This window comes from Salvelinus fontinalis, chromosome 12 (assembly GCF_029448725.1).
Source record: "Salvelinus fontinalis isolate EN_2023a chromosome 12, ASM2944872v1, whole genome shotgun sequence".
NCBI lineage: Eukaryota > Metazoa > Chordata > Actinopteri > Salmoniformes > Salmonidae > Salvelinus > Salvelinus fontinalis.
The window spans coordinates 56,923,783-57,067,961 of NC_074676.1; the positions used below are offsets into that span (position 1 = coordinate 56,923,783).

Genomic DNA, 144,179 nt, shown 5'->3' on the forward strand with positions numbered 1-144,179 from the left:
GTAGTTGGTGCCTAATACTGTTACCATGTTATCCCAGGTGTCTCCAGGTAGTTGGTGCCTAACACTGTTACCATGTTATCCCAGGTGTCTCCAGGAAGTTGGTGCCTAACACTGTTACCATGTTATCCCAGGTGTCTCCAGGTAGTTGGTGCCTAGCACTGTCACCATGTTATCCCAGGTGTCGCCAGGTAGTTGGTACCTAACACTGCTACCATGTTATCCCAGGTGTTGCCAGGTAGTTGGTGCCTAGCACTGTTACCATGTTATCCCAGGTGTCTCCAGGTAGTTGGTACCTAACACTGCTACCATGTTATCCCAGGTGTCTCCAGGTAGTTGGTACCTAACACTGCTACCATGTTATCCCAGGTGTCTCCAGGTAGTTGGTGCCTAACACTGTTACCATGTTATCCCAGGTGTCTCCAGGTAGTTGGTGCCTAAAACTGTTACCATGTTATCCCAGGTGCCTAAAACTGTTACCATGTTATCCCAGGTGTCTCCAGGTAGTTGGTACCTAACACTGCTACCATGTTATCCCAGGTGCCTAATACTGTTACCATGTTATCCCAGGTGCCTAGCACTGTTACCATGTTATCCCAGGTGCCTAGCACTGTTACCATGTTATCCCAGGTGTATCCAGGTAGTTGGTGCCTAACACTGTTACCATGTTATCCCAGGTGCCTAATACTGTTACCATGTTATCCCAGGTGTCTCCAGGTAGATGGTGCCTAACACTGTTACCATGTTATCCCAGGTGTCTCCAGGTAGTTGGTGCCTAACACTGCTACCATGTTATCCCAGGTGTCTCCAGGTAGTTGGTACCTAACACTGCTACCATGTTATCCCAGGTGTCTCCAGGTAGTTGGTGCCTAACACTGTTACCATGTTATCCCAGGTGTCTCCAGGTAGTTGGTGCCTAACACTGCTACCATGTTATCCCAGGTGTCTCCAGGTAGTTGGTGCCTAACACTGTTACCATGTTATCCCAGGTGTCTCCAGGTAGTTGGTGCCTAACACTGTTACCATGTTATCCCAGGTGCCTAAAACTGTTACCATGTTATCCCAGGTGTCTCCAGGTAGTTGGTGCCTAGCACTGTTACCATGTTATCCCAGGTGTCGCCAGGTAGTTGGTGCCTAGCACTGTTACCATGTTATCCCAGGTGTCTCCAGGTAGTTGGTACCTAACACTGCTACCATGTTATTCCAGGTGTCGCCAGGTAGTTGGTGCCTAGCACTGTTACCATGTTATCCCAGGTGTCTCCAGGTAGTTGGTACCTAACACTGCTACCATGTTATCCCAGGTGTCTCCAGGTAGTTGGTACCTAACACTGCTACCATGTTATCCCAGGTGTCTCCAGGTAGTTGGTGCCTAACACTGTTACCATGTTATCCCAGGTGTCTCCAGGTAGTTGGTGCCTAAAACTGTTACCATGTTATCCCAGGTGCCTAACACTGCTACCATGTTATCCCAGGTGTCTCCAGGTAGTTGGTGCCTAACACTGCTACCATGTTATCCCAGGTGTCTCCAGGTAGTTGGTGCCTAACACTGTTACCATGTTATCCCAGGTGCCTAAAACTGTTACCATGTTATCCCAGGTGTCTCCAGGTAGTTGGTACCTAACACTGCTACTATGTTATCCCAGGTGCCTAGCACTGTTACCATGTTATCCCAGGTGTATCCAGGTAGTTGGTGCCTAACACTGTTACCATGTTATCCCAGGTGCCTAACACTGTTACCATGTTATCCCAGGTGCCTAACACTGTTACCATGTTATCCCAGGTGTCTCCAGGTAGTTGGTGCCTAACACTGTTACCATGTTATCCCAGGTGCCTAACACTGTTACCATGTTATCCCAGGTGCCTAACACTGTTACCATGTTATCCCAGGTGTCTCCAGGTAGTTGGTGCCTAACACTGTTACCATGTTATCCCAGGTGTCTCCAGGTAGTTGGTGCCTAAAACTGTTACCATGTTATCCCAGGTGTCTCCAGGAAGTTGGTGCCTAACACTGTTACCATGTTATCCCAGGTGTCTCCAGGTAGTTGGTGCCTAGCACTGTTACCATGTTATCCCAGGTGTCTCCAGGTAGTTGGTACCTAACACTGCTACCATGTTATCCCAGGTGTCGCCAGGTAGTTGGTGCCTAGCACTGTTACCATGTTATCCCAGGTGTCTCCAGGTAGTTGGTACCTAACACTGCTACCATGTTATCCCAGGTGTCTCCAGGTAGTTGGTACCTAACACTGCTACCATGTTATCCCAGGTGTCTCCAGGTAGTTGGTGCCTAACACTGTTACCATGTTATCCCAGGTGTCTCCAGGTAGTTGGTGCCTAAAACTGTTACCATGTTATCCCAGGTGCCTAACACTGTTACCATGTTATCCCAGGTGTCTCCAGGTAGTTGGTGCCTAACACTGTTACCATGTTATCCCAGGTGTCTCCAGGTAGTTGGTGCCTAAAACTGTTACCATGTTATCCCAGGTGTCTCCAGGAAGTTGGTGCCTAACACTGTTACCATGTTATCCCAGGTGTCGCCAGGTAGTTGGTGCCTAGCACTGTTACCATGTTATCCCAGGTGTCTCCAGGTAGTTGGTACCTAACACTGCTACCATGTTATCCCAGGTGTCGCCAGGTAGTTGGTGCCTAGCACTGTTACCATGTTATCCCAGGTGTCTCCAGGTAGTTGGTACCTAACACTGCTACCATGTTATCCCAGGTGTCTCCAGGTAGTTGGTACCTAACACTGCTACCATGTTATCCCAGGTGTCTCCAGGTAGTTGGTGCCTAACACTGTTACCATGTTATCCCAGGTGTCTCCAGGTAGTTGGTGCCTAAAACTGTTAACATGTTATCCCAGGTGCCTAACACTGCTACCATGTTATCCCAGGTGTCTCCAGGTAGTTGGTGCCTAACACTGCTACCATGTTATCCCAGGTGTCTCCAGGTAGTTGGTGCCTAACACTGTTACCATGTTATCCCAGGTGTCTCCAGGTAGTTGGTGCCTAACACTGCTACCATGTTATCCCAGGTGTCTCCAGGTAGTTGGTGCCTAACACTGCTACCATGTTATCCCAGGTGTCTCCAGGTAGTTGGTGCCTAACACTGTTACCATGTTATCCCAGGTGCCTAATACTGTTACCATGTTATCCCAGGTGCCTAGCACTGTTACCATGTTATCCCAGGTGCCTAGCACTGTTACCATGTTATCCCAGGTGTATCCAGGTAGTTGGTGCCTAAAACTGTTACCATGTTATCCCAGGTGTCTCCAGGTAGTTGGTGCCTAACACTGTTACCATTTTATCCCAGGTGTCTCCAGGTAGTTGGTACCTAACACTGCTACCATGTTATCCCAGGTGTCTCCAGGTAGTTTGTACCTAACACTGCTACCATGTTATCCCAGGTGTCTCCAGGTAGTTGGTACCTAACACTGCTACCATGTTATCCCAGGTGTCTCCAGGTAGTTGGTGCCTAACACTGTTACCATGTTATCCCAGGTGTCTCCAGGTAGTTGGTGCCTAAAACTGTTACCATGTTATCCCAGGTGCCTAACACTGCTACCATGTTATCCCAGGTGTCTCCAGGTAGTTGGTGCCTAACACTGCTACCATGTTATCCCAGGTGTCTCCAGGTAGTTGGTCCTAACACTGTTACCATGTTATCCCAGGTGTCTCCAGGTAGTTGGTGCCTAACACTGTTACCATGTTATCCCAGGTGCCTAAAACTGTTACCATGTTATCCCAGGTGTCTCCAGGTAGTTGGTACCTAACACTGCTACTATGTTATCCCAGGTGCCTAGCACTGTTACCATGTTATCCCAGGTGTATCCAGGTAGTTGGTGCCTAACACTGTTACCATGTTATCCCAGGTGCCTAACACTGTTACCATGTTATCCCAGGTGCCTAACACTGTTACCATGTTATCCCAGGTGTCTCCAGGTAGTTGGTGCCTAACACTGCTACCATGTTATCCCAGGTGTCTCCAGGTAGTTGGTGCCTAACACTGCTACCATGTTATCCCAGGTGTCTCCAGGTAGTTGGTGCCTAATACTGTTACCATGTTATCCCAGGTGTCTCCAGGTAGTTGGTGCCTAACACTGTTACCATGTTATCCCAGGTGTCTCCAGGAAGTTGGTGCCTAACACTGTTACCATGTTATCCCAGGTGTCTCCAGGTAGTTGGTGCCTAGCACTGTTACCATGTTATCCCAGGTGTCGCCAGGTAGTTGGTGCCTAGCACTGTTACCATGTTATCCCAGGTGTCTCCAGGTAGTTGGTACCTAACACTGCTACCATGTTATCCCAGGTGTCGCCAGGTAGTTGGTGCCTAGCACTGCTACCATGTTATCCCAGTTGTCTCCAGGTAGTTGGTACCTAACACTGCTACCATGTTATCCCAGGTGCCTAATACTGTTACCATGTTATCCCAGGTGCCTAGCACTGTTACCATGTTATCCCAGGTGTATCCAGGTAGTTGGTACCTAACACTGTTACCATGTTATCCCAGGTGCCTAGCACTGTTACCATGTTATCCCAGGTGTCTCCAGGTAGTTGGTACCTAACACTGTTACCATGTTATCCCAGGTGTCTCCAGGTAGTTGGTGCCTAACACTGTTACCATGTTATCCCAGGTGTCTCCAGGTAGTTGGTACCTAACACTGTTACCATGTTATCCCAGGTGCCTAACACTGTTACCATGTTATCCCAGGTGCCTAGCACTGTTACCATGTTATCCCAGGTGTCTCCAGGTAGTTGGTGCCTAACACTGTTACCATGTTATCCCAGGTGTCTCCAGGTAGTTGGTACCTAACACTGTTACCATGTTATCCCAGGTGTCTCCAGGTAGTTGGTGCCTAACACTGTTACCATGTTATCCCAGGTGTCTCCAGGTAGTTGGTGCCTAAAACTGTTACCATGTTATCCCAGGTGTCTCCAGGTAGTTGGTGCCTAACACTGCTACCATGTTATCCCAGGTGTCTCCAGGTAGTTGATGCCTAACACTGTTACCATGTTATCCCAGGTGTCTCCAGGTAGTTGGTGCCTAACACTGTTACCATGTTATCCCAGGTGTCTCCAGGTAGTTGGTGCCTAACACTGTTACCATGTTATCCCAGGTGCCTAACACTGCTACCATGTTATCCCAGGTGTCTCCAGGTAGTTGGTACCTAACACTGCTACCATGTTATCCCAGGTGTCTCCAGGTAGTTGGTGCCTAACACTGCTACCATGTTATCCCAGGTGTCTCCAGGTAGTTGGTACCTAACACTGCTACCATGTTATCCCAGGTGTCTCCAGGTAGTTGGTGCCTAAAACTGTTACCATGTTATCCCAGGTGTCTCCAGGTAGTTGGTACCTAACACTGTTACCATGTTATCCCAGGTGTCTCCAGGTAGTTGGTGCCTAATACTGTTACCATGTTATCCCAGGTGTCTCAAGGTAGTTGGTGCCTAACACTGTTACCATGTTATCCCAGGTGTCTCCAGGTAGTTGGTGCCTAACACTGTTACCATGTTATCCCAGGTGTCTCCAGGTAGATGGTACCTAACACTGTTACCATGTTATCCCAGGTGTCTCCAGGTAGTTGGTACCTAACACTGCTACCATGTTATCCCAGGTGTCTCCAGGTAGTTGGTGCCTAACACTGTTACCATGTTATCCCAGGTGTCTCCAGGTAGTTGGTGCCTAACACTGTTACCATGTTATCCCAGGTGTCTCCAGGTAGTTGGTACCTAACACTGTTACCATGTTATCCCAGGTGTCTCCAGGTAGTTGGTGCCTAACACTGTTACCATGTTATCCCAGGTGTCTCCAGGTAGTTGGTACCTAACACTGCTACCATGTTATTCCAGGTGTCGCCAGGTAGTTGGTGCCTAGCACTGTTACCATGTTATCCCAGGTGTCTCCAGGTAGTTGGTACCTAACACTGCTACCATGTTATCCCAGGTGTCTCCAGGTAGTTGGTACCTAACACTGCTACCATGTTATCCCAGGTGTCTCCAGGTAGTTGGTGCCTAACACTGTTACCATGTTATCCCAGGTGTCTCCAGGTAGTTGGTGCCTAAAACTGTTACCATGTTATCCCACTGTTACCATGTTATCCCAGGTGCCTAACACTGCTACCATGTTATCCCAGGTGTCTCCAGGTAGTTGGTGCCTAACACTGCTACCATGTTATCCCAGGTGTCTCCAGGTAGTTGGTGCCTAACACTGTTACCATGTTATCCCAGGTGTCTCCAGGTAGTTGGTGCCTAACACTGCTACCATGTTATCCCAGGTGTCTCCAGGTAGTTGGTACCTAACACTGCTACCATGTTATTCCAGGTGTCGCCAGGTAGTTGGTGCCTAGCACTGTTACCATGTTATCCCAGGTGTCTCCAGGTAGTTGGTACCTAACACTGCTACCATGTTATCCCAGGTGTCTCCAGGTAGTTGGTACCTAACACTGCTACCATGTTATCCCAGGTGTCTCCAGGTAGTTGGTGCCTAACACTGTTACCATGTTATCCCAGGTGTCTCCAGGTAGTTGGTGCCTAAAACTGTTACCATGTTATCCCAGGTGCCTAACACTGCTACCATGTTATCCCAGGTGTCTCCAGGTAGTTGGTGCCTAACACTGCTACCATGTTATCCCAGGTGTCTCCAGGTAGTTGGTGCCTAACACTGTTACCATGTTATCCCAGGTGTCTCCAGGTAGTTGGTGCCTAACACTGTTACCATGTTATCCCAGGTGCCTAAAACTGTTACCATGTTATCCCAGGTGTCTCCAGGTAGTTGGTACCTAACACTGCTACTATGTTTTCCCAGGTGTCTCCAGGTAGTTGGTACCAAGCACTGTTACCATGTTATCCCAGGTGCCTAGCACTGTTACCATGTTATCCCAGGTGTATCCAGGTAGTTGGTGCCTAACACTGTTACCATGTTATCCCAGGTGCCTAACACTGTTACCATGTTATCCCAGGTGCCTAACACTGTTACCATGTTATCCCAGGTGTCTCCAGGTAGTTGGTGCCTAACACTGTTACCATGTTATCCCAGGTGTCTCCAGGTAGTTGGTGCCTAAAACTGTTACCATGTTATCCCAGGTGTCTCCAGGTAGTTGGTGCCTAACACTGCTACCATGTTATCCCAGGTGTCTCCAGGTAGTTGGTGCCTAATACTGTTACCATGTTATCCCAGGTGTCTCCAGGTAGTTGGTGCCTAACACTGTTACCATGTTATCCCAGGTGTCTCCAGGAAGTTGGTGCCTAACACTGTTACCATGTTATCCCAGGTGTCTCCAGGTAGTTGGTGCCTAGCACTGTCACCATGTTATCCCAGGTGTCGCCAGGTAGTTGGTGCCTAGCACTGTTACCATGTTATCCCAGGTGTCTCCAGGTAGTTGGTACCTAACACTGCTACCATGTTATCCCAGGTGTTGCCAGGTAGTTGGTGCCTAGCACTGTTACCATGTTATCCCAGGTGTCTCCAGGTAGTTGGTACTTAACACTGCTACCATGTTATCCCAGGTGTCTCCAGGTAGTTGGTACCTAACACTGCTACCATGTTATCCCAGGTGTCTCCAGGTAGTTGGTGCCTAACACTGTTACCATGTTATCCCAGGTGTCTCCAGGTAGTTGGTGCCTAAAACTGTTACCATGTTATCCCAGGTGCCTAAAACTGTTACCATGTTATCCCAGGTGTCTCCAGGTAGTTGGTACCTAACACTGCTACCATGTTATCCCAGGTGCCTAATACTGTTACCATGTTATCCCAGGTGCCTAGCACTGTTACCATGTTATCCCAGGTGTATCCAGGTAGTTGGTGCCTAACACTGTTACCATGTTATCCCAGGTGCCTAATACTGTTACCATGTTATCCCAGGTGTCTCCAGGTAGATGGTGCCTAACACTGTTACCATGTTATCCCAGGTGTCTCCAGGTAGTTGGTGCCTAAAACTGTTACCATGTTATCCCAGGTGCCTAACACTGCTACCATGTTATCCCAGGTGTCTCCAGGTAGTTGGTGCCTAACACTGCTACCATGTTATCCCAGGTGTCTCCAGGTAGTTGGTGCCTAACACTGTTACCATGTTATCCCAGGTGTCTCCAGGTAGTTGGTGCCTAGCACTGTTATCATGTTATCCCAGGTGTCGCCAGGTAGTTGGTGCCTAGCACTGTTACCATGTTATCCCAGGTGTCTCCAGGTAGTTGGTACCTAACACTGCTACCATGTTATTCCAGGTGTCGCCAGGTAGTTGGTGCCTAGCACTGTTACCATGTTATCCCAGGTGTCTCCAGGTAGTTGGTACCTAACACTGCTACCATGTTATCCCAGGTGTCTCCAGGTAGTTGGTACCTAACACTGCTACCATGTTATCCCAGGTGTCTCCAGGTAGTTGGTGCCTAACACTGTTACCATGTTATCCCAGGTGTCTCCAGGTAGTTGGTGCCTAAAACTGTTACCATGTTATCCCAGGTGCCTAACACTGCTACCATGTTATCCCAGGTGTCTCCAGGTAGTTGGTGCCTAACACTGCTACCATGTTATCCCAGGTGTCTCCAGGTAGTTGGTGCCTAACACTGTTACCATGTTATCCCAGGTGTCTCCAGGTAGTTGGTGCCTAACACTGTTACCATGTTATCCCAGGTGCCTAAAACTGTTACCATGTTATCCCAGGTGTCTCCAGGTAGTTGGTGCCTAGCACTGTTACCATGTTATCCCAGGTGTCGCCAGGTAGTTGGTGCCTAGCACTGTTACCATGTTATCCCAGGTGTCTCCAGGTAGTTGGTACCTAACACTACTACCATGTTATTCCAGGTGTCGCCAGGTAGTTGGTGCCTAGCACTGTTACCATGTTATCCCAGGTGTCTCCAGGTAGTTGGTACCTAACACTGCTACCATGTTATCCCAGGTGTCTCCAGGTAGTTGGTACCTAACACTGCTACCATGTTATCCCAGGTGTCTCCAGGTAGTTGGTGCCTAACACTGTTACCATGTTATCCCAGGTGTCTCCAGGTAGTTGGTGCCTAAAACTGTTACCATGTTATCCCAGGTGCCTAACACTGCTACCATGTTATCCCAGGTGTCTCCAGGTAGTTGGTGCCTAACACTGCTACCATGTTATCCCAGGTGTCTCCAGGTAGTTGGTGCCTAACACTGTTACCATGTTATCCCAGGTGCCTAAAACTGTTACCATGTTATCCCAGGTGTCTCCAGGTAGTTGGTACCTAACACTGCTACTTTGTTATCCCAGGTGCCTAGCACTGTTACCATGTTATCCCAGGTGTATCCAGGTAGTTGGTGCCTAACACTGTTACCATGTTATCCCAGGTGCCTAACACTGTTACCATGTTATCCCAGGTGCCTAACACTGTTACCATGTTATCCCAGGTGTCTCCAGGTAGTTGGTGCCTAACACTGTTACCATGTTATCCCAGGTGCCTAACACTGTTACCATGTTATCCCAGGTGCCTAACACTGTTACCATGTTATCCCAGGTGTCTCCAGGTAGTTGGTGCCTAACACTGTTACCATGTTATCCCAGGTGTCTCCAGGTGGTTGGTGCCTAAAACTGTTACCATGTTATCCCAGGTGTCTCCAGGAAGTTGGTGCCTAACACTGTTACCATGTTATCCCAGGTGTCTCCAGGTAGTTGGTGCCTAGCACTGTTACCATGTTATCCCAGGTGTCGCCAGGTAGTTGGTGCCTAGCACTGTTACCATGTTATCCCAGGTGTCTCCAGGTAGTTGGTACCTAACACTGCTACCATGTTATCCCAGGTGTCGCCAGGTAGTTGGTGCCTAGCACTGTTACCATGTTATCCCAGGTGTCTCCAGGTAGTTGGTACCTAACACTGCTACCATGTTATCCCAGGTGTCTCCAGGTAGTTGGTACCTAACACTGCTACCATGTTATCCCAGGTGTCTCCAGGTAGTTGGTGCCTAACACTGTTACCATGTTATCCCAGGTGTCTCCAGGTAGTTGGTGCCTAAAACTGTTACCATGTTATCCCAGGTGCCTAACACTGCTACCATGTTATCCCAGGTGTCTCCAGGTAGTTGGTGCCTAACACTGCTACCATGTTATCCCAGGTGTCTCCAGGTAGTTGGTGCCTAACACTGTTACCATGTTATCCCAGGTGTCTCCAGGTAGTTGGTGCCTAAAACTGTTACCATGTTATCCCAGGTGTATCCAGGTAGTTGGTGCCTAACACTGTTACCATGTTATCCCAGGTGCCTAATACTGTTACCATGTTATCCCAGGTGCCTAGCACTGTTACCATGTTATCCCAGGTGCCTAGCACTGTTACCATGTTATCCCAGGTGTATCCAGGTAGTTGGTGCCTAAAACTGTTACCATGTTATCCCAGGTGTCTCCAGGTAGTTGGTGCCTAACACTGTTACCATGTTATCCCAGGTGTCTCCAGGTAGTTGGTACCTAACACTGCTACCATGTTATCCCAGGTGTCTCCAGGTAGTTGGTACCTAACACTGCTACCATGTTATCCCAGGTGGCTCCAGGTAGTTGGTACCTAACACTGCTACCATGTTATCCCAGGTGTCTCCAGGTAGTTGGTGCCTAACACTGTTACCATGTTATCCCAGGTGTCTCCAGGTAGTTGGTGCCTAAAACTGTTACCATGTTATCCCAGGTGCCTAACACTGCTACCATGTTATCCCAGGTGTCTCCAGGTAGTTGGTGCCTAACACTGCTACCATGTTATCCCAGGTGTCTCCAGGTAGTTGGTCCTAACACTGTTACCATGTTATCCCAGGTGTCTCCAGGTAGTTGGTGCCTAACACTGTTACCATGTTATCCCAGGTGCCTAAAACTGTTACCATGTTATCCCAGGTGTCTCCAGGTAGTTGGTACCTAACACTGCTACTATGTTATCCCAGGTGCCTAGCACTGTTACCATGTTATCCCAGGTGTATCCAGGTAGTTGGTGCCTAACACTGTTACCATGTTATCCCAGGTGCCTAACACTGTTACCATGTTATCCCAGGTGCCTAACACTGTTACCATGTTATCCCAGGTGTCTCCAGGTAGTTGGTGCCTAACACTGCTACCATGTTATCCCAGGTGTCTCCAGGTAGTTGGTGCCTAACACTGCTACCATGTTATCCCAGGTGTCTCCAGGTAGTTGGTGCCTAATACTGTTACCATGTTATCCCAGGTGTCTCCAGGTAGTTGGTGCCTAACACTGTTACCATGTTATCCCAGGTGTCTCCAGGAAGTTGGTGCCTAACACTGTTACCATGTTATCCCAGGTGTCTCCAGGTAGTTGGTGCCTAGCACTGTTACCATGTTATCCCAGGTGTCGCCAGGTAGTTGGTGCCTAGCACTGTTACCATGTTATCCCAGGTGTCTCCAGGTAGTTGGTACCTAACACTGCTACCATGTTATCCCAGGTGTCGCCAGGTAGTTGGTGCCTAGCACTGCTACCATGTTATCCCAGGTGTCTCCAGGTAGTTGGTACCTAACACTGCTACCATGTTATCCCAGGTGTCTCCAGGTAGTTGGTGCCTAACACTGCTACCATGTTATCCCAGGTGTCTCCAGGTAGTTGGTGCCTAACACTGTTACCATGTTATCCCAGGTGTCTCCAGGTAGTTGGTGCCTAATACTGTTACCATGTTATCCCAGGTGTCTCCAGGTAGTTGGTACCTAACACTGTTACCATGTTATCCCAGGTGCCTAAAACTGTTACCATGTTATCCCAGGTGTCTCCAGGTAGTTGGTACCTAACACTGCTACCATGTTATCCCAGGTGCCTAGCACTGTTACCATGATATCCCAGGTGTATCCAGGTAGTTGGTGCCTAACACTGTTACCATGTTATCCCAGGTGCCTAATACTGTTACCATGTTATCCCAGGTGCCTAGCACTGTTACCATGTTATCCCAGGTGTCTCAGGTTGTTGGTGCCTAACACTGTTACCATGTTATCCCAGGTGTCTCCAGGTAGTTGGTGCCTAACACTGCTACCATGTTATCCCAGGTGTCTCCAGGTAGTTGGTGCCTAACACTGCTACCATATTATCCCAGGTGTCTCCAGGTAGTTGGTGCCTAACACTGCTACCATGTTATCCCAGGTGTCTCCAGGTAGTTGGTGCCTAACACTGCTACCATGTTATCCCAGGTGTCTCCAGGTAGTTGGTGCCTAACACTGCTACCATGTTATCCCAGGCAGTTGGTACCTAGCACTGCTACCATGTTATCCCAGGTGTCTCCAGGTAGTTGGTGCCTAACACTGCTACCATGTTATCCCAGGTAGTTGGTGCCTAACACTGCTACCATGTTATCCCAGGTGTCTCCAGGTAGTTGGTGCCTAATACTGTTACCATGTTATCCCAGGTGCCTAAAACTGTTACCATGTTATCCCAGGTGTCTCCAGGTAGTTGGTGCCTAGCACTGTTACCATGTTATCCCAGGTGTATCCAGGTAGTTGGTGCCTAACACTGTTACCATGTTATCCCAGGTGCCTAACACTGTTACCATGTTATCCCAGGTGTCTCCAGGTAGTTGGTGCCTAACACTGTTACCATATTATCCCAGGTGTCTCCAGGTAGTTGGTGCCTAAAACTGTTACCATGTTATCCCAGGTGTCTCCAGGTAGTTGGTGCCTAACACTGCTACCATGTTATCCCAGGTGTCTCCAGGTAGTTGGTGCCTAACACTGTTACCATGTTATCCCAGGTGTCTCCAGGTAGTTGGTGCCTAACACTGTTACCATGTTATCCCAGGTGTCTCCAGGTAGTTGGTGCCTAACACTGTTACCATGTTATCCCAGGTGCCTAACACTGTTACCATGTTATCCCAGGTGTCTAACACTGTTACCATGTTATCCCAGGTGCCTAACACTGCTACCATGTTATCCCAGGTGTCTCCAGGTAGTTGGTGCCTAACACTGCTACCATGTTATCCCAGGTGTCTCCAGGTAGTTGGTGCCTAACACTGTTACCATGTTATCCCAGGTGTCTCCAGGTAGTTGGTGCCTAACACTGCTACCATGTTATCCCAGGTGTCTCCAGGTAGTTGGTACCTAACACTGCTACCATGTTATCCCAGGTGTCTCCAGGTAGTTGGTGCCTAACACTGTTACCATGTTATCCCAGGTGTCTCCAGGTAGTTGGTACCTAACACTGTTACCATGTTATCCCAGGTGTCTCCAGGTAGTTGGTGCCTAACACTGCTACCATGTTATCCCAGGTGTCTCCAGGTAGTTGGTACCTAACACTGCTACCATGTTATCCCAGGTGTCTCCAGGTAGTTGGTGCCTAACACTGTTACCATGTTATCCCAGGTGTCTCCAGGTAGTTGGTGCCTAACACTGTTACCATGTTATCCCAGGTGTCTCCAGGTAGTTGGTGCCTAACACTGTTACCATGTTATCCCAGGTGTCTCCAGGTAGTTGGTGCCTAACACTGTTACCATGTTATCCCAGGTGCCTAACACTGCTACCATGTTATCCCAGGTGTCTCCAGGTAGTTGGTGCCTAACACTGTTACCATGTTATCCCAGGTGTCTCCAGGTAGTTGGTGCCTAACACTGCTACCATGTTATCCCAGGTGTCTCCAGGTAGTTGGTACCTAACACTGCTACCATGTTATCCCAGGTGCCTAGCACTGTTACCATGTTATCCCAGGTGTCTCCAGGTAGTTGGTGCCTAACACTGTTACCATGTTATCCCAGGTGTCTCCAGGTAGTTGGTGCCTAACACTGTTACCATGTTATCCCAGGTGCCTAATACTGTTACCATGTTATCCCAGGTGTCTCCAGGTAGTTGGTGCCTAACACTGTTACCATGTTATCCCAGGTGTCTCCAGGTAGTTGGTGCCTAGCACTGTTACCATGTTATTCCAGGTGTATCCAGGTAGTTGGTGCCTAACACTGTTACCATGTTATCCCAGGTGCCTAATACTGTTACCATGTTATCCCAGGTGCCTAGCACTGTTACCATGTTATCCCAGGTGTATCCAGGTAGTTGGTGCCTAACACTGCTACCATGTTATCCCAGGTGCCTAACACTGTTACCATGTTATCCCAGGTGCCTAACACTGTTACCATGTTATCCCAGGTGTATCCAGGTAGTTGGTGCCTAACACTGTTACCATGTTATCCCAGGTGTCTCCAGGTAGTTGGTGCCTAACACTGTTACCATGTTATCCCAGGTGTCTCCAGGTAGTTGGTGCCTAACACTGCTACCATGTTATCCCAGGTGTCTCCAGGTAGTTGGTGCCTAACACTGTTACCATGTTATCCCAGGTGTCTCCAGGTAGTTGGTGCCTAAAACTGTTACCATGTTATCCCAGGTGTCTCCAGGTAGTTGGTGCCTAACACTGCTACCATGTTATCCCAGGTGTCTCCAGGTAGTTGGTGCCTAATACTGTTACCATGTTATCCCAGGTGTCTCCAGGTAGTTGGTACCTAACACTGTTACCATGTTATCCCAGGTGTCTCCAGGTAGTTGGTACCTAACACTGCTACCATGTTATCCCAGGTGCCTAACACTGTTACCATGTTATCCCAGGTGTCTCCAGGTAGTTGGTGCCTAACACTGTTACCATGTTATCCCAGGTGTCTCCAGGTAGTTGGTGCCTAACACTGTTACCATGTTATCCCAGGTGTCTACAGGTAGTTGGTGCCTAACACTGTTACCATGTTATCCAAGGTGCCTAACACTGCTACCATGTTATCCCAGGTGTCTCCAGGTAGTTGGTGCCTAACACTGCTACCATGTTATCCCAGGTGTCTCCAGGTAGTTGGTGCCTAACACTGTTACCATGTTATCCCAGGTGTCTCCAGGTAGTTGGTGCCTAATACTGTTACCATGTTATCCCAGGTGCCTAAAACTGTTACCATGTTATCCCAGGTGTCTCCAGGTAGTTGGTGCCTAACACTGCTACCATGTTATCCCAGGTGTCTCCAGGTAGTTGGTGCCTAACACTGTTACCATGTTATCCCAGGTGTCTCCAGGTAGTTGGTGCCTAATACTGTTACCATGTTATCCCAGGTGTCTCCAGGTAGTTGGTGCCTAACACTGCTACCATGTTATCCCAGGTGTCTCCAGGTAGTTGGTGCCTAACACTGCTACCATGTTATCCCAGGTGCCTAAAACTGCTACCATGTTATCCCAGGTGCCTAGCACTGTTACCATGTTATCCCAGGTGTATCCAGGTAGTTGGTGCCTAACACTGTTACCATGTTATCCCAGGTGCCTAATACTGTTACCATGTTATCCCAGGTGCCTAGCACTGTTACCATGTTATCCCAGGTGTATCCAGGTAGTTGGTGCCTAACACTGTTACCATGTTATCTCAGGTGCCTAACACTGTTACCATGTTATCCCAGGTGCCTAACACTGCTACCATGTTATCCCAGGTGTCTCCAGGTAGTTGGTGCCTAACACTGCTACCATGTTATCCCAGGTGTCTCCAGGTAGTTGGTGCCTAACACTGCTACCATGTTATCCCAGGTGCCTAATACTGTTACCATGTTATCCCAGGTGTCTCCAGGTAGTTGGTGCCTAGCACTGCTACCATGTTATCCCAGGTGTCTCCAGGTAGTTGGTGCCTAACACTGTTACCATGTTATCCCAGGTGTCTCCAGGTAGTTGGTGCCTAACACTGTTACCATGTTATCCCAGGTGTCTCCAGGTAGTTGGTGCCTAACACTGCTACCATGTTATCCCAGGTGTCTCCGGGTAGTTGGTGCCTAACACTGTTACCATGGTATCCCAGGTGTCTCCAGGTAGTTGGTGCCTAACACTGCTACCATGTTATCCCAGGTGTCTCCAGGTAGTTGGTGCCTAACACTGTTACCATGTTATCCCAGGTGTCTCCAGGTAGTTGGTGCCTAACACTGCTACCATGTTATCCCAGGTGTCTCCAGTTAGTTGGTACCTAACACTGCTACCATGTTATCCCAGGTGTCTCCAGGTAGTTGGTGCCTAACACTGTTACCATGTTATCCCAGGTGTCTCCAGGTAGTTGGTGCCTAACACTGCTACCATGTTATCCCAGGTAGTTGGTGCCTAACACTGCTACCATGTTATCCCAGGTGTCTCCAGGTAGTTGGTACCTAACACTGCTACCATGTTATCCCAGGTGCCTAACACTGTTACCATGTTATCCCAGGTGTCTCCAGGTAGTTGGTACCTAACACTGTTACCATGTTATCCCAGGTGTCTCCAGGTAGTTGGTGCCTAAGACTGTTACCATGTTATCCCAGGTGTCTCCAGGTAGTTGGTGCCTAACACTGTTACCATGTTATCCCAGGTGTCTCCAGGTAGTTGGTGCCTAACACTGCTACCATGTTATCCCAGGTGTCTCCAGGTAGTTGGTACCTAACACTGCTACCATGTTATCCCAGGTGCCTAACACTGTTACCATGTTATCCCAGGTGTCTCCAGGTAGTTGGTACCTAACACTGTTACCATGTTATCCCAGGTGTCTCCAGGTAGTTGGTGCCTAAGACTGTTACCATGTTATCCCAGGTGTCTCCAGGTAGTTGGTGCCTAACACTGTTACCATGTTATCCCAGGTGTCTCCAGGTAGTTGGTGCCTAACACTGCTACCATGTTATCCCAGGTGTCTCCAGGTAGTTGGTGCCTAAAACTGTTACCATGTTATCCCAGGTGTCTCCAGGTAGTTGGTGCCTAACACTGTTACCATGTTATCCCAGGTGTCTCCAGGTAGTTGGTGCCTAAAACTGTTACCATGTTATCCCAGGTGCCTAATACTGTTACCATGTTATCCCAGGTGTCTCCAGGTAGTTGGTACCTAAAACTGTTACCATGTTATCCCAGGTGTCTCCAGGTAGTTGGTACCTAACACTGTTACCATGTTATCCCAGGTGTCTCCAGGTAGTTGGTGCCTAACACTGTTACCATGTTATCCCAGGTGCCTAACACTGTTACCATGTTATCCCAGGTGTCTCCAGGTAGATGGTACCTAACACTGTTACCATGTTATCCCAGGTGTCTCCAGGTAGTTGGTGCCTAACACTGTTACCATGTTATCCCAGGTGTCTCCAGGTAGTTGGTGCCTAACACTGTTGCCATGTTATCCCAGGTGTCTCCAGGTAGTTGGTGCCTAAAACTGTTACCATGTTATCCCAGGTGTCTCCAGGTAGTTGGTGCCTAGCACTGCTACCATGTTATCCCAGGTGTCTCCAGGTAGTTGGTGCCCAACACTGTTACCATGTTATCCCAGGTGCCTAACACTGCTACCATGTTATCCCAGGTGCCTAGCACTGTTACCATGTTATCCCAGGTGTCTCCAGGTAGTTGGTGCCTAACACTGCTACCATGTTATCCCAGGTGTCTCCAGGTAGTTGGTGCCTAATACTGTTACCATGTTATCCCAGGTGTCTCCAGGTAGTTGGTGCCTAACACTGTTACCATGTTATCCCAGGTGTCTCCAGGTAGTTGGTGCCTAACACTGCTACCATGTTATCCCAGGTGCCTAACACTGCTACCATGTTATCCCAGGTGTCTCCAGGTAGTTGGTGCCTAACACTGTTACCATGTTATCCCAGGTGTCTCCAGGTAGTTGGTGCCTAACACTGCTACCATGTTATCCCAGGTGTCTCCAGGTAGTTGGTGTCTAGCACTGCTACCATGTTATCCCAGGTGTCTCCAGGTAGTTGGTACCTAACACTGCTACCATGTTATCCCAGGTGTCTCCAGGTAGTTGGTACCTAACACTGTTACCATGTTATCCCAGGTGTCTCCAGGTAGTTGGTGCCTAGCACTGCTACCATGTTATCCCAGGTGTCTCCAGGTAGTTGGTGCCCAACACTGTTACCATGTTATCCCAGGTGCCTAACGCTGCTACCATGTTATCCCAGGTGCCTAGCACTGTTACCATGTTATCCCAGGTGTCTCCAGGTAGTTGGTGCCTAACACTGCTACCATGTTATCCCAGGTGTCTCCAGGTAGTTGGTGCCTAATACTGTTACCATGTTATCCCAGGTGTCTCCAGGTAGTTGGTGCCTAACACTGTTACCATGTTATCCCAGGTGTCTCCAGGTAGTTGGTGCCTAACACTGCTACCATGTTATCCCAGGTGCCTAACACTGCTACCATGTTATCCCAGGTGTCTCCAGGTAGTTGGTGCCTAACACTGTTACCATGTTATCCCAGGTGTCTCCAGGTAGTTGGTGCCTAACACTGCTACCATGTTATCCCAGGTGTCTCCAGGTAGTTGGTGTCTAGCACTGCTACCATGTTATCCCAGGTGTCTCCAGGTAGTTGGTACCTAACACTGCTACCATGTTATCCCAGGTGTCTCCAGGTAGTTGGTACCTAACACTGTTACCATGTTATCCCAGGTGTCTCCAGGTAGTTGTTGATTTAGCTCATGCTTCCTTTCATTTCTCTTCTCTTCTTCTGTTGCTCCTGGGGGGAGTATCTCTTCTCTTCTTCCGTTGCTCCTGGGGGGAATATCTCGTCTCTTCTTCTGTTGCTCCTTGGGGGAGTATTCTCTTCTCTTCTTCTGTTGCTCCTGGGGGGAGTATTCTCTTCTCTTCTTCTGTTGCTCCTGGGGGGAGTATTCTCTTCTCTTCTTCTGTTGCTCCTGGGGGAATATCTCCTCTCTTCTTCTGTTGCTCCTGGGGGGAGTATCTCTTCTCTTCTTCTGTTGCTCCTTGGGGGAGTATCTCTTCTCTTCTTCTGTTGCTCCTGGGAGGACTATTCTCTTCTCTTCTTCTTTTGCTTCTGGGGGGAGTATTCTCTTCTCTTCTTCTGTTGCTCCTGGAGGGGGTATTTTGGTTCAGTATGTTTACCATTTGTTGTTTGGCTCACAATCAGAGGAGATATGTCACCAGGACACTTGGGCATTGTAGATATTTTGGGGGAGAAAATAGTCAAAAAGTTTCCCCCAGTAAGATGCAATTATACCCGGAGCTCCTTTAAGTATTTGGGTCATGACTTTACTTCTGGGGGTCGCGCCCTCTCCAAAGATAGACTAGAGGCAATTCATTAGTTCAACCGCTGCAGGATTGTTTTTATGGGAGAAAAATGGAGGCGAGTGAAGTTGTGGTGAGACTGATGAGATGTTCTGATATTCTACAAGGATTTATTTTTAAACTTTTTAACTACTTTTAAAAAATGTAGATGTTCCAAAGGTCTGCGGCTTGTAGGCTATGTGTGGCAGCCAGGAGATGCTAAATATGTTTATGTTAATTACAGGGTCAATTACCGTGAGACGGACAGTTATTTGTTATTTGATTGACAATCGCCTGCTGACGAAATTCCGTTACCGCCACAGCCCTAGTAATGACATCGTTGCTTTGCAGATGCATCAGAGGATGGTTGGATGAGTGGAGCAGACCAGCCACAACCTTGTGTACTTTCAAATTCCTTACGAAATTGTCAAGACCATGTGTCAAAAATAGGGACAGTGGATCTTGTACATAATATTGGTGTACAGTAGGTTGTACTGTGTTCACAGAAAAATGATCTTGGTGGTGTGGTTGTACAATGTTTGATTTGCATGAAAAACAATGTTGAACCAAACTCTGACAACAAAATGGATTAAACTAATTGGTGAAACAAGTCTGACATGGGTAAAGGTGCTTCCCGTTAGGCAGATACCACACAGTCACCGGTCTCTCTCCACACGAGGCGCTGACTGGCCTCCCCATGAGAATGACTAATTCACCTTTTCCCCAGAACAGGTTGTCCTTGCAAGGAATGGAGGAAGACATCAATCAATCAATCAAGTTTATTTTATATAGCCCTTCGTACATCAGCTAATATCTCAAAGTGCTGTACAGAAACCCAGCCTAAAACCCCAAACAGCAAGCAATGCAGGTGTAGAAGCACGGTGGCTAGGAAAAACTCCCTAGAAAGGCCAAAACCTAGGAAGAAACCTAGAGAGGAACCAGGCTATGAACCAGGCTCTGGTGACATTTCAACATGGCTGACGTTTTACCTGTCCCCAACCGATTGTGTTCTTTGTTTTTTGTTTATTTGCGTTGTTTGTAACTTATTTTTTTATTTATTTTGTACATAATGTTGCCACTACCGTCTCTTATGACAAAAAATAACTTCTGGACATCAGGACTGCAATTACTCACCAGGACTGGCAGAATCATTTTTTTCCTTTAACGAGTCTGACGAGCCCGATGCGAACGATATACTGCTCTCTCGGGAACAGGCCCAGATCCCCCGTGATTTGCGTGAAAGGAGGCGGAGAAAAAGGGTCCAGAGGGCGGGCTGCCTTCTGAGAATTCGTAGGCGATCGAATAAACCCCCCACTTCCTTCCATTCTGCTAGCAAACGTGCAATCTTTGGAGAATAAAATCGATGACCTACGTGGAAGATTAAACTACCAACGGGACATTCAAAACTGTAACATCTTATGCTTCACGGAGTCGTGGCTGAACGACGACACCATCAACATACAGCTGGCTGGTTATACGCTGCACCGGCAGGCTGTGACACTATCAACATACAGCTGGCTGGTTATACGCTGCACCGGCCGGATAGAACAGCGGCATCTGGTAAGACAAGGGGCGGCGGACTATGTATTTATGTAAATAACAGCTAGTGCACGATATCTAAGGAAGTCTCGAGCTATCTCATTGATAAGCTGTGGACCACACTATCTACCTAGAGAGTTTTCATCTGTATTTGTCTTAGCTGTTTACATACCACCACAGTCAGAGGCTGGCACTAAGACAGCATTGAATGAGCTGTATTCCGCCATAAGCAAACAAGAAAACGCTCACCCGGAGGCGGCAATCCTAGTAGCCAGGGACTTTAATGCAGGGAAACTTAAATCCGTTTTACCAGATTTCTATCAGCATGTTAAATGTGCAACCAGAGGGAAAAAACTCTGGGCCACCTATACTCCACACACAGAGACGTGTACAAAGCTCTCTCTCACCATCCATTTGGAAAATCTGACCATAATTCTATCCTCCTGATTCCTGCTTACAAGCAAAAATTAAAGCAGGAAGCACCAGTGACTAGATCAATAAAAAAAGTGGTCAGATGAAGAAGATGCTAAGATACAGGACTGTTTTTCTAGCAGAGACTGGGATATTTTCTGGGATTCCTCCGATGGCATTGAGGAGTACACCACATCAGTCATTGGCTTCATCAATAAGTGCATCGATGATGTCATCTCCAAAGTGACCGTACGTACATACCCCAACCAAAAGCCATTTTTTACAGGCAACATCCACACTGAGCTAAAGGCTAGAGCTGCCGCTGTCAAGGTGCGGGACTCTAACCCGGAAGCTTATAAGGAATCCCACTATGCCCTCCGACGAACCATCAAACAGGCAAAGCATCAATAGAGTACTAAGATCGAATCGTACTACACCGGCTCTAACGCTCGTCGGATGTGGCAGGGCCTGCAAACCATTACAGACTACAAAGGGAAGCACAGCCGAGAGCTGCTCAGTGACACGAGCCTACCAGGCGAGCTAAACTACTTCTATGCTCGCTTCGAGGGAAATAACACTGAAACATTCATGAGCGCACCAGCTGTTCCAGAAGACTGTGATCACGCTCTCCACAGCCGATGTGAGTAAAACCTAACCTCTTAGTGATCCCTTCACGCGCCAATCGCTTTAGAGGGATCGATTTGACAACATCCAGTGAAATTGCAGAGCGCCAAATTCAAACTACAAGAATTTACATACCACCCCAACTGATCCACAGATCTCAATCGCACTCCACACTGCCCTTTCCCAACTGCACAAAATTAACACCCATGTGAGAATGTTGTTCATTGACTACAGCTCAGCGTTCAACACCATAGTGCCCACAAAGCTCATCAATAAGCTAAGGACCCTGGGACTAAACACCTCCCTCTGAAACTGGATCCCGGACTTCCTGACGGGCCGGCCCAGGTGGTTAAGGGTAGGCAACAACACATCTGCCACGCTGATCCTCAACACAGGGGCCCCTCAGGGGTGCGTACTTAGTCCCCTCCTGTACTCCCTGTTCACCCACGACTGTGTGGCCAAGCATGACTCCAACACCATCATTAAGTTTGCTGATGACACAACAATGGTAGGCCTGATCACCGACAACGATGAGACAGCCTATAGGGAGGAGGTCAGAGACCTGGCAGTGTGGTGCCAGGACAACAACCTTTCCCTCAACATGAGCAAGACAAAGGAGATGATCATGGACTACAGGAAAAAGAGGACCGAGCACGTCCCCATTCTCATCGACGAGGCTGCAGTGGAGCAAGTTAAGAGCTTCATGTTCCTTGGTGTTCACAGCACCAACAAACGAACATGGTCCAAGCACACCTTGACAGTCGTGAAGAGGGCACGACAAAACCTATTCCACCTCAGCAGACAGAAAATATTTGGCATGGGTCCTCAGATCCTCAAAAGGTTCTACAGCTGCACCATCGAGAGCATCCTGACTGGTTGCATCACTGCCTGGAGAGGGTAGTGCGAACCATGGGGCCAAGCTTCCTGCCATCCAGGACCTCTTTATCAGAGGAAGGCCCTAAAAATTGTCAAAGACTCCAGCCACACTAGTCATAGAGATGCGTCGCGCTGCATGAGGCAAATGGTGGTCACACCAGATACTGACTGGTTCTCTGATCCACGCCCCCAATTTTTTTTTAAGGTATCTTTGACCAACAGATGCATATCTGTATGTGAAATCCATAGATTATTATTTATTTAAATTGACTGATTTCCTTATATGAACTGTAACTCAGTCAAATGTTAGAAATTCTTGCATTTTGCGTTTATATTTTTGTTGCTGTGGATGCTGACCATACTGTATTGTCCCTCCAGTTTCATTGACGGTGACCATACTGTAGTGTCCTTCCAGTTTCATTGACGGTGACCATACTGCAGTGTCCCTCTAGTTTAATTGACGGTGACCATACTGCAGTGTCCCTCCAGTTTCATTGACGGTGACCATACTGTAGTGTCCCTCCAGTTTCATTGAAGGTTCTCCCTCATGTTAGATGACATTAAATACCTCATTATCAGAGTACACGTCGTCTGATGTTGAAATTAACAGGGTATCACGAGTGTTGCAGTCTACCACCAACTAGAATAAGGTGAATGCACCAATTTGTAAGTCGCTCTGGATAAGAGCGTCTGCTAAATGACTTAAATGTAAATGTAAATGTAGAAAACAGACAACAAAAGCTTCAGGACTTCAGTCTAATATATGTTACATATTACCACGGGCTGAGTTTAGACAGGCAGCCCAATATTTTTTCCACTAATTGGTCTTTTGACCAATCACATCAGATCTTTTCACATTAGATATTTTTTCAAAAGCCGATTGGTCAAAAGACCAATTAGTGGAAAAAATATTGGGCTGCCTGTCTAAACGCAGCCCATGTGACATCGAACACATCTATTTCAAGTAACCAGTAATTGAAAGCACTTCACATGACAAGTAATTGTTACTCAAATTGGTGTGAATGAAAGCAGATGTCCAAATGGAATCGTTGGACGGTTTACCTCATCAGAGATGACATCATCCACAGGCTGAACATTTCACATGATTTGTAGGAGGTAAAAAAAAATGTACGAACAGCCCCCCCCCCAAAAAACCTTGCTGAATACCCCAAAAAATGTCACAAAATGTCATCATAGTATATGCACAAACTATTTCGTATGGGAAGCATACTTCATCAAGAACAATTGAGGGATTGAAGAACAGTAAAATAAGATTTGATTGAGCAGAGTTTTCTACCCACATCCATTGAGCTACCAAACCGCGAGAGTTTGGACTTCTGTTTTGAAGCCAGAGGATGAGTCCGAGTCATATTTCGCTGTTAATTTAAATATTTTATTTAGATTCAGTTATAAAACGGACTGTTTAATTTTTTATTTAAAGTACTGATTGGAGTATTGTTGCTTCTTGCGTTGTATACTTGTGCTTACTGTGACCGTCACCCTCATATTGGCCAGTGGTGTTAGTATTAGTATTTGGTAGCATTGCCTTTAAATGGTTTAACTTGGGTCAAACATTTCAGGTAGCCTTCCACAAGCTTCCCACAATAAGTTGGGTGGATTTTGGCCCATTCCTTCTGACAGAGCTGGTGTAACTGAGTCCGGTTTGTAAGCCTCCTTACTCGCACATGCTTTTTCAGTTCTGCCCACAAATTTTCTATAGGAATTAAGGTCAGGGCTTTGTGATGGCCACTCCAATACCTTGACTTTGTTGTCCTTAAGCCATTTTGCCACAACTTTGGAAGTATGCTTAGGGTCATTGTCCATTTGGAAGACCCATTTGCGATCAAGCTTTAACTTCCTGACTGATGTCTTGGGATGTTGCTTCAATATATCAACATAACTTTCCTGCCTCATGATGCCATCTATTTTGTGAAGCCACCAGTCCCTCCTGCAGCAAAGCACCCCAACAACATGATGCTGCCACCCCCGTGCTTCACGGTTGGGATGGTGTTCTTCGGCTTGCAAGCATCCCCCTTTTTCCTCCAAACATAACGATAGTCATTATGGTCAAACAGTTCTATTTTTGTTTCAACATACCAGAGGACATTTCTCCAAAAAGTACAATCTTTGTCCCCATGTGCAGTTGTAAACCGTAGTCTGGCTTTTTATGGCGGTTTTGGAGCAGTGGCTTCTTCCTTGCTGAGCGGCCTTTCAGGTTATGTCGATATAGGACTCGTTTTACTGTGGATATAGATACTTTTGTACCTGTTTTCTCCAGCATCTTCACAAGGTCCTTTGCAGTTGTTCTGGGATTGATTTCCACTTTTCGCAACAAAGTACGTTCATCTCTAGGAGACAGAATGTGTCTCCTTCCTGAGGGCTATGATGGCTGCGTGGTCCCATGGTGTTTATACTTGCGTACTATTGTTTGTACAGATGAACGTGGTACCTTCAGGTGTCTGGAAATTGCTCCCAAGGATGAACCAGACTTTTTTGTCTGAGGTCTTATCTAATTTCTTTTGAATTTCCCATGATGTCAAGCAAAGAGGTACCGAGTTTGAAGGTAGGCCTTGAAATACATCCACAGGTACACCTCCAATTGACTCAAATGATGTCAATTAGCCTACAATTTTCCCACCTGTTTAAAGGCACAGGCAACTTAAGTGTATGTAAACTTCTGACCCACTGGAATTGTGATCCAGTGAATTATAAGTGAAATAATCTGTCTGTAAACAATTGTTGGAAAAATGACTTGTGTCATGCAAAGTAGATGTCCTAACCGACTTGCCAAAACTATAGTTTTTTTTACAAGACATTTGTAGAGTGGTTGAAAAACGAGTTAATGACTCCAACCTAAGTGTTTGTAAACTTCTGACTTCAACTGTATATAACTTCCTTAATGTTGCTGGACCCCAGGTAGAGTAGCTGCTGCCGTGGCAGGAACTACTGTGGATGCATTATAAACACAAATGTTAGTGACCATCCCTCTGGCATGATATCTGGTATTGTATTCAAAACGACAATAAGAACAGGATTTAAACAAGGTTTTTATCTACAAATCAAAAAGGTGATGCAAATAACATGAGTCATACAAACTCAAAACTGGTTTTATAAAAAGAAAAAGCAGAGAATATTCTCCATCTGAGCAGAAGAACAGTCTTCAGAAGGAGAATATATTAAATTATGGATACTGCTTCACAAGGACAACAATAAAATAAAAAACAAACTGAATCTGGTCATTTCTGACATCAACCAATAGTGGCGCGGTATAGTATAGGAAACAGGAAGTGTTGTCCGAATGTTTACAAAACAGTAGGGTATCAAGTGCTGGGAGACCTTAGTTGGCATTTGAGGTAGGTGACACTAAAGCACTGCAAAACCAATGTGGCAAACCAGGCTAGACAACAAGGAAAACATATCAGGGGCTTCTAATGCAAACAGATTAAATTAATTTTGGATTGTTTACACCGAACTAAAACATAATCTGTCCATCTTCCAAATCCCTCCCTCCCCCCCCAGCCATGATGTCACGTGTTAAAGCATCACTGCTTCTGTTGCAGTGCCTCCTTGCGTGCAGCGTCCTGTAACAGCTGAGTGTCGACCTCGTCTGCAGGTAGTTGGACGTATCGCACCACAGAGCCTCGGATGAAACAGTTCTTCACCGATAACTGGTGACAGAAGATAACAGAACAGTTCTTCACTGATAACTGGTGACAGAAGATAACAGAACAGTTCTTCACTGATAACTGGTGACAGAAGATAACAGAACAGTTCTTCACTGATAACAGAACAGTTCTTCACTGACAACTGGTGACAGAAGATAAGAGAACAGTTCTTCACTGATAACAGAACAGGTAGCATTAGAAAAACAGGCTGAATTGATTAGAGGAAGAAAAAAAACAGCCAATAATCCCTTATTGATTTATTTCCCAGCATCATCTGTTCTGAAGATCTTGAGATGGTGTTGTGTTACAGTCAACGTCAGAAGCAGAGCTTTTAGTTTAGAAAGGGCTAGTTTCCTAGACACAGATTTCAGCCTAGTCCTGGACTACACAGCACATTCTGAAAGTATTCTGACCCCTTCACATTGATACGTTACAGACTTAATCAAAAATGGAATCAAAAATGTTCCTCAATCTACACACAACACCCCATAAATGACAACGTGGAAAAAAGGTTTAGATATGTTTGCAAATGTTTTATTTTATTATGCAGTGCATGTCAGAGCAAAAAAACAAGCCATGAGGTAGAAGGAATCGAGACAGGATCGTGTCGAGGCACAGATCTGGGGGAAGGGCACTAAAATTTCCACAGCATTGAATGTTCCCAAGAACACAGTGGTCGCCATCATTCATAAATGGAAGAAGTTTGGAAGCCTTAAGACTGAGGAATCAGGGGAAAAGGGCCTTGGTCAGGGAGGTGACCAGCAACCCGATGGTCACTGACAGAGCTCCTCTCTGGAGATGGGAGAACCTTCCAGAAGGGCAACAATCTCTGCAGCACTCCACCAATCAGGTCTTTATGGCAGTGGCCAGAGAAAAAGGCACCTAAAGGACTCTCAGACCATGAGGAACAAGATTCCCTGGTCTGATGAAACCAAGATTGAACTCTTTGGCCTGAATGCCAAGGGTCACATCTGGAGGAAACCTGGCACCATCCCTACGGTGAAGCATGGTGGTGGCAGCAACATGCTGTGGTGATATTTTTTCAGCGGCATGGACTTGTCGACTAGTCAGGATCGAGGCAAAGATGAACAGAGCAAAGTACAGAGAAATCCTTGATGAAAACCTGCTCCAGAGCGCAGGACTTCAGACTGGGGCGAAGGTTCACCTTCCAACAGGACAACGACCCAAAGCACACAGCCAAGACAACGCAGGAGTGGCTTTGGGACAAGTCTCTGAATGTCCTCGAGTGGCCCGGCCATCTCTGGAAAGACCTGAAAATATCTGTGCAGCGATGCTCCCCATCCAACCTGACAGAGCTTGAGAGGATCTGCAGAGAAGAATGGGAGAAACTCCCCAAATACAGGTGTGCCAAACTTGTAGCGTCATACCCAAGAAGACTCAAGGCTGTAATCACTGCCAAAGGTGCTTCAACAAAGTACTGAGTAAAGGGTCTGAATACTTGCTTAAAATGTGATGTTTGAATTTTGAAAAAAATTGACAAAAATCCTAAAAAGAAACCTATTTTTGCTTTGACATTATGGGGTATTGTGTATAGATTGATGAGGGAAAAAACAAAACCAATTTAATCCATTTTAGAATAAGGCTGTAATAATATCAAAATGTGGAAAAAGTCAAGGGGTCTGAATACTTACCCAATGCACTGTAAATAGGGTAAATACAGTATGTCTGGGAAACCAGCCCTATATTGTCCAATGTATGGACAGGACAACTCACCATGTGGGGTCTGAATACTTACCCAATGCACTGTAAATAGGGTAAATACAGTATGTCTGGGAAACCAGCCCTATATTGTCCAATGGATGGACAGGACAACTCACCATGTGGGGTCTGAATACTTACCCAATGCACTGTAAATAGGGTAAATACAGTATGTCTGGGAAACCAGCCCTATATTGTCCAATGGAAGGACAGGACAACTCACCATGTGGGGTCTGAATACTTACCCAATGCACTGTAAATAGGGTAAATACAGTATGTCTGGGAAACAGTGGGTTAACTGCCTGTTCAGGGGCAGAACGACAGATTTGTACCTTGTCAGCTCGGGGATTTGAACTTGCAACCTTCCGGTTACTAGTCCAACGCTCTAACCACTAGGCTACGCTGCCGCCACATATTGTCCAATGGATGGACAGGACAACTCACCATGTGGGGATACTTCTCTGGATCCGTGACACTGATGTCTGTCAGTTTAATGTTCAGGTACTGCAAGAGCAAGAACTACAGTGAGCACAACAACGTATGAGGCCATTTAAAAAGTTGACGAACATGTGGTTTGAGATGGTCTTCTATTCTTACCTGATCAACCGAGTGAAGTGTTCCACAGATGCTGAAAATAGACAAAGATGTGTAACTTGTAAAAATCAACATCTGTCATCTCAAGCTTTCAATTGTGAGGTTTTCAGGGGGGGGCTTCAGGGACTCCATGACAGACAGGTAAGACAAGGACATCCCACCCACATAGTGGACACCACCCACAACCTAGCTAAAAAAAACCAGCGAGCTGCCGCCCTCCAGAAGGAGATACAAGGTCCCACTGTTCAATAATAAAACTGAAGCAGGGCAGACTTCATTCCAACGTTAACCAGGCTGTTGAACAGCGGGACCGAGGACATAACACAGGCTTCTACAGTGGGACTCGCATATGCGCCTAAATATTGTTGCTGTGCGACCTGGAAGTTTAATTTAGGAGCTCCTAGAAAAATGAAACGATTCTAGCTTTAATACCTTAAATAGCTTTCACTGTGCTCCTAAATGTCTTTGCCTGAGTCTATATGTTCTACGTAGGAGAACACGTCCATCCAGAGCCCTGTGACGTGGGCTGACAGTACGTCACCGGGACTACGGGAATATGTGTACGCTCACTTCTTCGTTTTTTAACATTTTAATTGCATGTATTATAACACATTTACATTACATTTAAGTCATTTAGCAGACGCTCTTATCCAGAGCGACTTACAAATTGGTGCATTCACCTAATGACATCCAGTGGAACAGCCACTTTACAATAGTGCATCTACATCTTTTAAGGGGGGGGGGGGGGGCAGAAGGATTGCTTTATCCTATCCTAGGTATTCCTTGAAGAGGTGGGGTTTCAGGTGTCTCCGGAAGGTGGTGATTGACTCCGCTGTCCTGGCGTCGTGAGGGAGTTTGTTCCACCATTGGGGTGCCAGAGCAGCGAACAGTTTTGATTGGGCTGAGCGGGAACTGTACTTCCTCAGTGGTAGGGAGGCGAGCAGGCCAGAGGTGGATGAACGCAGTGCCCTTGTTTGGGTGTAGGGCCTGATCAGAGCCTGAAGGTACTGAGGTGCCGTTCCCCTCACAGCTCCGTAGGCAAGCACCATGGTCTTGTAGCGGATGCGAGCTTCAACTGGAAGCCAGTGGAGAGAGCGGAGGAGCGGGGTGACGTGAGAGAACTTGGGAAGGTTGAACACCAGACGGGCTGCGGCGTTCTGGATGAGTTGTAGGGGTTTGATGGCACAGGCAGGGAGCCCAGCCAACAGCGAGTTGCAGTAATCCAGACGGGAGATGACAAGTGCCTGGATTAGGACCTGCGCCGCTTCCTGTGTGAGGCAGGGTCGTACTCTGCGGATGTTGTAGAGCATGAACCTACAGGAACGGGCCACCGCCTTGATGTTAGTTGAGAACGACAGGGTGTTGTCCAGGATCACGCCAAGGTTCTTAGCGCTCTGGGAGGAGGACACAATGGAGTTGTCAACCGTGATGGCGAGATCATGGAACGGGCAGTCCTTCCCCGGGAGGAAGAGCAGCTCCGTCTTGCCGAGGTTCAGCTTGAGGTGGTGATCCGTCATCCACACTGATATGTCTGCCAGACATGCAGAGATGCGATTCGCCACCTGGTCATCAGAAGGGGGAAAGGAGAAGATTAGTTGTGTGTCGTCTGCATAGCAATGATAGGAGAGACCATGTGAGGTTATGACAGAGCCAAGTGACTTGGTGTATAGCGAGAATAGGAGAGGGCCTAGAACAGAGCCCTGGGGGACACCAGTGGTGAGAGCGCGTGGTGAGGAGACAGATTCTCGCCACGCCACCTGGTAGGAGCGACCTGTCAGGTAGGACGCAATCCAAGCGTGGGCCGCGCCGGAGATGCCCAACTCGGAGAGGGTGGAGAGGAGGATCTGATGGTTCACAGTATCGAAGGCAGCCGATAGGTCTAGAAGGATGAGAGCAGAGGAAAGAGAGTTAGCTTTAGCAGTGCGGAGCGCCTCCGTGATACAGAGAAGAGCAGTCTCAGTTGAGTGACTAGTCTTGAAACCTGACTGATTTGGATCAAGAAGGTCATTCTGAGAGAGATAGCAGGAGAGCTGGCCAAGGACGGCACGTTCAAGAGTTTTGGAGAGAAAAGAAAGAAGGGATACTGGTCTGTAGTTGTTGACATCGGAGGGATCGAGTGTAGGTTTTTTCAGAAGGGGTGCAACTCTCGCTCTCTTGAAGACGGAAGGGACGTAGCCAGCGGTCAGGGATGAGTTGATGAGCGAGGTGAGGTAAGGGAGAAGGTCTCCGGAAATGGTCTGGAGAAGAGAGGAGGGGATAGGGTCAAGCGGGCAGGTTGTTGGGCGGCCGGCCGTCACAAGACGCGAGATTTCATCTGGAGAGAGGGGAGAGAAAGAGGTCAAAGCACAGGGTAGGGCAGTGTGAGCAGAACCAGCGGTGTCGTTTGACTTAGCAAACGAGGATCGGATGTCGTCGACCTTCTTTTCAAAATGGTTGACGAAGTCGTCTGCAGAGAGGGAGGAGGGGGGGGGAGGGGGAGGAGGATTCAGGAGGGAGGAGAAGGTGGCAAAGAGCTTCCTAGGGTTAGAGGCAGATGCTTGGAATTTAGAGTGGTAGAAAGTGGCTTTAGCAGCAGAGACAGAAGAGGAAAATGTAGAGAGGAGGGAGTGAAAGGATGCCAGGTCCGCAGGGAGGCGAGTTTTCCTCCATTTCCGCTCGGCTGCCCGGAGCCCTGTTCTGTGAGCTCGCAATGAGTCGTCGAGCCACGGAGCGGGAGGGGAGGACCGAGCCGGCCTGGAGGATAGGGGACATAGAGAGTCAAAGGATGCAGAAAGGGAGGAGAGGAGGGTTGAGGAGGCAGAATCAGGAGATAGGTTGGAGAAGGTTTGGGCAGAGGGAAGAGATGATAGGATGGAAGAGGAGAGAGTAGCGGGGGAGAGAGAGCGAAGGTTGGGACGGCGCGATACCATCCGAGTAGGGGCAGTGTGGGAAGTGTTGGACGAGAGCGAGAGGGAAAAGGATACAAGGTAGTGGTCGGAGACTTGGAGGGGAGTTGCAATGAGGTTAGTGGAAGAACAGCATCTAGTAAAGATGAGGTCAAGCGTATTGCCTGCCTTGTGAGTAGGGGGGGAAGGTGAGAGGGTGAGGTCAAAAGAGGAGAGGAGTGGAAAGAAGGAGGCAGAGAGGAATGAGTCAAAGGTAGACATGGGGAGGTTAAAGTCACCCAGAACTGTGAGAGGTGAGCCGTCCTCAGGAAAGGAGCTTATCAAGGCATCAAGCTCATTGATGAACTCTCCAAGGGAACCTGGAGGGCGATAAATGATAAGGATGTTAAGCTTGAAAGGGCTGGTAACTGTGACAGCATGGAATTCAAAGGAGGCGATAGACAGATGGGTAAGGGGAGAAAGAGAGAATGACCACTTGGGAGAGATGAGGATCCCGGTGCCACCACCCCGCTGACCAGAAGCTCTCGGGGTGTGCGAGAACACGTGGGCAGACGAAGAGAGAGCAGTAGGAGTAGCAGTGTTATCTGTGGTGAGCCATGTTTCCGTCAGTGCCAAGAAGTCGAGGGACTGGAGGGAGGCATAGGCTGAGATGAGCTCTGCCTTGTTGGCCGCGGATCGGCAGTTCCAGAGGCTACCGGAGACCTGGAACTCCACGTGGGTCGTGCGGGCTGGGACCACCAGGTTAGGGTGGGCGCGGCCACGCGGTGTGAGGCGTTTGTATGGTCTGTGCAGAGAGGAGAGAACAGGGATAGACAGACACATATTTGACAGGCTACAGAAGAGGCTACGCTAAAGCAAAGGAGATTAGAATGACAAGTGGGCTACACGTCTCGAATGTTCAGAAAGTTAAGCTTACGTAGCAAAAAATCAATAAAATTACAAATCTTATTGACTAAAATGATATAGTACTGCTGGCTGGTGAAGTAGCCTGGCTAGCAGTAGCTGCGTTGTTGAAAGTGAAGCTGGCTAGGTGACCTCGACAGTTTCTCTAAATTTCTCTAAACTACACAATTATCATGGATACAAGGACAGCAAAGACAACTAGCTAACACTACGCTAATCAAGTCGTTCCGTTGTAATGTAAGTTTCTACAGTGCTGCTATTCGGTAGAAGTTGGCTAGCTAGCAGTGTTAGCTAGCAGTGTTGGCTAGGTAGGAGGACAGCAGCGCGGCAGGCGAAACTAGCTGGCTAGCTAACCGATAATTACTCAAAGTTACACAATTATCTTAGATACAAAGCTAGCAAAGAAAACTATGTAGCTAGCTAACACTACACAAAACAAGTCGTTCCGTTGTATTGTAATCGTTTCTACAATGCTCTTCGGTGGCAAGCTGGCTAGCTAGCAGTGATGGCTACGTTGCGTTAATTTCGAACGAAAATAGCTCGCTAGCGAACCTCAATAACGACGCAATTATGTTTGATAAAAGACGGCTATGTAGCTAGCTAAGATCAAACAAATCAAACCGTTGTACTGTAATGAAAATGAAAATCAGACCGTTGTACTATAATGAAATGTAATGAAAAGTTATACTACTATTCGGTAGACGGTGGACGTTTGCTAGCTGCTGGGCAGATAGCAGTGGACAACGAGACGACGAAATACGATAATTACGCAGTTATCTTTGATACACAGACGGCTATGTAGCTAGTTAAGAAGAAATTGCTAAGGTTGGACAAATTAAATCGTTGTACTATAATGAAATGTAATGAAAAGTTATAAAAGTTATACTACCTGCAGAGCGAATGCAGAGCGAATGCAAATGCGACCGCTCGCCCCATTGATTGTGTATTTTGTATGCTTCTCACGAAATTAATTTCCATGAAAATTGTATAGGGTGCTGTCTGCCCTCGCAGACAAAAACTAATTTACACCCAAAGACTGTTATACTCCTTTACAAAAACAACCCCCCTTTTCCAATTGGAAAAGTTAGCCAGTAGATCCCACACCTTACGCTTGCACTACAGGGTCTGACACCGCAGAGCAGGCGTGACGATCATTTAAGCAAGCGGCCTGTCCGACCCTGTGGTGCAGCTGTAAGCAAGCGTTCGAGTGGGTCTCAGTGTTGTTGTTGTTTTAGACCAGCCATTTCCAGAGGAACAGAAAGAATAGCGGAAGCCCCAGCATGCACTTCAAGGAGTCGTCACTCGTTGCCACAGCAACAGTCATAAACCCCACCTATTTCTACAATTTCTCTTCTTAAAATGTGACATTAACCCCCCCAAAAAAGACACAGGTAAACTTAATTTAAACCCCAAAATAACATTTTCATTATTATATATATTTTTTTGCATTGCCAATATTTACTGTGGCAACTAGAGGAAACCACTTCAAGGGGCCAGGGTTCAGGTCTGGAAGAAACCACTTGCTCCTACATTCTTGCTTTCTGTACTGCAGTTTAACTGACGTCAAGCCCAGAAAGACCATTTCCATTGATCGCTTCATTGAGAAGACTGATTAGAAAATTGATAAGACACTTTTGTGCACAGAACATCCATTGAATTATTCAAATAACTGTAACAGAGGCTGATTTTATGGGTATTACAACACCACTGTGGGGCTCTATACATGGTCCATGAATCTCTGTATTTGAAAATTACTCCTATTATGCTGCAAAACATTTCTTAAACAGAAGCAAACTGAACAAAATGGGGAGGGACCTAAAAATAGGAACTGTTATTTTATTCCGTTTGATTCTTTAACGGTTTCCTTTTATACCTCAATGAATGCACTAACCACAATTTCCTCGTTTGCTAAGTTCGCCGTATTATACATTGCTGTAGTCAGTTATTATCCATTTATCTTCATTACCACAGTATACATGATCCCAATTCTTGCTCCAAGATGCCGACAATTAGAAGAAAAAAAACAACAAAGTAGATCGTACTGATTTATTGGTACATTGAACCATGTCGGGCGCCATAGTTTTAAAACGGTGTTAAAACATCTCGCTCTGAGCTTCCAGATTCTCTCACGGACACCACTCAGACTTGACCTAGCTACTGTTGTAGCCTATATTTTAATTCCTATAAAGTACTACGTGTTTATTTTTGATAAAGCGATTTTAGATTTTGTCTAACGAAAAAGCGCTATAAAAAGTTAAATGCGTTAATATAAAACAATGACGTAATTTGTGAATTCTGCCACTGTAACAAGCTAGCACTGTAACTAGCTAGCCACGAACTACATAATACAAACCTCAAGTCATTTTTCAGCTCCACCACCACGTCCTTCCCCACCAGGGACTTGAAAAATGAGTAGAAAAGCTGCAAAACAGAATACACATTTAACCTTAACTAGCTAACGTTACAGCGTTATGAATCATTGCTAGATCGCTAACGTTAGTAGCCTAGCATTCATTGCGCTAGCTAGGAGACCAGGGCCGTAACGTAATGATTTTTATGCAACAATTATTTATAGTAACTACCTAGCTAGCTAAGCTCAAAAGTTTGCTAGCAGATAAACGCAAAATCAACGACATGCTCATTCTTCAGACATGCTAGCACTCACTGGCCTGAAACCGTTCGAATGTGTTTGATTTATATATAGATGCAGTTTTAACTATGCGAGTTGCTGATAACTATCAACACACTTTGTATCATTGTAAACGAGATAAAACGATTAAAATATAGCAAACTAAAGCACGCAATATTCTCACCATTTTCAGTTTTCAGCGCTGCTTCCTCGTCTCAGGTTGATGATGTCACGACGATAGCATTTGGTCGATTTTAAAATACGTCATGATTGTGGAAGAAACATTTGTGATCCGCGTTCACATTTTCATTAATAAAATCTTATTTTACGCTATTTTTTTTTGTCATTATGTCATAAATTCATGAACTGAGTCGGATAAGTAGGCTAATTAATATACTTTGTATATCTTCTATGCAGTTACTAAAAGAAGGATAAATTATTTTTCTCTAATCCAATGACGTTATCAGTTGATTCTAAATATATTCACACTCATGCAATACTGTCAACCTACCAGTAGGTGGTAGCATTTCAAACCAAATAAATGCTTACTTTCAAGCTCTTAACCAACAGTGCAGTTCAAGAAATAGAGTTAAGAAAAGATCTACAAAATAAACTAAAGTATATATTTTTTAAATAAATAAAAAGTAACAAGAAAATTACATAACAACAACGAGGCTATATACAGGGGTACGGGTACCTGTACCGAGTCAATGTGCAGGGGTCGAGGTAATTTGTAAAGTGACTATGCATAGGTAATAAACAGTGAGTAGCAGCAGTGTAAAATTCCATTTGATTAATTGTTCAGCAGTCTTATGTCTTGGGGTAGAAGGGTAGAAGGGTAGAAGCTGTTAAGGAGCCTTTTGGTCCAAGACTTGGCACTCCGCTTGCTGTGCGGTAGCAGAGAGAACAGCCTATGACTTGGGTGACTGGAGTCTTGTTTGATTTTTTTAATATATATAGATTTTTTTTAGTGGGTAGATCAGCTTTAATATTTCAGATAGATTGTAGCTTCCATCAATGTAATTGTCTGCATCATTTCCAATCCCCCCTATTCTTTTTTTTGCAAATATATATACATATATATACATAAACACACTACCGGTCAAAAGTTTTAGAACACCTACTCGTTAAAGGGTTTTTCTTTATTTTTATTTTTATATATATTTAAAAAAACAATTTTTTTTTTTTTTTTTTTGGGGGGGGGGGGTGGATCAGCTTAATATTGCGGAAAGAATGTTGCTTCCAATGTAATTGTCTGCATCATTTCCAATCCCCCATATTTTTTGGGGTAAATATATATATCCATTCACGTATGCATACATATACACATATATACATACACATACCTACATAGACATACATACTTTTTTTAAAGAGTATACCTTTATTTTTCTTTATTTTTGACTATTTTCTATATTGTAGAATAATAGTGAAGACCTCAAAACTATGAAATAACACATATGGAATCATGTAGTAACCAAGAAAGTGTTAAACAAATCAAAATGCATTTTATACTTGAGATTCTTCAAATAATTTTGCCTAACACACGTTATTTCATAGATTTGATCTTTTGACCAGTAGTGGATTCACCTAAGCTGTGTTCGAACACCCATACTGACATACTGTATACTACATACTTAATGAGTATATACAGTTGAAGTCGGAAGTTTACATACACTTAGGTTGGAGTCATTAAAACTTGCCTGACACAACTCGTAGTCTTCTACTTCCTGCTTATTCATACTATACATACATCTGATGTCCTTCCTCTCCCCTCAACCTCTCCCATCTATTACTGATGTCCTTCCTCTACCCTCAACCTCTCCCATCTATTACTGATGTCCTTCCTCTACCCTCAACTATAGTAACTGTAACTGTCTACCATACAGATAGGAAGGTCGAAAGCAGATGTGAAAAATGAATAGACCCAATCAAAATGAAATGGAGAGGCAGCTGAGTCTCATTCGTTTAAGTTTAATAGTACTGATTTGACCAAACACCACATACAAGGAAGACACATTCAGATTGTTGCAAGTCTTCAAAATGATTCCTATAATCTAAAGAGTTCTTGTGGTGGTCAACGTCTGTGCAAAAACAAAACAATGATACAATGATACAAAAATCACGAGACAAAAGAGGAGACATGAAGACAATTCATAAAAATGTCTTATGGACTTGCAGTAATATAGCCTAACACGTATGGAAAAGGGAACGAGGAGTTTGTACAGAAACATGTTTTAGGGAGAGTCAGTAGGACGAGCAGTGGAGTGACTGGGTGAGAAGTTGTATTGAGTTATCATCTGTCACTAGCCCTCCGTTTAACATCTAATCTCCAACGTCTAGGACAGGAGCAAGACAGTCATTTCACTGAACGGCCCATCTTCGAGGGTTGAGTCGTCTCATGAAGCGCTGTGGGGGGGGGGGGGGGGGGGGGGCGAAAAAAGGACAAGAGAAATGTTTTCAACAACAGAAAGAAAGACCATGTTGCTTTTCATCATGTTGTGTTGACTATGTCCAGTTTAATGTACAGAACCTTTCCCTCTGCGGTATGCTTACTTTAAAAACATGACATCAGAAGCTATTAGCACCATGATAGCCTGATATGTGAACAGAGGCTGGTTGCCTGATATGTGAACAGAGGCTGGTTGCCTGATATGTGAACAGAGGCTGGTTGCCTGTCATGTGAACAGAGGCTGGTTGCCTGATATGTGAACAGAGGCTGGTTGCCTGATATGTGAACAGAGGCTGGTTGCCTGATATGTGAACAGAGGCTGGTTGCCTGTCATGTGAACAGAGGCTGGTTGCCTGATATGTGAACAGAGGCTGGTTGCCTGATATGTGAACAGAGGCTGGTTGCCTGATATGTGAACAGAGGCTGGTTGCCTGATATGTGAACAGAGGCTGGTTGACTGATATGTGAACAGAGGCTGGTTGCCTGATATGTGAACAGAGGCTGGATGCCTGATATGTGAACAGAGGCTGGTTGCCTGATATGTGAACAGAGGCTGATATGTGAACAGGGGCTGGTTGCCTGATATGTGAACAGAGGCTGGATGCCTGATATGTGAACAGAGGCTGGTTGCCTGATATGTGAACAGAGGCTGATATGTGAACAGGGGCTGGTTGCCTGATATGTGAACAGAGGCTGGTTGCCTGATATGTGAACAGAGGCTGGATGCCTGATATGTGAACAGAGGCTGGTTGCCTGATGTGTGAACAGAGGCTGGTTGCCTGATATGTGAACAGAGGCTGGATGCCTGATATGTGAACAGAGGCTGGTTGACTGATATGTGAACAGAGGCTGATATGTGAACAGAGGCTGGTTGCCTGATATGTGAACAGAGGCTGGTTGCCTGATATGTGAACAGAGGCTGGTTGCCTGATATGTGAACAGAGGCTGGTTGCCTGATATGTGAACAGAGGCTGGTTGCCTGATATGTGAACAGAGGCTGGTTGCCTGATATGTGAACAGAGGCTGGTTGCCTGATATGTGAACAGAGGCTGGTTGACTGTCATGTGAACAGAGGCTGGTTGCCTGATATGTGAACAGAGGCTGGTTGCCTGATATGTGAACAGAGGCTGGTTGCCTGATATGTGAACAGAGGCTGGTTGCCTGATATGTGAACAGAGGCTGGTTGCCTGATATGTGAACAGAGGCTGGTATGTGAACAGAGGCTGGTTGCCTGTCATGTGAACAGAGGCTGGTTGCCTGTCATGTGAACAGAGGCTGGTTGCATGTCATGTGAACAGAGGCTGGTTGCCTGATATGTGAACAGAGGCTGGTTGCCTGATATGTGAACAGAGGCTGGTTGCCTGATATGTGAACAGAGGCTGGTTGCCTGATAGGTGAACAGAGGCTGGTTGACTGATATGTGAACAGAGGCTGGTTGACTGATATGTGAACAGAGGCTGGTTGCCTGTCATGTGAACAGAGGCTGGTTGCCTGATATGTGAACAGAGGCTGGTTGCCTGATATGTGAACAGAGGCTGCTTGCCTGATATGTGAACAGAGTCTGGTTGCCTGATATGTGAACAGAGGCTGGTTGACTGATATGTGAACAGAGGCTGGTTGCCTGATATGTGAACAGAGGCTGGATGCCTGATATGTGAACAGAGGCTGGTTGCCTGATATGTGAACAGAGGCTGATATGTGAACAGGGGCTGGTTGCCTGATATGTGAACAGAGGCTGGATGCCTGATATATGAACAGAGGCTGGTTGCCTGATATGTGAACAGAGGCTGATATGTGAACAGAGGCTGGTTGCCTGATATGTGAACAGAGGCTGGTTGCCTGATATGTGAACAGAGGCTGGTTGCCTGATATGTGAACAGAGGCTGGTATGTGAACAGAGGCTGGTTGCCTGTCATGTGAACAGAGGCTGGTTGCCTGTCATGTGAACAGAGGCTGGTTGCCTGTCATGTGAACAGAGGCTGGTTGCCTGATTTGTGAACAGAGGCTGGTTGCCTGATATGTGAACAGAGGCTGGTTGCCTGATATGTGAACAGAGGCTGGTTGCCTGATAGGTGAACAGAGGCTGGTTGCCTGATAGGTGAACAGAGGCTGGTTGACTGATATGTGAACAGAGGCTGGTTGCCTGTCATGTGAACAGAGGCTGGTTGCCTGTCATGTGAACAGAGGCTGGTTGCCTGATATGTGAACAGAGGCTGGATGCCTGATATGTGAACAGAGGCTGGTTGCCAGATATGTGAACAGAGGCTGGTTGCCTGTCATGTGAACAGAGGCTGGTTGCCTGATATGTGAACAGAGGCTGGATGCCTGATATGTGAACAGAGGCTGGTTGCCAGATATGTGAACAGAGGCTGGTTGCCTGATGTGTGAACAGAGGCTGGTTGCCTGATATGTGAACAGAGGCTGGATGCCTGATATGTGAACAGAGGCTGGTTGCCTGATATGTGAACAGAGGCTGGATGCCTGATATGTGAACAGAGGCTGGTTGCCTGATATGTGAACAGAGGCTGGATGCCTGATATGTGAACAGAGGCTGGTTGCCTGATATGTGAACAGAGGCTGGTTGCCTGATATGTGAACAGAGGCTGGTTGCCTGATATGTGAACAGAGGTTGGAGTCTTACCTTCTTTGGGGAGGGGCTGGATGGGCCTTGAAGGTGGGCGGAGTTTGCTGGGCAGCTCCGAGCTGTCTCGGTAGTCTCTGGGCTTAGTGGACGTGGCCTCCGCCTGGCCTGGGCGGGACTTCATGGGCAGAGGCGGCTTATTGGCCGTTAGTACCATGCCCCCATCGGAGCGTGACGGCTTCACAGGGTTCTTGGTGTAGGACAGGGGGTGGAGGGAGGCGAAGGAATTAGGGGCTGAACACTGGGGCTTGGTCTCAGAACAGGTGTAAGAGCGGTTGCGCGGCGTGGGGACCGGGGGCCGGTCAGGGTCCTGGTCAGAGGGTTTGGGAAAGGAGAAGTAGGGGTCTGGAGGGGTCAGGTGTTCCTTGGAGGACTGAGGGTCTGGTGACTCTTTAGCTCCTCCTCCAGACTTTCCCATGGAGCCGTACAGAGGGTTGTCAAACATCTCCGCTGGCTTCCCGTCCTCACCTCTGGAAGACAGGACAGACACACACACACACACACACACACACACACACACACACACACACACACACACACACACACACACACACACACACACACACACACACACACACACACACACACACACACACACACACACACACACACACACACACACACACACACACAGGTCATTCAGAGTTCAGCTTCACAGACTCACAATGAGGTATCAATTAATCTCTTCACTCTCAGTACATTGTCTACTCTGTGAGATAATAGAAGCCATATTGTTCAGTCCCAAGTATGCCTAAATAACGACAATCCAAATATTAGAAGTCGAGCCACCTCAACGAATTCCTTTACACCAATTTACCAAGTGTCGTTCTCCCGGACCCCGATTAAGACTAGCCCTGGACCGAAAATATATTTCAAAGGAGTTCAGTCTGTGTTCGGGAAACCCGGCCTGTAAGAGTTTTGAAAACCTATAAAGCCGTAGATGTGTTTTTCTGTCTTTGAGCTAGATTAACGTACACGTTATCCGCTGCTTTTCCAGTGGGGCTTCGCACAGCGCTGTGGTCGTAGACAGTCTTTTTGGGAAAGACGTTTCCATGGGTCTGGTCCTTGCCCCCGTGCCCACCGACACCACCCCCACCTCCGGAGCCTGATCTGGGGGACATGCTGTAGCTCCAGCCCCTGTCTGTCACACCTCCAGACTTGTAGCCCACCCCCATGTAATTGGGGTTGGTGATATCAATGGGATGGGGAAGAGCGAACCTATTGAACAGGAGAAATAACCAGATGTCCTGATGTCACAATTGAACTGAGATCACAAGCTTGTCGAATAGCCACGAGTGAAGAGAGATACGGCTCACCTGCTGTTGTGGTCCAGACCTTTCCCTTTTGGGGTGCCAGAATCATCCCTTTCCACTTGGATGAAATCTGAAAAAGGAAGAGTGTGTTTAGCAACAAGAGAAAACATTATTTTGTTGAGACATCAGTGGTACACTATGACATTGGTTCTCAGCCTCTCACCGTATAACTTCTCGGTCTGTTTGCCCCCAGAGGTGCGCAGTTGTACACCCCCTGTCAGGGTGCCAGTCCGCTCGCCGTGGTGCGTCAGCGTCACGTGGAACTCTGTGTAGGAGGACTCTGCCGCTCGCAGAGCCACACAGCCCTCTCCTGTAGGGATGACACCCATGTCAGGGAGCAGGAGAAGAAGGAGGAGGAGGAGAGAAGAGGAGGAGAGAAGCGTAGGAGGGAGGAGAGAAGGGGAGGAGGGGAGAAGTGGAGAGGAGGAGGAGAGAAGAGGAGGAGGACAGAAGAGAAAAGGAGGGAGGAGAGCAGAGGATGGGAGAAGGGGAGAGGAGGAGAGAAGAGGAGAGGAAGAGAGAAGAGGAGGAGGAGAGAAGAGGATGGGAGAAGGGGAGGAGGAGAGAAGAGGCGAGCAGAAGAGGAGGGGAGAAGGGGAGAGGAGGAGAGAAGAGGAGGAGGAGAGAAGTGGAGGAGGAGAGAAGAGGCGAGCAGAAGAGGAGGGGAGAAGGGGAGAGGAGGAGAGAAGAGGAGGAGGAGAGAAGTGGAGGAGGAGAGAAGAGGCGAGCAGAAGAGGAGGGGAGAAGGGGAGAGGAGGAGAGAAGAGGAGGAGGAGAGAAGTGGAGGAGGAGAGAAGAGAAGAGGAGGAGGAGAGAAGAGAAGAGGAGGAGAGAAGAGAGGAGGGAGGAGAGAAGAGGGGGAGGAGAGAAGGGGAGAGGAGGAGGAGAGAAGAGAAGAGGAGGAGGAGAGAAGAGAAGACGAGGAGGAGAGAAGAGAAGACGAGGAGGAGAGAAGAGAGGAGGGAGGAGAGAAGAGGGGGAGGAGAGAAGGGGAGGAGGAGAGAAGGGGAGGAGAGAAGAGAAGAATAGGAGGAGAGGAGAGGAGGAGAGAAGGGGAGGAGAGAAGAGAAGAATAGGAGGAGAGGAGAGGAGGAGAGAAGAGGGAGGGAAGAGGAGAGAAGAGGAGGAGAGAAGAGGTGAGCAGAAGGGGAGCAGGAGGAGGAGAGAAGATGAGAGGAGGAGAGAAGAGGTGAGCAGAAGGGGAGCAGGAGGAGGAGAGAAGATGAGAGGAGGAGAGAAGAGGGAGGGAAGATGAGAGAAGAGGAAGAGAGAAGAGGTGAGCGGAAGAGGAGGAGGAGAAAAGATGGGAGAGAGAAGAGAAGAAGAGGAGAGGAGAAGAGGAGAGGAGGAGAGAGGAGGAGAGGGGAGGAGAGGAGGAGGAGAGAAGAGAGGAGGAGGGGAGGAGGAGGAGGAGGAGAGGAGGAGGAGGAGAGGAAGAGAGGAGAGAAGATGAGGAGGGGAGGAGAGGAGCATTGGAAGAAGCTGTCTTTTCCTCTCTGAGAGCTAGATGACAGAACTATTCTGAACAAAAATATAAACACAACATACAACAATTTCAATGATTTTACAGAGTTACAGTTCATATAAGGAAATCAAAAAGAATTAGGCCCTAATCTATAGATTTCACATGTCTGGGCATGGGCGCAGCCAATCAGAATGAGTCCCCCCCAGATGAAGTAAGACAGAGCTAGATGAAGACAGGCAGAACTAAACGAAGACAGAGCTAGACGATGAAAGACAGAGCTAGACGAGGACAGAGCTAGACCATGAAAACAGAGCTAGACGAAAACAGAGCTAGATGATAAAAGACAGAGCTAGACGAAGACAGAGCTAGACGATGAAAGACAGAGCTAGACGAAGACAGAGCTAGACGATGAAAGACAGAGCTAGACGAAGAAAGACAGAGCTAGATGAAGACAGAGCTAGATGAAGACAGTTAGACGAAGAAAGACAGAGCTAGATGAAGACAGTTAGACGAAGAAAGACAGAGCTAGACGAAGACAGAGCTAGACCATGAAAACAGAGCTAGACAAAGACAGAGCTAGACGAAGAAAGACAGTTAGACGAAGAAAGACAGAGCTAGATGAAGACAGAGCTAGATGAAGACAGTTAGACGAAGAAAGACAGAGCTAGATGAAGACAGTTAGACGAAGAAAGACAGAACTAGACGAAGACAGAGCTAGACCATGAAAACAGAGCTAGACGAAGACAGAGCTAGACGAAGAAAGACAGTTAGACGAAGAAAGACAGAGCTAGATGAAGACAGAGCTAGATGAAGACAGAGCTAGATGAAGACAGAGCTAGACGAAGACAGAGCTAGACGAAGACAGAGCTAGACGAAGACAGAGCTAGACGAAGACAGAGCTAGACGAAGACAGAGCTAGATGAAGACAGAGCTAGATGAAGACAGAGCTAGATGAAGACAGAGCTAGATGAAGAAAGAGCTAGATGAAGACAGAGCTAGACGATGGAAGACAGAGCTAGATGAAGACAGAGCTAGAAGAAAGACAGAGCTAGAAGAAAGACAGAGCTAGACGATGAAAGACAGAGCTAGATGAAGACAGAGCTAGATGAAGACAGAGCTAGATGAAGACAGAGCTTGACGAAGACAGACGGAGCTTGACGAAGACAGACAGAGCTTGACGAAGACAGACAGAGCTTGACGAAGAAAGACAGAGCTTGACGAAGACAGACGGAGCTAGATGAAGACAGATAGAGCTCGACGAAGACAAGACAGAGCTAGATGATGACAGAACTAGATGATCAAGAGTCACAGACCTAGACTAGTATTATACACCAGCCCAAAATGTGGTCTGTGTCATTCTAAAAAACGAGTCTTTCCATTTCAGCCCACAGTTGCCCTACTTCCTCACCATAGGATTCATCACAGTCTGTGGACTTGACACACAGGAGAATGTGCTGATCCAACAAATACTCTGGGTCTGAGATGATAGGGATGAGCTTTAAAAAGACACGACAGGTTTTTCAGAACACTCAACAACTCTACTGCATCAAATACACCATATTGTAAGACAATTAGCCTAGTATTTGTACTTGAAAGAAGCTTCAAAATGTCAACTTACCTCAACTTGGTTTCCAAACCGAACCTTGATGTTCCCATCTGAGTGATCTTGGTTCTCTCCTTCTGAGCTCTTGACGAATTCTATGGACAGGATGTGTGCAGTTAGGCTGGTCCCAGATCTGTTTGTGCTGTATAGCCAAATCCAGTTTGGCATGACTATGAATAGTAAGAGATGGCAAGACAAACAGATCTGGGACCTTGAGGGGCTATATACTACGTAGCGGGTTGAGGGGCTATATACTACGTAGCGGGTTGAGGGGCTATATACTACGTAGCGGGTTGAGGGGCTATATACTACGTAGCGGGTTGAGGGGCTATATACTACGTAGCGGGGTTGAGGGGCTATATACTACGTAGCGGGTTGAGGGGCTATATACTACGTAGCGGGTTGAGGGGCTATATACTACGTAGCGGGTTGAGGGGCTATATACTACGTAGCGGGTTGAGGGGCTATATACTACGTAGCGGGTTGAGGGGCTATATACTACGTAGCGGGTTGAGGGGCTATATACTACGTAGCGGGTTGAGGGGCTATATACTACGTAGCGGGTTGAGGGGCTATATACTACGTAGCGGGTTTGAGGAGTTAGCAAGGTAGCTTTGGTCAACTCTGTCATGACTGTCCTGATCAGGTCAGGTTACAGGAGACCACAACCCTACAGATTATCTCTCAACCCCAACAGATGAGGAGAGATCTAAGGGTCTGAAGATGTGGAGGTTTTATGACCCCTCACACCCATGGTAATTCTGAGGCCACAGAAAACATTCCCTCTCACTATGGAGAACCAGCCTCAGAACTTTAAACATGCAATAAAGGGACTTTGGAACAATGGTTTCCGTCAACTACAATGGTGGTCATGACGATAGATGGAATATGAAAATGTATGTCATTTTTGTTTTGTTATTAAAGGTTAATAGATTACGTTATTATGAAAATATTGTAACGTTAAGAGTTTTCCTCGTATATGCTTGATGTTTATACATTGTACGTTGTGTGGAAAATGTCCAAATCAAAGAGAATGTTTCGGTAGAGATGAAATGTGAAGTTAGTTGTCTAAAATTGGATTTGAGTAAAATCTATACCTTGCCCCTCAAACTTGGTACGCCCAGAGAATTGCCCTGAAGGCGGTAACGCCCACTTCTGACCCGAGGGTATAAAACCTGTGAGTGCAGAATTAACAGAGGAGACTAAGTGACCCGAGCTGCAGCCAAAGGTCTAAAAGGTCAACGAACCCAAAACGCAACAAGTTTGAAGACAAAGAAATCTTTTTCTACCCAAGCTAAGGATGAGTAGCGGTCTAAGCGGGTGTATTCAAGCCGAACCACCTAGCCTCCACTCCCCATCGAATCGTGGTATCTACACTCTTTCATCTTTACGCTGTGAGCTCTGAGCTACAGAGCTATCTGTCCTCCGCAGACCCCTTCCAGAGCGAGGACAAAGGAACAGGCCAGTAAAGCCAAAGGACACGGACATCGTGAGGACACCTAGAGAGGTGCGCAGGAGAAGTGCGTCATTGAGCAGCTTGAACGGTCCACGCGGGAAAATCCACGGAGACCTTCCACAAGTAATAACATCATTATATTCTGACTCATAACAGCGGCAGTTTGGGGCAAGACTAGGGTTAGAATGAGCATAGTTGACAATTTCACCCAAATGTATATTCCTCTCGTGTAATCTCTCTCTTTCTCTCTCTTTTAAATCACCATTTTGGGTAACACGCGCCCTAGTGTGTTGGCCCGTTATACTAAGTTCTAATCAATAGCTTAGAATGTGTTTTGTGTATGTGTATCTTTTATCATCATTTTAGCTTTTTAGTAAATAAACATTCAACTAAGATTGGTGTGGTGCGAATTCATTAGTGAGACCCGAGTCCGTGCAGAATCCCGGGCTATATGACGTTCAGAACGAGACTGTTAGAGGCAACTGGTTAATTAGCGGCTGTGGTAAAATCGATATTCTGATATTCTTTGAGTTAATTTGGGAAATAGAAACTCAATAAAAACTAGTTTTCCCATGGTGCCCCAGGTTAATGAGTTAATAATTGCTTGATTCAGTTAATCACGTAATTAGAAACTTGTAATCATTCGATGAGCAACAGTCGCCACGTTAACTAATACAACGTCACGACAACTCTGAGTTCATCTCGGGATAACCGATCATAGGAATGTTGCTCGCCTTTTAGCCAGGTACATTTCTATGGCAACGAATCCTTCAGAACTAACCTGGTCCAGGGCAGGCTAACTCAGGGCTAACTCTGTTTATCCTGCATTCAGAACTAACCTGGTCCAGGATAGGCTAACTCAGGGCTGACTCTGTTTATTGTTGTTCGTTGTTAAGCACACCAAAGACGATCTAGCAACCTTTCGGTTACTGGCCCAACGCTCTAACCACTAGGCTACCTGCCTCCCCATAAGCACACCGAAGACGGCATTAACAATAAGTAAGAAAATAAAGACGGCACTTCTAAAAGTCACACCATAGTCTGGTGAATTTGCAAGATCCCTTTTCTTTCATTTTGATTTCGTCACAAATTAAAATGTGGCGCTGACTTGTCCATGAAGTGATGTTTTTTGTCTCAACGAAGAGTTCGGCCAACAGAGTTTCTAAACCCAGAGGCGCAACATCACGAGGCTTCTGGGAACGCTTGAGAAACAGACTGGGATTTGAGAAGTCAATGAGAGGAGTGACGTCTTTTTCTTAATTGTTCATTTTCTTGAACTCTAAAGGCAAAACCTAGATTCTTAAGTAGTGGAACTTGTTATGACTCCAACCTCGTGAAATTGAGACACGTCAATTTTAGTCAAAAACGTTATATCGAAGGATTTGACGGCCTGCACATGCGCAGTTCGGCGAGAGTCGACCGTTAGACCCGATGACGTGTTTCTGTGCATGACCATAGCTAGCCAACGTCGCCATGACATCGCCTACAAGAGTGATCGGGGATTTCTATTGGAGAAGCAGTTTCTGCCTATCTTCATACTGTACCATCTTTGGTCCGGTGCCCCTGTGCAACCTGCACACACAGTTACAAGCCCGCTAGAGTTATCAGCAGAAGGACAAGCATTATCCACCATCGTAGTATGGATGAAGCCTGATCTGGAATGTGAAGCTAACTGAAGCTGGCTAGCTTTATAAAACCGCGTCCGTAACGGGTCTGCGGTCAAAACGACCACCCCTCATCACTGTCAAACGCTCCCTAAAACACTTCAGCGAGCAGGCCTTTCTAATCGACTTGGCCCGGGTATCCTGGAAGGATATTGACCTCATTCCGTCAGTAGAGGATGCCTGGTTGCTCTTCAAAAGTGCTTTCCTCACCATCTTAAATAAGCATGACCCACTAAAAAAATTTAGAACCAGGAACAGATATAGCCCCTGGTTCACTCCAGACCTGACTGCCCTTGGTCAGCACAAAAACATCCTGTGGCGTACTGCATTAGCATCGAATAGCCCCCGCGATATGCAACTTTTCAGGGAAGTTTGGAAAGCAAAGGCTAGCTTTTTCAAACAGAAATTTGCATCCTGTAGCACAAACTCCAAAAAGTTTTGGGACACTGTAAAGTCCATGGAGAATAAGAGTACCTCCTCCCAGCTGCCCACTGCACTGAGGATAGGAAACACTGTCACCACCGATAAATCCGCGATAACTGACAATTTCAATAAGCATTTTTCTACGGCTGGCCATGCTTTCCACCTGGCTACCCCGGACAACAACCCTGCGCCCCCCACAGCAACTTGCCCAAGCCTCCCCCATTTTTCCTTCACCCAAATTCAGATAGCTGATGTTCTGAAAGAGCTGCAAAATCTGGACCCCTACAAATCAGCCGGGCTAGACAATCTGGACCCTCTCTTTCTAAAATTATCTGCTGAAATTGTTGCAACCCCTATTACCAGTCTGTTCAACCTCTCTTTCGTATCGTCTGAGATCCCCAAAGATTGGAAAGCTGCTGCGGTCATCCCCCTCTTCAAAGGGGGAGACACTCTAGACCCAAACTGCTATAGACCTATATCTATCCTACCCTGCCTTTCTAAGGTCTTCGAAAGCCAAGTTAACAAACAGACATCGACCATTTCGAATCCCACCGTACCTTCTCCGCTATGCAATCTGGTTTCAGAGCTGGTCATGGGTGCACCTCAGCCACGCTCAAGGTCCTAAACGATATCATAACCGCCATCGATAAGAGACAATACTGTGCAGCATTCTTCATCGACCTGGCCAAGGCTTTCGACTCTGTCAATCACCATATTCTCATCAGCAGACTCAATAGCCTTGGTTTCTCTAATGACTGCCTCGCCTGGTTCACCAACTACTTCTCTGATAGAGTTCAGTGTGTCAAATCGGAGGGCCTGTTGTCTGGACCTCTGGCAGTCTCTATGGGGGTGCCACAGGGTTCAATTCTCGGGCCGAATCTTTTCTCTGTATATATCAATGATGTCGCTCTTGCTGCTGGTGACTCTCGGATCCACCTCTACGCAGACAACACCATTCTGTATACATCTGGCCCTTCTTTGGACACTGTGTTAACTAACCTCCAGATGAGCTTCAATGCCATACAACTCTCCTTCCGTGGCCTCCAACTGCCCTTAAAATCAAGTAAAACTAAATGCATGCTCGCTGCCCGCCTGTCTAACATCACTACTCTGGACGGTTCTGACTTAGATTATGTGGACAACTACAAATACCTAGGTGTCTGGTTAGACTGTAAACTCTCCTTCCAGACTCACATTAAACATCTCCAATCCAAAAAATCTAGAATCAGCTTCCTATTCCGCAACAAAGCATCCTTCACTCATGCTGCCAAACATACCCTCGTAAAACTGACTATCCTACCGATCCTTGACTTTGGCGATGTCATTTACAAAATAGCCTCCAACACTCTACTCAGCAAACTGGATGCAGTCTATCACATCCGTTTAGTCACCAAAGCCCCATATACTACCCACCATTGCTACCTGTTGGTTGGCCCTCGCTACATATTCGTTGCCAAACCCACTGGCTCCAGGTCATCTATAAGTCTTAGCTAGGTAAAGCCCTGCCTTATCTCAGCTCACTGATCACCATAGCAGCACCCACCCGTAGCACGCGCTCCAGCAGGTATATTTCACTGGTCACCCCCAAAGCCAATTCCTCCTTTGGCCTCCTTTCCTTCCAGTTCTCTGCTGCCAATGACTGGAATGAACTGCAACAATCACTGAAGCTGGAGACTCATATCTCCCTCACTAGCTTTAAGCATCAGCTGTCAGAGCAGCTCATAGATCACTGCACCTGTACATAGCCCATCTGTAAATAGCCCATCCAACTGTCTCATCCCCATACTGTTATCTATTTTGCTCCTTTGCACCCCAGTATCTCTACTTGCACACTCATCTTCTGCACATCTATCACTCCAGTGTTTAATTGCTAAATTGTAATTATTTCGCCACTATGGCCTATTTATTGCCTTACCTCCGTTATCCTACCTCATTTGCACACACTGTATATAGACTTTCTCTATTGTATTATTGACTGTATGTTTGTTTATTCCATGTGTAACTCTGTGTTGTTGTATGTGTCTAACTGCTTTGCTTTATCTTGGCCAGGTCGCAGTTGTAAATGAGAACTTGTTCTCAACTAGCCTACCTGGTTAAATAAAGGTGAAATAAATAAATACAATTTAAAAAAAAGAAGCCTGATCTGGAATGTGAAGCTAACTGAAGCGGGCTAGCTTTATAAAAGCCTGAGTAGGTCTAGTTTGCTTCGTACTATAGCACTCAGGCTAGTGTGGAGTCACTGTGAGTTAGGCTCCAGTTCAGTTGGAGCGCTTGATATGTTTTTTAGTGTTATCCCATGATCCCCGGAGGTCAGATGGAATAAGGAAGTAGCCTAGTCTTACTCTCTAAGCAGCTGGAGTGGTATTCGATGAAGAACTTGGTCTTGGACTTTGTCATGAGGGTGGCAACACAGTTCATGAACTTGATCCCACCCTGAGACACACTGTTGGGATCTGGAAAGAAAGATAGAAAAACAATTGGAAAGGCAGTTGTCTTTTGTCCATAGATTTGCGCTCGGAAAAACCACTAGAACGTCTTCTTCTGAGGGTAGATCATTTCGTCAAATACAGTGATGTCAGACACACGTGCGTTAGTCACACAGCCAGTACGGTGTAGTTGTCTAGTGAAGTTAGAAACTGTACCGTGCTTGGAGACAAACTGTGATGCCACTCCAACTTCAAACGTGGAGAAAACTGGAGAGTGGTCACTGGTCATAATGTCATTGGTGCACCCTACAAGAGAGGTTGCAAAATTATATCATCGGTAATAACATTTCGCTAAAATGAGACATATTTTGTTCGTTAATTGCAATTAAATCAATTATCATCGCAAGTAGTCTCACCGTATGACTGACAGAACACGTGAACCAAGGGGTAGGACCTCCGTAGAACACGATCACACCATGATGGTAGATTGTATTTAGTCTGCGAGGGAGAAGAATTTATATTTCAGTCGTTAGGGAAAAGTCAGCATTGGTTTGATGGCAGGCCTATCTAAGACCATGCCGTCTTTCTAATAGTGGTTTCAGAGACCCTGTGTGTCCCAAATGGAACCCTTTTCCCTATATAGTGCACTACTTTAGTCCAGAGCCCTATTCCCTATATAGTGCACTACTATAGACCAGAGCCCTATTCCCTATATAGTGCACTACTTTAGACCAGAGCCCTATTCCCTACATAGTGCACTACTTTAGACCAGAGCCCTATTCCCTATATAGTGCACTACTATAGACCAGAGCCCTATTCCCTACATAGTGCACTACTTTAGACCAGAGCCCTATTCCCTATATAGTGCACTACTTTAGACCAGAGCCCTATTCCCTACATAGTGCACTACTTTAGACCAGAGCCCTATTCCCTATATAGTGCACTACTATAGACCAGAGCCCTATTCCCTACATAGTGCACTACTATAGACCAGAGCCCTATTCCCTATATAGTGCACTACTTTAGACCAGAGCCCTATTCCCTACATAGTGCACTACTTTAGACCAGAGCCCTATTCCCTATATAGTGCACTACTTTAGACCAGAGCCCTATTCCCTACATAGTGCACTACTTTAGACCAGAGCCCTATTCCCTATTATTGTGCACTACTTTTGACCAGAGCCCCTGGGCTATGTATGGAATAGGATTCCATTTGGGACTCAGCCATTGTTTAGTGGCTACCTCTACAAGGTAAAATAATAAACAGCGAAGCTGTGGACTTGTGCTCTCAGATATTTGCTTATTTTCTCTACTGTATGAGGGCCACCTGTGCCATACAGCATCTCAGGAAACATACACGATAAACTTACCCCAGTGGCTTTGGCCTTGGTGTAGGCATATCTCTCGCGTGTGTCTCTCTCGAAACGATACGTGGGCGCGAACGTGATCTCCTCCTCATCTGTGATGAGATTACATTTTTAAAAAGAGAGAGAGAGAGAGAGGTGTCAGAATCACCATTATTTGTCAATTACATGTACCAGGAATTTGACCTGGTGAAGTGGTGCTGACATTGTCTTACAATTTTATTTATTTATTTATTTTTATTTCACCTTTATTTAACCAGGTAGGCCAGTTGAGAACAAGTTCTCATTTACAATTGCGACCTGGCCAAGATAAAGCAAAGCAGTTCGACACATACAACAACACAGAGTTACACATACAATAATATAAAAGAAAAATAAGTCTATATACAATGTGAGCAAATGAGGTGAGATAAGGGAGGTAAAGGCAAACAAAAAAAAAGAATAAAATTAACAATATACAGACAGAATATAGACAAAATAATGTAAACATAATCTTCATTCACTCACACTTTCTCTACATCTTGTTACATGTTGGGGTGAACTCAACTTTCTTTACATCTTGTTACATGTTGTGGTGAACTCAACTTCAAGAAGGCTACATTTGGCACAATACCATGTCCATGACAAAAGCATAAGCTATTGTGAGCATAAATACTCTCTGGTAGGACCAGCTAGAGTCACATCTCTTGTGAGCATAAATACTCTCTGGTAGGACCAGCTAGAGTCATGGCTCTTGTGAGCATAAATACTCTCTGGTAGGACTAGCTAGAGTCATGGCTCTTGTGAGCATAAATACTCTCTGGTAGGACTAGCTAGAGTCATGGCTCTTGTGAGCATAACTACTCTCTGGTAGGACTAGCTAGAGTCATGGTTCTTGTGAACATAAATACTCTCTGGTAGGACTAGCTAGAGTCATGGTTCTTGTGAACATAAATACTCTCTGGTAGGACTAGCTAGAGTCATGGTTCTTGTGAACATAAATACTCTCTGGTAGGACTAGCTAGAGTCATGGCTCTGGGGCAAGCCTATAGTCTACTCTCTGGTGGGACTAGCTAGAGTCATGGCTCTTGTGAGCATAACTACTCTCTGGTAGGACTAGCTAGAGTCATGGTTCTTGTGAACATAAATACTCTCTGGTAGGTCTAGCTAGAGTCATGGCTCTGGGGCAAGCCTATAGTCTACTCTCTGGTGGGACTAGCTAGAGTCATGGCTCTTGTGAGCATAAATACTCTCTGGTAGGACTAGCTAGAGTCATGGCTCTTGTGAGCATAAATACTCTCTGGTAGGACTAGCTAGAGTCATGGCTCTGGGGCAAGCCTATAGTTTACTCTCTGGTAGGGCTAGCTAGAGTCATGGCTCTTGTGAGCATAAGTACTTTCTGGTAGGGCTAGCTAGAGTCATGGCTCTTGTGAGCATAAATACTTTCTGGTAGGGCTAGCTAGAGTAATGGCTCTGGGGTTAGCTAGCCTATAGTTTACTCTCTGGTAGTGCTAGCTAGAGTCATGGCTCTGGGGCTAGCTAGCCTATAGTTTACTCTCTGGTAGTGCAAGCAAGAGTCATGGCTCTGGGGCTAGCTAGCCTATAGTTTACTTTCTGGTAGTGCTAGCTAGCTAGAGTCATGGCTCTGGGGCTAGCTAGCCTATAGTTTACTGGTAGGGCTAGCTAGAGCCATGGCTCTGGGGCTAGGTAGTCATGGCTCTGGGGCTAGCTAGCCTATAGTTTACTATCTGGTAGGGCTACCTAGCCTAACTAGCCTATAGTTTACTCTCTGGTAGGGCTAGCTAGAGTCATGGCTCTGGGGCTAGCTAGCCTATAGTTTACTCTCTGGTAGGGCTAGCTAGCCTATAGTTTACTCTCTGATAGGGCTAGGTAGTCATGGCTCTGGGGATAGCTAGCCTATAGTTTACTCTCTGGTAGTGCTAGCTAGAGTCATGGCTCTGGGGCTAGCTAGCCTATAGTTTACTCTCTGGTAGTGCTAGCTAGAGTCATGGCTCTGGGGCTAGCTAGCCTATAGTTTACTCTCTGGTAGGGCTAGCTAGCCTATAGTTTACTCTCTGATAGGGCTAGGTAGTCATGGCTCTGGGGATAGCTAGCCTATAGTTTACTCTCTGGTAGTGCTAGCTAGAGTCATGGCTCTGGGGCTAGCTAGCCTATAGTTTACTCTCTGGTAGTGCTAGCTAGAGTCATGGCTCTGGGGCTAGCTAGCCTATAGTTTACTCTCTGGTAGTGCAAGCTAGAGTCATGGCTCTGGGGCTAGCTAGCCTATAGTTTACTCTTTGGTAGTGCTAGCTAAAGTCATGGCTCTGGTGCTAGCTAGCCAATAGTTTACTCTCTGGTAGTGCTAGCTAAAGTCATGGCTCTGGGGCTAGCTAGCCTATAGTTTACTCTCTGGTAGTGCTAGCTAAAGTCATGGCTCTGGGGCTAGCTAGCCTATAGTTTACTCTCTGCTAGTGCTAGCTAAAGTCATGGCTCTGGGGCTAGCTAGCCTATAGTTTACCAAGGCTAACATGCTGTAGATGTGTTCACTCAATGGCTAGTTGTGCCCATTCAATGACCATGGCTTTGGCATAGAAATGCATTACTTTCATCAAAATCACTTATCAATGACCACCAATTTCATCCTCACATTTTTCCATACACATCATATAGCCTAGTGAAGTTTAATTTACTTTAGGCATAGTTAGCTATGACAGAATGTATGTTGCTAGTGGCCTTGTCTTACCATAGTGTAGGAATATCTTCCCCTCTCCTTTCTCAATGGTGAGCTGGTCTCTACACAGCAGTTCCTGGTACTGCTGCTAATTTACTAGTATGTTGCTAGTGGCCTTGTCTTACCATAGTGTAGGAATATCTTCCCCTCTCCCTTCTCAATGGTGAGCTGGTCTCTACACAGCAGTTCCTGGTACTGCTGCTAATTTACTAGTATGTTGCTAGTGGCCTTGTCTTACCATAGTGTAGGAATATCTTCCCCTCTCCTTTCTCAATGGTGAGCTGGTCTCTACACAGCAGTTCCTGGTACTGCTGCTGTTTGATCTTGGTCACGATGCTCTCGGCTTCCTGTTAAGGGAACACAATGCAAAGTAGTTGCTCTCTCTTCCTGCCCGGTGATGTCATCAGCACAGCACTGTCTCCATTTAGCCGAACTGCTGCTAGAGAAATAGGGAACAGGAACTGCATGCTGGCTTTGTCCCAAATGGCACGCTCATCCCTATATTAGTGAACTGCTGTAGACCAGGGCCTTTGGGTAAATAAATAAGTAGTGCACTCCTCTGGTCCATGTCCTTTACACAAGTGTGTGTGTGTCCAAGTAACAACTTGCTTGCTTACGCTTACTTACTTGGTATGTAACAACACATTCAATAAGCACATGAATACAGATTTAGACCAGCAGTGGTTGAGAGCAGTTGAGAGTTGTTGATAGTCGATAAAGCAGTGGATAGTCGATAGAGCAGTTGAGAGCTGTTGATAGTCGATAGAGCAGTTGAGAGTTGTCGATAGAACAGTTGAGAGTTGTCGATAAAGCAGTTGAGAGTTGTCGATAAAGCAGTTGAGAGTTGTTGATAGTCGATAGAGCAGTTGAGAGTTGTTGATAGTCAATAGAGCAGTTGAGAGTTGTTGATAGTCGATAGAGCAGTTGAGAGTTGTTGATAGTCGATAGAGCAGTTGAGAGTTGTTGATAGTCGATAGAGCAGTTGAGAGTTGTTGATAGTCGATAGAGCAGTTGAGAGTTGTCGATAGAGCAGTTGAGAGTTGTCGATAAAGCAGTTGAGAGTTGTCGATAGAGCAGTTGAGAGTTGTTGATAGTCGATAGAGCAGTTGAGAGTTGTTGATAGTCGATAGAGCAGTTGAGAGTTGTTGATAGTCGATAGAGCAGTTGAGAGTTGTCGATAGAGCAGTTGAGAGTTGTCGATAAAGCAGTTGAGAGTTGTCGATAGAGCAGTTGAGAGTTGTTGATAGTCGATAGAGCTGTTGAGAGCTGTCGATAAAGCAGTTGATAGTCGATAGAGCAGTTGAGAGTTGTCGATAAAGCAGTTGAGAGTTGTCGATAAAGCAGTTGAGAGTTGTTGATAGTCGATAGAGCAGTTGAGAGTTGTTGATAGTCAATAGAGCAGTTGAGAGTTGTTGATAGTCGATAGAGCAGTTGAGAGTTGTTGATAGTCGATAGAGCAGTTGAGAGTTGTTGATAGTTGATAGAGCAGTTGAGAGTTGTTGATAGTCGATAGAGCAGTTGAGAGTTGTTGATAGTTGATAGAGCAGTTGAGAGTTGTTGATAGTCGATAGAGCAGTTGAGAGTTGTCAATAGAGCAGTTGAGAGTTGTCGATAAAGCAGTTGAGAGTTGTCGATAGAGCAGTTGAGAGTTGTTGATAGTCGATAGAGCAGTTGAGAGTTGTTGATAGTTGATAGAGCAGTTGAGAGTTGTTGATAGTCGATAGAGCAGTTGAGAGTTGTTGATAGTCGATAGAGCAGTTGAGAGTTGTTGATAAAGCAGTTGAGAGTTGTCGATAGAGCAGTTGAGAGTTGTCGATAAAGCAGTTGAGAGTTGTCGATAGAGCAGTTGAGAGTTGTCGATAAAGCAGTTGAGAGTTGTCGATAAAGCAGTTGAGAGTTGTCGATAGAGCAGTTGAGAGTTGTTGATAAAGCAGTTGAGAGTTGTCGATAAAGCAGTTGAGAGTTGTCGATAGAGCAGTTGAGAGTTGTTGATAAAGCAGTTGAGAGTTGTTGATAGTCGATAGAGCAGTTGAGAGTTGTTGATAGTCGATAGAGCAGTTGAGAGTTGTTGATAGTCGATAGAGCAGTTGAGAGTTGTCGATAGAGCAGTTGAGAGTTGTCGATAAAGCAGTTGAGAGTTGTCGATAAAGCAGTTGAGAGTTGTTGATAGTCGATAGAGCAGTTGAGAGTTGTTGATAGTTGATAGAGCAGTTGAGAGTTGTTGATAGTCGATAGAGCAGTTGAGAGTTGTTGATAGTCGATAGAGCAGTTGAGAGTTGTCGATAGAGCAGTTGAGAGTTGTCGATAAAGCAGTTGAGAGTTGTCGATAGAGCAGTTGAGAGTTGTCGATAGAGCAGTTGAGAGTTGTCGATAAAGCAGTTGAGAGTTGTCGATAGAGCAGTTGAGAGTTGTTGATAAAGCAGTTGAGAGTTGTCGATAAAGCAGTTGAGAGTTGTCGATAGAGCAGTTGAGAGTTGTTGATAAAGCAGTTGAGAGTTGTTGATAAAGTAGTTGAGAGTTGTCGATAAAGCAGTTGAGAGCTGTTGATAGTCGATAAAGCAGTTGAGAGCTGTTGATAGTCGATAGAGCAGTTGAGAGCTGTTGATAGTCGATAGAGCAGTTGAGAGCTGTTGATAGTCGATAGAGCAGTTGAGAGTTGTTGATAGTCGATAGAGCAGTTGAGTGTTGTTGATAGTCGATAGAGCAGTTGAGAGTTGTTGATAGTCGATAGAGCAGTTGAGAGTTGTTGATAGTCGATAAAGCAGTTGAGAGTTGTTGATACTGTAGCAACCTTAACCCAACCCAACCTCTTCAAAAGGTTCAGATCTCTTAGCATAACGGTTGAGTTGACAGTCGCTGGACCCAGGTTAGAGTCCCGGTCAGGCTACCCCCCAAATTCATCACAATACAATCTCCACATCCAACGTTAACTGCTATGCTAGTTCAACTTACTGTGGATGGCAATTCAATTCGATAATTCAGATCCCCAAGCCAGAACAGATGAGTGAATCGATGTGTGATGTCAAACGGATTCAGTTTCTTATCTCCAAGATTCAAGAAACGTAGGATGCTGACATAATTTTGGTTGCGTCTGGTAAGAGAATAAATGTTGAGAAAATAAATGTCTTGCTTTCAAGTAGTTGAGATATGGTATCTTCTTTTCTCACATTTAGCTATTTTTGCAATATGCAGACTCATATCTTTGTGTTCCTTTTTTCATCAAACAGAAATGAACAGAACCAGTTAAAGGCTACTCAAGAAATAGAGCAGACAGGCCACAAATAACAACAGACATCCTAAATAATACTGGAGCATAAACAACCCGAAAAAACTTGTAAGAGTTTAGAGGCATTTTGAGGAGATGCTAAACATTCTGATATTGTGTCAGTGGAATCAATACACTTTTTGATTTAACTCCGTTTTGCTTTCAACATAAACTGGTTTCTAGGGGTCAGAACTATTTAAAATGCTTGAGGATTGTTACATTCTGAATACGTAATTTGTCAGCCATTTTTAATCCCTGTAGCTCACCTGAGCTTCTTCTCGCTCCCCGAAGTCAGGTGACTGTTGACAAAGCCAAAGGAAGTACCGTTGAACATGAAGGACACACCCACTGCTCCCTTATTTCCTGGAACATAAAGAAAAACAACATGGATGTAAAGTTAGGCCTCTCTACTGTTTGTGCCTTTCATCGTCTAGGTTGTTAATAAAAAGAGGGCCAGTTTCCCAGACGCAGATTAAGTCTAGTCTTGGACTAAAAAGCCATTTCATCGGAGAATCTTCATTGCACATGCATTTTAAACCAGGACTAGGTTTCATCTGTGTCCGGGAAATTGGGCCAAAGAGTCTGCAGCGAGTGGATGGGTCTGCAGTGAGTGGAGGGGTCTTCAGTGAGTGGATGAGTCTGCAGTGAGTGGATGAGTCTGCAGTGGGTGGATGGGTCTGCAGTGAGTGGAGGGGTCTTCAGTGAGTGGATGAGTCTGCAGTGGGTGGATGGGTCTGCAGTGAGTGGATGAGTCTGCAGTGGGTGGATGAGTCTGCAGTGAGTGGATGAGTCTGCAGTGGGTGGATGAGTCTGCAGTGAGTGGATAAGTCTGCAGTGAGTGGATGAGTCTGCAGTGAGTGGATGAGTCTGCAGTGAGCTGATAGGTCTGCAGTGAGTGGATGAGTCTGCAGTGAGTGGATGAGTCTGCAGTGGGTGGATGAGTCTGCAGTGAGTGGATGAGTCTGCAGTGGGTGGATGATTCTGCAGTGAGCTGATAGGTCTGCAGTGAGTGGATGAGTCTGCAGTGAGTGGATGATTCTGCTGTGAGCTGATAGGTCTGCAGTGGGTGGATGGGTCTGCAGTGAGTGGATGAGTCTGCAGTGAGTGGATGAGTCTGCAGTGGGTGGATGGGTCTGCAGTGAGTGGAGGGGTCTTCAGTGAGTGGATGAGTCTGCAGTGGGTGGATGAGTCTGCAGTGGGTGGATGAGTCTGCAGTGAGTGGATGAGTCTGCAGTGAGTGGATGAGTCTGCAGTGGGTGGATGGGTCTGCAGTGAGTGGAGGGGTCTTCAGTGAGTGGATGAGTCTGCAGTGAGTGGATGAGTCTGCAGTGGGTGGATGGTTCTGCAGTGAGTGGATGAGTCTGCAGTGGGTGGATGGGTCTGCAGTGAGTGGATGGGTCTGCAGTGGGTGGATGAGTCGGCAGTGAGTGGATGAGTCTGCAGTGAGTGGATGAGTCTGCAGTGAGTGGATGAGTCTGCAGTGGGTGGATGAGTCTGCAGTGGGTGGATGAGTCTGCAGTGGGTGGATGAGTCTGCAGTGGGCGGATGAGTCTGCAGTGGGTGGATGAGTCTGCAGTGGGTGGATGAGTCTGCAGTGGGTGGATGAGTCTGCAGTGGGTGGATGGGTCTGCAGTGAGTGGATGAGTCTGCAGTGGGTGGATGATTCTGCAGTGAGTGGATGAGTCTGCAGTGAGTGGATGAGTCTGCAGTGGGTGGATGAGTCTGCAGTGGGTGGATGAGTCTGCAGTGGGTGGATGAGTCTGCAGTGGGTGGATGAGTCTGCAGTGAGTGGATGATTCTGCAGTGAGCTGATAGGTCTGCAGTGGGTGGATGAGTCTGCAGTGGGTGGATGGGTCTGCAGTGAGCTGATAGGTCTGCAGTGGGTGGATGAGTCTGCAGTGGGTGGATGGGTCTGCAGTGAGTGGATGAGTCTGCAGTGGGTGGATGATTCTGCAGTAAGCCGATAGGTCTGCAGTGAGCTGATGGGATTTACCCAGTGCGTTGGCGATCCCTGTCTTAACGCTGTCTGAGAAGATGTGTGAGATTCTGTTTTCGTGCTCTGGCTTGGCTAGCACAACGATGCGGATGTTCCATAGGGTTTGGATGGCTATCTGAACAAAATATAACACAGGATAATTACAATTAAAACACATATTTATCTTTTTTTTTTAAAATGGTGAATTCTATTACAATCTGACAGTCACTGTCACTTGTTTAAATGTAATGTCCCAAGGCTTAATTGCAACCACATATACAGCCTGGCTGGTGGACGAGATTAGTTGTAATGTGTAACCTACCTAATACCAGTGTAGAAATCAGGAGTAAGTAACTATACTTTAAGGGGTGGTTTCCCGGACTCAGATTAAGCCTTGTCCTCAGATTAAGCCTGGTCCTCAGATTAAGCCTTGTTCTCAGATTAAGCCTTGTCCTCAGATTAAGCCTTGTTCTCAGATTAAGCCTTGTCCTCAGATTAAGCCTTGTTCTCAGATTAAGCCTTGTTCTCAGATTAAGCCTTGTTCTCAGATTAAGCCTTGTCCTCAGATTAAGCCTGGTCCTCAGATTAAGCCTTGTTCTCAGATTAAGCCTTGTCCTCAGATTAAGCCTTGTTCTCAGATTAAGCCTTGTCCTCAGATTAAGCCTTGTTCTCAGATTAAGCCTTGTTCTCAGATTAAGCCTTGTTCTCAGATTAAGCCTTGTCCTCAGATTAAGCCTTGTTCTCAGATTAAGCCTTGTTCTCAGATTAAGCCTAGCAAAGTCAATGGAAAAATCTAAATTGAAAGTGCTTTGTAGTCCAGGACTAGGCTTAATATGTATCCTGGAAAACTGGCCCTGTGTGTTGAGATAGTGACTGACTTGTTTGAAGCTGATGTTGGTGGTTCCTCTCAAGGCACTCTTCAGCGTGTCTATCCAGTCCTTCTCCCCGAGGGGATCTTCCTGAGTCCCGATCACATAGATGTCATGAGGAATGTGATCGGCCGTGTCGTCCCTGGTCTTGCCCTGACCTTTACACTGGAACCAGGATGCTATGCTGTGGGGAGGACTGGCGTTACCTGGAGGAAGAGGTAATTGTCAATCAATCAATTGTTTAATTGTCCCAATCAATCAATGTGTAATTAACTGTTGAGTTCTTGAGCAAAATAATTATCGACTGAGCTGAAGTAGCAATATCGAACGATATTGATACTAATTGATGTATAAAGTATTTATAATCAACAAATTGATGCACTAGGTAGATTATTCTATGTATTCTAGTTAATGTAGACATTGAAGGCGGCCATTTTACCCATATTCCAGGTGCCAACGAACACAGTGATCATATCTGGCTCAGGCTTGTCTGAGTGTTTGTTCTTCATCTGCTGAAGGAGTTGACAGAACCCTTCTCTTTTCTAGTGACACACACACACACACACACACACACACACACACACACACACACACACACACACACACACACACACACACACACACACACACACACACACACACACACACACACACACACACACACACACACACACACACACACACACACACACACACACACACACACACATCAGAAAGATGACCACACAGTTTACATGAAGCCATAGCTTGGTGATACTTGTACAAAGCCTTCAGAAAGTATTCACACCCCTTGACTTTTTACACATTTTGTTGTGTTACAGCCTGAATTTAATATGGATTAAATAGTGTTTATTTAAAAAAAAACAATATGCCAGTAAATCAAAGTGGAATTGTGTTTTTTGAAATTTTTACAAATAAAAAATTAAAAGCTGAAATGTCTTGAATCAATAAGTATTCAACCCTTTTGTTATGGCCTAAATAAGTTTAGGAGTAAAAATGTTTTAAGTTGCATGGACTCTGTGTGTAATAATAGTGTTAAACATGATTTTTTGAATGACTACCTCATCTCTGTACCCCACGCATACAATTATCTGTAAGGTCCCTCAGTTGAGCAGTGAATTTCAAACACAGATTCAACCACAAAGACCAGGTTTTCCAAAGCCCCTGCAAAGAAGGACACCTATTGGTAGATGGGTATACATTTTTTTTTTTTTAAAGCAGACATTAATTATCCCTTTGAGCATGGGGAAGTTATTAATTACACTTTGGATGGTGCATCAATACACCCAGTCACTACAAAGATACAGGCGTCCTTCCTAACTGAGTTGCCGGAGAGGAAGTTAAGGGATTTCACCATGAGGCCAATGGTGACTTTAAAACGGAGGATGGATCAACAACATTGTAGTTACTCCACAATACTAACCTGAATGACAGAGTGAAAAGAAGGAAGCCTGTACGTAAATTTTTTTTTATTCCAAAACATGCATCCTGTTTGCAAAAAGGCACTAAAGTAATACTGCAACAAATTTGGCAAAGAATTTAACTTTTTGTCCTGAATACAAAGTGTTATGTTTGGGGCAAATCCAACACAACACATTACTAAGTACCACTCTCCATATTTTCAAGCGTAGTGGTGGCTGCATCATGTTATGGGTATGGCTATAGTCGTTAAGCCCTGGGGAGTTTTTCAGTTTTTTTCAGGATAAAAAAGAAACAGAATGGAGAAAAATGGAGCAAAATCCCAGAGGAAAACCTGGTTCAGTCTGCTTCCCAACAGACACTGGAGATGAATTCACCTTTCACCTTTCAGCAGGACAACAACCTAAATCACAAGGCCGAATATACACTGGAGTTACTTACCAAGAGGACAGTGAATGTTCCTGGGTGGCTGAGTTACAGTTTTGACTTAAATCTACTTGAAAATCTATGGCAAGACCTAAAAATGGTTGTCTAGCAATGATCAACAACCAATTTGACAGAGTTCGAAGAATTTTGAAAATAATAAATTGGCAAATCTTGCAAAAATCCAGGTGTGGAAAGCTCTTAGAGATTTACCCAGAAAGACTCTCAGATGTAATGGCTGCCAAAGGTGCTTCTACAAAGTATTGACTCAGATTGACTCAGCCGTGTGAATACTTATGTAAATTAGATATTTCTGTGTTAAATTTTCAATACATTTGCAAAAAAATCTACAAACAATTCTAAAAATATATATTTAATCCATTTTAAATTCAGTCTGTAAAACAGCAAAATGTGGAATAAGTCAAGGGGGTATGAATACTTTCTGAAGGCACTCTAGTTCTTCTGAGGTCTACCTTTGTATCGTCGAAGACAAACTCTTTCCTCAGAGTCTTCTCCTTCTCGGTCTCCACCACGATCACCAGTTTGGCAACTTTCTGGGATTTCACCAGCTGTAAAACTACACATGACATAGATTCAGGCTACATCCACTAGTGTCTTAGATTACCATCCAAACGATACCCTTTTCCCTTTATATGGCACTACTTTTGACCAGCGCTGTCGTTACACGACGGAATTTGCATGCAATTTTAGTTGTTTTGCAAATGAGTTGCTTCTTGACTGCTTCGTGAAACACTCATCTGCAACCATGGTTGCATTCCGTTGAAATATTTCAACTTTGTGCATCAGCCAATCAAAACAAACACTTTGGACACATGATCTATTCGAATGGTTCAGAATTCTGACCCAGTTGTCATGGCAACACAGCTGTCAGTACTGCACAAGCACAACCAGCGATCAACGTTGACAGAACAGAGACTAGCACAACAGGAGATGTAACGTAGTTTATTGTATATTGTTTAGCAGTCAATAAGTGTAATTTTAGAAGTGAACCCAAACCTCTCTCTGGGAGCAATTTCCAAACACCTGAAGGTACCACGTTCAGCTGTACAAACAATAGTACGCAAGTATAAACACCATGGGACCACACAGCCGTCATACCACTCAGGAAGGAGGGGCATTCTGTCTCCTAGAGATGAACGTACTTTGGTGCTGAAAAGTGCAAATCAATCCCAGAACAACAGCAAAGGACCTTGTGAAGATGCTGGAGGAAACAGGTACAAAAGTATCTATATCCACAGTAAAACTAATCGTATATCGACATAACCTGAAAGGCCGCTCAGCAAGGAAGAAGCCACTGCTCCAAAACCGCCATAAAAAAGCCAGACTATGGTTTGCAACTGCACATGGGGACAAAGATCATACTTTTTGGAGAAATGTCCTCTGGTCTGATTAAACAAAAATGGAACTGTTTGGCCATAATGACCATCGTTATGTTTGGAGGAAAAAGGGGGATGCTTGCAAGCTGAAGAACACCATCCCAACCGTGAAGCACGAGGGTGGCAGCATCATGTTGTGGGGGTGCTTTGCTGCAGGAGGGACTGGTGCACTTCACAGAATAGATGGCATCATGAGGCAGGAAAATTATGTGGATATATTGAAGCAACATCTCAAGACATCAGTCAGAAAATTAAAGCTTGGTCGCAAATAGGTCTTCCAAATGGACAATGACCCGAAGCATACTTCCAAAGTTGTGGCATAATGGCTTAAGCACAACAAAGTCAAGGTATTGGAGTGGCCATCACAAAGCCCTGACCTCAAGCCTATAGAAAATTTGTGGGCAGAACTGAAACAGTGTGTGTGAGCAAGGAGGCCTACAAACCTGACTCAGTTACACCAGCTCTGTAAGGAGGAATGGGCCAAAATTCACCCAACTTATTGTGGGAAGCTTGTGGAAGGCTACACGAAACATTTGACCCAAGTTAAACAATTTAAAGGCAATGCTACCAAATACTAATTGAGTGTATGTAAACTTCTGGCCCACTGGGAATGTGATGAAAGAAATAAAAGCTGAAATAAATCATTCTCTCTACTATTATTCTGACATTTCACATTCTTCAAATAAAGTGGTGATCCTAACTGACCTAAGACAGGGAATTTTTACTTTGATTAAATGTCAGGAATTGTGAAAAACAGAGTTTAATTGTATTTGGCTAAGGTGACTGTAAACCTCCGACTTCAACTGTACGTATTTCAGATGTTCTCGGGAAGCATAAATGTTTTAGTGATGCAACAGAAGGGTGATGAAGTTCAAATCATGTGACGTTTTTTGTTGTTGAGAATTTCCGCCCTCTACGTCACTGTCCTTTTAAAATGTGTTGCTTTGTTGTGAGTTTTTCTAACGTGATAGTTACTACGTGAAGCATTCCTTCTTTCCAGTGACTGGGGCTTTGTGAGGTATGTACCCCCCTTTCTTCCTCCACTGTACAGCCTGCATTTCTTCTATATCTTTTCTGTTACAATAACCAAACGGTTGGAAGCACAATGTAATGCAGCAGATGACATGGGGTGAGTTTAGAATTCTCAAATAAGCAGCTTCAATTTGATTGGCTATTGCATGCAATTTTAATCGCGTTTGAGTAACTTCATGTGGCAGCAAAATTGCTTGAGATTATGACCACTTGCAACTACAACTAAAATTGCATGAAAGTTGCTTCGTGTAACTCCAGTCTAAGGCCTAGAGACAGTCCAGAATGTAACCACAGTCTAAGGCCTAGAGACAGTACAGAATGTAACCCCAGTCTAAGGCCTAGATACAGTACAGAATGTAACCCCAGTCTAAGGTCTAGAGACAGTACAGAATGTAACTCCAGTCTAAGGCCTAGATACAGTCCAGAATGTAACTCCAGTCTAAGGCCTAGATACAGTACAGAATGTAACCACAGTCTAAGGCCTAGAGACAGTACAGAATGTAACCCCAGTCTAAGGCCTAGAGACAGTACAGAATGTAACCCCAGTCTAAGGCCTAGATACAGTACAGAATGTAACCCCAGTCTAACGCCTAGATACAGTACAGAATGTAAAAACAAAAAGCGAAAGACTCTTTACGATTATAGGAGGAATAGATTACTTACTTTTATGATGTACAAAGTATTTATCTTCTGGTCCGTCTTTAGATTTCTTGAAGTAGATCTTCCCAGTTTCCACATCCACCTTGAGGAACATCTTGGTTGTGAGACCAAGCAACTCTGATTTGACCTGCAAAAGAAGACCAAAACCTTATAAATTCACAAAAGGAACCTGTCCTCGTGCAATTAAACCGTGCAAAGACAATTTGCAGTTTACCCCAATGATAATAGAGATACCATTATTTTGTTTCAGACAAGTTTTATTATCCGCTATGCCTTTGATATACAATATGTGGTAACATTGTTATCATGAAACACAATGATAGTTGGCTTTTTGACTTCAGTATCTCACTAATTCAACTTACTTCAAATGTAATAGGTGGTATTAGAGACTTCCTGTGTCCTCCTTCATATCCTACCGACTCAAACAGAGCCGTTTTGGCCTGAAAAAAAGAAGGAAACTACAGTATGTGAAAAGGAAGCATTACTCCTTCAACTGTATGTTTCTGGTCTGGTTTTGGTCAAAGTGTAACAGGAAATACATTACAACATATGAGAGATCATATACACCAGGATCAGTTAGCGATTGAAAGAAATTGTAAATGAACAACCTATTGCTAACAATGCTAACGTTGCTAACGTTGAATACAAAAAAATTAAATGTCAGAATAAGATTGTGTCCCAAATCTCAACCCTATTCCCTATATAGTGCACTACTTATGACCAGAGCTCAATGGGCCCTGATCAAAAGAAGTGCACTATTTAGAGAATGGGACAAGCCCTAAGTTTAGAATAGTGTTAAACATTACTTTATCCTCGATGGAGTAGAGCAGCTTGGTAATTTGTTCCAGCCTGAAGGAAACAGTTTGACCTGAATCTGTTGACACCTAGAAATTAAAAGCAGAATTCGTGAATTCAACATAAACCAAGAATAGGGTAAAGGCAGCCTTCAGCGCATCACATAGGTCAAATCATTAAAAACACAAAGGACTTGATTATATAAATACTGTATACTAGACCAGAGATAATATAAATACTGTTTCTAGACCAGAGATTATATAAATACTGTATACTAGACCAGAGAAAATATAAATACTGTATACTAGACCAGAGATATAAATACTGTACACTAAACCAGAGATATAAATACTGTACACTAGACCAGAGATATCAATACTGTACACTAGACCAGAGATATCAATACTGTACACTAGACCAGAGATATCAATACTGTACACTAGACCAGAGATATCAATACTGTACACTAGACCAGAGATATCAATACTGTACACTAGACCAGAGATATCAATACTGTACACTAGACCAGAGATATCAATACTGTACACTAGACCAGAGATATCAATACTGTATACTAGACCAGAGATATCAATACTGTACACTAGACCAGAGATATAAATACTGTACACTAGACAAGAGATATCAATACTGTACACTAGACCAGAGATATCAATACTGTACACTAGACCAGAGATATCAATACTGTACACTAGACCAGAGATATAAATACTGTACACTAGACCAGAGATATAAATACTGTACACTAGACCAGAGATATAAATACTGTACACTAGACCAGAGATATAAATACTGTACACTAGACCAGAGATATAAATACTGTACACTAGACCAGAGATATCAATACTGTACACTAGACCAGAGATATAAATACTGTATACTAGACCAGAGATATGAATACTGTACACTAGACCAGAGATATAAATACTGTATACTAGACCAGAGATGATATAAATACTGTATACTAGACCAGAGATGATATAAATACTGTACACTAGACCAGAGATATAAACACTGTATACTAGACCAGAAAATATATAAATACTGTATACTAGACCAGAGATGATATAAATACTGTACACTAGACCAGAGATATAAATACTGTATACTAGACCAGAGATATAAATACTGTATACTAGACCAGAGATGATATAAATACTGTACACTAGACCAGAGATATAAATACTGTACACTAGACCAGATATGATATAAATACTGTACACTAGACCAGAGATATAAATACTGTATACTAGACCAGAGATATAAATACTGTATACTAGACCAGAGATGATATAAATACTGTACACTAGACCAGAGATATAAATACTGTACACTAGACCAGAGATATAGATACTGTACACTAGACCAGAGATATAAATACTGTATACTAGACCAGAGATGATATAAATACTGTATACTAGATCAGAGATATAAATACTGTATATTAGACCAGAGATAATATAAATACTGTACACTAGACTAGAGATAATATAAATACTGTACACTAGACCAGAGATAATATAAATACTGTACACTAGACCAGAGATAATATAAATACTGTACACTAGACCAGAGATATAAATACTGTACACTAGACCAGAGATAATATAAATACTGTACACTAGACCAGAGATATAAATACTGTACACTAGACTAGAGATATAAATACTGTACACTAGACCAGAGATATAAATACTGTACACTAGACCAGAGATATAAATACTGTACACTAGACCAGAGATATAAATACTGTACACTAGACCAGAGATATAAATACTGTACACTAGACCAGAGATATAAATACTGACACTAGACCAGAGATATAAATACTGTACACTAGACCAGAGATATAAATACTGTATGCTAGACCAGAGATATAAATACTGTACACTAGACCAGAGATATGAATACTGTACACTAGACCAGAAATATAGATACTGTACACTAGACCAGAGATATAAATACTGTATACTAGACCAGAGATGATATAAATACTGTACACTAGACCAGAGATATAAATACTGTATACTAGACCAGAGATATAAATACTGTATACTAGACCAGAGATGATATAAATACTGTATACTAGACCAGAGATATAAATACTGTATATTAGACCAGAGATAATATAAATACTGTACATTAGACCAGAGATAATATAAATACTGTACACTAGACCAGATATAATATAACTACTGTACACTAGACCAGAGATTATATAAATACTGTACACTCGACCAGAGATAATATAAATACTGTACACTAGACCAGAGATAATATAAATACTGTACACTAGACCAGAGATAATATAAATACTGTACACTAGACCAGAGATATAAATACTCTATACTAGACCAGAGATATAAATACTGTATACTAGAGCAGAGATATAAATACTGTATACTAGACCAGAGATATAAATACTGTACACTAGACCAGAGATATAAATACTGTATACTAGACCAGAGATGATATAAATACTGTACACTAGACCAGAGATATAAATACTGTATACTAGACCAGAGATGATATAAATACTGTACACTAGACCAGATATATAGATACTGTACACTAGACCAGCGATATAAATACTGTTTACTAGACCAGAGATGATATAAATACTGTACACTAGACCAGAGATATAAATACTGTATACTAGACCAGAGATATAAATACTGTATACTAGACCAGAGATATAAATACTGTACACTAGACCAGAGATGATATAAATACTGTACACTAGACCAGAGCTATAAATACTGTATACTAGACCAGAGATATAAATACTGTATACTAGACCAGAGATATAAATACTGTATACTAGACCAGAGATATAAATACTGTATACTAGACCAGAGATGATATAAATACTGTACACTAGACCAGAGATATAAATACTGTATACTAGACCAGAGATGATATAAATAATGTACACTAGACCAGAGATACAAATACTGTATACTAGACCAGAGATATAAATACTGTACATTAGACCAGAGATATAAATACTGTACACTAGACCAGAGATAATATAAATACTGTACACTAGACCAGAGATAATATAAATACTGTACACTAGACCAGAGATAATATAAATACTGTACACTAGACCAGAGATAATATAAATACTGTATACTAGACCAGATACATAAATACTGTATACTAGACCAGAGATATAAATACTGTACACTAGACCAGAGATATAAATACTGTACACTAGACCAGAGATATAAATACTGTATACTAGACCAGAGATATGAATACTGTACACTAGACCAGAGATATAAATACTGTATACTAGACCAGAGATATAAATACTGTATACTAGACCAGAGATATGAATACTGTATACTAGACCAGAGATATAAATACTGTATACTAGACCAGAGATATAAATACTGTATACTAGACCAGAGATGATATAAATACTGTATACTAGACCAGAGATATAAATATGTATATTAGACCAGAGATAATATAAATACTGTACACTAGACTAGAGAAAATATAAATACTGTACACTAGACCGGAGATAATATAAATACTGTACACTAGACCAGAGATAATATAAATACTGTACACTAGACCAGAGATAATATATATACTGTACACTAGACCAGAGATAATATAAATACTGTACACTAGACCAGAGATAATATAAATACTGTACACTAGACCAGAGATAATATAAATACTGTACACTAGACCAGAGATATAAATACTGTACACTAGACCAGAGATAATATAAATACTGTATACTAGACCAGAGATGATATAAATACTGTACACTAGACCAGAGATATAAATACTGTACACTAGACCAGAGTTATAAATACTGTATACTAGACCAGAGTTATAAATACTGTATACTAGACCAGAGATATAAATACTGTATACTAGACCAGAGATATGAATACTGTACACTAGACCAGAGATATAAATACTGTACACTAGACCAGAGATATAAATACTGTACACTAGACCAGAGATATAAATACTGTATACTAGACCAGAGATGATATAAATACTGTGCACTAGACCAGAGATATAAATACTGTATACTAGACCAGAGATATAAATACTGTGTACTAGACCAGAGATATAAATACTGTATACTAGACCAGAGATATAAATACTGTATACTAGACCAGAGATATTACATTTACATTTAAGTCATTTAGCAGACGCTCTTATCCAGAGCGACTTACAAATACTGTATACTAGACCAGTGATATAAATACTGTATACTAGACCAGAGATGATATAAATACTGTATACTAGACCAGAGGTATAAATACTGTACACTAGACCAGAGATATAAATACTGTACACTAGACCAGAGATATAAATACTGTACACTAGACCAGAGATATAAATACTGTATACTAGACCAGAGATATGAATACTGTACACTAGCCCAGAGATATAAATACTGTATACTAGACCAGAGATTATATAAATACTGTATACTAGACCAGAGATGATATAAATACTGTACACTAGGTCAGAGATATGAATACTGTACACTAGACCAGATATATAAATACTGTACACTAGACCAGAGATGATATAAATACTGTACACTAGACCAGAGATATAAATACTGTACACTAGACCAGAGATATAAATACTGTACACTAGACCAGAGATGATACAAATACTGTACACTAGACCAGAGATTATATAAATACTGTACACTAGACTAGAGATATAAATACTGTACATTAGACTAGAGATATAAATACTGTACACTAGACTAGAGATATAAATACTGTATACTAGACCAGAGATGATATAAATACTGTACACTAGACGAGAGATATAATACTGTATACTAGACCAGAGATGATATAAATACTGTATACTAGACTAGAGATGATATAAATACTGTATACTAGACCAGAGATGATATAAATACTGTCTACTAGACCAGAGGTATGAATACTGTATACTAGACCAGAGATATAAATACTGTATACTAGACCAGAGATATAAATACTGTATACTAGACCAGAGGTATGAATACTGTATACTAGACCAGAGATATAAATACTGTACATTAGACCAGAGATATAAATACTGTACACTAGACCAGAGATAATATAAATACTGTACACTAGACCAGAGATAATATAAATACTGTACACTAGACCAGAGATAATATAAATACTGTACACTAGACCAGAGATAATATAAATACTGTATACTAGACCAGATACATAAATACTGTATACTAGACCAGAGATATAAATACTGTACACTAGACCAGAGATATAAATACTGTACACTAGACCAGAGATATAAATACTGTATACTAGACCAGAGATATGAATACTGTACACTAGACCAGAGATATAAATACTGTATACTAGACCAGAGATATAAATACTGTATACTAGACCAGAGATATGAATACTGTACACTAGACCAGAGATATAAATACTGTATACTAGACCAGAGATATAAATACTGTATACTAGACCAGAGATTATATAAATACTGTATACTAGACCAGAGATATAAATACTGTATATTAGACCAGAGATAATATAAATACTGTACACTAGACTAGAGATAATATAAATACTGTACACTAGACCGGAGATAATATAAATACTGTACACTAGACCAGAGATAATATAAATACTGTACACTAGACCAGAGATAATATATATACTGTACACTAGACCAGAGATAATATAAATACTGTACACTAGACCAGAGATAATATAAATACTGTACACTAGACCAGAGATAATATAAATACTGTACACTAGACCAGAGATATAAATACTGTATACTAGACCAGAGATATAAATACTGTATACTAGACCAGAGATATGAATACTGTACACTAGACCAGAGATATAAATACTGTACACTAGACCAGAGATATAAATACTGTACACTAGACCAGAGATATAAATACTGTATACTAGACCAGAGATGATATGAATACTGTGCACTAGACCAGAGATATAAATACTGTATACTAGACCAGAGATATAAATACTGTATACTAGACCAGAGATGATATAAATACTGTACACTAGACCAGAGATATAAATACTGTACACTAGACCAGAGTTATAAATACTGTATACTAGACCAGAGTTATAAATACTGTATACTAGACCAGAGATATAAATACTGTATACTAGACCAGAGATATGAATACTGTACACTAGACCAGAGATATAAATACTGTACACTAGACCAGAGATATAAATACTGTACACTAGACCAGAGATATAAATACTGTATACTAGACCAGAGATGATATAAATACTGTGCACTAGACCAGAGATATAAATACTGTATACTAGACCAGAGATATAAATACTGTGTACTAGACCAGAGATATAAATACTGTATACTAGACCAGAGATATAAATACTGTATACTAGACCAGAGATATTACATTTACATTTAAGTCATTTAGCAGACGCTCTTATCCAGAGCGACTTACAAATACTGTATACTAGACCAGTGATATAAATACTGTATACTAGACCAGAGATGATATAAATACTGTATACTAGACCAGAGGTATAAATACTGTACACTAGACCAGAGATATAAATACTGTACACTAGACCAGAGATATAAATACTGTACACTAGACCAGAGATATAAATACTGTATACTAGACCAGAGATATGAATACTGTACACTAGCCCAGAGATATAAATACTGTATACTAGACCAGAGATTATATAAATACTGTATACTAGACCAGAGATGATATAAATACTGTACACTAGGTTAGAGATATGAATACTGTACACTAGACCAGATATATAAATACTGTACACTAGACCAGAGATGATATAAATACTGTACACTAGACCAGAGATATAAATACTGTACACTAGACCAGAGATATAAATACTGTACACTAGACCAGAGATGATACAAATACTGTACACTAGACCAGAGATTATATAAATACTGTACACTAGACTAGAGATATAAATACTGTACATTAGACTAGAGATATAAATACTGTACACTAGACTAGAGATATAAATACTGTATACTAGACCAGAGATGATATAAATACTGTACACTAGACGAGAGATATAATACTGTATACTAGACCAGAGATGATATAAATACTGTATACTAGACTAGAGATGATATAAATACTGTATACTAGACCAGAGATGATATAAATACTGTCTACTAGACCAGAGGTATGAATACTGTATACTAGACCAGAGATATAAATACTGTATACTAGACCAGAGATATAAATACTGTATACTAGACCAGAGGTATGAATACTGTATACTAGACCAGAGATATAAATACTGTACATTAGACCAGAGATATAAATACTGTACACTAGACCAGAGATAATATAAATACTGTACACTAGACCAGAGATAATATAAATACTGTACACTAGACCAGAGATAATATAAATACTGTACACTAGACCAGAGATAATATAAATACTGTATACTAGACCAGATACATAAATACTGTATACTAGACCAGAGATATAAATACTGTACACTAGACCAGAGATATAAATACTGTACACTAGACCAGAGATATAAATACTGTATACTAGACCAGAGATATGAATACTGTACACTAGACCAGAGATATAAATACTGTATACTAGACCAGAGATATAAATACTGTATACTAGACCAGAGATATGAATACTGTACACTAGACCAGAGATATAAATACTGTATACTAGACCAGAGATATAAATACTGTATACTAGACCAGAGATTATATAAATACTGTATACTAGACCAGAGATATAAATACTGTGTATTAGACCAGAGATAATATAAATACTGTACACTAGACTAGAGATAATATAAATACTGTACACTAGACCGGAGATAATATAAATACTGTACACTAGACCAGAGATAATATAAATACTGTACACTAGACCAGAGATAATATATATACTGTACACTAGACCAGAGATAATATAAATACTGTACACTAGACCAGAGATAATATAAATACTGTACACTAGACCAGAGATAATATAAATACTGTACACTAGACCAGAGATATAAATACTGTATACTAGACCAGAGATATAAATACTGTATACTAGACCAGAGATATGAATACTGTACACTAGACCAGAGATATAAATACTGTACACTAGACCAGAGATATAAATACTGTACACTAGACCAGAGATATAAATACTGTATACTAGACCAGAGATGATATAAATACTGTGCACTAGACCAGAGATATAAATACTGTATACTAGACCAGAGATATAAATACTGTATACTAGACCAGAGATATAAATACTGTATACTAGACCAGAGATATAAATACTGTATACTAGACCAGAGATATTACATTTACATTTAAGTCATTTAGCAGACGCTCTTATCCAGAGCGACTTACAAATACTGTATACTAGACCAGTGATATAAATACTGTATACTAGACCAGAGATGATATAAATACTGTATACTAGACCAGAGGTATAAATACTGTACACTAGACCAGAGATATAAATACTGTACACTAGACCAGAAATATAAATACTGTACACTAGACCAGAGATATAAATACTGTATACTAGACCAGAGATATGAATACTGTACACTAGCCCAGAGATATAAATACTGTATACTAGACCAGAGATTATATAAATACTGTATACTAGACCAGAGATGATATAAATACTGTACACTAGGTCAGAGATATGAATACTGTACACTAGACCAGAGATATAAATACTGTACACTAGACCAGAGATGATATAAATACTGTACACTAGACCAGAGATATAAATACTGTACACTAGACCAGAGATATAAATACTGTACACTAGACCAGAGATGATACAAATACTGTACACTAGACCAGAGATTATATAAATACTGTACACTAGACTAGAGATATAAATACTGTACATTAGACTAGAGATATAAATACTGTACACTAGACTAGAGATATAAATACTGTATACTAGACCAGAGATGATATAAATACTGTATACTAGACTAGAGATGATATAAATACTGTATACTAGACCAGAGATGATATAAATACTGTCTACTAGACCAGAGGTATGAATACTGTATACTAGACCAGAGGTATGAATACTGTATACTAGACCAGAGATATGAATACTGTATACTAGACCAGAGATATAAATACTGTATACTAGACCAGAGATATGAATACTGTATACTAGACCAGAGATATAAATACTGTATACTAGACCAGAGATATGAATACTGTATACTAGACCAGAGATATAAATACTGTATACTAGACCAGAGATATGAATACTGTATACTAGACCAGAGATATAAATACTGTATACTAGACCAGAGATATGAATACTGTATACTAGACCAGAGATATAAATACTGTATACTAGACCAGAGATATGAATACTGTATACTAGACCAGAGATATAAATACTGTATACTAGACCAGAGATATGAATACTGTATACTAGACCAGAGATATGAATACTGTATACTAGACCAGAGATATAAATACTGTATACTAGACCAGAGGTATGAATACTGTATACTAGACCAGAGATGATATAAATACTGTATACTAGACCAGAGATATAAATACTGTACACTAGACCATGAGATATAAATACTGTCTACTAGACCAGAGGTATGAATACTGTATACTAGACCAGAGATATACATACTGTATACTAGACCAGAGATATAAATACTGTATACTAGACCAGAGGTATGAATACTGTATACTAGACCAGAGATGATATAAATACTGTATACTAGACCAGAGATATAAATACTGTACACTAGACCAGAGATAATATAAATACTGTACACTAGACCAGAGATATGAATACTGTACACTAGACCAGAGATGCTATAAATACTGTATAGTAGACTAGAGATGACAGTAACACTAAACAGAAGTGTCTGATAAATGGTTAATAATATCCACCTGCAACCATGAAGCATCTATATACCTACAATCAGATAGCATTATCACTCATTGTACAGAACGACAAAGACCCTCCAGTCTAGAATGGATCCTCATACCGACCTGTTTCCTGATTGACTACTGATGTAAAAAAATGAATAACATCTTGATAGCAGCTCATACTGTCCCATCTCCTTACTGAATGTTGACGTTAAAACAATGGCTCATATTAATTATAATAAACAACCCACCTGACTTCTCATTCGGCCGACCACTGGGGACAGCTGTTGGTCTAGAAGCCTCTGAAAAGCCTCCAGAGTGGGCAGGGTACGGGAGATCTCACTGACAACACAGGACCACCAGAAATGTTAATTCAACACTAAAATACTTTGTTCATCCCACAAGAGTTAGGGTGAATCAAATGCTGGTGTTCCCAGGGTTGGAATTTCTATAACAAGCCTGCTGTTAACAGTGAACGCTGAGTGCTTTATTAAATGTTGCAGATATATACAGTGGTGTCTGGGAATTATTGGCACGCTTGATAAAGAGGAGCAATAGTGAATGTATAAAATAAATAATTAAAATACTGGGCAATATTGAATGATGCAAAAAGAAAAAGGGGAAATTATATTATTTTATATGAATAGAATTGTACAGAGAAATATTTTGGTTTACAAGTAATAATTTTTTCTTCTCAAAAAGGTAAGGGTCTAAATTATTGACACCTGAATAATAATGATGAGCGAGAACGATACATATATAATATAATAAATAATTAAAATACTGGGCTTTATTTTATGCTCCCCCAAAAATGGGGAAATTATCTTATTTTCTATTAATGCAATTGCTCAGAATTGTTTTTATTGTTTAATCAAATCAAATCAAACTTTATTTATACAGCACAATTCAGACACAGAATAGAACGCAATGTCCTTTACAGGAAAAAAGAATGACGAACTGAACAACTTAAATGCACCCAAAAGGAAAAGCAAAGCTAAAAATATGTGTTTTAAGATCTCTTTTAAATATGTCCACAGTTTCAGCCCCCCTCAGGTTCTCTGGCAGGCTGGGGGCATAGTAACTAAAGGCTGGGGGCATAGTAACTAAAGGCAGGGGGCATAGTAACTAAAGGCAGGGGGCATAGTAACTAAAGGCAGGGGGCATAGTAACTAAAGGCTGCCTCTCCATGCCTCTTGGTCCCCCTCAGGGTCTCTGGCAGGCTATTCCAGAGGCTGGGGGCATAGTAACTAAAGGCAGGGGGCATAGTAACTAAAGGCAGGGGGCATAGTAACTGAAGGCTGGGGGCATAGTAACTGAAGGCTGGGGGCATAGTAACTAAAGGCTGGGGAAATAGTAACTGAAGGCTGCCTCTCCATGCCTCTTGGTCCCCCTCAGGGTCTCTTAACCTCCCCTGTTATTGGTAATGGTGAGAGGTTAGATCATACCTCCAAGACATGCTAACCTCAACCTGTTATTGGTAGTGGTGAGAGGTTCGATCATACCACCAAGACATGCTAACCTCCCCTGTTATTGGTAATGTAGTCATTGTGTGGTAAAAATATGTGAGCAAATACTAAACTTTTGATGACTTTACATATAAGAATATTTAGGGTGGTCAATAATTTTGACCCCTACCTTCTTGAGAAAAAAATACATTACTTGTTTAACAAAATCTCTTTCTCTGAGCAAAAGTACAAGTATAACATATTATAATTTCCCCCATTTTTTGTTGTTGATGCATTCAATATAGCTCAGTTTTCGATTTGATTTATTTTATACAGTCATCATTGCTAATCTTTACCAAGGGTGTCAATAAAAACAATTTATGCTGCTTCAACCACCTCTCGCCCAGGGTATTCAGCCGATCAGTGGTCACCACACCAAGGGTGTCAACAATTTGTGACACCACTGTAGCTAGTGTAACAGTATAACTTTAGTCCGTCCCCTCGTCCCGAACCCGGGCGCGAACCAGGGACCCTCTGCACACATCAACAACAGTCACCCACGAAGCGTCGTTACCCATCGCTCCACAAAAGCCACGGCCCTTGCAGAGCAAGGGGAACCACTACTTCAAGGTCTCAGAGCGAGTGACGTCACCGATTGAAACGCTATTAGCGCGCACCACCGCTAACTAGCTAGCCATTTCACATCGGTTACACTAGCTATTGTCTGTAAGTCTACTGTACCTGTTAAGATGTTTGCAAATTCCCATAGTGAGCTTTTTCAGATGGGGAAGGTTGGGATTCCCATTCTGGGCTTGCTCAGCATCGAGACGGAGTGACGTGTGGAAGTATTCCTGGATGGATTGTTGGTGCTCTTCTGACAGGCTGGAAGACAATGAATTATCAGTCAGGGAGTTTATCAGGGAGTTTTTCCTAGCCACCTTGCTTCTACACCTGCATTGCTTGCTGTTTTGGGGGTTTCTGTACATCACTTTGATATATCAGCTGATGTAAGAAGGGCTATGTAAATAAATTGAATTTTATTTTATTTGATCAGTCAGTGTGATTAGTTTGTTGATGCCTAACTAAAAGATTGGCAGCTGGGTAACACAATGCAACGTGTCGTCAGTAACACAATACTACTGAAGACACTCAATCAGCATTTTGCAGCTCATGGTAGAATGAGAAGTGTCTCAGTGTATCAAATAAAATAAAATTTAAAAATTCCTTTTTGACATCAGCTGATGTCACAAAGTGCTGTACAGAATCCCAGCCTAAAACCCCAAACAGCAAGCAATGCAGATGTAGAAGCACGGTGGCTAGGAAAAACTCCCTAGAAAGGCCAGAACCTAGCAAATCAAAAGTGCTGATCTAAGATACATTTTTGCCTGATCAATAACGAATAAGATTACATCGGATAGGGTGGGACCTGATCTCAGATCAACACTCTGAGAAGATTTCGTGGGCCCAAATTAACATACTTAGACATGTCCAAGTGTTGCAGCCTCTGTAGGTACGTGTCTCTCAGGGAAGCACAGGCTAGCTCTGAAGTCTGTGACTCTCCCCCGTGGATCTCTTTACTGCCATTGGCTGACAGACCTCCTGAGAAGTTCCTGGGTGGTAGCTGAGGCGGGTATTTAACTGGATCTGGAGACCAACAACCACATCAGTCAAACTGTTAGACATAATGAACGTACCAGTATCATACCCCTGTGTAGTACTTTAATTACAACTACTTGAGTAATAGCACCTCCAGTCACTTTACCTCATGTTTACATGTATACATATCTTATATATATATATATATATATATATATATATATATATATATATATATCTTATTTATATGTATATATCTTTTATTTATTTCACCTTTATTTAACCAGGTAGGTCAAGTTGAGAACAAGTTCTCATTTACAATTGCGACCTGGCCAAGATAAAGCAAAGCAGTTCGACACATACAACAACACAGAGTTACACATGGAGTAGAACAAACATACAGTCAATAATACAGTAGAAAAACAAGTCTATATACAATGTGAGCAAATGAGGTAAGATAAGGGAGGTAAAGGCAAAAAAAGGCCATGGTGGCAAAGTAAATACAATATAGCAAGTAAAACACTGGAATGGTAGATTTGCAGTGGAAGAATGTGCAAAGTAGAGATAGAAATAATGGGGTGCAAAGGAGCAAAATAAATAAATAAATAAATAAATACAGTAGGGAAAGAGGTAGTTGTTTGGGCTAAATTATAGATGGGCTATGTACAAGTGCAGTAATCTGTGAGCTGCTCTGACAGCTGGTGCTTAAAGCAAGTGAGTGAAATAAGTGTTTCCAGTTTCAGAGATTTTTGTAGTTCGCTCCAGTCATTGGCAGCAGAGAACTGGAAGGAGAGACGGCCAAAGGAAGAATTGGTTTTGGGGGTGACCAGAGAGATATACCTGCTGGAGCGCGTGCTACAGGTAGGTGCTGCTATGGTGACCAGTGAGCTGAGATAAGGGGGGACTTTACCTAGCAGGGTCTTGTAGATGACCTGGAGCCAGTGGGTTTGGCGACGAGCATGAAGCGAGGGCCAGCCAACGAGAGCGTATAGATCGCAGTGGTGGGTAGTATATGGGGCTTTGGTGACAAAACGGATGGCACTGTGATAGACTGCATCCAATTTATTGAGTAGGGTATTGGAGGCTATTTTGTAAATGACATCACCGAAGTCGAGGATTGGTAGGATGGTCAGTTTTACAAGGGTATGTTTGGCAGCATGAGTGAAGGATGCTTTGTTGCGGAATAGGAAGCCAATTCTAGATTTAACTTTGGATTGGAGATGTTTAATGTAAATCTGGAAGGAGAGTTTACAGTCTAACCACACACCTAGGTATTTGTAGTTGTCCACATATTCTAAGTCAGAGCCGTCCAGAGTAGTGATGTTGGACAGGCGGGCAGGTGCAGGCAGCGATCGGTTGAAGAGCATGCATTTAGTTTTACTTGTATTTACGAGCATTTGGAGGAGTCGGAAGGAGTTTTATGGCATTGAATCTACCTCAATTGACTCCAGTACTCCTGTTTACAAGTATATATATATACCTCAATGACTCCAGTACTTCTGTTTACATGTATATATCTACCTCAGTGACTCCAGTACTTCTGTTTACAAGTATATATCTACCTCAATGTCTCCAGAACTCCTGTTTACAAGTATATATCTACCTCAATGTCTCCAGTACTCCTGTTTACAAGTATATATATATACCTCAATGACTCCAGTACTTCTGTTTACATGTATATATCTACCTCAGTGACTCCAGTACTCCTGTTAATATGTATATACTGTACAGTACCAGGTTTTGACACAACTACTCATTCAAGGGTTTTTCATAATTTTGACTATTTTCTAGATTGTAGAAAAATAGTGAAGACATCAAAACTATGAAATAACACATATGGAATCACGTAGTAACCAAAAAAGTGTTAAACAAATCAAAATATATTTTATATATTTGAGATTCTTAAAAGTAGCCACCCTTTGCCTTGATGACAGATGTGGACACTCTTGGCATTCTCTCAACCAGCTTCATGAGGTAGTTACCTGGAATGCATTTCACTTAACAGGTGTGCCTTGCTGAAAGTTAATTTGTGGAATTTCTTCCCTTCTTAATGCATTTGAGCCAATCAGTTGTGTTTTGAAAAGGTAGGGGAGTGGTATGCAGAAGATAGCCCTATTTGGTAAAAGACCAAGTTCACATTCTCATTAATGAGGCTGGAGAAGATGTCAGCTGTTTTACGGGCTCCTAAAAAATTATGCTATTGTGTGTGTTTTGTTGCGTTATTTGTAACTTATTTTGTACATAATGTTTCTGCCACCGTCTCTTATGACCAAAAATAGCTTCTGGATATCAGGACAGCAATTACTCATCTCGTACTGGACAAAGATTTTTTATTTAACGAGTCGGATGCGAAGGATTTACTTCAGACACCGGACAAGGCCCAAATCACTGAGATTCACATGAAGAAGAGACGGAGATATAGGGGTCATAGGTCGGGGTGCCTTGTAAGGATCCGATGGCGAGTGGGTAACCCTCCTCTACCATCAGTCCTACAAGCCAACGTGCGATCACTGGATAATAAAATGGATGAGCTCCGATCAAGACTATCCTACCAACGGAACATTAGAAATTGTAATATCTGGGCCTCCCGGGTGGCGCAGTGGTCTAAGTCACTGCATCGGTTCGAGCCCAGGCTCTGTCGCAGCCGGCCGCAACCGGGAGGCCCATGGGGCAGCGCACAATTGGCCTAGCGTCGTCCGGGTTAGGGAGGGTTTGGCCGGCAGGGATATCCTTGTCTCATCGCGCACTAGCGACTCCTGTGGCGGGCCAGGCGCAGTGCACACTGACCAGGTTGCTAGGTGTACGGTATTTCCTCCGACACATTGGTGCGGCTGGCTTCCGGGTTGGATGCGCGCTGTGTTTTAACACAAGCAGTGCGGCTTGGTTGGGTTGTGTTTCGGAGGACGTATGGCTCTCGACCTTCGCCTCTCCCAAGTCCGTGCGGGAGTTGTAGAGGTGAGACAAGACAGTAACTACTAACAATTGAATACCACGAAATTGGGGAGAAAAAGGGGTTAAAAAACACAAACGTAATGTCTTATGTTTCACCGAGTCGTGGCTGAATGACGACATGGATAACATACAGCTGTGGTAGGTTTTCTGTGCATCCGGTAAGACAAGTGGTGGTGGTCTGTGTCTATTTATAAATAACAGCTGGTGCACAACATCTAATATTAAGGAAGTCTCTAGGTTTTGCTCGCCTGAGGTAGAGTATCTCATGATAAGCTGTAGACCACACTATTTACCAAGAGAGTTTTCATCCATATTTTTCTTAGCTGTCTATTTACTACCACAAACCGATGCTGGCACTAAGAACGCACTCAACGAGCTGTATAAAGCCATGAGCAAATAAGAAAATGCTCATCCGGAGGCAGTGCTCTAGCGGACATTAATACAGGAAAACTTACATCTGTTTTACCTCATTTCTACCAGTATGTTACATGTGCAACTAGAGGGAAAAAAACTCTAGACCACCTTTACTCCACACACAGAGATGTGTACAAAGTTCTCCGTCACCCTCTATTTGGCAAATGTGACCATAACTCTATCCTCCTGATTCCTGCTTACAAGCTAAACTAAAGCAGGAAGTACCAGTGACTCGCTCAATACGGAAGTGGTCAGATGACGCAGATGCTAAGCTACAGGACTGTTTTGCTAGCACAGACTGGAATATGTTCCCGGGATTCTTCTGATGGCATTGAGGAGTACATCACATCAGTCACTGGCTTCCTCAATAAGTGCATTGATGATGTTGTCCCCACAGTGACCGTACATACCCCAACCAGAAGCCATGGATTACAGGCAACATCCGCGAACTAAAGGGTAGAGCTGCTGCTTTCAAGGAGCAGGATTCTAACCCGGACACTTATAAGAAATCCCGCTATGCTACCCGGACTATTTGCATTGTATTTGTTATATATCTACCTCAATGACTCTGATGCCCCACTTTACATGTAAATACACTATATATAGTACAGTATGTGGATACCCCTTCAAATGTATGGATTTGCCTATTACAACCACACCCGTTGCTGACAGGTGTATAAAATCGAGCACACAGCCATGCAATCTCCATAGACAAACATTGGGCAGTAGAATGGCCTAACTGAAGAGCTCAGTGACTTTCAACGTGGCACTGTCATAGGATGCCACCTTTTCAACAAGTCAGTTTGTCAAATTTCTGCCCCTCTAGAGCTACCCCGGTCAACTGTAAGTGCTGTAATTGTGAAGTGGAAAAATTTAGGAGCAACAACGGCTCAGCCGCGAAGTGGTAGGCCACACAAGCTCACATAACAGTACCGCCGAGTGCTGAACATCGTCTAGATGATTCTGTGCTTCCAAATTTGTGGCAACAGTTTGGGGTAGGCCCTTTCCTGTTTCAGCATGACTATGCCGCTGTGCACAAAGTGAGGTCCATACAGAATTGGTTTGTTGAGATTGGTGTGGAAGAACTTGACTGGCCTGCACAGAGCCCTGACCTCAACCCCATCGAACACCTTTGGGATGAATTGGAATGCAGACTGCGAGCCAGACCTAATTGCACAACATCAGTGCCCGACCTCACTAATGCTCTTGTGGCTGAATGGAAGCAAGTCCCCCACAGCAATGTTCCAACATCTAGTGGAAAGCCTTCCCAGAAGAATGGAGGCTGTTATGGCAACAAAGGGGGAACCAATTCCATATTAATGCCCATGATTTTGGAATGAGATGTTCGACGAGCAGGTGTCCACATACTTTTGGTCATGTAGCCTGCGGCTATGGAATCCTGACCTATTCACCGGACGTGCTACCTGTCCCAGACCTGCTGTTTTCAACTCTCTAGAGACAGCAGGAGTGGTAGAGATACTCTTAATGATCAGCTATGAAAAGCCAACTGACAATTACTCCTGAGGTGCTGACTTCTTGCACCCTCGACAACTACTGTGATTATCATTATTTGACCATGCTGGTCATTTATGAACATTTGAACATCTTGGCCATGTTCTGTTATAATCTCCACCCGGCACAGCCAGAAGAGGACTGGCCACCCCTCATAGCATGGTTCCTCTCTAGGTTTCTTCCTAGGTTTTGGCCTTTCTAGGGAGTTTTTCCTAGCCACCGTGCTTCTACACCTGCATTGCTTGCTGTTTGGGGTTTTAGGCTGGGTTTCTGTACAACACTTTGAGATATCAGCTGATGTAAGAAGGGCTATATAAATACATTTGATTTGATTTGATTTAGTGTATCTACTTTAACTGTGTTGGAGAGTATTTGATTGTATGTAATCTGATTATTAAAAAACAACCTGTAATCAGTTACATTATCAGCTACAAATATTGTAATCAGATTACATTATCAGCTACAAATATTGTAATCAGATTACATTATCAGCTACAAATATTTTAATCAGATTACATTATCAGCTAAAAATATTGTAATCAGATTACAGATACACAACTAGATGATTACTTCTTGGATTACTTTTACATTTAGAAAGTTTTTTTGAAATCTGACACAGCGGTTGCATTAAGGAGAGGTATATCTATAATTCCATGTGTATAACTTGTATTATCATTTACATTTATGATGAGTATTTCTGTTGAAACGATGTGGCTATGCAAAATCACTTGATGTTTTTGGAACTAGTGAATGTAACGCGCCAATGTAAACTCAGATTTTTTTATATAAATATGAACTTTATCAAACAAAACATGCATGTATTGTGTAACATGAAGTCCTATGAGTGTCATCTGATGAAGATCATCAAAGGTTAGTGATTAATTTTATTTATATTTCTGCTTTTTCTGACTGCTATCTTTCGCTGGAAAAATGGCTGTGCTTATTGTGGTTTTGTGGTGACCTAACATAATCGTTTGTAGTGCTTTCACTGAAAAGCATATTTGAAAACGGACACTTTGGTGGGATTAACAACAAGATTACCTTTAAAATGATATAAGACACATGTATGTTTGAGGAATTTTAATTATGAGATTTCTGTTGTTTGAATTTGGCACCCTGCACTTTATCTGGCTGCTGTCATATCGATCCCGTTAGCAGGATGCAGCCATAAGAAGTTATTAATGACATTCAATTCAGCATCGGAAAAAAAAGGTGCAAGTTTAAGTTAGTTCCACCTGAGCCAGTCTGAACACAAGTCAGAGATCGCTATGACAACACGACAAAATGCGTTCGATAGATCGGTTTGTCTTCTTCTATTGCCTCTTCGGGGAAAAGTAAACCCACATTTTCCTTACTGATTATTTGGACAGTGTCACTTCGTCATATTCGGAGCATGGATCGGACCAACACGCAGCGAGGTATGTAGACATAATGAGTTTAATTGAACAGACGAACACTGACACGAAATACACTTGAATAAACTATAAAACAACAAACGACGTTAAACAGACCTGAACATGAGAACTACATAAAAACGAAGAACGCACGAACGTGTAACGGATGTGAAATGGCTAGCTAGTTAGCGGGTGCGCGCTAGTAGCATTTCAATCAGTTACGTCACTTGCTCTGAGACATTAAGAACAGGAAAAACGAATGAACGAACGAGACAGTACCGTGTGGTGCAACAAAACACAGACACAGCGACAACCACCCACAAACAAACAGTGTGAACACCCTACCTTAATATGGTTCTCAATCAGAGGAAACGCCAAATACCTGCCCCTAATTGAGAACCATATCAGGCAACACATTGAACCCAACATAGAAACACATAACATAGAATGCCCACCCCAACTCACGCCCTGACCAACTAAACACATACAAAAACAACAGAAAACAGGTCAGGAACGTGACAGACAGGTATTAGAGGTTTCAAGGTTTCAAGTTTCAAAGTATATAGAAGGAAATGCAAGCTATATACATGCTCAGGGCGACCACCATAATTACAGTGTGCAGGGTTACTGGAGTTATTGAGGTACAGTAGAAGTTGGCTATACAACATAAACAGATCTGGGACCAACAAGCTACCTTGGGTTAGGTCAGATCCAAGCTACCTTGGGATAGGTCAGATCCAAGCTACCTTGGGTTAGGTCAGATCCAAGCTACCTTGGGTTAGGTCAGATCCAAGCTACCTTGGGTTAGGTCAGATCCAAGCTACCCTGGGTTAGGTCAGATCCAAGCTACCTTGGGTTAGAACAGATCTGGGACCAACAAGCTACCTTGGGTTAGCTCAGATCCAAGCTACCTTGGGTTAGGTCAGATCCAAGCTACATTGGGTTAGGTCAGATCCAAGCTACCTTGGGTTAGGTCAGATCCAAGCTACCTTGGGTTAGGTCAGATCCAAGCGACCTTGGGTTAGGTCAGATCCAAGGTACCTTGGGTTAGGTCAGATTCAAGCTACCTTTGGTTAGGCCAGATCTGGGACCACCAAGCTGCCTTGGGTTAGGTCAGATCTGGGACCACCAAGCTACCTTGGATTAGGTCAGATCTGGGACCACCAAGCTACCTTGGGTTAGGTCAGATCCAAGCTACATTGGGTTAGGTCAGATCCAAGCTACCTTGGGTTAGGTCAGATCCAAGCTACATTGGGTTAGGTCAGATCCAAGCTACCTTGGGTTAGGTCAGATCCAAGCTACCTTGGGTTAGGTCAGATCCAAGCTACCTTGGGCTAGGTCAGATCTGGGACCACCAAGCTACCTTGGGTTAGGTCAGATCTGGGACCACCAAGCTACCTTGGGTTAGGTCAGATCCAAGCTACATTGGGTTAGGTCAGATCCAAGCTACCTTGGGTTAGGTCAGATCTAAGCTACCTTGGGTTAGGTCAGATCACCGACAACGATGAGACAGCCTATAGGGAGAAGGTCAGAGACCTGACCGTGTCACTACAGAGGGTAGGCACTACAGAGGGAAGTGCGTACGGCCCAGTACATCACCGGGACCAAGCTTCCTGCCATCCAGGACCTCTATACTAGGCGGTGTCAGAAGGCAGCCCTAAAAATTGTCAAAGACTCCAGCCACCCTAGTCATAGACTGTTCTCTTTGCTACCGCACGGTAAGCAGTACCAGAGCGCCAAGTCTAGGTCCAAGAGGCTTCTAAACAGTTTCTAACCCCCAAGCCATAAGACTCCTGAACACCTAATCAGATGGCTACCCAGACTATTTGCATTGCCCCCCCCCCCCCTTTACACTGCTGCTACTCTCTGTTATTATCTATGAATAGTCACTTTAATAACTCTACCTATATGTACATATTACCTCAATTACATCGACAACGGTGCCCCCGCACATTGACTCTGTACCGGTATCCCCTGTACATAGCCTCGCTATTGTTATTTACTGCTGCTCTTTAATTATTTGTTATTCTTATCTCTTACTTTTTTTTAAGGTATTTTCTTAAAACTGCATTCTTGGTTAAGGGCTTGTAAGTAAGCATTTCACTGTAAGGTTCACTCACACCTGTTGTATTCGGCGCATGTGACTAATAACGTTTTATTTTATTTTATCCAAGCTACCTCGGGTTAGCTCAGATCCAAGCTACCTCGGGTTAGCTCAGATCCAAGCTACCTTGGGTTAGCTCAGATCCAAGCTACCTTGGGTTAGCTCAGAGCCAAGCTACCTCGGGTTAGCTCAGACCCAAGCTACCTCGGGTTAGCTCAGATCCAAGCTACCTCGGGTTAGCTCAGATCCAAGCTACCTCGGGTTAGCTCAGATCCAAGCTACCTCGGGTTAGCTCAGATCCAAGCTACCTTGGGTTAGCTCAGATCCAAGCTACCTCGGGTTAGCTCAGATCCAAGCTACCTTGGGTTAGCTCAGATCCAAGCTACCTTGGGTTAGCTCAGATCCAAGCTACCTTGGGTTAGCTCAGCTGTAGTAAAGCATAATACGAGAGAACTGTTGACCAGTTCCCACAGGGTACCCTTTGAAACACAGAAAGATAATAAGCAGGTTATTATCTGACCTGGCTCCTCCTCTGGCTCCTCTTCTTTCTGAACAGGGAACTGCAGGTGTGTAGCCAGACCCATGTTGGGACTGTAGTACGTCTCCACCAGGTCAGCAAGCACAGAGAAGAACCGGATAGGGACACCCTCAGAGGCCTGGAGACATAGACAGAGACAGAGAAACAACAAACACTGGTTAGTGGCACATGCTACTGAGTCTAGTAATAACATCAGTCACGTGCTAGGAGTCTATAGAGCACAACGTCAGTCACAGGCAAGAACTCTATAGAGGACAACATCAGTCACAGGCTAGAACTCTAGAAAGCACAGCATCAGTCACAGGCTAGAACTCTAGAGAGGACAACATCAGTCACAGGCTAGAACTATAGAGAGCACAACGTCAGTCACAGGCAAGAACTCTATAGAGGACAACATCAGTCACAGGCTAGAACTCTAGAGAGCACAACATCAGTCACAGGCTAGAAGTCTAAAGAAAAAAAACATCAGTCACAGACTAGGAGTCTATAGAGCACAATATAAGTCACAGTCTAAAACTAGAGAGCACAACATCAGTCACGGGCTAGAACTCTAGAGAGCACAACATTAGTCACAGGCTAGAACTCTATAGAGGACAACATCAGTCACAGGCTAGAACTCTAGAGAGGACAACATCAGTCACAGGCTAGAACTATAGAGAGCACAACATCAGTCACAGGCTAGAACTCTAGAGAGCACAACATCAGTCACAGGCAAGAACTATAGAGAGCACAACATCAGTCACAGGCTAGAACTCTAGAGAGCACAACATCAGTCACAGGCAAGAACTATAGAGAGCACAACATCAGTCACAGGCTAGAACTCTATAGAGGACAACATCAGTCACAGGCTAGAACTCTAGAGAGGACAACATCAGCAACAGGCTAGAACTCTGTAGAGGACAACATCAGTCACAGGCTAGAACTCTGTAGAGGACAACATCAGTCACAGGCTAGAACTATAGAGAGCACAACATCAGTCACAGGCTAGAACTCTACAGAGGACAACATCAGTCACAGGCTAGAACTCTATAGAGGACAACATCAGTCACAGGCTAGAACTCTATAGAGCACAACATCAGTCACAGGCTAGAACTCTATAGAGGACAACATCAGTCACAGGCTAGAACTCTGTAGAGGACAACATCAGTCACAGGCTAGAACTCTAGAGAGGACAACATCAGTCACAGGCTAGAACTCTAGAGAGGACAACATCAGTCACAGGCTAGAACTATAGAGAGCACAACATCAGTCACAGGCTAGAACTATAGAGAGCACAACATCAGTCACAGGCTAGAACTCTAGAGAGCACAACATCAGTCACAGGCAAGAACTCTAGAGAGCACAACATCAGTCACAGGCTAGAACTCTAGAGAGCACAACATCAGTCACAGGCTAGAACTCTAAAGAAAAAAAACATCAGTCACAGACTAGGAGTCTATAGAGCACAATATAAGTCACAGTCTAAAACTAGAGAGCACAACATCAGTCACAGGCTAGAACTCTAGAGAGGACAACATCAGTCACGGGCTAGAACTCTATAGAGGACAACATCAGTCACAGGCTAGAACTCTAGAGAGGACAACATCAGTCACGGGCTAGAACTCTATAGAGGACAACATCCGTCACAGGCTAGAACTCTATAGAGGACAACATCAGTCACAGGCTAGAACTCTATAGAGCACAACATCAGTCACAGGCTAGAACTCTATAGAGGACAACATCAGTCACAGGCTAGAACTCTGTAGAGGACAACATCAGTCACAGGCTAGAACTCTAGAGAGGACAACATCAGTCACAGGCTAGAACTCTAGAGAGGACAACATCAGTCACAGGCTATAACTCTAGAGAGCACAACATCAGTCACAGGCTAGAACTCTAGAGAGCACAACATCAGTCACAGGCTAGAAGTCTAAAGAAAAAAAACATCAGTCACAGACTAGGAGTCTATAGAGCACAATATAAGTCACAGTCTAAAACTAGAGAGCACAACATCAGTCACAGGCTAGAACTCTAGAGAGGACAACATCAGTCACAGGCTAGAACTCTAGAGAGCACAACATCAGTCACAGGCTAGAACTCTAGAGAGGACAACATCAGTCACGGGCTAGAACTCTATAGAGGACAACATCCGTCACAGGCTAGAACTATAGAGAGCACAACATCAGTCACAGGCTAGAACTCTAGAGAGGACAACATAAGTCACAGGCTAGAACTCTAGAGGGGAAAACATCAGTCACAGGCTAGGAGTCTATAGAGCACAACATCAGTCACAGGCTAGGAGTCTATAGAGCATATCATCAGTCACAGGCTAGGAGTCTATAGAGCATAACATCAGTCACAGGCTAGGAGTCTTTAGAGCATAACACGAGTCACAGGCTAGAACTAGAGAGCACAACATATTCTTATTTCTCTACTTGGTGCTTAATTTTTGGTGCTAGTATAGATATTTATGGTGCTGGTATAGATCTTTCTGGTGCTGGTATAAATCTTTCTGGTGCTGGTATAGATCTTTCTGGTGCAGGTATAGATCTTTCTGGTGCAGGTATAGATCTTTCTGGTGCAGGTATAGATATTTATGGTGCTGGTATAGATCTTTCTGGTGCAGGTATAGATCTTTCTGGTGCAGGTATAGATCTTTCTGGTGCAGGTATAGATATTTATGGTGCTGATATAGATCTTTCTGGTGCAGGTATAGATCTTTCGGGTGCAGGTATAGATCCTTCTGGTGCAGGTATAGATCTTTCTGGTGCAGGTATAGATCTTTCTGGTGCAGGTATAGATATTTATGGTGCTGATATAGATCTTTCTGGTGCAGGTATAGATCTTTCGGGTGCAGGTATAGATATTTATGGTGCAGGTATAGATATTTATGGTGCAGGTATAGATCTTTCTGGTGCAGGTATAGATATTTATGGTGCTGGTATATATCTTTCTGGTGCAGGTATATATCTCTCTGGTGCAGGTATAGATATTTCTGGTGCTGGTATATATCTTTCTGGTGCAGGTATATATCTTTCTGGTGCAGGTATAGATATTTCTGGTGCCGGTATAGATATTTTTGGTGCAGGTATAGATCTTTCTGGTGCAGGTATAGATCTTTCTGGTGCTGGTATAGATATTTATGGTGCAGGTATAGATCTTTCTGGTGCAGGTATAGATCTTTCTGGTGGAGGTATAGATATTTATGGTGCTGGTATAGATCTTTCTGGTGCAGGTATAGATATTTATGGTGCAGGTATATATCTTTCTGGTGCAGGTATATAGATCTTTCTGGTGCAGGTATAGATATTTCTGGTGCAGGTATAGATATTTTTGGTGCTAGTATAGATCTTTTTGGTGCTAGTATAGATCTTTTTGGTGCTGGTATAGATCTTTCTGGTGCAGGTATAGATATTTATGGTGCAGGTATAGATCTTTCTGGTGCTGGTATAGATACTTCTGGTGCAGGTATAGATCTTTCTGGTGCAGGTATAGATATTTTTGGTGCAGGTATAGATCTTTCTGGTGCAGGTATAGATCTTTCTGGTCATGTTGTTTGAATGATAGGTTTTCCTTCTATAACAACCATCCAGCTTACATACTGTTATAAAGGAATTTCTACTGTTATGCTACATTCCAAGGGCGTATTAAATACCAAGTCACCTGTTTTGTTTTATATAGTCCCTTTCACTGCCACTGTGGATGTTGTTTCACTTTGTGAAGTTTCCGTTATTTTCTGTTAAGCACCACGAGATGAACCTTGTGGCTTGTCATACGCCCACGCTAGGGGATCATTTAAAACCTCCTGTAACTGAAAGAGGAAGAAGCTTTTGATCAACATTAGCAGAGTAGCCTGTAGGAATTGCAGTACCCTTCAACATTAGCAGAGTAGCTTGTAGGATCTACAGTACCCTTCAACATTAGTAGAGTAGCCTGTAGGAATTGCAGTACCCTTCAACATTAGTAGAGTAGCCTGTAGGATCTACAGTACCCTTCAACATTAGCAGAGTAGCCTGTAGGAATTGCAGTATCCTTCAACATTAGTAGAGTAGCTTGTAGGATCTACAGTACCCTTCAACATTAGTAGAGTAGCCTGTAGGATCTACAGTACCCTTCAACATTAGTAGAGTAGCTTGTAGGATCTACAGTACCCTTCAACATTAGTAGAGTAGCCTGTAGGATCTACAGTACCCTTCAACATTAGTAGAGTAGCTTGTAGGATCTACAGTACCCTTCAACATTAGTAGAGTAGCCTGTAGGATCTACAGTACCCTTCAACATTAGTAGAGTAGCCTGTAGGATCTACAATACCCTTCAACATTAGTAGAGTAGCCCGTAGGAATTGCAGTACCCTTCAACATTAGTAGAGTAGCTTGTAGGATCTACAGTACCCTTCAACATTAGTAGAGTAGCTTGTAGGATCTACAGTACCCTTCAACATTAGTAGAGTAGCTTGTAGGATCTACAGTACCCTTCAACATTAGTAGAGTAGCCTGTAGGATCTACAGTACCCTTCAACATTAGTAGAGTAGCCCGTAGGAATTGCAGTACCCTTCAACATTAGTAGAGTAGCTTGTAGGATCTGCAGTACCCTTCAACATTAGTAGAGTAGCTTGTAGGATCTACAGTACCCTTCAACATTAGTAAAGTAGCTTGTAGGATCTACAGTACCCTTCAACATTAATAGAGTAGCTTGTAGGATCTACAGTACCCTTCAACATTAGTAGAGTAGCTTGTAGGATCTACAGTACCCTTCAACATTAGTAGAGTAGCCTGTAGGAATTGCAGTACCCTTCAACATTAGTAAAGTAGCTTGTAGGATCTACAGTACCCTTCAACATTAGCAGAGTAGCCTGTAGGATATACAGTACCCTTCAACATTAGTAAAGTAGCTTGTAGGAATTGCAGTACCCTTCAACATTAGTAGAGTAGCCTGTAGGATCTACAGTACCCTTCAACATTAGTAGAGTAGCTTGTAGGATCTACAGTACCCTTCATTTCTGTGCAAGTTAAAACTCATGAAGTTGTGAATCAGCATTGATGTCTTTCATGCTTTCCAGCTACAATAGATCAATTAAAAAACGAATCTAATCTATCTAACTGTGCACTGGTCTCCAGGTTTGGAATATTCTGTCTGCCACAGTAATAAGGGCATGTATAATAATGTCTAATAACCAAATGTATTTAAATCTCAACCACAGCCTCTGGGTGACAGAGAGAGCAGAGAGGATGGGGCTACAGGTGCTGTGTTGTACACACCCTTTATTGAATAGACTGTAGTGTACAGTCTGTTTACTGAATAGAGACTGTAGTGTACAGTCTGTTTACTGAATAGAGACTGTAGTGTACAGTCTGTTTACTGAATAGAGACTGTTGTGTACAGACTGTTTACTGAATATAGACTGTAGTGTACAGTCTGTTTACTGAATATAGACTGTAGTGTACAGTCTGTTTACTGAATAGAGACTGTAAGGTACAGTCTGTTTACTGAATAGAGACTGTAGTGTACAGTCTGTTTACTGAATATAGACTGTAGTGTACAGTCTGTTTACTGAATATAGACTGTAGTGTACAGTCTGTTTATGGAATATAGACTGTAGTGTACAGTCTGTTTACTGAATAGAGACTGTAGTGTACAGTGTGTTTACTGAATAGAGACTGTAGTGTACAGTCTGTTTATGGAATATAGACTGTAGTGTACAGACTGTTTACTGAATAGAGACTGTAGTGTACAGTCTGTTTATGGAATATAGACTGTAGTGTACAGTCTGTTTCCTGAATAGAGACTGTAGTGTACAGTCTGTTTACTGAATAGAGACTGTAGTGTACAGACTGTTTACTGAATAGAGACTGTAGTGTACAGTCTGCTTATTGAATAGAGACTGTAGTGTACAGACTGTTTACTGAATAGAGACTGTAGTGTCCAGTCTGTTTATGGAATATAGACTGTAGTGTACAGTCTGTTTACTGAATAGAGACTGTAGTGTACAGTCTGTTTATGGAATATAGACTGTAGTGTACAGTCTGTTTACTGAATAGAGACTGTAGTGTACAGTCTGTTTATGGAATATAGACTGTAGTGTACAGACTGTTTACTGAATATAGACTGTAGTGTACAGACTGTTTACTGAATAGAGACTGTAGTGTACAGTCTGTTTATGGAATATAGACTATAGTGTACAGACTGTTTACTGAATATAAACTGTAGTGTACAGTCTGTTTACTGAATAGAGACTGTAGTGTACAGTCTGTTTACTGAATAGAGACTGTAGTGTACAGTCTGTTTATGGAATATAGACTGTAGTGTACAGTCTGTTTACTGAATAGAGACTGTAGTGTACAGTCTGTTTATGGAATATAGACTGTAGTGTACAGTCTGTTTATGGAATATAGACTATAGTGTACAGACTGTTTACTGAATATAGACTGTAGTGTACAGTCTGTTTATGGAATATAGACTGTAGTGTACAGTCTGTTTACTGAATAGAGACTGTAGTGTACAGTCTGTTTATGGAATATAGACTGTAGTGTACAGTCTGTTTATGGAATATAGACTGTAGTGTACAGTCTGTTTACTGAATAGAGACTGTAGTGTACAGTGTAACTAATTACAGCCAAAGCAAGTCACAGTTAATATCACGTGTCTAGTTTTACAGAGCGTTCATATTTCGGCCCCTGACTTGCATTGGGGCCCCAAACACCATGCAAACAATTACAAGTCGATTTGGTGCAATGCATAAACATAATGGAATGATACAATATTCACAATAAAATGCTAGATTCCAGAACTCTCCCACCAAACATGGCCTGTCTTCATTTCTGAAGGCTTTGAAAGTAAAAGCAGAAGTTGTCTGATGCATGAGAAATTGAGAAATGTCTCTTAAAATACCCAGTAACACCCAACACCTGGAAGTGGACTACAATAAACAGTCTGTCATCATGAAGTGCTTTGAGAGACTAGTTAATAAGGATCATATCACCTCCACCTCACCGGCCACCCTAGACCCACTTCAGTTTGCACACCACCCCAACAGGTCCACATACGACGCAATCGTCATCACACTCCACACTGCCCTCACCCATCTGGACAAGAGGAATACCTATGTAAGAATGCTGTTCATCGACTACAGCTCAGCATTCAACACCATAGTACCCTCCAAGCTCATCATTAAGCTTGAGGCCCTGGGTCTCAACCGCGCCCTGTGCAATTGGGTCCTGGACTTTCTGACGGGCCGCCCAACATTTTATTTTATTATTTATTTCAGCTTTATTTAACCAGGTAGGCCAGTTGAAAACAAGTTCTCATTTACAACTGTGACCTGGTCAAGATAAAGCAAAGCAGTTAGACACATACAACAACACAGAGTTACACATGGAATAAAGTAGTATATATACAGTATATATATATATTTTTAAGTCTGTTTACAGTGTGTGCAGATGAGGTAAAATAAGGGAGTTAAGGCAATAAATAGGCCATGGTGGCGAAGTAATTACAATATAGCAATTAAACACTGGAATGGTAGATGTGCAGAAGATTAATGTGCAAGTAGAGATACTGGGGTGCAAAGGAGCAAGATAAATAAATAAATACAGTATGGGGATGAGGTAGATAGATGGGCTGTTTACAGATGGGCTATGTACAGGTGCAGTGATCTGTGAGCTGCTCTGACAGCTGGTGCTTAGAGCTAGTGAGGGAGGTAAGAGTCTCCAGCTTTAGTGATTTTTGCAGTTCGTACCAGTCTTTGACAGCAGAGAACTGGAAGGAAAGGCGACCAAAAGAGGAATTGGCTTTGGGGGTGACCAGTAAGATATACCTGCTTGGGCGCGTGCTGTGAGTGGGTGCTGCTATGGTGACCAGTGAGCTGAGATAAGGCGGGGCTTTACCTAGCAGAGACTTGTAGATAATCTGTAGCCAGTGGGTTTGGCGACTAGTATGAAGCGAGGGCCAACCAACGAGAGCTTACAGGTCGCAGTGGTGGGTAGTGTGTGGGGCTTTGGTGACAAAACGGATGGCACTGTGATAGACTGCATCCAGTTTGTTGAGTAGAGTGTTGGAGGCTATTTTATAGATGACATCGCCGAAGTCGAGGATTGGTAGGATGGTCAGTTTTACGAGGGTATGTTTGGCAGCATGAGTGAAGGATGCTTTGTTGCGATATAGGAAGCCGATTCTAGATTTAATTTTGCATTGGAGATGCTTAATGTGTGTCTGGAAGGAGAGTTGACAGTCTAGCCAGACACCTAGGTATTTGTAGTTGTCCACATAATCTAAGTCAGAACCGTCCAGAGTAGTGATGCTATTCGGGCGAGGAGGGTGCGGGCAGTGATTGGTTGAAGAGCATGCACTTAGTTTTACTAGCGTTTAAGTGCAGTTGGAGGCCACGGAAGGAGTGTTGTATGGCATTGAAGCTCGTTTGGAGGTTTGTTAACACAATGTCCAAAGAAGGACCAGATGTATACAGAATGGTGTCGTCTGAGTAGGGGTTGGATCAAGGAATCACCCGCAGCAAGAACAACATCATTGATATAGACAGAGAAAAGAGTCGGCCCGAGAATTGAACCCTGTGGTACCCCCATAGAGACTGCCAGAGGTCAAGACAACAGGCCCTCCGATTTGACACACTGAACTCTATCAGAGAAGTAGTTGGTAAACCAGGCGAGACAATCATTTGAGAAACCAAGGCTGTTGAGTCTGCCAATAAGAATGTGGTGATGAAGACAATGAAGACGGCTGCACAGTAATGTCTCTTATCGATGGCGGTTATGATGTCGTTTAGGACCTTGAGCGTGGCTGAGGTGCACCCATGACCAGCTCTGAAACCAGATTGCATAGCGGAGAAGGTACGGTGGGATTCGAAATGGTCGGTAATCTGTTTGTTAACTTGGCTTCGAAGACCTTAGAAAGACAGGGTAGGATAGATATAGCTCTGTAGCAGTTTGGGTCTAGATTTTCACCCCATTTGAAGAGGGGGATGACTGCGGCAGCTTTCCAATCTTTGGGAATCTCAGACGATACGAAAGAGAGGTTGAACAGGCTAGTAATAGGGGTTGCAACAATTTCGGCAGATCATTTTAGAAAGAGAGGGTCCAGATTGTCTAGCCCGGGTGATTTGTAGGGGTCCAGATTTTGCAGCTCTTTCAGAACATCAGCTATCTGGATTTGGGTAAAGGAAAAATGGTGGGGGCTTTGGCGGGTTGCTGTGGAGGGTGCCGGGCAGTTGACCGGGGTAGGGGTAGCCAGGTGGAAAGCATGGCCAGCCGTAGAGAAATGCTTATTGAAATTCTCAATTATAGTGGATTTATCGGTGGTAACAGTATTTCCTAGCCTCAGAGCAGTGGGCAGCTGGGAGGAGGTGCTCTTATTCTCCATGGACTTTACAGTGTCACAGAACTTTTTGGAGTTTGTACTACAGGATGCAAATTTCTGTTTTAAAAAGCTAGCCTTTGCTTTCCTAACTGCCTGTGTATATTTATTCCTGACTGCTCTGAAAAGTTGCATATCACGGAGGCTATTCGAAACTGATGCAGAACGCCACAGGATGTTTTTGTGCTGGTCAAGGGCAGTCAGGTCTGGGGTGAACCAATGACTATATCTATTCCTAGTTCAATTTTTTTTGAATGGGGCATGCTTATTTAAGATGGTGAGGACGGCACTTTTAAAGAATAACCAGGCATCCTCTACTGACGGGATGAGGTCATTGTCATTCCAGGATACCTGGGCCTGCTCGCAGAAGTGTTTTATGGAGCGCTTGACAGTGATGAGGGGTGGTCATTTGGTCGCAGACCCATTACGGATGCAGGCAATGAGGCAGTGATCGCTGAGATCTTGATTGAAAACAGCACAGGTGTATTTGGAGGGCGAGTTAGTTAGGATGATATCTATGAGGGTGCCCGTGTTTACGGATTTGGGGTTGTACCTGGTGGGTTCATTGATTTTTTGTGTGAGATTGAGGGCATCAAGCTTAGATTGTAGGATGGCCGGGGTGTTAAGCATGTCCCAGTTTAGGTCACCTAGTAGCACGAGCTCAGAAGATAGATGGGGGGCAATCAATTCACATATGGTGTCGAGGGCACAGCTGGGGCCAGAGGGTGGTCCACACCAAGCGGCAACAGTGAGAGACTTGTTTCTGGAAAGGTGAATGTTTAAAAGTAGAAGCTTGAATTATTTGGGTACAGACCTGGATAGTAAGACAGAACTCTGCTGGCTGTCTCTGCAGTAGATTGCAACACTGCCCCCTTTGGCAGTTCTATCTTGGCACAAAATGGTATAGTTAGGGATGGAGATTTCAGGGTTTTTGGTGGTTTTCCTAAGCCAGGATTCAGACACGGCTAAGACATCCGGGTTGGCAGAGTGTGCTAAAGCAGTGAGTAAAACAAACTTAGGGAGTAGGCTTCTACTGTTAACATGCGTGAAACCAAGGCTTTTACGGTTACAGAAGTCAACAAATGAGAGCACCTGGGGAGTGGGAGTGGGGCTAGGCACTGCAGGACCTGGATTAACCTCTACATTACCAGAGGAACAGAGGAGAAGTAGGATAAGGGTACGGCTAAAGGCTATACGAACTGGTCGTCTAGCACGTTCGGAACAGAGAGTAAAAGGAGCAGGTTTCTGGGAACGATAGCATAGATTCAAAGCATAGTGTACAGACAAAGGAAAGGTAGGGTGTGAGTACATTGAGTAATGATGAGAGAGATATAGTGTCTAGAGACGTTTAAACCAGGTGATGTCATCGCATATGTAGGAGGTGGAACAACATGGTTGGTTAAGGCATATTGAGCAGGGCTAGAGGCTCTACAGTGAAATAAGACAGTAATCACTAACCAGGACAGTAATGGATGAAGAATATTGATATTAGGGAGAGGCATGCGTAGCCAAGTGAACATATGGGTCCAGTGAGTGGTTGGGCTGGCTGGGGACACGGCGATTCAGACAGTTAGCAGGCCGGTGCTAACAAGCTAGCAGTCAGTAGGCTGGGGCTAACAAGCTAGCAGTTAGCAGACCGGGTTAGCAAGCAAGCAATTAGCAGACCGGGGCAAGCAAGCTAGCAGTTAGCAGACCGGGGCAAGCAAGCTAGCAGTTAGCAGACCGGGGCAAGCAAGCTAGCAGTTAGTAGACCGGGGCTAGCAAGTTAGCAGAAGGGCCTTTGGGGGACGTCGCGATGGGGGTAAGTCTGTTTTTGCCTCTTCGTGAGGTGACGTCGACATACTAGTCGTGGATTAGTAGGGTTCCAAGTAGCTCTAGGTAGCTAGCAGGCCGCGGTTAGCAGAAGGGGCCTTCAGCGGACATCGCGCCTGAGGGGCCTGTTGGAATCCTCGGGCAGATTATGTCGGTATTCCAGTCGTAGTGGGTCGGCGGGGTTCAGTGCCCCGTACAGGCAGTAGAAGGGGTCCGGATATTGTAGCCCAGGAGTGGGCTTCGGTGGTAGCCCAGGAGCCCTAGCCGGGCTAGCTTCAGGCTAATTGGTGCTTGCTCCGGGATGGAAACGCTAGCCAGGAGTAATCACCCGGGATTGCGGTTAGCTAGTTGCGAAGATCCAGATGAAAAGGTTCAGAGTTTGTGGTAGGAATCCGGGGATATGGAGAGAAAAATAGGTCCGTTATGCTCTGGTTTGAGTCACGTGTACTGGCGAGAGCTTTCTGAGCTAAAGGTTAGCTGATGACTGCTAGCAGTGGTTTGCTGACTGATAGCTGGTAGGTAGTTAGCTGGCTAGCTTCTGTTGAGGGATTCCAGATCCAAAGTAAATAGAAATACTTTAGAAAAAAAACTGGTCCACGCCACATTGGATGAGGCAGGTTGCAGGAGAGTATTTAGAAGTAGAGGTTTAGGAAAATATTTTTTAAATATATGTGAAGAAAAAGATATACAAGGGGCATGACAGGACAAAGACAAAGACGTCTGACTGCTACACCATCTTGGATTTCGCCATCTCCACTTTGCTGACCCTCAACACTAGGGCCCCACAAGGGTGCATTCTCAGCCCCCTCCTGTAGTCCCTGTTCACCTACGACTGCGTGGCCACGCACCTACAACTCAATCATCAAGTTTGCAGACGACACCACAGTGGTAGGCTTGATTACCAACAACGACGAGACAGCCTACAGGGAGGAGGTGAGGGCACTCGGAGTGTGGTGTCAGGAAAATAACCTCTCACTCAACGTCAACAAAACAAAGGAGATGATTGTGGACTTCAGGAAACAGTAGAGGGAGCACCCCGCTATCCATATCGAATGGACAGCAGTGGATAAGGTGGAACGTTTTAAGTTCCTCTGCGTACACATCACAGACAAACTGAAATTGTCCACCCAGACAGTGTGGTGAAGAAGGCGCAACAGCGCCTCTTCAACCTTAGGAGGCTGAAGAAATTTAACACTGACAAACTTTTACAGATGCTCAATCGAGAGCATCTTGTCGGGCTGTATCACCGCCTGGTACGGCAACTGCACCGCCCTCAACCGCAAGGCTCTACCTGCCCTCCAGGACACCTACACCACCCAATGTCACAGGAAGGCCAAAAAGATCATCAAAGACAACAACCACCCGGGCCACTGCCAGTTCACACCGCTACCACCCAGAAGGCGAGGTCAGTACAGGTGCATCAAAGCTGGGACAGAGAGACTGAAGAACAGCTTCTATCTCAAGGCCATCAGACTGTTAAACAGCAATCACTAACTCAGAGAGGCTGCTGCCTATATTGAGACCCAATCACTGGCCACTTTAATAAATGGATCACTAGTCACTTTAAACAATGTCACTTTAAATAATGACGCTTTGAATAATGTTGACATATCTTACATTATTAATTTCACATGTATATACCGCGGCTCGGCCATCGCTCATCCATATATTTATATGTACATATTCTCATTCACCCCTTTAGATTTGTGTGTATTAGGTAGTTGTTGGGTTATTGTTAGATTACTTTTTAGATATTACATGAAAATAATACCATTAAATGCTGTGTAGGGGGATCCACTCCCAAAACAGGGTGCAGATCCCTCACATTGCATTTGGTAAGAATATATATTGTGGAGCTGTCTGACTGACCTGGACAGAGAGCTTCCTCTCCTCATTGGGTAGGATCCTGTAGGTATACACACAGTTCTGGTACCTGGAAATAGGAAAGATGGGATATCATATTACAGTTTACAGAGATGTCTTGATCTGGCTGTCTGGGTCTTGAGAAGCGGTCTGGGTCTTGAGAAGCCGTCTGGGTCTTGAGAAGCCGTCTGGGTCTTGAGAAGCCGTCTGGGTCTTGAGAAGCCGACTGGGTCTTGAGAAGCGGTCTGGGTCTTGAGAAGCCGTCTGGGTCTTGAGAAGCCGACTGGGTCTTGAGAAGCCGACTGGGTCTTGAGAAGACGACTGGGTCTTGAGAAGCCGACTGGGTCTTGAGAAGCCGACTGGGTCTTGAGAAGCCGTCTGGGTCTTGAGAAGCCGTCTGGGTCTTGAGAAGCCGACTGGGTCTTGAGAAGCCGACTGGGTCTTGAGAAGCCGACTGGGTCTTGAGAAGCCGTCTGGGTCTTGAGAAGCCGTCTGGGTCTTGAGAAGCCGACTGGGTCTTGAGAAGCCGACTGGGTCTTGAGAAGCCGTCTGGGTCTTGAGAAGCCGACTGGGTCTTGAGAAGCCGTCTGGGTCTTGAGAAGCCGTCTGGGTCTTGAGAAGCCGTCTGGGTCTTGAGAAGCCGACTGGGTCTTGAGAAGCCGACTGGGTCTTGAGAAGCCGACTGGTTCTTGAGAAGCCGACTGGGTCTTGAAAAGCGGTATGGGTCTTGAGAAGCGGTCTGGGTCTTGAGAAGCGGTCTGAGTCTTGAGAAGCGGTCTGAGTCTTGAGAAGCCGACTGGGTATGGGTCTGAAGAGGTTGGGTCTGGGTTTCTGGTTTAAAGTAACTGACATTTCACAGCAGCGTGTGTCAGGTGCAGTAATGACAGATGGCATGCACTCAAACACACTTCCGTTGGTCTTCGTGTCCAACGGAATAGAGAATATGACCATTCATTTATTTTGTTTAGCAATTATTCTAATAAAAGCTCACAGCGACACAAAGATGTGTGCTGTGAGTTGTACAATGGAGTCTACCCAGCTTTGCAGCATGACTGTATGTGCCGATGAGTTGGCTGCTGCAGTAAGCAAGTGTAATTTTAAAACAGGTCTACGTTTACATAGAATTCCTGCTATAGATAGATCTATAACTGCATGCAACAACAACAACAGTATCCTAGACAGTTTCTCTGGTTAATCAAAGTCTTGAGCAAAACGTTTTAAAATTTCACCCCCGATGTACTTGTTGGCATGATTTATGTCATGATGTTAAGGAAACAGAAAGTCAACATCACATTGTTCTGCTATACATTCCAAACGCTGTCATTGGGCAGAGTTGCGTTCTATACTGCACTGCAGGAGAATATGTACCCGAAATACAAGCAGGTATTTAACGGTACAGATTGAAATCGCCCCCCTCCCCTAAAAAACAACAGTGTGTTTAGCGTTGATCATGGTTTTGTCTGATTTAAAGGTCTTGTTTTTAAATCAGCTCTTCCTACTCCAAGCTACTTTGATCTGTGCATGCAAAGAGTCAAGACTTCAACATGATCTTCCTTCCTCAATGTGATCTTTGTACAACAGCATTTGTAGCTCAGTAAATGTTTAACTGTCAATTATTTCCTTATCTGTCTCTCTTCTGCATACGAAGAGCTATAAAGGGACGAGTTCTCAACATAATCTTCTTTTCTCATTGTGATCTTTGAAAAACAGAATATTAGACTGTTAAACTGTCAGTTTTACCCATATGTCTACGTGTATATATATATATATCTTCAAAAAGTAGTCAGAATGGACATTTTACTTACAGAACACAGAGGGCATAGGCACCCTGTATGGACTCACTGTCCCGGAGGAGGAAGCTCCCATCCCTAGCTGCTTTGGAGAGCAGATCCTCAGCCTTAGATCGGGTGATATTACCATGGTGCCATGGCTGGTTCGACGTAGACATCCTGGTTCTCTGAAAACACTCAGCTAGAGAGTTCTGTTCTCTACTGAAACACTCAGCTAGAGAGTTCTGTTCTCTACTGAAAACACTCAGCTAGAGAGTTCTGTTCTCTACTGAAAACACTCAGCTACAGAGTTCTGTTCTCTACTGAAAACACTCAGCTAGAGAGTTCTGTTCTCTACTGAAAACACTCAGCTAGAGAGTTCTGTTCTCTACTGAAAACACTCAGCTAGAGAGTTCTGTTCTCTACTGAAAACACTCAGCTACAGAGTTCTGTTCTCCACTGAAAACACTCATCTAGAGAGTTCTGTTCTCTACTGAAAACACTCAGCTAGAGTTCTGTTCTCTACTGAAAACACTCAGCTAGAGAGTTCTGTTCTCTACTGAAAACACTCAGCTACAGAGTTCTGTTCTCTCCTGAAAACACTCAGCTAGAGAGTTCTGTTCTCTACTGAAAACACTCAGCTAGAGAGTTCTGTTCTCTACTGAAAACACTCAGCTAGAGAGTTCTGTTCTCTACTGAAAACACTCAGCTAGAGAGTTCTGTTCTCTCCTGAAAACACTCAGCTAGAGAGTTCTGTTCTCTACTGAAAACACTCAGCTAGAGAGTTCTGTTCTCTACTGAAAACACTCAGCTACAGAGTTCTGTTCTCCACTGAACACACTCATCTAGAGAGTTCTGTTCTCTACTGAAAACACTCAGCTACAGACATGTTTCTCACAGTATTCTCCCTTGCTCTCTCCCTCTGTTTCTCTCTTACTCTCTATATCTCTCTCTCTCTCTTCCTGTTAGTGAGGCGAAAGCTGTAAAAAGGAAGCTGCTACAAACACGGCTGTGAACTTCCTCATTTGAGAAGTTAGAAAGAGAGAGGAGGGCCAGAGAAAGAGCTGAACCACTAACACCACACACACACACACACACACACACACACACACACACAGACACAGACACACACACACACACACACACACACACACACACACACACACACACACACACACACACACACACACACACACACACACACACACACACACACACACACACACACACACACGCGCACACACGCACGACTGCTGGTCACAGACCTCTGTCACACTGTTGTAATAGTTACCCAAGGCTAAGACTCTCTTTCCACCACTGTCATGTTGAACTGTCTGATAGAAAACATACATTTAGTGGCCTGTGTTTTAGCCTGTGAGAGGTTAGATTCTAACCTCAAATGAAACATGTATCTTCTAACCTCAGATGAAACATGTATATTTTAACCTCAGATGAAACATGTATCTTCTAAACCTCAGATGAAACATGTATCTTCTAACATCAGATGAAACATGTTTCTTCTAAACCTCAGATGAAACATGTATCTTCTAACCTCAGATGAAACATGTTTCTTCTAACCTCAGATGAAACATGTATCTTCTAACCTCAGATGAAACATGTTTCTTCTAAAACTCAGATGAAACATGTATCTTCTAACCTCAGATGAAACATGTTTCTTCTAACCTCAGATGAAACATGTATCTTCTAACCTCAGATGAAACATGTTTCTTCTAACCTCAGATGAAACATGTATCTTCTAAAACTCAGATGAAACATGTATCTTCTAACCTCAGATGAAACATGTATCTTCTAACCTCAGATGAAACATGTATCTTCTAACCTCAGATGAAACATGTATCTTCTAAACCTCAGATGAAACATGTATCTTCTAACCTCAGATGAAACATGTATCTTCTAAACCTCAGATGAAACATGTATCTACTAACCTCAGATGAAACATGTATCTTCTAACCTCAGATGAAACATGTATCTTCTAACCTCAGATGAAACATGTATCTTCTAACCTCAGATGAAACATGTATCTTCTAACCTCAGATGAAACATGTATCTTCTAAACCTCAGATGAAACATGTATCTTCTAACCTCAGATGAAACATGTATCCTATAAACCTCAGATGAAACATGTATCTTCTAACCTCAGATGAAACATGTATCTTCTAACCTCAGATGAAACATGTATCTTCTAACCTCAGATGAAACATGTATCTTCTAACCTCAGATGAAACATGTATCTTCTAAACCTCAGATGAAACATGTATCTTCTAACCTCAGATGAAACATGTATCTTCTAACCTCAGATGGAACATGTATCTTCTAACCTCAGATGAAACATGTATCTTCTAAACCTCAGATGAAACATGTATCTTCTAAACCTCAGATGAAACATGTATCTTCTAACCTCAGATGAAACACGTATCTTCTAAACCTCAGATGAAACATGTATCTTCTAACCTCAGATGAAACATGTATCTTCTAACCTCAGATGAAACATGTATCTTCTAACCTCAGATGAAACATGTATCTTCGAACCTCAAATGAAACATGTATCTTCTAACCTCAGATGAAACATGTATCTTCGAACCTCAGATGAAACATGTATCTTCTAACCTCAGATGAAACATGTATCTTCGAACCTCAGATGAAACATGTATCTTCGAGGTTTAGAAGATACATGTTTCATTTGAGGTTAAAAGATACATGTTTCATCTGAGGTTAGAAGATACATGTTTCATTTGAGGTTAGAGGATACATGTTTCATCTGAGATTAGAAGATACACGTTTCATCTGAGGTTTAGAAGATACATGTTTCATCTGAGGTTAGAAGATACATGTTTCATCTGAGGTTAGAAGATACATGTTTCATCTGAGGTTAGAAGATACATGTTTCATCTGAGGTTTAGAAGATACATGTTTCATCTGAGGTTTAGAAGATACATGTTTCATCTGAGGTTAGAAGATACATGTTTCATCTGAGATTAGAAGATACATGTTTCATCTGAGGTTAGAAGATACATGTTTCATCTGAGGTTTAGAAGATACATGTTTCATCTGAGGTTAGAAGATACATGTTTCATCTGAGGTTAGAAGATACATGTTTCATCTGAGGTTAGAGGATACATGTTTCATCTGTTCTGGGATGCATCCAAAATGGCACCCTATGCCCTACGGGGCCTGGTCTAAAGTAGTGCACTATATAGGGAATAGAGTTCCATAGGGCTCTGGTCTAAAGTAGTGCACTATATAGGGAATAGAGTTCAATAGGGTTCTGGTCTAAAGTAGTGCACTATATAGGGAATAGAGTTCCATAGGGCTCTGGTCTAAAGTAGTGCACTATATAGGGAATAGAGTTCAATAGGGTTCTGGTCTAAAGTAGTGCACTATATAGGGAATAGGGTTCCGTAGGGTTCTGGTCTAAAGTAGTGCACTATATAGGGAATAGGGTTCAATAGGGTTCTGGTCTAAAGTAGTGCACTATAAATAGGGAATAGGGTTCCATAGGGCTCTGGTCTAAAGTAGTGCACTATATAGGGAATAGAGTTCCATTTGGAGCGCACCCCCTGGTCTGAAAAGGGAAGGAGTCATGAGAAGGTTCCATGTGTGTGGGTGTAGGGTTTACGGTTTTTGTTATCACATCTGACACATCTGTATCAGCGCTGGTAGCATTAGGCTAATGAAGAGGAAGATATGCTGCTTTGAATAGTTTCAGGAAACCCAATAAACCCTCTGGTTAGGATTCTGGGTACTCTACTCAAACAGTGCAGGTGGCTGTGAAACAGACTAAAGGTCGAAGTTTTAGGCCTAGCCACAAGTTAGTACACTTACTTTACAGAGAGAGCCTACTGGTTACTACTGGTTCCTACTGGTTACCACTGGACACTACTGGTTCCTACTGGTTCCTACTGGTTACCACTGGTCACTACTGGTTCCTACTGGTTACCACTGGTCACCACTGGTTACTACTGGTTCCTACTGGTTACTACTGGTCACTACTGGTTCCTGCTGGGCACTACTGGTTCCTACTGGTTACCACTGGTCACTACTGGTTACCACTGGTTACTACTGGTTACCACTGGACACTACTGGTTCCTACTGGTTACTACTGGTCACTACTGGTTCCTACTGGTTACCACTGGACACTACTGGTTACTACTGGTCACTACTGGTTCCTACTGGTCACTACTGGTTACCACTGGTCACTACTGGTTACCACTGGTCACTACTGGTTACCACTGGTCACTACTGGTTCCTGCTGGTCACTACTGGTTACCACTGGACACTACTGGTTCCTGCTGGGCACTACTGGTTACCACTGGTCACTACTGGTTCCTACTGGGCACTACTGGTTACTACTGGGCAAAACTGATTACCACTGGTTACTACTGGTTACCACTGGACACTACTGGTTCCTACTGGTTACTACTGGTCACTACTGGTTCCTACTGGTTACTACTGGTTCCTGCTGGGCACTACTGGTTACCACTGGACACTACTGGTTCCTGCTGGGCACTACTGGTTCCTACTGGTTACCACTGGTCACTACTGGTTACTACTGGGCATTACTGGTTCCTACTGGTTACTACTGGACACTACTGGTTACTACTGGTCACTACTGGTTCCTACTGGTCACTACTGGTTACTACTGGACACTACTGGTTCCTACTGGTAACTACTGGTTCCTACTGGTCACTACTGGTTACCACTGGTCACTACTGGTTCCTGCTGGGCACTACTGGTTACCACTGGACACTACTGGTTCCTACTGGTTACTACTGGTTCCTACTGGTTACTACTGGTTACCACTGGTCACTACTGGTTCCTACTGGGCACTACTGGTTACCACTGGTTACCACTGGTCACTACTGGTTCCTACTGGTTACTACTGGTTCCTACTGGTTCCTGCTGGGCACTACTGGTCACTACTGGTTACCACAGGTCACTACTGGTTTCTACTGGTTCCTACTGGTTACCACTGGTCACTACTGGTTCCTACTGGTCACTACTGGTTACCACTGGACATTACTGGTTCCTACTGGTCACTATTGGTCATTACTGGTTCCTACTGGTCACTACTGGTCACTACTGATTACTACAGGTCACTACTGGTCACTTCTGGTCACTATTGGTTCCTATTGGTCACTATTGGTTCCTACTGGTCACTACTGGTCATTACTGGTTCCTACTGGTCACTACTGGTTACTACAGGTCACTACTGGTTACTGCATACACATGCACCCACAGTCTGAGTCACATGACCTGAAAAGAGAACCCACAGTCTGAGTCACATGACCTGAAAAGAGAACCCACAGTCTGAGTCACGTGACCTGAAAAGAGAACCCAGTCTGAGTCAAATGACCTGAAAAGAGAACCAACAGTCTGAGTCACATGACCTGAAAAGAGAACCCACAGTCTGAGTCACGTGACCTGAAAAGAGAACCCACAGTCTGAGTCACATGACCTGAAAAGAGAACCCACAGTCTGAGTCACGTGACCTGAAAAGAGAACCCACAGTCTGAGTCACATGACCTGAAAAGAGAACCCACAGTCTGAGTCACGTGACCTGAAAAGAGAACCCACAGTCTGAGTCACATGACCTGAAAAGAGAACCCACAGTCTGAGTCACATGACCTGAAAAGAGAGCCCACAGTCTGAGTCACATGACCTGAAAAGAGAACCCACAGTCTGAGTCACATGACCTGAAAAGAGAACCCACAGTCTGAGTCACGTGACCTGAAAAGAGAACCCACAGTCTGAGTCACATGACCTACACAATGAGGTGTTATTGAACCCTGAAGGCTTCTATCTTGTCTGTGTATGAGTCTCAAATGTCACCCTATTTCCTACCTCATTTCCACCTACCTCATCCCCATATTGTTTTTATTTACTTTCCTGCTCTTTTGCACACCAGTATCTCTGCTTGCACATCACCATCTGCTCATCTATCACTCCAGTGTTAATTTGCTAAATTGTAATTAATTCGCTACTATGGCCTATTTATTGCCTTACCTCCTCACACCATTTGCACACACTGTATATAGACTTTCTTTTTTTCTACTGTGTCATTGACCTGTTTGTGAGTCTGTGATCCTGTCCTCTTCAACTTTTAAGGATATGAAGTACTGGTAGGAGTACTGTTACCTGAAGTACTGTTACCTGAAGTACTGGTAGGAGAACTGTTACCTGAAGTACTGGTAGTAGAACTGTTACCTGAAGTACTGGTAGGAGTACTGTTACCTGAAGTACTGGTAGGAGTACTGTTACCTGAAGTACTGGTAGGAGAACTGTTCCCTGAAGTACTGGTAGGAGAACTGTTACCTGAAGAACTGGTAGGAGAACTGTTACCTGAAGTACTGGTAGGAGTACTGTTACCTGAAGTACTGGTAGGAGAACTGTTACCTGAAGTACTGGTAGGAGAACTGTTACCTGAAGTACTGGTAGGAGTACTGTTACCTGAAGTACTGGTAGGAGAACTGTTACCTGAAGTACTGGTAGGAGAACTGTTACCTGAAGTACTGTTACCTGAAGTACTGGTAGGAGAACTGTTACCTGAAGTACTGTTACCTGAAGTACTGTTACCTGAAGTATTGGTAGGAGAACTGTTACCTGAAGTACTGTTACCTGAAGTATTGGTAGGAGAACTGTTACCTGAAGTATTGGTAGTAGAACTGTTACCTGAAGTATTGGTAGTAGAACTGTTACCTGAAGTACTGGTAGGAGAACTGTTACCTGAAGTACGGGTAGGAGTACTGTTACCTGAAGTACTGGTAGGAGTACTGTTACCTGAAGTACTGGTAGGAGTACTGTTACCTGAAGTACTGGTAGGAGAACTGTTACCTGAAGTACTGGTAGGAGTATTGTTACCTGAAGTACTGTTACCTGAAGTATTGGTAGGAGAACTGTTACCGGAAGTATTGGTAGGAGAACTGTTACCTGAAGTACTGGTAGGAGAACTGATAGGAGAACTGTTACCTGAAGTACTGGTAGGAGTACTGTTACCTGAAGTACTGTTACCTGAAGTATTGGTAGGAGAACTGTTACCTGAAGCATTGGTAGGAGAACTCTTACCTGAAGTACTGGTAGGAGAACTGTTACCTGAAGTACTGTTAGGAGAACTGTTACCTGAAGTACTGGTACCTGAAGTATTGTTAGGAGAACTGTTACCTGAAGTATTGGTAGGAGAACTGTTACCTGAAGTACTGGTAGGAGAACTGTTACCTGAAGTATTGGTAGGAGAACTGTTACCTGAAGTATTGGTAGGAGAACTGTTACCTGAAGTATTGGTAGGAGAACTGTTACCTGAAGTACTGGTAGGAGAACTGTTACCTGAAGTATTGGTAGGAGAACTGTTACCTGAAGTATTGGTAGGAGAACTGTTACCTGAAGTATTGGTAGGAGAACTGTTACCTGAAGTATTGGTAGGAGAACTGTTACCTGAAGTATTGGTAGGAGAACTGTTACCTGAAGTATTGGTAGGAGAACTGTTACCTGAAGTATTGGTAGGAGAACTGTTACCTGAAGTACTGGTAGGAGAACTGTTACCTGAAGTACTGTTACCTGAAGTATTGGTAGGAGAACTGTTACATGAAGTACTGTTACCTGAAGTATTGATAGGAGAACTGTTACCTGAAGTACTGTTACCTAAAGTATTGGTAGGAGAACTGTTACCTGAAGTACTGGTAGGAGAACTGTTACCTGAAGTACTGTTACCTGAAGTACTGTTACCTGAAGTATTGGTAGGAGAACTGTTACCTGAAGTATTGGTAGTAGAACTGTTACCTGAAGTATTGGTAGTAGAACTGTTACCTGAAGTACTGTTACCTGAAGTACTGGTAGGAGAACTGTTACCTGAAGTACTGTTACCTGAAGTATTGGTCGGAGAACTGTTACCTGAAGTATTGGTAGTAGAACTGTTACCTGAAGTACTGGTAGGAGAACTGGTAGGAGAACTGTTACCTGAAGTACTGGTAGGAGTACTGTTACCTGAAGTACTGTTACCTGAAGTATTGGTAGGAGAACTGTTACCTGAATTATTGGTAGGAGAACTGTTACCTGAAGTACTGGTAGGAGTACTGTTACCTGAAGTACTGTTACCTGAAGTATTGTTACCTGAAGTACTGTTACCTGAAGTACTGTTACCTAAAGTACTGGTAGGAGAACTGTTACCTGAAGTACTGGTAGGAGAACTGTTACCTGAAGTATTGGTAGGAGAACTGTTACCTGAAGTACTGGTAGGAGAACTGTTTCCTGAAGTATTGGTAGGAGAACTGTTACCTGAAGTATTGGTAGGAGAACTGTTACCTGAAGTATTGGTAGGAAAACTGTTACCTGAAGTATTGGTAGGAGAACTGTTACCTGAAGTACTGGTAGGAGAACTGTTACCTGAAGTATTGGTAGGAGAACTGTTACCTGAAGTATTGGTAGGAGAACTGTTACCTGAAGTATTGGTAGGAGAACTGTTACCTGAAGTATTGGTAGGACAACTGTTACCTGAAGTACTGGTAGGAGAACTGTTACCTGAAGTACTGGTAGGAGAACTGTTCCCTGAAGTACTGGTAGGAGAACTGTTACCTGAAGTATTGGTAGGAGAACTGTTACCTGAAGTACTGGTAGGAGAACTTTTACCTGAAGTACTGGTAGGAGAACTGTACCTGAAGCACTGGTAGGAGAACTGTTACCTGAAGTACTGTTACCTGAAGTATTGGTAGGAGAACTGTTACCTGAAGTACTGTTACCTGAAGTACTGTTACCTGAAGTATTGGTAGGAGAACTGTTACCTGAAGTACTGGTAGGAGAACTGTTACCTGAAGTACTGGTAGGAGTACTGTTACCTGAAGTACTGGTAGGAGAACTGTTACCTGAAGTACTGTTACCTGAAGTACTGGTAGGAGTACTGTTACGTGAAGTACTGTTACCTGAAGTACTGTTACCTGAAGTACTGTTACCTGAAGTACTGGTAGGAGAACTGTTACCTGAAGTACTGTTAGGAGAACTGTTACCTGAAGTACTGGTAGGAGAACTGTACCTGAAGTACTGGTAGGAGAACTGTTACCTAAAGTACTGGTAGGAGAACTGCTACCTGAAGTACTGGTAGGAGAACTGTTACCTGAAGTATTGTCACCTGAAGTACTGGTAGGAGAACTGTTACCTGAAGTATTGTTACCTGAAGTACTGGCAGGAGAACTGTTACCCGAAGTACTGGTAGGACAACTGTTACCTGAAGTAATGTTACCTGAAGTACTGGTAGGAGAACTGTTACCTGAAGTACTGGTAGGAGTACTGGTACCTGAAGTACTGTTACCTGAAGTACTGGTAGGAGTACTGTTACCTGAAGTACTGGTAGGAGTACTGTTACCTGAAGTATTGGTAGGAGTTCTGGTACCTGAAGTACTGTTACCTGAAGTATTGGTTGGAGAACTGTTACCTGAAGTACTGTTACCTGAAGTACTGGTAGGAGAACTGTTACCTGAAGTACTGGTAGGAGAACTGTTACCTGAAGTACTGTTACCTGAAGTACTGTTACCTGAAGTACTGGTAGGAGTACTGTTACCTGAAGTACTGGTAGGAGTACTGTTACCTGAAGTACTGGTAGGAGAACTGCTACCTGAAGTACTGGTAGGAGAACTGTTACCTGAAGTACTGGTAGGAGAACTGTTACCTGAAGTATTGGTAGGAGAACTGTTACCTAAAGTACTGGTAGGAGAACTGTTACCTGAAGTACTGGTAGGAGTACTGTCACCTGAAGTACTGTTACCTGGAGTACTGGTAGGAGAACTGTTACCTGAAGTACAGGTAGGAGTACTGTTACCTGAAGTACTGTTACCTGAAGTAATGTTACCTGAAGTACTGTTACCTGACGTACTGGTAGGAGAACTGTTACCTGAAGTATTGGTAGGAGAACTGTTACCTGAAGTATTGGTAGGAGTCCTGATACCTGAAGTACTCTTACCTGAAGTACTGGTAGGAGAACTGTTACCTGAAGTATTGGTAGGAGAACTGGTACCTGAAGTATTGGTAGGAGAACTGTTACCTGAAGTATTGGTAGGAGAACTGTTACCTGAAGCACTGGTAGGAGAACTGTTACCTGAAGTATTGGTAGGAGAACTGTTACCTGAAGTACTGGTAGGAGAACTGTTACCTGAAGTACTGGTAGGAGAACTGTACCTGAAGTACTGGTAGGAGAACTGTTACCTGAAGTACTGGTAGGAGAACTGTACCTGAAGTACTGGTAGGAGAACTGTTACCTGAAGTACTGGTAGGAGAACTGTTACCTGAAGTATTGGTAGGAGAACTGTTACCTAAAGTACTGGTAGGAGAACTGTTACCTGAAGTACTGGTAGGAGTACTGTTACCTGAAGTACTGTTACCTGGAGTACTGGTAGGAGAACTGTTACCTGAAGTACAGTTAGGAGTACTGTTACCTGAAGTACTGTTACCTGAAGTAATGTTACCTGAAGTACTGTTACCTGAAGTACTGGTAGGAGAACTGTTACCTGAAGTATTGGTAGGAGAACTGTTACCTGAAGTATTGGTAGGAGTACTGATACCTGAAGTACTCTTACCTGAAGTACTGGTAGGATAACTGTTACCTGAAGTATTGGTAGGAGAACTGGTACCTGAAGTACTGTTACCTGAAATACTGGTAGGAGTACTGTTACCTGAAGTACTGTTACCTGGAGTACTGGTAGGAGAACTGTTACCTGAAGTAATGTTACCTGAAGTACTGGTAGTAGTAATGTTACCTGAAGTATTGGTAGGAGAACTGTTACCTGAAGTACTGGTAGTAGTAATGTTACCTGAAGTATTGGTAGGAGAACTGTTACCTGAAGTACTGGTAGGAGAACTGTTACCTGAAGTATTGGTAGGAGAACTGTTACCTGAAGTATTGGTAGGAGAACTTTTACCTGAAGTATTGGTAGGAGAACTGTTACCTGAAGTATTGGTAGGAGAACTGTTACCTGAAGTACTGGTAGGAGAACTGTTACCTGAAGTATTGGTAGGAGAACTGTTACCTGAAGTACTGGTAGGAGAACTGTTACCTGAAGTACTGGTAGGAGAACTGTACCTGAAGTACTGGTAGTAGAACTGTTACCTGAAGTACTGTTACCTGAAGTATTGGTAGGAGAACTGTTACCTGAAGTACTGGTAGGAGGACTGTTACCTGAAGTACTGTTACCTGAAGTACTGTTACCTGAAGTATTGGTAGGAGAACTGTTACCTGAAGTATTGGTAGTAGAACTGTTACCTGAAGTACTGTTACCTGAAGTACTGGTAGGAGAACTGTTACCTGAAGTACTGGTAGGAGTACTGTTACCTGAAGTACTGTTACCTAAAGTATTGGTAGGAGAACTGTTACCTGAAGTATTGGTAGGAGAACTGTTACCTGAAGTACTGGTAGGAGAACTGGTAGGAGAACTGTTACCTGAAGTACTGGTAGGAGTACTGTTACCTGAAGTACTGTTACCTGAAGTACTGGTAGGAGAACTGTTACCTGAAGTATTGGTAGGAGAACTGTTACCTGAAGTACTGCTTGGAGTACTGTTACCTGAAGTACTGTTACCTGTAGTATTGTTACCTGAAGTACTGTTACCTGAAGTACTGTTACCTGAAGTACTGGTAGGAGAACTGTTACCTGAAGTACTGGTAGGAGAACTGTAACCTGAAGTATTGGTAGGAGAACTGTTACCTGAAGTACTGGTTGGAGAACTGTTACCTGAAGTATTGGTAGGAGAACTGTTACCTGAAGTATTGGTAGGAGAACTGTTACCTGAAGTATTGGTAGGAGAACTGTTACCTGAAGTATTGGTAGGAGAACTGTTACCTGAAGTACTGGTAGGAGAACTGAAGTATTGGTAGGAGAACTGTTACCTGAAGTACTGTTACCTGAAGTATTGGTAGGAGTACTGTTACCTGATGTATTGGTAGGAGTACTGTTACCTGAAGCATTGGTAGGAGTACTGTTACCTGAAGTATTGGTAGTAGAACTGTTACCTGAAGTACTGGTAGGAGAACTGTACCTGAAGCACTGGTAGGAGAACTGTTACCTGAAGTACTGTTACCTGAAGTATTGGTAGGAGAACTGTTACCTGAAGTACTGTTACCTGAAGTACTGTTACCTGAAGTATTGGTAGGAGAACTGTTACCTGAAGTACTGGTAGGAGAACTGTTACCTGAAGTACTGGTAGGAGTACTGTTACCTGAAGTACTGGTAGGAGAACTGTTACCTGAAGTACTGTTACCTGAAGTACTGGTAGGAGTACTGTTACGTGAAGTACTGTTACCTGAAGTACTGTTACCTGAAGTACTGTTACCTGAAGTACTGGTAGGAGAACTGTTACCTGAAGTACTGTTAGGAGAACTGTTACCTGAAGTACTGGTAGGAGAACTGTACCTGAAGTACTGGTAGGAGAACTGTTACCTAAAGTACTGGTAGGAGAACTGCTACCTGAAGTACTGGTAGGAGAACTGTTACCTGAAGTATTGTTACCTGAAGTACTGGTAGGAGAACTGTTACCTGAAGTATTGTTACCTGAAGTACTGGCAGGAGAACTGTTACCCGAAGTACTGGTAGGACAACTGTTACCTGAAGTAATGTTACCTGAAGTACTGGTAGGAGAACTGTTACCTGAAGTACTGGTAGGAGTACTGGTACCTGAAGTACTGTTACCTGAAGTACTGGTAGGAGTACTGTTACCTGAAGTACTGGTAGGAGTACTGTTACCTGAAGTATTGGTAGGAGTTCTGGTACCTGAAGTACTGTTACCTGAAGTATTGGTTGGAGAACTGTTACCTGAAGTACTGTTACCTGAAGTACTGGTAGGAGAACTGTTACCTGAAGTACTGGTAGGAGAACTGTTACCTGAAGTACTGTTACCTGAAGTACTGTTACCTGAAGTACTGGTAGGAGTACTGTTACCTGAAGTACTGGTAGGAGTACTGTTACCTGAAGTACTGGTAGGAGAACTGCTACCTGAAGTACTGGTAGGAGAACTGTTACCTGAAGTACTGGTAGGAGAACTGTTACCTGAAGTATTGGTAGGAGAACTGTTACCTAAAGTACTGGTAGGAGAACTGTTACCTGAAGTACTGGTAGGAGTACTGTCACCTGAAGTACTGTTACCTGGAGTACTGGTAGGAGAACTGTTACCTGAAGTACAGGTAGGAGTACTGTTACCTGAAGTACTGTTACCTGAAGTAATGTTACCTGAAGTACTGTTACCTGACGTACTGGTAGGAGAACTGTTACCTGAAGTATTGGTAGGAGAACTGTTACCTGAAGTATTGGTAGGAGTACTGATACCTGAAGTACTCTTACCTGAAGTACTGGTAGGAGAACTGTTACCTGAAGTATTGGTAGGAGAACTGGTACCTGAAGTATTGGTAGGAGAACTGTTACCTGAAGTATTGGTAGGAGAACTGTTACCTGAAGCACTGGTAGGAGAACTGTTACCTGAAGTATTGGTAGGAGAACTGTTACCTGAAGTACTGGTAGGAGAACTGTTACCTGAAGTACTGGTAGGAGAACTGTACCTGAAGTACTGGTAGGAGAACTGTTACCTGAAGTACTGGTAGGAGAACTGTACCTGAAGTACTGGTAGGAGAACTGTTACCTGAAGTACTGGTAGGAGAACTGTTACCTGAAGTATTGGTAGGAGAACTGTTACCTAAAGTACTGGTAGGAGAACTGTTACCTGAAGTACTGGTAGGAGTACTGTTACCTGAAGTACTGTTACCTGGAGTACTGGTAGGAGAACTGTTACCTGAAGTACAGTTAGGAGTACTGTTACCTGAAGTACTGTTACCTGAAGTAATGTTACCTGAAGTACTGTTACCTGAAGTACTGGTAGGAGAACTGTTACCTGAAGTATTGGTAGGAGAACTGTTACCTGAAGTATTGGTAGGAGTACTGATACCTGAAGTACTCTTACCTGAAGTACTGGTAGGAGAACTGTTACCTGAAGTATTGGTAGGAGAACTGGTACCTGAAGTACTGTTACCTGAAATACTGGTAGGAGTACTGTTACCTGAAGTACTGTTACCTGGAGTACTGGTAGGAGAACTGTTACCTGAAGTAATGTTACCTGAAGTACTGGTAGTAGTAATGTTACCTGAAGTATTGGTAGGAGAACTGTTACCTGAAGTACTGGTAGTAGTAATGTTACCTGAAGTATTGGTAGGAGAACTGTTACCTGAAGTACTGGTAGGAGAACTGTTACCTGAAGTATTGGTAGGAGAACTGTTACCTGAAGTATTGGTAGGAGAACTTTTACCTGAAGTATTGGTAGGAGAACTGTTACCTGAAGTATTGGTAGGAGAACTGTTACCTGAAGTACTGGTAGGAGAACTGTTACCTGAAGTATTGGTAGGAGAACTGTTACCTGAAGTACTGGTAGGAGAACTGTTACCTGAAGTACTGGTAGGAGAACTGTACCTGAAGTACTGGTAGGAGAACTGTTACCTGAAGTACTGTTACCTGAAGTATTGGTAGGAGAACTGTTACCTGAAGTACTGGTAGGAGGACTGTTACCTGAAGTACTGTTACCTGAAGTACTGTTACCTGAAGTATTGGTAGGAGAACTGTTACCTGAAGTATTGGTAGTAGAACTGTTACCTGAAGTACTGTTACCTGAAGTACTGGTAGGAGAACTGTTACCTGAAGTACTGGTAGGAGTACTGTTACCTGAAGTACTGTTACCTAAAGTATTGGTAGGAGAACTGTTACCTGAAGTATTGGTAGGAGAACTGTTACCTGAAGTACTGGTAGGAGAACTGGTAGGAGAACTGTTACCTGAAGTACTGGTAGGAGTACTGTTACCTGAAGTACTGTTACCTGAAGTACTGGTAGGAGAACTGTTACCTGAAGTATTGGTAGGAGAACTGTTACCTGAAGTACTGCTTGGAGTACTGTTACCTGAAGTACTGTTACCTGTAGTATTGTTACCTGAAGTACTGTTACCTGAAGTACTGTTACCTGAAGTACTGGTAGGAGAACTGTTACCTGAAGTACTGGTAGGAGAACTGTAACCTGAAGTATTGGTAGGAGAACTGTTACCTGAAGTACTGGTTGGAGAACTGTTACCTGAAGTATTGGTAGGAGAACTGTTACCTGAAGTATTGGTAGGAGAACTGTTACCTGAAGTATTGGTAGGAGAACTGTTACCTGAAGTATTGGTAGGAGAACTGTTACCTGAAGTACTGGTAGGAGAACTGAAGTATTGGTAGGAGAACTGTTACCTGAAGTACTGTTACCTGAAGTATTGGTAGGAGTACTGTTACCTGATGTATTGGTAGGAGTACTGTTACCTGAAGCATTGGTAGGAGTACTGTTACCTGAAGTATTGGTAGTAGAACTGTTACCTGAAGTACTGGTAGGAGAACTGTTACCTGAAGTACTGTTACCTGAAGTAATGTTACCTGAAGTATTGGTAGGAGAACTGTTACCTGAAGTACTGGTAGGAGAACTGTTACCTGAAGTACTGGTACCTGAAGTACTGTTACCTGAAGTACTGGTAGGAGAACTGTTACCTGAAGTACTGTTAGGAGAACTGTTACCTGAAGTACTGGTAGGAGAACTGTACCTGAAGTATTGGTAGGAGAACTGTTACCTGAAGTACTGTTACCTGAAGTACTGGTAGGAGAACTGTTACCTGAAGTACTGGTAGGAGAACTGTTACCTGAAGTATTGGTAGGAGAACTGTTACCTGAAGTACTGGTAGGAGAACTGTTACCTGAAATATTGGTAGGAGAACTGTTACCTGAAGTACTGGTAGGAGAACTGTTACCTGAAGTACTGGTAGGAGAACTGTACCTGAAGTACTGGTAGGAGAACTGTTACCTGAAGTACTGTTACCTGAAGTATAGGTAGGAGAACTGTTACCTGAAGTACTGGTAGGAGGACTGTTACCTGAAGTACTGTTACCTGAAGTACTGTTACCTGAATTATTGGTAGGAGAACTGTTACCTGAAGTATTGGTAGTAGAACTGTTACCTGAAGTACTGTTACCTGAAGTACTGGTAGGAGAACTGTTACCTGAAGTACTGGTAGGAGTACTGTTACCTGAAGTACTGTTACCTAAAGTATTGGTAGGAGAACTGTTACCTGAAGTATTGGTAGGAGAACTGTTACCTGAAGTACTGGTAGGAGAACTGGTAGGAGAACTGTTACCTGAAGTACTGGTAGGAGTACTGTTACCTGAAGTACTGTTACCTGAAGTACTGGTAGGAGAACTGTTACCTGAAGTATTGGTAGGAGAACTGTTACCTGAAGTACTGCTAGGAGTACTGTTACCTGAAGTACTGTTACCTGTAGTATTGTTACCTGAAGTACTGTTACCTGAAGTACTGTTACCTGAAGTACTGGTAGGAGAACTGTTACCTGAAGTACTGGTAGGAGAACTGTAACCTGAAGTATTGGTAGGAGAACTGTTACCTGAAGTACTGGTTGGAGAACTGTTACCTGAAGTATTGGTAGGAGAACTGTTACCTGAAGTATTGGTAGGAGAACTGTTACCTGAAGTATTGGTAGGAGAACTGTTACCTGAAGTATTGGTAGGAGAACTGTTACCTGAAGTACTGGTAGGAGAACTGAATTTTTGGTAGGAGAACTGTTACCTGAAGTACTGTTACCTGAAGTATTGGTAGGAGTACTGTTACCTGATGTATTGGTAGGAGTACTGTTACCTGAAGCATTGGTAGGAGTACTGTTACCTGAAGTATTGGTAGTAGAACTGTTACCTGAAGTACTGGTAGGAGAACTGTTACCTGAAGTACTGTTACCTGAAGTAATGTTACCTGAAGTATTGGTAGGAGAACTGTTACCTGAAGTACTGGTAGGAGAACTGTTACCTGAAGTACTGGTACCTGAAGTACTGTTACCTGAAGTACTGGTAGGAGAACTGTTACCTGAAGTACTGTTAGGAGAACTGTTACCTGAAGTACTGGTAGGAGAACTGTACCTGAAGTATTGGTAGGAGAACTGTTACCTGAAGTACTGTTACCTGAAGTACTGGTAGGAGACCTGTTACCTGAAGTACTGGTAGGAGAACTGTTACCTGAAGTACTGTTAGGAGAACTGTTACCTGAAGTACTGGTAGGAGAACAGTTACCTGAAGTACTGGTAGGAGTACTGTTACCTGAAGTATTGGTAGGAGTACTGGTACCTGAAGTACTGTTACCTGAAGTACTGGTAGGAGTACTGTTACCTGAAGTACTGTTACCTGGAGTACTGGTAGGAGAACTGTTACCTGAAGTAATGTTAAGTATTGGTAGGAGAACTGTTACCTGAAGTACTGGTAGTAGTAATGTTACCTGAAGTATTGGTAGGAGAACTGTTACCTGAAGTACTGGTAGTAGTAATGTTACCTGAAGTATTGGTAGGAGAACTGTTACCTGAAGTACTGGTAGTAGTATTGTTACCTGAAGTACTGGTAAGAGAACTGTTACCTGAAGTATTGGTAGGAGAACTATTACCTGAAGTAATGTTACCTGAAGTATTGGTAGGAGAACTTTTACCTGAAGTATTGTTACCTGAAGTATTGTTACCTGAAGTACTGTTACCTGAAGTACTGGTAGGAGAACTGTTACCTGAAGTATTGTTACCTGAAGTACTGTTACCTGAAGTACTGGTAGGAGAACTGTTACCTGAAGTACTGGTAGGAGAACTGTTACCTGAAGTACTGGTAGGAGAACTGTTACCTGAAGTATTGGTAGGAGAACTGTTACCTGAAGTATTGGTAGGAGAACTGTTACCTGAAGTACTGGTAGGAGTACTGATACCTGAAGTTCTGTTACCTGAAGTATTGGTAGGAGTACTGTTACCTGAAGTATTGGTAGGAGTACTGTTACCTGAAGTATTGGTAGGAGTACTGTTACCTAAAGTATTGGTAGGAGTACTGTTACCTGAAGTACTGGTAGGAGAACTGTTACCTGAAGTATTGGTAGGAGAACTGTTACCTGAAGTACTGTTACCTGAAGTACTGGTAGGAGAACTGTTACCTGAAGTATTGGTACCTGAAGTACTGTTACCTGAAGTATTGTTACCTGAAGTATTGTTACCTGAAGTACTGTTACCTGAAGTACTGTTACCTGAAGTACTGGTAGGAGTACTGTTACCTGAAGTACTGGTAGGAGTACTGTTACCTGAAGTACTGGTAGGAGTACTGTTACCTGAAGTACTGGTAGGAGAACTGTTACCTGAAGTACTGGTAGGAGAACTGTTACCTGAAGTACTGGTATGAGAACTGTTACCTGAAGTATTGGTAGGAGAACTGTTACCTGAAGTACTGGTAGGAGAACTGTTACCTGAAGTATTGGTAGGAGAACTGTTACCTAAAGTACTGGTAGGAGAACTGTTACCTGAAGTACTGGTAGGAGTACTGTTACCTGAAGTACTGTTACCTGGAGTACTGATAGGAGAACTGTTACCTGAAGTACAGGTAGGAGTACTGTTACCTGAAGTACTGTTACCTGAAGTAATATTACCTGAAGTACTGTTACCTGAAGTACTGGTAGGAGAACTGTTACCTGAAGTATTGGTAGGAGAACTGTTACCTGAAGTATTGGTAGGAGTACTGATTCCTGAAGTACTCTTACCTGAAGTACTGGTAGGAGAACTGTTACCTGAAGTATTGTTTAGGAGAACTGGTACCTGAAGTACTGTTACCTGAAATACTGGTAGGAGTACTGTTACCTGAAGTACTGTTACCTGGAGTACTGGTAGGAGAACTGTTACCTGAATTAATGTTACCTGAAGTACTGGTAGTAGTAATGTTACCTGAAGTATTGGTAGGAGAACTGATACCTGAAGTACTGGTAGTAGTAATGTTACCTGAAGTATTGGTAGGAGAACTGTTACCTGAAGTACTGGTAGGAGAACTGTTACCTGAAGTATTGGTAGGAGAACTGTTACCTGAAGTATTGGTAGGAGAACTTTTACCTGAAGTATTGGTAGGAGAACTGTTACCTGAAGTATTGGTAGGAGAACTGTTACCTGAAGTACTGGTAGGAGAACTGTTACCTGAAGTATTGGTAGGAGAACTGTTACCTGAAGTACTGGTAGGAGAACTGTTACCTGAAGTACTGGTAGGAGAACTGTACCTGAAGTACTGGTAGGAGAACTGTTACCTGAAGTACTGTTACCTGAAGTATTGGTAGGAGAACTGTTACCTGAAGTACTGGTAGGAGGACTGTTACCTGAAGTACTGTTACCTGAAGTACTGTTACCTGAAGTATTGGTAGGAGAACTGTTACCTGAAGTATTGGTAGTAGAACTGTTACCTGAAGTAATGTTACGTGAAGTACTGGTAGGAGAACTGTTACCTGAAGTACTGGTAGGAGTACTGTTACCTGAAGTACTGTTACCTGAAGTATTGGTAGGAGAACTGTTACCTGAAGTATTGGTAGGAGAACTGTTACCTGAAATACTGGTAGGAGAACTGGTAGGAGAACTGTTACCTGAAGTACTGGTAGGAGTACTGTTACCTGAAGTACTGTTACCTGAAGTACTGGTAGGAGAACTGTTACCTGAAGTATTGGTAGGAGAACTGTTACCTGAAGTACTGCTAGGAATACTGTTACCTGAAGTACTGTTACCTGTAGTATTGTTACCTGAAGTACTGTTACCTGAAGTACTGTTACCTGAAGTACTGGTAGGAGAACTGTTACCTGAAGTACTGGTAGGAGAACTGTAACCTGAAGTATTGGTAGGAGAACTGTTACCTGAAGTACTGGTTGGAGAGTCTGTTACCTGAAGTATTGGTAGGAGAACTGTTACCTGAAGTATTGGTAGGAGAACTGTTACCTGAAGTATTGGTAGGAGAACTGTTACCTGAAGTACTGGTAGGAGAACTGAAGTATTGGTAGGAGAACTGTTACCTGAAGTACTGTTACCTGAAGTATTGGTAGGAGTACTGTTACCTGATGTATTGGTAGGAGTACTGTTACCTGAAGCATTGGTAGGAGTACTGTTACCTGAAGTATTGGTAGTAGAACTGTTACCTGAAGTACTGGTAGGAGAACTGTTACCTGAAGTACTGTTGCCTGAAATATTGTTACCTGAAGTATTGGTAGGATAACTGTTACCTGAAGTACTGTTAGGAGAACTGTTACCTGAAGTACTGGTACCTGAAGTACTGTTACCTGAAGTACTGGTAGGAGAACTGTTACCTGAAGTACTGGTAGGAGAACTGTTACCTGAAGTACTGGTAGGAGAACTGTTACCTGAAGTATTGGTAGGAGAACTGTTACCTGAAGTATTGGTAGGAGAACTGTTACCTGAAGTACTGGTAGGAGTACTGATACCTGAAGTTCTGTTACCTGAAGTATTGGTAGGAGTACTGTTACCTGAAGTATTGGTAGGAGTACTGTTACCTGAAGTATTGGTAGGAGTACTGTTACCTGAAGTATTGGTAGGAGTACTGTTACCTGAAGTACTGGTAGGAGAACTGTTACCTGAAGTATTGGTAGGAGAACTGTTACCTGAAGTACTGTTACCTGAAGTACTGGTAGGAAAACTGTTACCTGAAGTGCTGGTAGGAGAACTGTACCTGAAGTATTGGTAGGAGAACTGTTACCTGAAGTACTGTTACCTGAAGTACTGGTAGGAGAACTGTTACCTGAAGTACTGGTAGGAGAACTGTTACCTGAAGTACTGTTAGGAGAACTGTTACCTGAAGTACTGGTACCTGAAGTACTGTTACCTGAAGTACTGGTAGGAGAACTGTTACCTGAAGTACTGGTAGGAGAACTGTTACCTGAAGTACTGGTAGGAGAACTGTTACCTGAAGTACTGGTAGGAGAACTGTTACCTGAAGTATTGGTAGGAGAACTGTTACCTGAAGTATTGGTAGGAGAACTGTTACCTGAAGTACTGGTAGGAGTACTGATACCTGAAGTTCTGTTACCTGAAGTATTGGTAGGAGTACTGTTACCTGAAGTATTGGTAGGAGTACTGTTACCTGAAGTATTGGTAGGAGTACTGTTACCTGAAGTATTGGTAGGAGTACTGTTACCTGAAGTACTGGTAGGAGAACTGTTACCTGAAGTATTGGTAGGAGAACTGTTACCTGAAGTACTGTTACCTGAAGTACTGGTAGGAAAACTGTTACCTGAAGTACTGGTAGGAGAACTGTACCTGAAGTATTGGTAGGAGAACTGTTACCTGAAGTACTGTTACCTGAAGTACTGGTAGGAGAACTGTTACCTGAAGTACTGGTAGGAGAACTGTTACCTGAAGTACTGTTAGGAGAACTGTTACCTGAAGTACTGGTAGGAGAACTGTTACCTGAAGAACTGGTAGGAGTACTGTTACCTGAAGTATTGGTAGGAGTACTGGTACCTGAAGTACTGTTACCTGAAGTACTGGTAGGAGTACTGTTACCTGAAGTACTGTTACCTGGAGTACTGGTAGGAGAACTGTTACCTGAAGTAATGTTACCTGAAGTACTGGTAGTAGTAATGTTACCTGAAGTACTGGTAGGAGAACTGTTACCTGAAGTACTGGTAGTAGTAATGTTACCTGAAGTATTGGTAGGAGAACTGTTACCTGAAGTACTGGTAGTAGTAATGTTACCTGAAGTATTGGTAGGAGAACTGTTACCTGGCGTACTGGTAGTAGTATTGTTACCTGAAGTACTGGTAGGAGAACTGTTACCTGAAGTATTGGTAGGAGAACTATTACCTGAAGTAATGTTACCTGAAGTATTGGTAGGAGAACTTTTACCTGAAGTATTGTTACCTGAAGTATTGTTACCTGAAGTACTGTTACCTGAAGTACTGGTAGGAGAACTGTTACCTGAAGTATTGTTACCTGAAGTACTGTTACCTGAAGTACTGGTAGGAGAACTGTTACCTGAAGTACTGGTAGGAGAACTGTTACCTGAAGTACTGGTAGGAGAACTGTTACCTGAAGTATTGGTAGGAGAACTGTTATCTGAAGTATTGGTAGGAGAACTGTTACCTGAAGTAATGTTACCTGAAGTATTGGTAGGAGAACTTTTACCTGAAGTATTGTTACCTGAAGTATTGTTACCTGAAGTACTGTTACCTGAAGTACTGGTAGGAGAACTGTTACCTGAAGTATTGTTACCTGAAGGACTGTTACCTGAAGTACTGGTAGGAGTACTGTTACCTGAAGTATTGGTAGGAGTACTGTTACCTGAAGTATTGGTAGGAGTACTGTTACCTGAAGTACTGGTAGGAGAACTGTTACCTGAAGTATTGGTAGGAGAACTGTTACCTGAAGTACTGTTACCTGAAGTACTGGTAGGAAAACTGTTACCTGAAGTACTGGTAGGAGAACTGTTACCTGAAGTACTGGTAGGAGAACTGTTACCTGAAGTATTGTTACCTGAAGTACTGTTACCTGAAGTGTTGTTACCTGAAGTATTGTTACCTGAAGTACTGTTACCTGAAGTACTGGTAGGAGAACTGTTACCTGAAGTATTGTTACCTGAAGTACTGTTACCTGAAGTACTGGTAGGAGAACTGTTGCCTGAAGTACTGGTAGGAGAACTGTTACCTGAAGTACTGGTAGGAGTACTGTTACCTGAAGTACTGGTAGGAGTACTGTTACCTGAAGTACTGGTAGGAGTACTGTTACCTGAAGTACTGGTAGGAGAACTGTTACCTGAAGTACTGTTACCTGAAGTATTGGTAGGAGTACTGTTACCTGAAGTACTGGTAGGAGTACTGTTACCTGAAGTACTGGTAGGAGAACTGTTACCTGAAGTACTGGTAGGAGAACTGTTACCTGAAGTACTTGTAGGAGAACTGGTACCTGAAGTACTGGTAGGAGAACATTTTGAGGGACACAGGGGCTATGGTTAGGTGTATGGAACCTGTTACCTGAAGTACTGGTAGGAGTACTGTTACCTGAAGTACTGGTAGGAGAACTGTTACCTGAAGTACTGGTAGGAGAACTGTTACCTGAAGTACTGGTAGGAGAACTGGTACCTGAAGTACTGGTAGGAGAACATTTTGAGGGACACAGGGGCTATGGTTAGGTGTATGGAACCTGTTATCTGAAGTACTGGTAGGAGAACATTTTGAGGGACACGCGGGCTAGGGTTAGGTGTATGGAACCTGTTACCTGAAGTACTGGTAGGAGAACATTTTGAGGGACACGCGGGCTAGGGTTAGGTGTATGGAACCTGTTACCTGAAGTACTGGTAGGAGAACATTTTGAGGGACACGCGGGCTAGGGTTAGGTGTATGGAACCCGTTACCTGAAGTACTCATAGGAAAACTCTTTAATCTGATCCTTTGAGGAACATAAGGATAGTTATTTTATTAATTTCTTTATTTCACCTTTATTTAACCACCAGGTAGGCAAGTTGAGAACAAGTTCTCATTTGCAACTGCGACCTGGCCAAGATAAAGCATAGCAGTTCGACACATACAACAACACAGAGTTACACACATACAGTCAATAAATCAGTAGAAAAAAAAGATAACAAAAAGTCTATATACAGTGAGTGCAAATGAGGTAGGATAAGGGAGGTAAGGCAATCAATAGGCCATGGTGGCAAAGTAAATTACAATATAGCAATTAAACACTGGAATGGCAGATGTGCAGAAGATGAATGTGCAAGTAGAGATACTGCGGTGCAAAGGAGCAAGATAAATTAATAAATACAGTATGGGGATGAGGTAGATAGATGGGCTGTTTACAGATGGTCTATGTACAGGTTCTTACCTGAAGTACTCGTGGGAGAACTATCTGAGGGACACGGGGGCCACGCTCTCCACATTGCCTGTCTCCTTCTGATTGGCTGCCATGATGCTCTTCGTCTGGTCAGGTGACAGATTCAGAAGACTCTGTAAAACAGTTGAGTCATTTCGCTAGAGCCACTTACAGTCAACGGATTCAACGGATTCAACATATTCAACGTATTCAACGTATTCAACGGATACAACGGATTCAACGGATTCAACCAAAGAAGGTTGAACAACCACAGATAACAACCATTGCCAGTAAAACCTTGACACTAGCCACCAATCAGAGCTAGTGAGGAAACGGATTGATGAGGACAGGTTGTAACATCCCTGAGTTCCTAGAAACCATTATCCACTTCTTCATTGGTGGGTTTAGTGAAAGTGGGCAGGACTATGTGTTCATAGCATGACTTCATTGGTGGGTTTAGTGAGAATGGGCAGGACTATGTGTTCATAGCATGACTTCATTGGTGGGTTTAGTGAAAGTGGGCAGGACTATGTGTTCATAGCATGACTTCATTGGTGGGTTTAGTGAAAGTGGGCAGGACTATGTGTTCATAGCATGACTTCATTGGTGGGTTTAGTGAAAGTGGGCAGGACTATGTGTTCATAGCATGACTTCATTGGTGGGTTTAGTGAAAGTGGGCAGGACTATGTGTTCATAGCATGACTTCATTGGTGGGTTTAGTGAAAGTGGGCAGGACTATGTGTTCATAGCATGACTTCATTGGTGGGTTTAGTGAAAGTGGGCAGGACTATGTGTTCATAGCATGACTTCATTGGTGGGTTTAGTGAGAGTGGGCAGGACTATGTGTTCATAGCATGACTTCATTGGTGGGTTTAGTGAGAGTGGGCAGGACTATGTGTTCATAGCATGACTTCATTGGTGGGTTTAGTGAAAGTGGGCAGGACTATGTGTTCATAGTATGACTTCATTGGTGGGTTTAGTGAGAGTGGGCAGGTCCAGGATAGCGGGTGGGTACCGCCCCCGTTTTGCTGGTGTGTTCGTTCTTGCCCTTGATCCAGCCGCGGCCGACAGTCAGCTCATCGTCTTTAATGAGGACTATCAACTCTCCTTTCTTAAAGCTCAGAAACGTAGGGTCATCTAGAGAGAGAGAGAGAGACAGAGAGAAGGAGAGAGATGGGGGCGAGAGAGGGAGCGATGGAGAGAGATGAGAGACTGGGAGAGAGATGGAGAGATGAGAGGGAGAGAGAGGTAGAGAGAGGGGGATGAGTGGGGGAGAGAGAGAGACAGAAAGGGGGAGAGAGAATAAGAGAGAGATAGTAATGAATACAGCTGAAATACTACTCGTTTCAGTATATATTAAAACATATTCAGTGGCAAGAAACAGTATGTGAACCCTTTGGAAATACCTGGATTTCTGCATAAATAGGTCATACAAATGTATCTGATCTTCATCTAAGTCACAACAATAGATAAATACAGTCTGCTTAAACTAATAACACACACATTATTGTATTTTTCTTGTCTATATTGAAATACATAATTTAAATATTCACAGTGTAGGTTGGGAGAAGTATGTGAACCCCCTTGGCTAAATGACTTCTCTAAAAGCTAATTGGAGTCAGGAGTCAGCGAACCTGGAGTGCAATCAATGAGACCAGATTGGAGATGTTGGTTAAGAGCTGAAATGCCCTATAAAAAACACTCACAATATGTGAGTTTGCTATTCACAAGAAGCATTGCCTGATGTGAACCATGCCTCGAAACAAAAGAGAGCTCAGAAGACCTAAGGTTAAGAATTGTTGACTTGCATAAAGCTGGAAAGGATTACAAAAGGACCTCGAAAAGCCTTGATGTTCATCAGTTCACCGTAAGATAACTTGTCTATAATTGGAGAAAGTTCAGCACGTTTTTCCAACCAGACATTTGTCTATGGAATAGCTTCCCCTTCCCCTTCCCCTTTAAGAAATACCTAGGATAGGATAAAGTAATCCTTCCAACCCCCCCCCTAAAAGATTTGATGCACTATTGTAAAGTGGTTGTCCCACTGGATTTCATAAGGTGAATGCACCAATTTGTAAGTCGCTGTGGATAAGAGCGTCTGCTAAATGACTTAAATGTAAATGTAATGGAGATCAAGCAAATTTAAGAAACCACTCCACTGCCCCCTTGTGCTGATCAGGTGTATTTATTTGAAGGATCGGTATGATGTGTAATTAATAGATTGTTTTAATGTGAAATGAATACGGCTGATTTTTAAGGTTCGGGAGAAGTACAGTGAATAGTGACACTTTTTTTTTTAGGATGTTAATATAAATTAATGTATTTATGGTTGTTTGTAATTTTGTCTTGTCTTTTAATCATTGTGTTATTGTTTTTATCATCGAGGACCACTTTGGAAATAATTAATACTTTCAAGTGATATCCTCTTGGTCCACATTGTGTATTTTGTTCTATATGTCTGTTGCTCAAAATGTAAATTAAATTCAACAGGACAACGACTCAAAACACAGAAGTAAATCAACAACAGAATGGCTTAAACAGAAGAAAATACGGCTTCTGGAGTGGCCCAGTCAGAGTCCTGACCTCAACCTTCTGGAGTGGCCCAGTCAGAGTCCTGACCTCAACCTTCTGGAGTGGCCCAGTCAGAGTCCTGACCTCAACCTTCTGGAGTGGCCCAGTCAGAGTCCTGACCTCAACCCGATTTTGAGATGCTGTGACATGACCTCGAGAGCAGTTCACACCAGACATCCCAAGAATATTGATGAACTGAAACAGTTTTGTAAAGAGGAATGGTCCAAAATTCCTCCTGACCGTTGTGCAGGTCTGATCCACAACTACAGAAAACGTTTGCTTGAGGTTATTGCTGCCAAAGGAGGGTCAACCAGTTATTAAATCCAAGGGTTCACATACTTTTCCCACCCTGCACTGTGAATGTTTACACATGAAAATGTATAATTGTTTGTGCGTTATTAGTTTACGCAGACTGTGTTTGTCCATTATTGTGACTTGGATGAAGATCAGGTCAAATTCTATGACCAATTTATGCAGAAATCCAGGCAATTACTATTTTGAAGAATAATCAAATATATTTTGATTTGTTTAACACTTTCTGGGTTAGTACATGTGTTATTTCATAGTGTTGATGTCTTCACTATTATTCTACAATGTAGAAAATAGTAAAAAATAAAGAAAAAAAGAAGAAAAAGTCTTGAATGAGTAGGTGTGTCCAAAACGTTTGACTGGTACTGTATATAAAACTTGATTCAAGTTTGCAAAAGAAAAGTAACGTCTCTAAATAATTTGTTGTTGTTTGTGTCTGACTAACCTTGGTTGACTTCCTGCAGGGCCACAGCCAACTGAGAGCGTTCCCTTAGTCCTCCCAGGAACATGTGCACCAGCTCTGCTATGTTCCCAGCCATCACCGTGTAACCGATGTGAAATGGCTAGCTAGTTAGCGGTGGTGCGCGCTAATAGCGTTTCAAAATCGGTGACGTCACTCCCTTTGAGACCTTGAAGTAGTGGTTCCCCTTGCTCTGCAAGAGCCGCGGCTTTTGTGGAGCGATGGGTAACGATGCTTCGTGGGTGACTGTTGTTGATGTGTGCAGATGGTCCCTGGTTCGCGGCCGGGTCGGGGCGAGGGGGACGGACTAAAGTTAAACTGTTACAACCTCATTCAGAGAGAAGTCTCCCTCCAGAGTCAGGACACTCACAGAATGGCCAAACGTCTTGCCCTCCCCCTGAGGGAAGGAGAGGAAATCAATTCCACACCACACAGATCATGGATAGTCAGATCCTTGAATCCATAGCTCTGTCTAGGAATTTGCGAGTGGTTAAATTTCTCCAGCCCCCCCCCGATGCCGCAACTGTTTAACAAAAAAGTGGTGGGATGTCGCAGCGTTACTGTCTGAATTGCAGATTGCCCCTTTCAGTCCTACTAAACTCCATGCTCCAAAACCAACTGTGCATGCCTGTAACTGTGACCTCTGACCTATCTTTCTGTATCTCACGGTGTTGACCCTAGTGACCCCATGCGTAGGAAAGCTGCAGTCCTCTCCTTCTCATCCAGGAAGCTGATGCCTGTCCAGTTGATCGCCACAATAAACTTGTTTTTAGGAAGCGCAGGACCGTCTGAATATGCATCATGGGTAAACCGCAGAATAAACAGAATGGCTCATTCTCAAATGGCACTCTATTCCCTATATAGTGCACTACTTTAGACCAGAGCCCTATTCCCTATATAGTGCACTACTTTAGACCAGAGCCCCTATTCCCTATATAGTACACTACATTAGGTCAGAGCCTTATTCCCTACATAGTGCACTACTTTAGACCAGAGCCCTATTCCCTATATAGTGCACTACTTTAGACCAGGGCCCTATTCCCTATATATAGTGCACTACTTTAGACCAGAGCCCCTATTCCCTAATATAGTGCACTACTTTAGACCAGAGCCCCTATTCCCTAATATAGTGCACTACTTTTGACCAGAGCCCTATTGCCTATATAGTGCACTACATTAGGTCAGAGCCTTATTCCCTACATAGTGCACTACTTTAGACCAGAGCCTTATTCCCTATATAGTGCACTACTTTAGACCAGGGCCCTATTCCCTATATATAGTGCACTACTTTAGACCAGAGCCCCTATTCCCTATATAGTGCACTACTTTTGACCAGAGCCTTATTCCCTATATAGTGCACTACTTTAGACCAGAGCCCTATTCCCTAATGTAGTGCACTACTTTAGACCAGAGCCCTATTCCCTATATAGTGCACTACTTTTGACCAGAGCCCTATTCCCTATATAGTGCACTACTTTAGAGTTTATAAAGGTGCCGTGTCAGACTCAGCCCATGTCTCTGATGACTTGATGACAGTGGTTTTAACCCTGAATCTCCAGACATCTCTGTAGCTCAATTCTCTATGGTCTGTATCATTGTGGGTTCAGTCAAGTCTAGGCAGTATAATTCTTCATTGTTGTAAAATAGACTTAGATGTATCATTTCTGACAAATTGTCTACTCTACCTGAATAGATAGATACACCTGGCTCGGTGATGACGCCTCACCTAAACAACCATTATAGCTTTAGTCATGACCGTTCTGCCTCTGTCCTTTAATACCAAACTGACTCCTCCATGTCTCCCAAAGCTCCATGGACCAGACACAGTAACACTTTGATTCATCAGGCTTCTCATCACTTCCTGTTCCTCTGCTTCCTCTGTGCTGCTCATACTGTAGTATGCCTGGCAGGATGACCCACAGTCTGGGAACCAACCTGTCTAGATGGACTACACCAGGGTTCCCCCCCCCCCCCCCCCCAATGTTTTACGGAATTTGTTGAATGTTCATTTTTGGACCTAAACGACTGTAAAAAAAACAAAACAAAAAAACACAGGAAATCAGCTCCAAGTGATTTTAATTTGGTTAATCTGTTCAAATATTTCCATAATAGAGAGACCTGATCAAATACAAATGTAAGCAAGGATTAAAAGTATTCATGTTTTAGTTAAATATCATATCTGTTTGACTTTCTTGCGGTCAATTTGCAGTCTACAAATTATTTCCAAGCTCTCCGACCATCCCTCTGAAGGAAAATAATTGTCCCATGGCTGAATCCCGGGACTACAAAGTCAGCCACGGTCTAGGATACTGGCTCAAATACATCCGTACAGTAGATAGGGAATAGGGTGGCAAGTGGGACGCAGATAAAGACTGTAGTCTATATGCCTTTTGCTCGACCATAATGACCTGGTTTATGTGGAAAAGAGATAAGGGGGGAACACATTCCTTTCTGCTCCAATCTGGGCAGGAAGTTAATGGTTAATGAATCTCCAGCTCTCTCTATCTCTTTACTGAGTATTTCTCTGACATAGTTTGAGGGGGAAAAATGCATCCAAAGCCAAGAGGGTGAGAGGTCTGTGTTCGACTTTGCTTTGCTTTCTTGGCGTCCTCTACAGCATGCTAGACACGGACCATTGACTCCAATATACATGGATGTGTAAATATTCCCAAAGCACATGTTTCTGGGACAATTTTTCATTATCTAATAAATGTCTTTTAAAACAACTCGTGGGAATTTGGACTAAACTCTCTAAGAGTTTTGTCCTCTCCTAACTCTACAATGCATAACATACAATCTGTCATGATGTTCAAAATATTGTTTGTCCAAAGGTGTTTACTTTCATTAGAATCATATTGGATAGCAGTGACAAGTGTTAAAGCTTCAATCCACATTGATCTGAGGACAGATATCTGATACATCTTTATGGCAGGCGTGCAGCAAACCAATGGAATCTTTCTTGGAAAACTCCAAATGTCTCAGGAATGCTCACTCAGTCCCTGCGGGGTAGGAGGGATAAAGAGATGGAGCAGTGGGGAGATGGAGGGGTGTGGGAGGTAGGACAGATCTAGGGTGGAAAGAGGTGGAGACGAGGGAGAAGGGTGGAGGATAATGGGCTTTCCGAAGCAACTGAGCTCCGCCAGGAACCTCACTCCGCTCTGAGCGGTGCAGCGAGGTCCGAGGACATGGGAGCTCAGGGAGCGCAGATGTTTAAACTTGGCTCAGCGCTCAGTCATATAATTACGACCTCTCAGCCAGACAACCACCGGCATCACACCAAAGGTATGTGTAGGCCTAGAAGAATAAACCCACAGAAAAACATTGGATCCCCTGAGTTATGCATGTGTATAAGGTATAAACCCTCTGAAAGACATTGGGTATGATGAGTCTAGGGAGAACCAGCCTATAGGCCCGAGACTAAGGTGCCTATAGAACATCGTGGAGTGACCCAGGGACTATAGTAGAACACCGTGGACTGACCCAGGGACTATAGAAGAACACTGTGGAGTGACCCAGACCCAGGGACTATAGTAGAACACTGTGGAGCGACCCAGGGACTATAGTAGAACACTGTGGAGTGACCCAGACCCAGGGACTATAGTAGAACACCGTGGAGTGACCCAGACCCAGGGACTATAGTAGAACACTGTGGAGTGACCCAGGGACTATAGTAGAACACTGTGGAGTGACCCAGGGACTATAGTAGAACACCATGGAGTGACCCAGGGACTATAGTAGAACACCATGGAGTGACCCAGGGACTATAGTAGAACACCGTGGAGTGACCCAGGGACTATAGTAGAACACTATGGAGTGACCCAGACCCAGGGACTATAGTAGAACACTGTGGAGTGACCCAGACCCAGGGACTATAGTAGAACACTGTGGAGTGACCCAGGGACTATAGTAGAACACCGTGGAGTGACCCAGGGACTATAGTAGAACACTGTGGAGTGACCCAGACCCAGGGACTATAGTAGAACACTGTGGAGTGACCCAGGGACTATAGTAGAACACTGTGGAGTGACCCAGGGACTATAGTAGAACACCGTGGAGTGACCCAGGGACTATAGTAGAACAATGTGGAGTGACCCAGGGACTATAGTAGAACACCGTGGAGTGACCCAGACCCAGGGACTATAGTAGAACACTGTGGAGTGACCCAGACCCAGGGACTATAGTAGAACACTGTGGAGTGACCCAGGGACTATAGTAGAACACTGTGGAGTGACCCAGACCCAGGGACTATAGTAGAACACTGTGGAGTGACCCAGGGACTATAGTAGAACACAGTGGAGTGACCCAGGGTCTATAGTAGAACACTGTGGAGTGACCCAGACCCAGGGACTATAGTAGAACACCATGGAGTGACCCAGGGACTATAGTAGAACACTGTGGAGTGACCCAGGGACTATAGTAGAAAACTGTGGAGTGACCCAGGGACTATAGTAGAACACTGTGGAGTGACCCAGACCCAGGGACTATAGTAGAACACTGTGGAGTGACCCAGGGACTATAGTAGAACACTGTGGAGTGACCCAGGGACTATAGTAGAACACTGTGGAGTGACCCAGGGACTATAGTAGAACACTGTGGAGTGACCCAGACCCAGGGACTATAGTAGAACACTGTGGAGTGACCCAGGGACTATAGTAGAACACTGTGGAGTGACCCAGGGACTATAGTAGTACACCATGGAGTGACCCAGGGACTATAGTAGAACACCGTGGAGTGACCCAGGGACTATAGTAGAACACCGTGGAGTGACCCAGGGACTATAGTAGAACACTGTGGAGTGACCCTGGGACTATAGTAGAAGACTGTGGAGTGACCCAGGGACTATAGTAGAACACTGTGGAGTGACCCAGACCCAGGGACTATAGTAGAACACTGTGGAGTGACCCAGGGACTATAGTAGAACACCATGGAGTGACCCAGACCCAGGGACTATAGTAGAACACTGTGGAGTGACCCAGGTACTATAGTAGAACACTGTGGAGTGACCCAGGGACTATAGTAGAACACCATGGAGTGACCCAGACCCAGGGACTATAGTAGAACACTGTGGAGTGACCCAGGGACTGTAGTAGAACACTGTGGAGTGACCCAGGGACTATAGTAGAACACTGTGGAGTGACCCAGGGACTATAGTAGAACACTGTGGAGTGACCCAGACCCAGGGACTATAGTAGAACACTGTGGAGTGACCCAGGGACTATAGTAGAACACTGTGGAGTGACCCAGGGACTATAGTAGAACACTGTGGAGTGACCCAGGGACTATAGTAGAACACTGTGGAGTGACCCAGGGACTATAGTAGAACACTGTGGAGTGACCCAGACCCAGGGACTATAGTAGAACACTGTGGAGTGACCCAGGGACTATAGTAGAACACTGTGGAGTGACCCAGGGACTATAGTAGAACACTGTGGAGTGACCCAGGGACTATAGTAGAACACTGTGGAGTGACCCAGACCCAGGCACTATAGTAGAACACTGTGGAGTGACCCAGGGACTATAGTAGAACACTGTGGAGTGACCCAGGGACTATAGTAGTACACCATGGAGTGACCCAGGGACTATAGTAGAACACCGTGGAGTGACCCAGGGACTATAGTAGAACACCGTGGAGTGACCCAGGGACTATAGTAGAACACTGTGGAGTGACCCTGGGACTATAGTAGAAGACCGTGGAGTGACCCAGGGACTATAGTAGAACACTGTGGAGTGACCCAGGGACTATAGTAGAACACTGTGGAGTAACCCAGGGACTAAAGTAGAACACTGTGGAGTGACCCAGGGACTATAGTAGAACACTGTGGAGTGACCCAGACCCAGGGACTATAGTAGAACACTGTGGAGTGACCCAGGGACTATAGTAGAACACTGTGGAGTGACCCAGGGACTATAGTAGTACACCATGGAGTGACCCAGGGACTATAGTAGAACACCGTGGAGTGACCCAGGGACTATAGTAGAACACCGTGGAGTGACCCAGGGACTATAGTAGAACACTGTGGAGTGACCCTGGGACTATAGTAGAAGACTGTGGAGTGACCCAGGGACTATAGTAGAACACTGTGGAGTGACCCAGACCCAGGGACTATAGTAGAACACTGTGGAGTGACCCAGGGACTATAGTAGAACACCATGGAGTGACCCAGACCCAGGGACTATAGTAGAACACTGTGGAGTGACCCAGGTACTATAGTAGAACACTGTGGAGTGACCCAGGGACTATAGTAGAACACCATGGAGTGACCCAGACCCAGGGACTATAGTAGAACACTGTGGAGTGACCCAGGGACTATAGTAGAACACTGTGGAGTGACCCAGGGACTATAGTAGAACACTGTGGAGTGACCCAGGGACTATAGTAGAACACTGTGGAGTGACCCAGGGACTATAGTAGAACACTGTGGAGTGACCCAGGGACTATAGTAGAACACTTTGGAGTGACCCAGGGACTATAGTAGAACACTGTGGAGTGACCCAGGGACTATAGTAGAACACTGTGGAGTGACCCAGGGACTATAGTAGAACACTGTGGAGTGACCCAGACCCAGGGACTATAGTAGAACACTGTGGAGTGACCCAGGGACTATAGTAGAACACTGTGGAGTGACCCAGGGACTATAGTAGAACACTGTGGAGTGACCCAGGGACTATAGTAGAACACTGTGGAGTGACCCAGGGACTATAGTAGAACACTGTGGAGTGACCCAGACCCAGGGACTATAGTAGAACACTGTGGAGTGACCCAGGGACTATAGTAGAACACTGTGGAGTGACCCAGGGACTATAGTAGAACACTGTGGAGTGACCCAGGGACTATAGTAGAACACTGTGGAGTGACCCAGACCCAGGCACTATAGTAAAACACTGTGGAGTGACCCAGGGACTATAGTAGAACACTGTGGAGTGACCCAGGGACTATAGTAGTACACCATGGAGTGACCCAGGGACTATAGTAGAACACCGTGGAGTGACCCAGGGACTATAGTAGAACACCGTGGAGTGACCCAGGGACTATAGTAGAACACTGTGGAGTAACCCAGGGACTATAGTAGAACACTGTGGAGTGACCCAGGGACTATAGTAGAACACTGTGGAGTGACCCAGGGACTATAGTAGAACACTGTGGAGTGACCCAGGGACTATAGTAGAACACTGTGGAGTGACCCAGGGACTATAGTAGAACACTGTGGAGTAACCCAGGGACTATAGTAGAACACTGTGGAGTGACCCAGGGACTATAGTAGAACACTATGGAGTGACCCAGACCCAGGGACTATAGTAGAACACTGTGGAGTGACCCAGGGACTATAGTAGAACACTGTGGAGTGACCCAGGGACTATAGTAGAACACTGTGGAGTGACCCAGGGACTATAGTAGAACACTGTGGAGTGACCCAGGGACTATAGTAGAACACTGTGGAGTGACCCAGACCCAGGGACTATAGTAGAACACTGTGGAGTGACCCAGGGACTATAGTAGAACACTGTGGAGTGACCCAGGGACTATAGTAGAACACTGTGGAGTGACCCAGGGACTATAGTAGAACACTGTGGAGTGACCCAGACCCAGGGACTATAGTAGAACACTGTGGAGTGACCCAGGGACTATAGTAGAACACTGTGGAGTGACCCAGGGACTATAGTAGTACACCATGGAGTGACCCAGGGACTATAGTAGAACACCGTGGAGTGACCCAGGGACTATAGTAGAACACCGTGGAGTGACCCAGGGACTATAGTAGAACACTGTGGAGTGACCCTGGGACTATAGTAGAAGACCGTGGAGTGACCCAGGGACTATAGTAGAACACTGTGGAGTGACCCAGGGACTATAGTAGAACACCATGGAGTGACCCAGACCCAGGGACTATAGTAGAACACTGTGGAGTGACCCAGGTACTATAGTAGAACACTGTGGAGTGACCCAGGGACTATAGTAGAACACCATGGAGTGAACCAGACCCAGGAACTATAGTAGAACACTGTGGAGTGACCCAGGGACTATAGTAGAACACTGTGGAGTGACCCAGGGACTATAGTAGAACACTGTGGAGTGACCCAGACCCAGGGACTATAGTAGAACACTGTGGAGTGACCCAGACCCAGGTACTATAGTAGAACACCGTGGAGTGACCCAGACCCAGGGACTATAGTAGAACACCGTGGAGTGACCCAGACCCAGGGACTATAGTAGAACACCGTGGAGTGACCCAGACCCAGGGACTATAGTAGAACACCATGGAGTGACCCAGGGACTATAGTAGAACACCGTGGAGTGACCCAGACCCAGGGACTATAGTAGAACACCGTGGAGTGACCCAGGGACTATAGTAGAACACCATGGAGTGACCCAGGGACTATAGTAGAACACTGTGGAGTGACCCAGACCCAGGGACTATAGTAGAACACTGTGGAGTGACCCAGGGACTATAGTAGAACACCGTGGAGTGACCCAGGGACTATAGTAGAACACTGTGGAGTGACCCAGGGACTATAGTAGAATACTGTGGAGTGACCCAGACCCAGGGACTATAGTAGAACACTGTGGAGTGACCCAGACCCAGGGACTATAGTAGAACACTGTGGAGTGACCCAGACCCAGGGACTATAGTAGAACACTGTGGAGTGACCCAGACCCAGGGACTATAGTAGAACACTGTGGAGTGACCCAGGGATTATAGTAGAACACCGTGGAGTGACCCAGGGACTATAGTAGAACACCATGGAGTGACCCAGGGACTATAGTAGAACACTGTGGAGTGACCCAGACCCAGGGACTATAGTAGAACACCATGGAGTGACCCAGGGACTATAGCAGAACACTGTGGAGTGACCCAGTGACTATAGTAGAACACTGTGGTGGAGTGACCCAGGGACTATAGTAGAACACTGTGGAGTTACCCAGGGACTATAGTAGAGCACAGTGGAGTGACCCAGGGACTATAGTAGAACACTGTGGAGTGACCCAGGGACTATAGTAGAACACTGTGGAGTGACCCAGACCCAGGGACTATAATAGAACACTGTGGAGTGACCCAGGCCCAGAGACTATAGTAGAACACGGTGGAGTGACCCAGAGACTATAGTAGAACACTGTGGAGTGACCCAGGCCCAGGGCTATAGTAGAACACTGTGGAGTGACCCAGACCCAGGGACTATAGTAGAACACTGTGGAGTGACCCAGACCCAGGGACTATAGTAGAACACCGTGGAGTGACCCAGGGACTATAGTAGAACACCATGGAGTGACCCAGACCCAGGGACTATAGTAGAAAACTGTGGAGTGACCCAGGGACTATAGTAGAACACCGTGGAGTGACCCAGGGACTATAGTAGAACACCATGGAGTGACCCAGGGACTATAGTAGAACACTGTGGAGTGACCCAGGGACTATAGTAGAACACCGTGGAGTGACCCAGGGACTATAGTAAAACACTGTGGAGTGACCCAGGGACTATAGTAGAACACTGTGGAGTGACCCAGACCCAGGGACTATAGTAGAACACTGTGGAGTGACCCAGACCCAGGGACTATAGTAGAACACTGTGGAGTGACCCAGACCCAGGGACTATAGTAGAACACTGTGGAGTGACCCAGACCCAGTGACTATAGTGGAACACTGTGGAGTGACCCAGGGACTATAGTAGAACACCGTGGAGTGACCCAGACCCAGGGACTATAGTAGAACACTGTGGAGTGACCTAAGGAACTATGGTAGAACACCATGGAGTGACCCAGGGACTATAGTAGAACACGGTGGACTGACCCAGGGACTATAGTAGAACACTGTGGAGTGACCCAGACCCAGGGACTATAGTAGAACACCGTGGAGTGACCCAGACCCAGGGACTATAGTAGAACACCGTGGAGTGACCCAGGGACTATAGTAGAACACTGTGGAGTGACCCAGACCCAGGGACTATAGTAGAACACCGTGGAGTGACCCAGACCCAGAGACTATAGTAGAACACTGTGGAGTGACCCAGACCCAGGGACTATAGTAGAACACTGTGGAGTGACCCAGACCCAGGGACTATAGTAGAACACTGTGGAGTGACCCAGGGACTAAAGTAGAACACTGTGGAGTGTCCCAGGGACTATAATAGAACACCGTGGAGTGACCCAGGGACTATAGTAGAACACCATGGAGTGACCCAGACCCAGGGACTATAGTAGAACACCATGGAGTGACCCAGAGACTATAGTAGAACACCGTGGAGTGACCCAGACCCAGGGACTATAGTAGAACACTGTGGAGTGACCCAGGGACTATAGTAGAACACCGTGGAGTGACCCAGGGACTATAGTAGAACACCGTGGAGTGACCCAGGGACTATAGTAGAACACCATGGAGTGACCCAGACCCAGGGACTATAGTAGAACACCATGGAGTGACCCAGAGACTATAGTAGAACACCGTGGAGTGACCCAGACCCAGGGACTATAGTAGAACACTGTGGAGTGACCCAGGGACTATAGTAGAACACTGTGGAGTGACCCAGGGACTATAGTAGAACACTATGGAGTGACCCAGGGACTATAGTAGAACACCGTGGAGTGACCCAGACCCAGGGACTATAGTAGAACACTGTGGAGTGACCCAGGGACTATAGTAGAACACTCTGGAGTGACCCAGGGACTATAGTAGAACACTGTGGAGTGACCCAGGGACTATAGTAGAACACCGTGGAGTGACCCAGGGACTATAGTAGAACACCGTGGAGTGACCCAGGGACTATAGTAGAACACTGTGGAGTGACCCAGACCCAGGGACTATAGTAGAACACCGTGGAGTGACCCAGACCCAGGGACTATAGTAGAACGCTGTGGAGTGACCCAGGGACTATAGTAGAACACCGTGGAGTGACCCAGGGACTATAGTAGAAAACTGTGGAGTGACCCAGACCCAGGGACTATAGTAGAACACCATGGAGTGACCCAGTGACTATAGTAGAACACCGTGGAGTGACCCAGGGACTATAGTAGAACACCGTGGAGTGACCCAGGGACTATAGTAGAACACTGTGGAGTGACCCAGACCCAGGGACTATAGTAGAACACCATGGAGTGACCCAGGGACTATAGCAGAACACTGTGGAGTGACCCAGTGACTATAGTAGAACACTGTGGTGGAGTGACCCAGGGACTATAGTAGAACACTGTGGAGTTACCCAGGGACTATAGTAGAGCACAGTGGAGTGACCCAGGGACTATAGTAGAACACTGTGGAGTGACCCAGGGACTATAGTAGAACACTGTGGAGTGACCCAGACCCAGGGACTATAATAGAACACTGTGGAGTGACCCAGGCCCAGAGACTATAGTAGAACACCGTGGAGTGACCCAGAGACTATAGTAGAACACTGTGGAGTGACCCAGGCCCAGGGCTATAGTAGAACACTGTGGAGTGACCCAGACCCAGGGACTATAGTAGAACACTGTGGAGTGACCCAGACCCAGGGACTATAGTAGAACACCGTGGAGTGACCCAGGGACTATAGTAGAACACCATGGAGTGACCCAGACCCAGGGACTATAGTAGAAAACTGTGGAGTGACCCAGGGACTATAGTAGAACACCGTGGAGTGACCCAGGGACTATAGTAGAACACCATGGAGTGACCCAGGGACTATAGTAGAACACTGTGGAGTGACCCAGGGACTATAGTAGAACACAGTGGAGTGACCCAGGGACTATAGTAAAACACTGTGGAGTGACCCAGGGACTATAGTAGAACACTGTGGAGTGACCCAGACCCAGGGACTATAGTAGAACACTGTGGAGTGACCCAGACCCAGGGACTATAGTAGAACACTGTGGAGTGACCCAGACCCAGGGACTATAGTAGAACACTGTGGAGTGACCCAGACCCAGTGACTATAGTGGAACACTGTGGAGTGACCCAGGGACTATAGTAGAACACCGTGGAGTGACCCAGACCCAGGGACTATAGTAGAACACTGTGGAGTGACCTAAGGAACTATGGTAGAACACCATGGAGTGACCCAGGGACTATAGTAGAACACGGTGGACTGACCCAGGGACTATAGTAGAACACTGTGGAGTGACCCAGACCCAGGGACTATAGTAGAACACCGTGGAGTGACCCAGACCCAGGGACTATAGTAGAACACCGTGGAGTGACCCAGGGACTATAGTAGAACACTGTGGAGTGACCCAGACCCAGGGACTATAGTAGAACACCGTGGAGTGACCCAGACCCAGAGACTATAGTAGAACACTGTGGAGTGACCCAGACCCAGGGACTATAGTAGAACACTGTGGAGTGACCCAGACCCAGGGACTATAGTAGAACACTGTGGAGTGACCCAGGGACTAAAGTAGAACACTGTGGAGTGTCCCAGGGACTATAGTAGAACACCGTGGAGTGACCCAGGGACTATAGTAGAACACCATGGAGTGACCCAGACCCAGGGACTATAGTAGAACACCATGGAGTGACCCAGAGACTATAGTAGAACACCGTGGAGTGACCCAGACCCAGGGACTATAGTAGAACACTGTGGAGTGACCCAGGGACTATAGTAGAACACCGTGGAGTGACCCAGGGACTATAGTAGAACACCGTGGAGTGACCCAGGGACTATAGTAGAACACCATGGAGTGACCCAGACCCAGGGACTATAGTAGAACACCATGGAGTGACCCAGAGACTATAGTAGAACACCGTGGAGTGACCCAGACCCAGGGACTATAGTAGAACACTGTGGAGTGACCCAGGGACTATAGTAGAACACTGTGGAGTGACCCAGGGACTATAGTAGAACACTATGGAGTGACCCAGGGACTATAGTAGAACACCGTGGAGTGACCCAGACCCAGGGACTATAGTAGAACACTGTGGAGTGACCCAGGGACTATAGTAGAACACTCTGGAGTGACCCAGGGACTATAGTAGAACACTGTGGAGTGACCCAGGGACTATAGTAGAACACCGTGGAGTGACCCAGGGACTATAGTAGAACACCGTGGAGTGACCCAGGGACTATAGTAGAACACTGTGGAGTGACCCAGACCCAGGGACTATAGTAGAACACCGTGGAGTGACCCAGACCCAGGGACTATAGTAGAACGCTGTGGAGTGACCCAGGGACTATAGTAGAACACCGTGGAGTGACCCAGGGACTATAGTAGAAAACTGTGGAGTGACCCAGACCCAGGGACTATAGTAGAACACCATGGAGTGACCCAGTGACTATAGTAGAACACCGTGGAGTGACCCAGGGACTATAGTAGAACACCGTGGAGTGACCCAGACCCAGGGACTATAGTAGAACACTGTGGAGTGACCCAGGGACTATAGTAGAACACTGTGGAGTGACCCAGGGACTATAGTAGAACACTATGGAGTGACCCAGGGACTATAGCAGAACACTGTGGAGTGACCCAGACCCAGGGACTATAGTAGAACACTGTGGAGTGACCCAGGGACTATAGTAGAACACTGTGGAGTGACCCAGGGACTATAGTAGAACACTGTGGAGTCACCCAGGGACTATAGTAGAACACTGTGGAGTGACCCAGACCCAGGGACTATAGTAGAACACCGTGGAGTGACCCAGGTACTATAGTAGAACACCGTGGAGTGACCCAGACCCATGGACTATAGTAGAACACTGTGGAGTGACCCAGGGACTATAGTAGAACACTGTGGAGTGACCCAGAGACTATAGTAGAACACTGTGGAGTGACCCAGGGACTATAGTAGAATACTGTGGAGTGACCCAGGGACTATAGTAGAACACTGTGGAGTGACCCAGACCCAGGGACTATTAGTAGAACACTGTGGAGTGACCCAGACCCAGGGACTATAGTAGAACACCGTGGGGTGACCCAGGGACTATAGTAGAACACTGTGGAGTGACCCAGGCCCAGGGACTATAGTAGAACACTGTGGAGTGACCCAGGGACTATAGTAGAACACTGTGGAGTGACCCAGACCCAGGGACTATTAGTAGAACACTGTGGAGTGACCCAGACCCAGGGACTATAGTAGAACACCATGGAGTGACCCAGGGACTATAGTAGAACACCGTGGAGTGACCCAGACCCAGGGACTATAGTAGAACACCGTGGAGTGACCCAGGGACTATAGTAGAACACCATGGAGTGACCCAGACCCAGGGACTATAGTAGAACACCATGGAGTGACCCAGAGACTATAGTAGAACACCGTGGAGTGACCCAGACCCAGGGACTATAGTAGAACACTGTGGAGTGACCCAGGGACTATAGTAGAACACTGTGGAGTGACCCAGGGACTATAGTAGAACACTATGGAGTGACCCAGGGACTATAGTAG

General features: G+C 44.1%; 2 protein-coding genes across 3 annotated transcripts; both read right to left on the bottom strand.

The window, feature by feature from the left end:
• Positions 1-25,405: 25,405 nt before the first annotated feature.
• Positions 25,406-35,059, bottom strand: smx5. Of its 2 annotated transcripts, XM_055941142.1 has the most exons (5): positions 34,951-35,059; positions 34,491-34,558; positions 28,353-28,383; positions 28,200-28,259; positions 25,406-26,039 (listed from the first exon to the last, which is right to left on the bottom strand). In XM_055941142.1, the coding sequence occupies exons 1-5, from the start codon at positions 34,951-34,953 to the stop codon at positions 25,914-25,916; spliced, it is 288 nt and encodes a 95-aa protein (XP_055797117.1). In that variant the 5' UTR covers positions 34,954-35,059; the 3' UTR covers positions 25,406-25,913. The 2 variants fall into 2 exon arrangements, with proteins under 2 accessions (XP_055797117.1, XP_055797116.1); XM_055941141.1 differs by lacking the exons at positions 34,491-34,558; positions 34,951-35,059 and adding an exon at positions 33,027-34,417.
• A 1,661-nt stretch (positions 35,060-36,720) lies between these two features.
• Positions 36,721-103,748, bottom strand: inpp5d (inositol polyphosphate-5-phosphatase D). Its single transcript, XM_055941143.1, has 27 exons — positions 102,839-103,748; positions 101,040-101,103; positions 87,998-88,133; positions 78,984-79,149; positions 78,247-78,387; positions 76,312-76,402; positions 66,130-66,207; positions 65,686-65,763; positions 65,327-65,450; positions 62,708-62,811; positions 60,832-60,934; positions 60,402-60,598; positions 59,542-59,659; positions 57,815-57,911; positions 57,236-57,374; positions 54,522-54,630; positions 51,580-51,668; positions 50,626-50,707; positions 50,426-50,515; positions 50,126-50,236; positions 44,256-44,335; positions 44,046-44,133; positions 41,336-41,482; positions 41,176-41,242; positions 40,835-41,077; positions 39,860-40,329; positions 36,721-37,175 (listed from the first exon to the last, which is right to left on the bottom strand). The coding sequence occupies exons 1-27, from the start codon at positions 102,979-102,981 to the stop codon at positions 37,126-37,128; spliced, it is 3,405 nt and encodes a 1,134-aa protein (XP_055797118.1). The 5' UTR covers positions 102,982-103,748; the 3' UTR covers positions 36,721-37,125.
• Positions 103,749-144,179: the final 40,431 nt, after the last annotated feature.

Coding starts and splice junctions, on each gene's coding strand:
- smx5 (XM_055941141.1), bottom strand. CDS start 33,115: ATGGAAATTAATTTCGTGAGAAGCATACAAAATACACAATCAATGGGG. Junction 28,384..33,026: donor GCTCTGCATTCGCTCTGCAG/GTAGTATAACTT, acceptor GTCTATTTTCAG/CATCTGTGGAACACTTCACT. Junction 26,040..28,199: donor CAGAGAAGTATCCCCACATG/GTGAGTTGTCCT, acceptor TTCTGTCACCAG/TTATCGGTGAAGAACTGTTT.
- inpp5d (XM_055941143.1), bottom strand. CDS start 102,981: ATGTCTACGTCGAACCAGCCATGGCACCATGGTAATATCACCCGATCT. Junction 60,599..60,831: donor CGTTGGCACCTGGAATATGG/GTAAAATGGCCG, acceptor CTCTTCCTCCAG/GTAACGCCAGTCCTCCCCAC. Junction 41,243..41,335: donor ACAGACCGAGAAGTTATACG/GTGAGAGGCTGA, acceptor TTCCTTTTTCAG/ATTTCATCCAAGTGGAAAGG.